Source organism: Lissotriton vulgaris, chromosome 3_2 (assembly GCF_964263255.1).
Source record: "Lissotriton vulgaris chromosome 3_2, aLisVul1.2, whole genome shotgun sequence".
Classification (NCBI taxonomy): Eukaryota; Metazoa; Chordata; class Amphibia; order Caudata; family Salamandridae; genus Lissotriton; species Lissotriton vulgaris.
In genome coordinates, this window is record NC_141690.1 from 14,232,407 (window position 1) to 14,376,585 (window position 144,179).

The 144,179-nt window shown below is 46.7% G+C and overlaps 1 protein-coding gene across 3 annotated transcripts; it reads left to right on the forward strand.

Annotated features, from left to right (window-relative positions):
• The first annotated feature begins 22,630 nt into the window (after positions 1–22,630).
• Positions 22,631–84,228, forward strand: LOC147725302 (toll-like receptor 6). 3 transcript variants are annotated; one of them, XM_086963984.1, is made up of 3 exons: positions 22,631–22,714; positions 22,838–23,124; positions 77,685–84,228. In XM_086963984.1, exon 3 carries the CDS (start codon positions 77,774–77,776, stop codon positions 80,132–80,134), a length of 2,361 nt encoding a protein of 786 aa, XP_086820110.1. In that variant the 5' UTR covers positions 22,631–22,714; positions 22,838–23,124; positions 77,685–77,773; the 3' UTR covers positions 80,135–84,228. The 3 variants fall into 3 exon arrangements, 2 of the variants coding, with proteins under 2 accessions (XP_086820110.1, XP_086820109.1); XR_015309773.1 differs by lacking the exon at positions 22,631–22,714 and having other exon boundaries at positions 22,721–23,124; positions 77,685–82,200; positions 82,295–84,228; XM_086963983.1 differs by lacking the exon at positions 22,631–22,714 and having other exon boundaries at positions 22,721–23,124.
• Positions 84,229–144,179: the final 59,951 nt, after the last annotated feature.

The window sequence follows — 144,179 nt, forward strand, 5'->3', positions numbered from 1 at the left end:
TGAGTGACAGTTATCTGCCGAAGAGGCAGATCAGAGAGGAACTGGGTGATATCCTCTGTATTCTGCTGAGGGTTATGTGAGTAGAGTATTTTATAGTAATCTCTAAATGCTAAGTTGATTCTGTTTAATGTGTGTGAACCATAGCCCCGTCTATAGTTTGTAGGGAGAAGATCGGAGTAGGGGACTGCGGTGGCTTTATAATCCAGGCCAGTAGTCGACCGGCCTTGTCATCTCTTCTGCGTATTGAAATGCAGTATGATGTGAGCGAGTAAATTGATGGAGATGTTCGAAGAGCTTGACATGGTAGGCCCATTCTTGTGCTAATTCCTCTGCGTTTAAGGGTTTTGCCACTCGTGCATTCTCTAAGCATCTATGGGTTCATTAAGATGACTTTAGGTTGTTCTCCAGAGATCTACAGATGCCTCCTGTGACCTGAAGGCATTCTCCTTGTGTCGTGGCTTTGAATGTGTCCCACTCTGTGAGTGTCGAGGAGGTTGTGCCCTCATTGGCTCGAAAATAATTTTGTGGAACTTGTTATAGATCTTCTCTGACCACCGGAATCTCCAGGCATGTCGGCTGCAGGTTCCACATGGAGACCTGCTCAGTAACTGCTCCCCAGAGTAAGGTTATCTCCAGGGAGCTATGATCTTAGAGGGCCCTACATAAATATGTGGCATCTTCTAGGGCAGTGTGAAGAGACTGCTTACAAAGCACCCGATCTAGGTGTTCATGCACTTTATATAGCACTAAGTCAAAGGAGTATTTTCCAAGTTCAGGGCTCAGAGTTCCCCAAGCATCAAGCAGCTACCAGTCAGTCACCCTCTTCCGGAGGACCCCAGCAATACAAGTGGCTGGGGCGCTTGGTAGAGGAGGGTGTGAGCGATCCAGCTGTGTATATAAGACATTATTAAAATCCCCCTTAGAACTCAGGGTAGATCTGCCCAATGTATAACACATTAAAAAGTGTATGCCAAAATCGTGGCTGGTGAAAATTAGGCAAATTCTCACTTCCTAAGACCATTAACTCACCATTCAGTGTGCCCTACACAAGATTGTATCGGTCTACTGTATCAAATTTAGTGTACAGTGGGGGAAAGGGCACCCCTGGTCTTACCTAGATCATTAATCCCATGCGTATGCCAAGTATGTTGTGTAAAAGAGTGGAACTCACCATTTCTTCTGTAGTTTGCTACCCTCTGACGCTGTTAGTTGAGTCTCTTGCCGAAACGCTATATATGTGTTCCACCTTCACCCTTGATGGTCCATGTGAGAATGTCATGTTTATCCTTCAGGTCTGCAATTAGAGTGCGTTATTGCTAGACCTGGCATTCTTGGCGTGGTTTCCCCAAACTTTTTCCCTTCAGACCTCCTGCTTGTGCTCTTTCCTTAAAACGTGGTACCATTGGCTTATCCCCAATTGGCATATTTAATTTACGTAACACCTTGGCTGTGGCACAAATTCCGCTGCGGTACTCAACATTCCAAACGCCAGCATGGCTCAGATGGCCCCCGGCCGTCGTGCGCACACGCCCGCCGTGACTCATGATGGCCGGTAGCTGCCATGAGCATGGAAGGGGTTAAAAGTCCCTAGTAAGTGCAATACAGGTGACCAGGGCCTGTAAATTAAATAATACTAGTGGACCTGCTGCATGACACTTGAACTTTGTCTTGTGCTATGTTCTCAGAGATGTATTCAGTTTTTTTTTTTTGGTACCCGCCAAAATTGGTTTTCTTCAGATTTCAGATTAGTTGGTTGGTTGCTCTTAACTTTTTCCGTCATCCTGATGATGACCTAATGCTTAATGAACTGAATAGGTTGAAACGCATTTGACGCCTTCCTTTGGCAAAAATGAAAGAGGAAGCATTTATTGCATTTTTGTTCCTGTTATCTCCTGGATCTGTTTTGTTTAACCTTTCACTTTGCCATTTTTTCTTTGTTTACACTGTAAATTGTATTTCCAGTCATGTGTTTTGTTATGTAACCCTGTGAGCATGTGTATTGTACATTGGAATTTTATATCAATTGTTTTTTTCATAAATATTGGCAATAATATATGTTTTTTGAATAATGGTTATGGGTACCTTCTCATGGTTTTATGATTGCCTGTGTTCTCTGTTTTTAAACGTAATTGCTTAATTTATGCAAAACAATAGTAGCGTATTGTCGTGTATGAAGTTATTTCTTGAACCTCTGTAGTTATTATAATAACTTTTAGAAAGTTGGCATGTTCTTGCTTTAGCCTTTTGGTGCCTGCAGCTTCTCTTTGACCACATGTCTGTGTGTATTTGACAGTTAAGCTTTGTGTATTACACCTTGACAGCCATACACAACTGGAGCTGAGGTGTGACTTGATGGACCATCCTGACAGGATGGGTGGGAAGGGCTTGACACAGCCTCACACCTGAATAGGCTGTGTCCTGTCCACACATAAAGGGCTGCATACTCCCTGTATTGAGTCTGGAGCTAAGGAAGGAAGGGAGGACATTTGTGCACTTCAAAGACATGTCTTTGAAGTCTTGTCTTTGAAGTCTCCCCCAATTCAGAGGCACCACTGGACATACGTGCTTGACTTTAGACACAACCACTTCAGTACACTTCTGGTCCTGTGGATACCCTGCCAGGAAGAAGGACTGCTGTGCTGCTCAAAGGACAACCACTCGCAGGATTGCTACTCTGTTGGACTACTGCTTTGCTGTGCTGACCTGCTGCCTACTGGTCTCTTGCCTAGTGAGAAGGGGTGGACCTGGACTCTTGAACCTAGAACCAAGTGAGTGCAAGGGTTAGTTAGCTGGCCTCCTGATGTGAAGCCTCAGGTGCAAAATCCTTGCATCTGCAATTGGACTATGCCATCTGTGAGTCTACCCTGCCAAGTGGTGCCACCCCAGGCCTGGACCCTTGGAAGTGAGACTAAGGTGCTTACCAACAGAATCGATAGATCTTTTATGCTGAGAGACACATCCTCAAGCTGACCCAATGCATCTCCTTGGGTGAGCGGTGCATCCTTGAGCAGAACCAACGCATCGATGCCGCTGTGTGGATTGGACCCAATGCAGAAGGCCTGCGTCACACTGTAAGTCCTTGGAGCTGACGCATTACTGAAGACAGGGCGCTTCTCTAGCCCAGGTTCTCGCATCTCTTGTTGAAGGCAGTCTCAACAACACTGAAACTCTGCCTCTCAGCTTCATCGCTCATCGGAACTCATGCATCCCCTTGACTGCACATTGCATCCGCAACAGGACCTCGCACCGGAGTCTCATCTCATCATGGAACCGACGCATTGTCTCGGCTGCATGCGCTTCTTTGACACTGATCCACGTAGCACTCCTCAACAAGGATTTACAGTACTTTGTTCAGCGGGGCAAACTGGATCTGTGCAGTCGGCCCACGCTCCATTGTGGTCAGCCTGAACTTGTGGCTTTGTCCTGTCCGGCACGACCAGGTATCCCTTGTTGGCGCTTTGTGCTACCTGGAGCTATTTAAACCAAAAACTTTAAAATTCAATATCTCTGCTTTTACTGATTTGATTATTTTTGTTTTGGTCTAGTTTCATTTATTAAAATTGATCCTATTTCTCTAAACCTGGTATGGGATCTTTCTGTGTGGTGTTAGCACTGTTTTACTGTTTGAAGTGTTACGCAAATACTTTACATATTACCTTCAGGTTAAGCCTAACTGCTCTGTGCCAAGCTAGCAGAGGGCGAGCACAAGTTAATTTTGGGGTTTGCCTGTGCCTTACCCGGATTAGGGTTGTGGTTACTGCTTGATCTGGGATCACATTCCAGCCAACCAGTAACCCAATTTCTAACAGTTATGCCTGGATGGGTTAGCTGCCTAACCGGGGGGAGTTGATAATCATTAACCTCGAACTCCGGAGTACGTCATATTGCCCAGGCATGCTTTATTCCAGTGTGAGATCTGCCCACCCCTCCAATACCTGGTCAGTTGCTCAATGGAGTTCCATCCACTAATAAAACTGGGTGCATTCATGCTTAGTAGGGGAATAGTGGAAAGGAACAGATAAATTACATGAGAGTACTTGCAAGAGCAATACAGGTCTTCTCACTCGGTGATTCAAGTAAGTCCTGGGCAGTCCAGTCTATGAAGTCAAGGAATATATATATCTGTAAAGTAAAGGAGTAGGAGGGTGTGAGCTGATCCAGCACAGTAGGGACAGTACGCTTCATAGTCGGTGTCAGAGTTGCACAGGGTTGTGTTCTTCACAGAGTGCACAGGTGATGCACCAACCCGGGGAAGCGATGTCCACAGTTTGTCGCTGGATGATGTGGATGGGTTGCAGAATGTACATGCATATGAGACAATGAGCTGGCCCAGAAAGCCATTATCCTATTCAGATGATATTGTTTGTGGTGTGACCAGTGGGCCTATTACCGAGTCAGCCCCAGTCTCCGAGCCTCCTGTATCGTTGATGTCCCCCTCTCCCAAGGTGGCTTAATCTTTCAGGTGAAAGGTAGCTGCTCGTGAGTGGCAGTAAGACAGTCCTCCCTATCTGGCTCAGAGCCAATGCCTTGGAGTTATGCCAGCTTGCCCCTTGCTGCACCCAGTCGTGTTTGACTGTGGGGACTTCTGGGGTCATAAAAAAGTGAGACTTTTAATCAACCATGACCGTCTGGCAGGCAGGAAATATCACTGCTTTTTTTAAGACCAGCTTGTGGACTCACTTTTTCACTATGTCAGGCACACTCAGCAATGCGGTACACTGAGTGTAAAATCAGGGAAGATCATCACTCTGGAGTAGTCCACTGTCGGTGAGCCAGCCTCATGGGATTTTTGCAGAAGCGTATCTCTGCGGCAATAGTTCATAAATTGGATCAGTTCAAGCTATATAGAAAAAACTCCAAGTGCGCCAATCCTGTAGGAGGAGCTGACGGTTCGAAGAGGCTAAAACATCTGACCCTAGTTTATGGGTCTGTCAACCAGAGATTCAGACTGCATAACTAGCATGATCAGGATTGCTGATTTGTCTTCACAGTCATCTAGAAAGCTGTACATTTTCAGTATCCAGAGCAACCTCCTCTTGCTATCCCCTTTGTTGCCTCCAACGTGTTTGTGCCAAGTGTGCTCAATTGGCTGGTCCGACTGAAGCTTAGAGTGAAAACTAATTTGCAGCACCTGCAGCATGCTCATGACTCCAGACAGTGTGACTGTATCACTACTAAGTGCTGTGTAGTCCTAACCACTGAGATGCAAAGACTGCAAACTGGTAATACTGGCCATGGTATCTTCTTTTGAATTATATACACACAAAAGGCCAAAGAGATTTACAGTCCAGCAGGGGGCGACTCCCCTCTAATATAATATGGCAGCACTAAATAAGCCACCCTGGGTCAAAGAGAAATAGGAAAGGAGTAAGGGGGGTTCCCTTTTATAGGACAAATTCCCTCACCAACCCGTAAGTGGCATGCTTCATCATCGGGAACCTCCTCGCACTGTGAACCTGGTTGCAGTGCGGGCTACTACCCCCTCACTGTGAAGGAGGAGCTCAGGGATGTTTTTGGTTGTGGTTAATGAGAGGTATACTAAAACATTTATTGATTGAGGAGCTTAATCCCCACGCCCTTTTCCTAACAGAAACCTGGCTTCAGGCAGACAACGATCCGGCCATTGTTGGAGCCATCCCTCCAGGATTCACTCTTAAGAGACTGGACCGCCAAATTGGGAGAGGCGGTGGATTGGCTATTGTCTATCGGGACAATTACAAGTGCCGTACAACCCCTTTCATGTCATCGACCTGCGAAAGCCTTCAATTTTCGCTAGAACTCTCCCCCACTACCACCTTCTCTGGCATTCTCATCTATCGCCCTCCCGGCGCCCTCACTGATTTTATTACTAAGATCACCGAGTTGGCTGCCAGTGTCATCTTATCTTCACCTAATCTTACCCTGCTGGGGGACCTCAACCTGCACTTTGATGATCCTCTCGACAATGCCGCTAACTCGCTCCGTGCCAATCTTCAAGCATTGGACCTCTATCAAAAGGGTTTCCATGTCACGCACAATAGAGGCCATCTTCTCGACACGGTCTTTAGTAATATCAACGACATCACAGTGGAGCCCCCTATCCCTTTACCTTGGACGGACCATTTTGTGATACCTTTCATCTGGCGCACTAACACCCTCCCCTCTGCCTACTGTCATACCAAACACCAAGCTAGGAAATGGTCTTCTCTCTCCCTCCCTGCATGGGAAGCCGCTTTGGCCAGAGACCCTCCGGGGAAGGTGACGCATGCCAACATAGCAGCCAACAATTTTGACGGCTGGATCACCTCTACACTTGATTTGGTCCTTCCTGCTCAAAATAATAATCTCACAAAAAAACCAAAACCAGCCCCATGGTATACTCCCGCACTTAGGAGTATGAAATTAGCCTGCCGTAAGCTGGAGAGAGCCTGGAGACAGGACTATTCCCAAACTAAGAAGGATGAACATAGAGCCAATATTAGGCTATACAAACAGGAGCTAAAAGTAGCTCAAACCTCCTTCTACGACAGCAGAATTCAAGCAGCAGCCAATGCCCCTAGGGAAATTTTCAAAATTGTGAAATCTCTTGTCTCCCCTCCAGTTGAATGCCCCGATATTGAGGGCGCTCAAAACCGCTGCAATGATCTGGCTAACTTCTTTTCTCAAAAGATTCTTACAATCTACTCCTCATTTGAGGACTCTAATAACGAGCTGGAACCCTCCACTCCCCCAACCTTCGATGCCTTGGCTTCTTGTAGGCTAGACACTATTCCTCCCTTGGACGCCCCAGCACTGGATAAACTGACTGTTAAAGTCACCTCTGGCTCTCCCAATGATCCAGCACCCCCAAACACTCTCAAACTGGCGATGGATATGATCCGCCCTATTATATTGGATGTCCTTAACACCTCCATCTCCTCCAACTCCGTTCCCCCGACATGGAAGTGCGCAATGGTTAGAGCGCTGCTAAAAAAGCCCAATCTCGACCAAAGTAATTTAGCAAACTACCGTCCCATCTCCTTGCTCCCCTGGTTGAGCAAACTGCTTGAGAGGCACGTAAACAACATCCTAACGAACTATCTGGAGTCAAACAGTCTCCTGCGTGCCTCTCAGACAGGGTTCCGTCCGCGACATGGGACGGAAACTGCGCTTCTAGCGGTTACGGAAGAAGCAAGAGCTGTGCTGGACCGGGGTGGGAAGGTCGCCATTATTTTATTGGACCTGAGTGCCGCGTTCGACACGGTGAACCATGTCACGTTGTTGCAACGACTAACGGACATGGGCGTGTCGGGCGCGGCCCTGGAATGGCTGACGTCCTTCTTGACCGACCGGTTCTTCCAGGTCTTTGAGGGTGAGGCAGTATCATCTAAACATTCTCTCAGGTGTGGGGTTCCTCAGGGCTCCTCCCTGAGCCCCACCCTGTTTAATGTTTACATGGAGCCTCTAGACAGGATAGTCCAACCCTTCGGTGTGCGTATTGTCACCTACGCGGACGATACCCAACTGGTGGTCTCTTTAGACCACGCGGAGGGTTCGTCCCACACCTTAGGTCCCTGTCTAGAGGCGGTAGCCAGATGGATGCATTCCTCCTGTTTAAAACTCAATGGAGAGAAAACAGATGTCATTTTGTTGGGGAATTCTCCCCCCTCTGTTTTCACATCCATCTGGCCACCATGTCTGGGTGAGCCCCCGACTCCCAAGCCCCAGATAAAGAGCCTGGGGATCTGGCTCGACCCAGCCTTGAATTTCTCAGTACAAGCCACTAAGATTGCAGCCACCTGTTTTGGGTTGATGAGGATGCTGCGGAAGGTGCTCCCTCTGCTCCCTTTTCAGGCCAGGAGGATTCTTGTCCAGGCCCTGATATTGTCGCGCCTGGACTATGGGAACTCTCTTTTTTTGGGAGCCCCCTCCTTTGTCATCCAAAAGCTCCAAGTCACCCAAAACAGTGCGGCCCGCCTTCTCTACAATCTTCCTCGCCGACAGTCAGCCAGGGATGCCTTAAGAGAACTCCATTGGCTCCCTATTGCGGCGAGAGTGCAATTCAAATCTATGTGTATTTTACACAAGGCCTTCCATCACACTGGTCCCGCAATCTTGCAGACTTTGGCCACCCCCTACGTGCCTGGGCGTTCTCTCCGTTCTGGCTCCCTTCAGCTGGCCACCTCCGTCAGAGTCAAGAAGGCTCGATGGGGTGGTCGCTCCTTTTCACATAACGCGGCCAGGCTTTGGAACGCCCTCCCCCCTTCTCTTCGGGAAATCACTAACCATCTTGCTTTTAGGAAAATCCTCAAAACACACCTGTATGCAAAAGCACACTGATCTGCCCTGCGCATGCGATAATAAAGAGTAAGTCATGAGCGCTACGAGGCCTCCGGGTAGATAGCGCTATACAAGTGTAATTTAATAATAATAATAATAATAATAATAACAAGCGGGGTGTGGAGGGAGTGTGTAGAAGTGGTGGGTGTGAAGTTAAAACTAACTCCCTACTATGTTGTATATATGACAAACATTCCATTTTTCCATACGCAGTACCTAGAGTCTACTGTATATATTGTCTTTATGCACCTAGGACTGTGAATTACAGCCACTCTTGCCCCCTCTGACCTCTTTTAGGTTTTGGAACCCATCTTGAGTGCGCCGAGGATGAGTTGCTACTAGCTCCTCCTACAAGTTGGGTAAGCTTTAGAACTGCTTTTCCACTATTACCGTAGCCACTGTATTTTTACAAACCACATTGCCAGGCATGGCGTCAAAGGAGTGTTCTTGATATGTTGTTTATGCTTGTCATTAACTCAATTTTTGTCTATAGGGATGACGCTGAACATCAGCCCACCAGGACTGATGTACTAATTCATCAGTTGTCTGTATCCCTTTCACACCGACCACAGTTGGTACGGTGTTGAGTTTCACATGCTTTCTCTCATTTGGTCCTGGAGAAAGCCACAGCACCTTCACTAAGGCTGAAACATGTCGACCCTATGACCACCTTGAACCATGCTAGGTTAAATTCTCCAGGCGTGGCTTTTTCACTTATTTTAGTCCTGACCCCCAGACCAGGTTTGCAGTGTGAGGAGGTTCCTAATGATGAAGCATGCCACCTACTGGTGGGTGAGAGAATTCATCCTATAAGAGGAATCCCCCTCACGCCTTTCCTCTTTCTCTTTGACCCAGTGTGGCTTGTTTAGTGCTGCCATCCTCCTTTGAGTAGCATACTGTGCACTGCCCCCAAGAGCGCTCTGGTGAAGCACTACTCAAAAGCTAAAATCTGTCACCTCCAGGCACCCCATGCCAAAGGTAACATTTACCAATCAAAGCTCAAAGCAGCAAAGAACTCAGTGCCTGATCAAACTAATGCCATCATACCCCAGCATAGCGCCAAGAAAAGTGTCATTGGCACTGGGGCCCCAGTACTGGCGCAGCTGATTGACACCAACCGCTACCCTGGAAGGCCCCTGTAAATACTGACAGATTCACAGGAGTTGCGGAGCCAGGGTCAATGAATTCCTGAAGTCCACTTGCGCCATTCGACTGTCAGAGTCCAGAAGAGTGCCAGTGCCAGAAGCACCAGCTCCTGCTGTGACCCTCCAGAGACTCTCTGTGTGGCCATCCACTGAGCACATGCAACGGGACTAACGCATGTCTTGCACACTGGTCCTGCCCAACGCTGGTGAGTCCACATCCTGTGGGAAGGCCCAAGGCGGTCTACTCCATACAAGAATGAAGCAGACGCAAAAGCTGTCCAGGCTGGAGGGCACAAAAGAGACTTTGTTTTAAAAGAGGTGTGGGGGTGCACCTTAACCTGGAGACTACACCTCAAGAAACCCATATCGTAGGACAGAGGAAGAGAGAGAGACAGGGTGGGTAGAGAGTCTAGATTGGGATGTCACTTTAAAATGCACACCCAAAGTCAGGTATCTAGAATGATTGTAGGGCATAGTACTATGCTTTTTTAATTATCACATTGGATTGTTGGGTACAGTGTTGAGTGCTGGCCCCAAATGTCCCCCACAATAACTTGCGAAGCTTGTGACTGCTCGTCATTGTAACTACTGACATTCAGGTGCTGAAATAATTGTGCTTTGCCCAATTCGCACAGCAATAGTGGCACAGGCTTGGGACAGTAGAGGCAAACAACCTTAGTCCCCACAGCTGTGGACCAGTAGCCCCTGCTTGTCCTGTGGCCCCCTGTATGGGGTCTGACCAATGTACTTCTGGAAAGCAGACATTTTGCAGACGTTGATATTAAGTCACCTCCCTTTTACTGGATATAAGCTTTTTGGATCACAATTGGAACAGCTTTCAAAAACATAGTCTGAAAACAGAAAGTTGATAGCACCAGCTAGACCACCAAGTAAGTGTTGCTGGTTTGGAGCACGAAGCTATTTTGGTCCAGAGCAATCTACTTCATAGCTTTTTGTTCATCAATTTCAAAAAAGGGTCTGTGGCTGGGGGGCCCTATCTCAGAAAAATCTAAGAGCCTAGAAGCAATCACATGGCCTACTCTGCCTGCACCAAAGTCATGATTATGCAGCGCCAGTGGGAGGTCGGCTTTCTCTACAAAGTTTCGGAAGAATCAACCTGAGATACTTGAGTTCTGGACAATATATGAGAGGTGTTCGAACAGAATTTCAAGACTTTTTTTTTTTTAAGTTAGAAGAGGATGTCCGGACGGTATGCAAACTGTTGGGTAAGCATGGTTTTCTATTGAACCATGAGAAATCCCAGATTCTTCTGCACATAGTAGTGATATTCACCAGACCCAGGAAAGATCAAATTGATGGAGATACTTTCTAAGTTATTGTTTAAGAAAAAAGCGAAAGCCGTGGAATGGTTGAAGGTACATGGAGATATGGCCTTTTGTCTAGACACTATCTTTGGTCAAGGGTATATCTACATCCTCTAGAGATGAATTTGTGGGTCCATGAGAATCAGTGGTAACAGGTGTATGAAAGGGAGATTCTGGTAACTCAACAGATTCATCAACAACTGGGTTGCTGGCTGAATCCAGAGAACCTAGACAATGGCATCTCCTTAAAACTTCCATACCTAAAAGTAATAATGATGGATGCCAGTGGCAAGTGTTGGGTTGCGGTAATGGATCAACATTACAGGCAAGGCTCATGGACAGAGAGCCGAGGCCAGGATGTCCTCTAGTTGGAGGGAGTTAGCTGCAATTCTATGAGCTCTCAAATTAAAAACCACAAAGGCGGGGAGAGTGCGGAATTCACTGGGGTCATCCCTACTTCCCAACTGACTATCATTCTCATCCTTGTATCTCAATAGGAGGCAGCAAGATCTCCTTTAAGTGAAAATACCTGGGGAACCCCATCACAAATGTGTGACTACAGGGTTCGACAGCCTCCCCGACCGCATGAGGCCAAGTAAACTGGAATTCTGAATGCCTTAATGTATGAAATGTATCAATGAGATCCCAATATAGGCCTGTATTTGGATGTATGTGTGTAAAAATGGCCAGCATGTGTGGATGATTGCTAACCAAAAGGTTGGTAATTCACTATAGTAATAGGAAAAGGCCAAATAAGCGGAAAGTAGAAGGGATCTGTCTTAGAATGTCGTGAAAAAAACACACTGGTGTGAGCCAACCAGGTGGCGGAAACATGTTGACCCACTGATGCCTGGGCCATAATCTCTCATTGGGCTTCCTATCTTGTTTATATTCTTACCAAGGAATGATTTTTTTTCACACAAACTTTAGAAGATTCAATAGGTAAGTTTAACTTTAGGATCCCTCCCATCAGGTCAAAAGAGGTCCCTTGTTCTTACAAGTTAGAGCTCCTGTGGGCAGTGGTTAATTTGTAAAACAAATAAGTGTTGGGGCTCTCATCGGGAGGCAGCTTGCACCAGCCCATTTCGCTTGTAAGCGCTGCATAAAACAGAACCAACTGCTAACCATGAAAGTGGGGCAAGGATGCGGTGTAATGGCCAAAGCTGCCGACTTCGTCGCTGGGGAACGAGGCTCGAGTCTCGGGGTCAGATCAACATTCTCTGATTCTGGGCAAATCACGTAATCACCCCATGCCTACCATAAATGAATGTGTCATTAACTGGTGCTCATGAAAAGCACCAGTGTTGATGATTATGTGTGGGTGTTGAGCACTGCAAACCACTGGTTAACATTAACCACTGCGTGTGGGTGACAATAGGTCGCTACACGTGGACTCAGTGATGAGGCATGCCTCTTACTGAGGGTGAGAGTCCTATAAAACACCAGATGGTTGTTGAGATTAGGAGGGATACTTTACCTTTAGGTTGAGGAGTTGTTTACACGTCGACTCTGTTATGTAGGTGGTGTAGAGAGCCATCCGGGCCCTCTCCTACAATGTTGCAGGTCCCACATGAATTCCTACACCCCTCGGGGCGGGCTCATCCCAAGGGTATAAATAAAGGGGCCGGAGACTGCTCGGGGTCTTCCGGCCGAGAGTGAAAGTATTGCCTCTCGTGTATTATTATAGCGTAGCTGCGGCCTACCTTGAGCTGTGCCCCGCCACGCTATATTGGCGATGAGGCCGGTCGCACCCCATGTGTGCCCAAGGGCTTCAGAGGGGGAGCTCGCATGCCCACCCGCGTTGCCCTGCTGCCGCTGGTGCTCAGTGAAGATCGGGGAGAAGACTGCAGAGCCCGCCCGAATCGCTTCAAGGGGATCGGCGTCTGCGGTGGGCCTGACATTGGCGAAGTCTGCTGCCGCGCTGCCAGCTCGAGCCCGCCCACGCGCCTCCCTTGCCATCGGGAGCATGTTCAGCCGGCGGCGCTCGCTGGCGTGGCGCAGCGCTCGTCAGGGTGGGTAAGTGCCTGCTGACCCACCCGCCCGCACGCTGCTCCTCACACGCGGTGATCCCCGCTCTAGCCTCTCTGCTGTACCGGTACCTCGCAAGGCCTGCAGGCCCAAGATCCCTCACGCCTGACTCCGAGCAGCGAGGCCCCGAGTCTGGGCTGCCCCTTCGCTGCCTGCGCCCACTGCTGCACCGGCTGCTTAAGCTTGCTCTTGCACCACAGGATCCTTGTGGGGGGCCCCGTGTGTCTCCACGCGAGGAGGAGTGCCTGAAAGACAGCTGCAAATGGAAAAAAGGGAAGGTGGAAAGAGGCAGAGGTGCAAGACTGAAGGAAGGGAAGAGTAGTTTTGCTGGTGCAGCAAGCATCATCTGAAGGATCACGTAACTGAGGGGCCAAGCCGGCTCACGCTTCCCCACCCACACAAAGGTGCGCAAGAGGGTGTGCCGCGCCCACCCACCTGCAGGCACCAGTAACCACCACACGGTCAGGAACACAAGAACATGTGCTGAGACATAAACCCCTGAGGCGGCAGGTGCTGCCGTCCAGCAAGATTTAGGGCGCAATCCAGCCGTTGGTGTCACACCGTAGTTACACCGCTACCCTCCTTTAGTGAATCCTCAGACCCCGCCACGGCCGTGCCAAGATCGAAGGCCTGGGTCGGACGACTCAACCACTACTTAAAGGGGACAAGGGAGACGGACAGCACCGTAAAACGGTCACTCCTCATCTACTACGGGGGGTGCAGAGATCTATGATCTGTTCGAGACGCTCCCCAACACCGGAAACGAGGATGACTATGAGGCTGCGGTCGCCTTGCTCGACAGACATTTTGACCCATAGCTCAACCACGACTTTGAAGAGTTCAAGTTCAAGAGAGCGTGGCAGACCGATGCCGAATTCGTCAATATGTTCCATGCCGGCTATGGTGGTTGGCTAGCACGTGCCCCTTCACAGACCAGAGGGATGAAATCCGTAACCAGATTATCCTAGGCTGCTGCTCGAAACTCCTACGGAAGCTAATTCTCCAGCAAGTGCAACCTGGAATCTCGCTGGACGAGATCCTGGCCCTAGCCCGCTCCCACGAACTGTCAGACACCAGGGCAGAAGAGAAGGAAGCTGCCCTACATACACCGGTCGCTGCCTCACAGGCGCCCAGGCACCTGCCGATCAAGGAGGAGAAGGTGGAGGCTATCCAGAGACGCCCCACAACGCCTCGCCAGGCGCCGAGACCGTCACCCAGTGGACCTTGTGGATACTGTGGTGAGAATCACCCTGAGACGGCCGTCTGCGGGGCAAAAGGAATAACGTGCTCCCTGTGCGGAAGGTTAAACCATAATGCCAGGGTGTGCTGCGGTGGGCAGTTCCGATCAACCGCGTCCAGGCCCAGAAGCGTGTCCCAGCATGTTCACCAAATCTCCCTTGATGACCAACCGCCGGTGCCGGATGACCAGCCGCAGGAATGACGCCCAATGTATGAGGATGAGGACGACGAAGAAGTGTTCATGGTGTCATACGTCAGCCGGACGGGGACTCGTCGAAGGCCACCTCCCATGTGCTCCGTTTCCATTGAAGGCACTGATGTACAAGCCCTCTTTGACACTGGCGCATCCGTCAACGTGATGGACTCTGACCAGTATAAGCGCCTATCAACCCCGACCTCCTCTCGCACCATCCACTGCATGGATCTACACCTATGGAGGGACGGACCCGCTCCCTCTCCGTGGCGTCATCCAGACCACCGTCGCAAGTGGAAGCTACTCCACCGAGGCGAGGCTCCACATCATCGAAGGCAAGAAAGGAACTTTGCTCAGCTGCCACATGGCCGAAGACCTAGGACTTGTCTTCTTTGCCAACCAAGTCCATGAATCCCATGCGGAAGCGATGTTAAAGGAGTTTCCGGCTCTCTTCGAAGGACTGGGTAAACACAAAAGCAAGAGGTTCAAGCTCCACATCGACCCATCTATGCGGCCTGTGGCCCTCAGGCACTGTTGAGTGCCCTTCAACCTACGCCCGCAAGTGGAGGAGGAGCTGAGGAAGCTCAATGAGCTAGGGGTAATGGAGAAGGTCTCTGGGCCTACCCCGTGGGTATCCCCGCTGGTCGTGGCACCCAAACCCAAGCAACCAGGAGCCATTCGACTCTGTGTCAACATGAGACTGCCGAATATCGCTGTGAAGAGAGAACGCCACATCACCCCCAAGGTGGATGATATCGTGGCTGGCTTAAATGGGGCAAAGTGGTTATTCAAACTAAACCTGAAAGCCGGCTTCCATCAGCTGGAACTGGAGCCGGAGAGCCAGTATATTACCACCTTTTCGACGCATGTTGGCCTATGCAGATACAAGAGGCTCAGCTTTGGAGTGTCCTCAGCCGCCGAAGTCTTCCAAAATGCCATCCAGGAAGCACTGTCGGGGCTACAAGGGGTGATCAGCCTCAGCGATGATATCCTTGTGTACTCCAACACACTCGAGGAACATAACTCACACCTCCAGGCCACTCTGAAAAGGTTGGTGGACTGCGGGCTAACCCTGCACAAATCGAAATGCTTGTTCAATCAAGAGAGCATCGACTTCTTCGGCTACAAGTTCACCAGAGAGTCACTCCTGGTGGACCGAAGAAGGCTGAAGCCATCCGAGCGGCCAGCACCCCTCGTAACCCCACAAAGGTGAGGAGTTTCCTCAGCATGGCCACGTACTGTGGACGCTTCGTCCCCAATCTTGCAGCCCTGTCTGAGCCACTGCGCGCCCTTACGCTGTGGTAAATAAATTATTTACACTGCTGGAATTTCTATAGATACCAAAGAAGGGTAATACATAAAGTGAGGAGCAGAGTCCGTGGTATTCGAGTCAAAGGGCTTTATTCCAGAACTCGAGTTAAGGGACAGCTCCTTCACCAAGCGGGTTCAGGAATAGTCTACTTTACTTGAAACATGACAGCACTTATATACATTACTTTCACAATCAAAAGAAGGAGTTTCCTGGGCATGATTTAATTATCCGTGATACAATCGCTCGGTCCACAGACACGCCATCGACCTCTGGAATCTACTCGACACCATCTCTCCGGACGTCGCCTTCCTAACAGAAACATGGATGAATGCCTCTTCAGCCCCAGACATCACCATCGCCATCCCGGAAGGCTATAAGATCATTCGCAAGGACCGTACCAGCCACACAGGAGGAGGCACCGCTATCGTCCATAAGAAATCCATCCACATCTCAACCAGCTCAGACGTCAATCTCGCCAACTCTGAACACCTTCACTTCCAGATCCACATCGACCCCAAGACCACACTCAGAGGCACCCTCCTTTACAGGCCACCTGGACCCCGCGCACAATTTAGTGAAGACATCACGGACTTCATCACTCCACACGCGCTCCCCTCCGAGGACTACACCCTTTTGGGAGACCTCAACTTTCACCTTGAAAAGAACAACGACCGCAACACCACCACCCTTTTGGACAACCTCGCAAACCTCAGACTTAAACAACTTGTCACTACACCCACCCACATCGCAGGTCACACACTCGACCCTATCTTCACCTCCAGCAAGCATGTTTCCTTCAGCCACACCACAGCTCTCCTTTGGACTGACCACAGCTGCGTCCACTTCACCTACAACAAGCCCACATCCAACAACCACCCTCAACCCACCCTACAAAGAAACTGGAACAAAATCACCATCGACCAGATCTCCTCATCGCTTCTTCAAAAGCCCCCCGCCCATTCCTCAAACCCAGACCAAGCAGCCACCAACCTCACCCAATGGTTATCCAACAGCGCCGACATCCTAGCACCACTGAAAAAACGACAAATCAAACTAGGCAGCAAAAAGGCCTCCTGGTTCAACGATGACCTTAAGAAATCGAAGAAAGTCTGTCGCTCCCTCGAGAAGGCCTGGAAAAAAGACCCAACCACCAGCACCAAGGACGCCTTCAAAAACGCCACCCGCATACACCACCAACTAATCCGAAATGCCAAGAAAGCAGCCTTCAAAGACCGTCTAGATAACAACGCCCATAACAGCAAGGAATTATTCAACATCGTCAAGGAATTTACCAATCCCTCAGCCAACTCCAACGACATCACCCCCTCTCAAGCCCTCTGCGACTCCCTAGCCTCATTCTTCCACAACAAAATTGCAGACATCCACAACAGCTTCGACAACCAACCCGGAGACCAACCCACCCAATCCCCTGCAGGACCCCCACACCCCCTGATCATCCTCAATGACTGGAAGCCAGTCTCCACTGAGGACACCGTCCGTCTGATGAACTCTATCCACTCAGGATCCCCCACTGACCCTTGCCCTCACCACATCTTTAACAAAGCAGACTCCATTATTGCACCGCACCTCCGAGACGTCATCAACTGCTCCCTCAACTCCGCAACCTTCCCGGAAAGCTGGAAACATGCCGAACTCAGCGCCCTCCTGAAGAAACCCACAGCTGACCCCACCGAACTCAAAAACTATCGCCCTATCTCACTCCTTCCATTCCCGGCCAAAGTCATCGAGAAAGCTGTCAACAACCAGCTCGCCGCATTCCTCGAAACCAACAAATCCCTCGACCCCTCACAGTCCGGCTTCCGAGCCAAGCACAGCACCGAAACCGCCCTCATCGCAGCAACAGACGACATTCGAACTCTACTGGACAATGGAGACACAGTCGCCCTCATCCTCCTCGACCTCTCCGCAGCCTTCGACACAGTCTGCCATAGCACCCTTCTACAGCGCCTCAAAAACATCGGAATCCAAGGAAAAGCACTGGAATGGATCACCTCGTTCCTCTCCAGAAGAACCCAGAGAGTCCGCCTTCCACCATTCAAGTCAGAGGCCACTGAAGTCATCTGCGGCGTACCTCAAGGGTCCTCACTCAGTCCCACCCTCTTCAACGTTTACATGAGCCCCCTCGCGGCCATCGCGCGCCAACATAACCTCAACATCATCTCCTACGCCGACGACACTCAACTGATCCTATCACTCACCAGAGACCCTAACACGGCCAAAACCAACCTACACGAAGGAATGAAAGAAGTAGCCGAATGGGTGAAGCACAGCCGTCTGAAACTGAACTCAGACAAAACAGAAGTCCTCATCTTAGGTACCTCCCCCTCCGCCTGGGACGACTCTTGGTGGCCAGAGGCCCTTGGAAAAGCACCCATCCCGACGGACCACGTACGGAACCTGGGCGTCATCCTGGATTCCTCACTCTCGATGAACAGACAAGTCAACGCCGTTTCTTCATCCTGCTTCAACATTCTTCGCATGCTCAAAAAAACATTTCGCTGGATCCCTACCGAAACTAGAAAAACAGTCACCCACGCTCTGGTCACGAGCCGTCTGGACTACAGAAACACCCTCTACGCCGGCACCACCGCAAAACTCCAGAAAAAACTACAACGCATCCAGAACGCCTCAGCCAGGCTCATATTAGACATCCCGCGTAAAGAACACATCTCTGATCACCTGAAAAACCTCCACTGGCTCCCCGTCAATAAGAGGATCACTTTCCGGCTCCTAACCCACGCACACAAAGCACTCTACGAAATCGGACCCGAATGCCTCAACACACGACTATCCTTCTACACCCCCTCCCGCCAGCTACGCTCCTCCAACCAAGCCCTTGCCACTGTACCTCGCATCAACAAAACCACCATGGGAGGTAGATCCTTCTCCTATCTAGCAGCTAAAACTTGGAACTCACTTCCCACTCACCTTCGCCTCACTCAGAACCACCTAGCATTCAGAAAGCAACTCAAAACGTGGATATTCGACAAGTAACTCCCTACCCTTCTTCAAGCGCCTTGAGACCCTCTGGGTATGTAGCGCGCTATACAAATCTTTTGACTTGACTTGACTTGACTTGACTAGAAGACATAGCAGGCTTGGTTTCGTTTAAAGGATAACTTGAATCACATTTGTTTGACATAGACAAACACATGGCATCAGGGTGATTGTGGTGACAAGTTACAGAGTTACTAGTGTCTGGGGACAGAGAACTGAGGCATTGTCACAGGGTCATTTTTATCTGCAAGGTAAAGAGAACGAGGCATTGTGTGCTCTTTACTTTCACACAAGGGCGGTGATGTTCCACAATGGTATATGTGTACAGCTGGAAGGAAGGAGAATGGGCCGTGTGTAACTATTTTCTTCGTGTCTGTCTCGTGTATTTGACTAGTTTACCTTTGATTGTTGACCCAGCCCGTGGCTGCCCCCGCAAGCCGAGAGATCATTGATGAGCGAGAGCTGTTCGTTCTTTGATAGTGTTAGGGAGGGGGAAAAAATAGATGAGGCAACCATCTTACTGACTCTATTTTATTATTAATGAACAGGGTGAAAAAACCCATAAGATGCATGATGGCTGGCCATCATTCTTTGTATGTGTCAGTACAACGAAAAGACAGGCAAGGGAGGGGGGTATAATAGAACTTATGTCAAAAAGAAGAACCGGCTTGCCTGGTCGGTAATATGGTGAATAGGGCGCATGATGGGACACCAGAAAGAAACGAAAGTTTTTTTAGTCAACTTTCCACAACGCGTCACAATCACAAATGGGAATGGACATTAGCGGCCAACAAAGCTTTCCAAGACGTCAAGGCGGGACTGCTAGACAAGACCGTGATGGCCTACTTCTACCCGAGACGAAGAACAGAACTGGTCGTTGATGCCAGCCTCGTGGGCTTAGGGGCGGTCCTCCTTCAGGAACATGGCTCGGAAGTGTGGAAGCCAGTCGCCTACGCCAGCAAAGCCCTCACCGACACCGAGACCAGGTACGCCCAAATCGAGAGGAAGGCGTTAGCTATCAAATGGGCGTGCCAACACTTCCACCTGTATCAGTGCGGCCAGGAGTTCAATGTTGTGAATGACCTCAAATTGCTGTTCCCGCTGTTTGCTGGATCATACCGACTAGCACCCCGAGGATCGAACGATGAGCGGTGCAGATGCAAGGCTAAAATTTCAAAGTCGTCTTTCGCCCAGGTGCCCACAACCGGCCGACTACCTGTCCCGCCACCCGGAGTCCACAGCGCCACCCGACCGAGTGGGGGATGCCTGTAGCACCGAAGCGTTTGTTAACATGGTATGCACGGGGCATGTCCCAAGGCCATGACACTAGAGGAAATTGGCCGAGCCACTCAAGAAGACCCCACTCTCTCCCGAGTACGAGGAGCACTGGAGAACAATGGGTGGGCCCACTTCATGGATGGTGCTCGTGTCCTCCGGCTGGAGGTCAGCCATGCCCGCCGATAACTGTGGCAAGTTCGGAGCAAACTCAGTGTGGGACATGAAGGAGTTATCCTGAGGGATCACCTGATAGCGGTCCTGGAGAGTTTACAGAAAAGGATCCTCGCGTTGGCCCACATTGTTCACCAAGGAATGGCCAAGACCAAAGCCAGGTTATGAGACAAGGTCTGGTTCCCGGCCATGGACTCCATGGTAGAGGAGATGGTATGGCAGTGCCATGCCTGCACGATCACCGGTGGAGACCCAGCTCCGGTGATCACGGAAGAACCTTGCAAGACTCCGTGGACACATCTCAGAGTGGACTTTGGGACCTTCCCGGATGGACGTCACATGCTGGTCATGGTTGACTCATTCTCGAAATTTCCCATTGTTGAAGTTGAGGCGTCAACAGCTTTTCCACACGTGAAGAGAGTCCTGGACAGAACCCTTCGCAATGATGGTGCTGTCGGAAGAGGTCAAGTCCGACAATGGACCACCCTTCCAGGGGCGGGAGTTCCAGCAATATATTGAAAATCTAGCAGTGCGCCACAGGAAGATTACCCCGCTATGGCCCCAAGCAAATGGGGAAGTCGAGCGACTGAGGAGGACAATCAACCGCGCATTGCACATCGCAGTGGAAAATGGGGAAGACCCTGAAGCAGCACTCGACCAATTCCTCTGTGCGTACTGACAGACTCCTCATAGTACCACCAAGTGTGCCCCGGCTCATCTCCTGTTCAAGTGAGCCCCATGAGACAGTATTCCGTCAGACCCAACGTGGGTGCCTGTGGAGCGGGATGATGCAGCCGTCCAGGCGAGGAGTTCTGTGACGAATCAGAAGGCCAGTGAGGCAAGAAGAGCACAGGAACCTCTGCTAAGAGTGGGAGGCCGGGTGGTGATCAAAGACTGACACCCTGGGTGGAAGTTCCGGATGCCCTACAAGCCAGAGTTGTGGGTCGTTGTAAACATCCAAGGGACCATGGTCACCGCTCAAAAGGGACAACACTCCATCACGAGGAATGTATCCAGCTTCAAGAAGACCACCGAAGCAGAGGTGAGCCCCGAGGCGTCGAGTTTACAGGACGAGTTGCTGACCTTCTCTCCCCCTATCTCACCCAACGTGAGGACCACTCCACCTGAGTCACCCGGGCGAGTCCGCCAAGGGATTGCTGACAGCACCAGGTTGACCAGCCAGACAGCCGCTACCGAAACGGCAGAGGGAGCCCCGGCTGGGGTTGCGACATCTCCCGGTACCCGGAGCCAGAAGTATGGTCTCTGGCCGAACCCTGTGCCGAGTCAGCGGCTGAGATACTTTGTATATACATCCCCCTGAACCGAGAGAAGTTGATGATCTAGAACCAAAAGAAAGGAGGGATGTAGAGAGCCATCCGGTCCCTCTTCTACAATGTTGCAGATCCCACATGCATTCCTACACCCCTCGGGACGGGCTCGTCCCGAGGGTATAAATAAAGGGGCCGGAGACCACTCTAGGTCTTCCGGCCGAGAGTGAAAGTATCGCCTCTCGTGTATTATTATAGCATACCTCCACCTGGGCCCCGCCGCGCTACAGGTGGGATTCTTTTGGGCTCGTCAGGAGTTCTGTTCCTTATTCAGGATCAAGCAGTGACGGTCTGCACAGACAACCATGTGGCAAGAGCCTATGTCAAAAGCAAGAGGGATTGAGAATTCTAAATGTGGCTTGGTTAGCTCAGGAGATGGTAGCCTGGGTAGAGTTCAACATCCTTTCACCGGAAGTGATACATCTTGTGGGGAAAGAGAATGGGCAAGCAAATTGACTAAGCACCATATTCTTACCTAAGATAGTTTAATATTTTCATTTATACGAGCCTCGAGGAGAATGACGTTCACTTTTTATCTTCACTGACTTCAGAAGAAAAAAAGAATGCATCTTTAGGACACGTGTAGAGCTCTCTTGCTATATGAGAATAGAACGCATAATACAGAAAGGCTCAGTTTTTGGTTGGGACATTTGGAACCCCAGGAAGGGGATTAAGACTGTCGACTCTGACTATGAAAAGATGGGCGAAGCAGAGCATCTGTTTGGCATATGAGTTGGGTGACACCTCTATTTGTGGAGTAGTCCGTGGGAATTCCCCAGGGCTAGAGGAATGTCGGCCTCTTGTGCAGAATTTAAAGAAGTTTATTTTAAAGACATTTACAGTGCAGCATTTTGAGCATCTATTTCTGACTGGTTAGTAATCCAAGCCTTCAGCAGTGTCAGAGGCGGGTACCTAGGAAACACTTTTTTTTGCCCTTTTACAAGTTAAGCACTGGCCCCATGGCTTCATGTGGTCTGGTTAACAAACGGCAGGGTCCATTCCATTATCTTCGACTTTACTTTTGTAAATATGGGCTCAAGACTTGGGGAAGGACACTTGTTAACTATGAATGAGAAAAAGGTGATGCAAGAACGGAAAACCCCTGCGCCATGCAGCCTTAATCTCGGCCCGGTACTTTCACTGCGCGCGAGCCATGGAAAGCACTTGTTGTGTTCGGTGAAGCGGCGTGGAACCAGGCAGACTGGTTTGCCGCACAGATGAAGGACACTTCCTGTTGGCACTGCCTCAGCCTCAAACCGGAAACCGAGCTCTAAAAAATCCCCCAGACTCTGCCTTAAATGTGAAACCTCAGTTTTATAACCTCAGATTGCTCTTTTTTATGTCCACGGCCAGCTGCGCAGTTCTCCTCCCTCCGCCCTGTGAGTTTTCATTTCAACCGTCCTGCTTCACAGAAGCCTACACGTCTTAGTGCGGTGCTTGTTTTGCGGCGGTAGTTGGCGCCGTCTTCTCTTTTACATGTTTCTTTTCTGTTTTACTTGTAGCTGTTTTACATTCGTTGGTGGCGTTCTAGTCACCTTTAAACTCCATCGTCCCGACTTCATCGCAGCATTCCGCCTAACAGCAGCATTCAATGGATGCAATTTTGCAACTTAAAAAAATTAAAACACGATCGGTGTTTACCATCGCATCGGTTCAAGAAGCGAGACGTCACGCGAGTGGTCTGTATTTTACAAAGCTCTTTGATGCCGTTTAATCACCTCCAGGTGCACGGGGCTCTGTTCACATTGCACGGCTACATCTGCATCGGTGAAGGAAACTGTACAGGCAAGTATGTTTACTTTTATATCTTAGAAGACTCACAGTATTTACATGGATTGGGAACAAGTAAGCAGGGCTGTTAGTGCTGGAAGTTCGGGAAATGACGTCGTTTTAATGTGGGACAGAGAGGACGGGGGAGAACACAACAGTGCTTTAAATGGGGAAAAATAAGTCCAGGTACTCATTAAAACGAGCTAGAGGTGTAGTGAGGGGGAGAGGCTAGTTCCTTGGCTAAGGGCAAGACATGATGATACTTAACAACTTTTATATTAGTTGCAGCACACACCAAAACAAATGTAAAATATGTTTATATAAACAAAGCAGGTTAACTCATTACACAAAATGAAAGAGAAATGCGATAATATGTTAACATTTCCTTTTTTTGCAATAGTTGCACCTTCTTAATGTCATACTGTTAATTGCTGTTTGGCACAATTCTATATATTTTTGAGCATGCGAGTAGGGAGATACTGAAAATACCCACACGTTGCACCAAAGCTCTTATGACACCAAGCAAATGAAGCAACTCACCATGACCCTCCTCAGAAGATATCTTGTGTCTCTTCCATCAATCTATCCATTCATCCTTTCATCCTACCATTTACCTGCTGATGTCCACCATTTAACCTTTACATTCTATCGTCTCTTCAGTCTTTCATCAATCATTCAGTTTTTCACCATTCCGTCTATCCACTCTTCATATCTAAACTTATCCATCCATCCATCCATCAATGTCTAAACCTATCCATTTATCCTTTCACTCACCCATCTCTTTATCCACCCTTTCTCTCATCCATCAATCCTTTCGCTCATCTATCCATCAACCCTTTCACTCCTTTATTCCATCCTCCCCTTCACTCAATCTCTCCTTTCACTCATCCATCATCCATCCTCTCTACCTTTCATTCACCCATCTAATCTTTCACTTATCCACCCATCATCCGCCCTTTTATCTAATCATCCACCCTCTTTTAGCCATGCATGCTTTCACTCATCCATCCATCTAGTCATCCATCCATCTATCATCCACCCTTGCTCGCTCATCCATCCACGCACTCATCCACCCACAAACCCTCACTGTTACGTTATTTATTCATCTTTATAGCAGAGCAGATCTGTACAAAGTGCCATACATTTTCTGTAAAATGCCTCCAGAGAGTGTCTTAATTCTCTCTCTCATTCTTTAACTTTTTTCTTGCAAAAACAGGCATAGACACAAACAGCAGACACACAAAAGACTCAGGTATGATAAAAGCCATATTTTATCTTCACCTACTATGGCTTTTTTAATTGCCATCAGGGCCGGACTGGCTGTAGCCTAATTGCCACTGACATGATTCCTGTGCTTGCAGGAATGCACAGGATAGTGTGAAAGTGATTGACAGCACAAGGCCTGAACGGACCCTCCTCTGTCAAGCACTGGGTGATGGTGAGCACCCGGACATTATTCAAATGAACCCTGCTGAATAGCTCAGCTGGGGCTCAGAACGGGGCTACAAGTGGCGCCTTGGCTGCCAGAGACATGTTCCACTCCTGCTCTCCAGCACAGCTAATGAGCCTACCTTTTCATGAGTACCGGTACTCTCCAGGGCAGTAGAGAAGTGCTGGTACTCAGAGTGATAAAGCAAATAAGTGCCGGTACTCAGTATCAGTGAGTACCGGCCCATTTAAAGCACTGGAACAGAAGGGACACTTTGAGAGATGCCGTCAGTACTAGACAGTCTGCCGAAAAGCCAGAACAGATGCATTCATCCCCCCCACCTCCACCCCCCCCCAAAAAAATAACTACAGGATAAATTCAGATCAATGCTGTCCTGCCTTACTTAATTGCCTCATTTTAAGAGACCTACGAGTGTTAATACACCTGTGCAGGGATCTATATGTAACCAGCAACTCAGGGGCTAAAATAAGTACGATAACTTGGCTGGTTAACGTGCTTGCTGCAGAGATCTGCGTCAAATGTGTTTTTCATCAAATAACCTATGGGATTAATGCGCGTTCTGCAGAGCACTCCCAGTAACCTACAGATCGCATTCTCATTTCTGCAGGAGGACAGCTCAGTGGGTTGTTGTTGCAGAGATCCTTGAGTAACTTGCAAGGCTTTAGTTCCAACCCTGGTAAAATACATCACTTGTTAATACACCCATTACACACAGCTGTAAGTAGCCTGCTAGGCAGAAGTTTGATTTCTTACAAGCTTTAGTCAGTCTTTCACTCTTCTAAGGTTGATCATATGTGTGCCATTGAGTTGGATAATAAATAAATATGTATTAAGTTGTAAACAAATTAATTTAGTATTTTGTCCTACATTAATGTTCAATATTAAAGTGATTAACCACATATATAACATACCTCACATACATAAAGCTTGAGATAGACTGTGCTTTCATATCTCAGTTTATCTGTTGAATATCTTGTGAAGTGCACAGGCGTAACACAGGCCCCTGCAGTGCAGCTGAGGGCCCTAACCTTTAGGGGCCCCCTTTTCAGCCCAATGCCAATGCATAAATGTGAGATATGGGTGACTCATGGGCCCCTCATCAACATTCTGCAGGAAGGTATGCATTATGTTGAACCACTAGTGTAGGGTAAAGGGTATGGCGTAACCACCAGAGATGGCGACTTGTGAGATGCGGACCCAGGTTCGGGTCTCAGCATTGGCTCAACGTACAGTGATTATGGCCAAACCACTTAATCTCCCAGTCCCTACCAAAAATAAACGTCTTTGTGTAATGTAACTGGTCTTCAAGTAAAGCGCTCCAACCTCTTCAAGGTTGAGTTTGTGCTATATAAAACTGCAAAAAAGAAAAATAGTGACAGGTATGGTGTAAAATGGTTAACACCACTAATAGACTGATGACCCAGGATACAAGGCCGAGACCAGTTGTACTTCCTTTGATTGCTGACACCTACCTCCTGTCAGGTCAGACCATAAAAACAAGCAATGGAAAAGCCAATCGGTCAGGCCCTGGCAAGATGTTGCAATGGTTATTTTTTTATTGAAAGAATATTCCATAAAAATAACTACATAAAGAAAATAAACTATGGTGTCACCGAAGCATGGTTGCCTTATATCTGCAATAAAAATGTAAACAATATTCCCCACTGCAGCTGTTTTACTAGTGAGCTTGGTAAACAACAAGCTTTTCAATCGCACCATATGCTTTGTTATTGGTAAAGGGGATACGAGTAAGTCACCTCCTAACTAAGCACTGAAATTTTCAGGCAGCTACAATGTTACATAAAATATTAACTTTAAAAAAGAATGCATACAAAATAGATTGCTATCTAAAGTTAATATAAAAAAATGAACGAATGAACAAGCACAGTTTGAACCAGCTTGCAACTGAAAAGAAATTCATTATTTTGGGGCATATGTGAACAATGTGTACCGGTGTTAGGGAAACAAGCACAGGTGCACCACACATTAATATTGAGGCGAAATGAACAATTATATAGTCCATATCCCATAAAGGTGTTTTTCAATTTTTCTCTTTTTATTCCATTTCCAGTAGATCAAAAAACGGAGTCAAATTTTATGACTTTTCACACAGTACAGCTAACGCGTTTCGTCCTAGTGCAGGAATTCTTCAGGGCTTTTAATTTCAAACAAATAAATATACATATCAGAAGACAAAACTTGCAACAAATATATCATATTGAAAAACAAATGGAGGAGTATCACCCGATGTATAGGCTGAAGGTTTTCCAAAAGTCGAATAATTATTCCTTTTCTAAAAAAACCCTCACTCACCACCTAGTGGTGACATGCTTCATCATCGAGGTCCACCCTGGTGGCCTAGCGTCACCAGGGTGTGCTTCGACACCTGTAATACAGTGGAGCAGGTTGTGAGATGTAAGTGCAAAAAAAGTGTTAAAAATTGTCCTGGTTTAACTTTATAAGAGTGAATTTTAATGAAAAGCAACTGGACAATAATAAAATAATAAGGAGTGAGATACTGGAAGGGGAGTTGCGACCTACGTATCTCAATATGTGCTCATAGTGCGTTGGTCAACATGTTTCAACCGTTAGGGATGGTTCCCGGTGTTCATCAGGACCAAGGAGATGGACGGTATGAGCCCCCTAAAGACTCACCCTATCCTAAATCCCTAAAGAACCAGTGGTAAAGTGTACCAAAGGTGGGGTGCTCTCAAAAATAAGGAGCATAGACGAAAAACAAAAAACTTGTGGTATTTTCCTATTATACTTCGGCGGGCGGGGGGTAGGTGCATCACGCGGTACAACGTATTCGTTTACTGGCGTGGCGAGAGGCCCATAACCTACGTCTACCTTCCGCTGCTCGGCTAAGCCCTATTTAGGATAGGGTGAGTCTTTTAGGGGGCTCATACCGTCCATCTCCTTGGTCCTGATGAATACCGGGAACCTTCCCTAACGATACAGTAGAGATTCTGTAATCCAGTCTGCTGGTTATGAGTGTGTGGGTGACTGTTTTCCTTGACTCAGGGGAGATTCATTTGTAAGTCTTACATAGGATACAGAGGGTATTGAAACAGCTGGAAGAGATGGCATTGACTTGTCGGTTAATGGAGAGGGAGGAGCCGAGTACTATACTGAGGTTTCTGGCGGCATCCATGGGGGTCAGAGGGTTGCCGCGGACGGTGGGCCATCAGGTGTTGTTCCATGCCGATGGGGTAGTTCCAAGGACGACGACTTCTGTCTTTTCCGAGTTGAGCTTCAGGCAGCTGTTGCTCATCCAGGTTGCGACGTCCTGCATTCCTACCTGGAAGTTGAGTCTGGTGGTGGTCGGGTTCTTGGTGAGGGAGAGGATGAGCAGGGTGCCGTTGGTGTAGGATACTATGTTGAGCCTGTTTTGTCTGAAGATAGCAGTGAGGGTTGAAGCGGGTTGGGCTGAGTGATGACCCCTGGGGTCCTACGCAGTTGATTTCCATGGGTTTGGAGAGGAAGGGTGGCAGTGTGATCCTTTGGCTTCTGCCGGTGAGGAAGGAGTGGATCTAGTCGAGGGCTGTTCCTTGTATACCGACGTCGAGTAGTCTTGCGGCTAGTATGCATCGAATGAGCATTTACTGTTCGCAGCAAGAAATAGCATACAATGACAGAAATAGACAGTTGAAGGTCTCAATCAAACAAAAATGAGAACACATGCAGAAAAAGAATCTTAATAACAACTGTCATGTCAGCCCTGCCCTCACACCCTCCCCATCAACAATCCCTGCCTCCCATCTTGTTGCTAAGTAAATTACTTGTGCATGTTGGATGGCCTGAGTGATCCCCTTAAGAATGCTGGGAAAGCAACTTGGGTAGAATTGCTTACAGTTCAGAGATCATTACCATGAGAGTTACTCAAGGCAAGGACTGGGGGTTCCTTCTCTAGATTTAAATACCTGCAACTCTCCTCGTGCTATGTAAGTGCTTAGCAGGAGATTGGCAGAGACTGGGAAACAGTCACTAATGCAAGAAACTCGTCCTAATAATAAGGAAGTATCCATATGGTATTGAAAGTTCTTGAAGGCTGACTATAAAGCTTGGGAGACTCCGTAGGTGGTTTAGGAGAGGTTGTTTCCAGAGGCCGATCTCACGCATCTGTGGTCAGAATCTTTTAAATTGTTGTACTCTATGGTTAATCCAACTATTTCTTTACTCTCAGTAGATTTTTTTTGACTCACCAAAGGCTGGCTAGATTTGTACAGACCCCGATCCCTGGATGTAGACGATGCAGCCTCCGCAAAGCAAACAACAAGCATTTGTTTGCCACCTGCAAATGATCCATGGGTACTTGGACATTTTGAGTTATCTTATTTCGAAGATTTTGGGAGTTAAAATTAAGTTCAACTTGGTGCTGGTGTTGATGGGAGTGGACACTACTGCTTTCTGTCTTCTGGGCAGAACTCAGAGATTTTGTGCTGTTGGCCAGAGGGAGATATGTAAATGTTGGTTAGATCCGTACACCAGATCTGTGGGATGGATTTGGAGACAGGGACGAGAAAAAGCTCAGCCTCCGATTGTGCATGCAGGGATGCCAATTGCAAAGCCATATGAGAATGCAGAGAGGCAGCAAGTTAGCGCACCAAGTGCCTGCTCCGGCCCATGACATGACCCATGACTGTATAGTTAGATGCATGGGTGGCTACTGTGTCAAGCCCCCCCACCTCAACCCACATTAGTGATGCATGGAGAAGGAACTGACCAGTGAGAGACTTCCCTCCTTCAGTAGCAGCTTGTAGGGCAGAAGCTCGTCGCCTCTATACAGATCTCCCATCGTCGCGATCCAAGCAGTCAGTTCCAATGCAGTTATGTAGCTCAGGCCGCAATGTATGTCCAGGAGCTTCAAGGTTGGCGTGTATGATGTAATCTGCAACGTAAGTCATCATAAGCTGCGATGCGCCACCAACTAAAGCACCGGCTTGGGGTTTAGCGGTCGGGTGGAAGGGTGAAATAGGAGATACTGGCCACAGTCCAGGCTGGCAGCAGCGTGGCAGTATCTGATAATTGTAGAGCAGCAAGTGATCTCGACTCCCACTGAAGTTGAGAAGTTAAGTAATATTCCTCAAAGTTGGGGACCACCAATCCTCCAGAGGCTGTGGGTTGATGAAGTTTATAGAGTGCTACACAGCACCTAGAAGTGTTCCGAATTAAGCTTCTGATCTCTTTCTCAAAGTTGTGGAAAAAGGAGGCACGTATGTACAAGGGCAAGTTGACAAAGCAGTACAGGAGTCTGGAGTATGACCATCTTGAGAAGAGTCACTCAGCTTGCGACGGATAGAGATAAAGTCCTCCAGAATGTCATATGGGTCCACAGTAAAGTAACAGCGTGTGTCAGGTTACCGTCGAGGAGATCGGCAGATGAATGATAAATTTGAATGCCCAAATATCGAAATGTGCTGGGTTGCCAGACTAGGGGGGTAGTGAACAGGTATGTGTTCAGGCCAAGGGCGGTCCGAGCAAGTGGGAAAAGATTTGATTTAGTCCAGTTGACTTTTAGGCCAGAAAGCGTAGCAAAGTGCCAGAGAATGCAAGCAATCCTATCAGGGATAGAAGAGATCTCCCTCAAATAGATGTTATGTTATGTTAACTTTATTTGTATAGCGCATTATTGCCCTGAGCTGTCTAAGCACTGTTTTGTTTCAGCTGTGAGTGCTAACAAAGGTGCCAGAAGAGTTACCAGGATTTGAATAACCAGGTCTTTATAGAGAAGATCATTTGCGGAGTACACGCCGTCTCCTAGGGTTACACCCCACTCCACACCCTGTGCATGCAGGTGAGCTGCCAGCTGCTCCACCGCTAGGGGGAAGAGCAGTGAGGAGAGCGGGTATCCCTGGCATGTGCCCCTACCTATGAAGATGGGGTTGGAAATGAGGTAGCCAGTCTTTACTGGAGTCAACAGTAGTGCATATGGTAATCAGACGAGTTGCAGAAACCTGTCTCCAAACCCTACAGGGGCAACACTGCGAATAGAAAGGGCGACTGTAAGAAAACCAAAGCCCTCTCTAGGTCAAGACCCGACAACCTGCTTGGGACCATTCAATAATTAAATAGGGGCATGTTCCATAATATGTAAGAGTTGTCACAAGTTAAGCGCGGTTGTCCGAGACAGAACAAACCCATTTTGGTCTGGGTGCACCAGCTGCGGAACCAGCAGAGCCAGCCGATCCAATAGAATTTTCACCAGGATCTTGTAGTCTGTCTTCAACAGTGTTTGAGGGCGGTACGACACCAAGGCCTTCGGGTCTTTGCTTTGCCTGGCTCAAGTAGCGAGATGAGGAGTGCTTCACGGAGAGAGACTAGGAGGCAAGAGGCCTCCAATGTCTCTGCATATAGTGTTTGTAATTAGGGGGTCAGTTGCGAGGCATAGGCTTTATAGAATTCCACAGGAAGGCCGTCAGGGCCAGGAGTCCTGCTGGTGACCAATGCTCGTATAGCTTCTTGTATCTCAAATGATGTGATAGAGTCATCTAATTCCACCCTTTGTTCGGGTGTGATACAAGGTAGGGACACAACTGTCAGGAACGAGCCAATGTTTCCTGGGGAGCCACGGTGATCTGTTGATAGAGGGCAGAGCACAGTGCCACTATAGCCCTGCTGGGCTGGTCTTGGTGGATCAGCCACGCAAGGAGCGATCCAGTCTTGTCAGAAGCCGCATAAGTCCTGGGTGTGCAGCAGCTTTTCATTCATTCATAGTTATGACATTGTAAACGCTCCAATAAAGCAGTGTGCTCACTCAGTGCATCCGCCAGTCTACAGCCATCAGTCAGATCTGTTACTGTTGCATTTTCAAAGCAGAGGAGCTGACTCTCATTATGTAGGATGTCAGTGTCTAGTTGCCAATGAATGTTCCACCAGACTCCCATGCAGTGCCCCCTCAGCATCTTTTTAAAGACATCCCACTTGATGCTGGAACCCAGTCTGCATTTAGATCAAATTAGTGATAGTGACAACAGATAAATGGAATGTGGGGTCCTCTATCACCGCCGACTGCAATCTCCATCTGGGAATAAGGGAGGTGCCAGAGTCCCACACAATCTGCAGATATTGGGGGTCGTAATTAGAGTGGGTGTGGACCAGGTAGCCAAAGTTTATGACACAAGGGGCTAGGTTCAGTGTGCCAATCAGCCTATCAACCCTCATGTGCAGAGAATGAGGCGCTGAATTAAAGGAATACACCCTTGTAGTCTTGTTGCGGGTGTGCAACTGGTCCATGATACTCAATTCTGCTACCAGTTTTTGGGCGCTTGGACGTTCGAGGAGGCAGTCATATGGGACAATGCAGGGAATAAATGATCTAGGGCGATATCGAACATACTATTAAAATCACTGCTTAATAGCCACGGTACTACACTCCAACGTGACAGAACATCGCACAGTGCATGCAAGAATTTTATCTGGTCAGTGTTGGCTGACTTTATGCTTCAAAGAAAGACATGGTGACCATATAGTCTTCTCTTCACAGGGACATATCTGCCCTCCGGGTCAGTGACTGTCCCGCATTAAATGATGTACCTGGACGCACCCAGATCAAAACACCTCGGGCGTAGGAGGAGAAATCAGTGGTTAACGTCTGTACACGCATGCAGCGCTGCAACTTAAACACTTCAGGGCGTGTCCAATAGGACTCTTGCAGCAGAGTGACATGGACTTAGTGGCACCTAAGGTATGAATAAATGGCATAGCTACATGCAGGAATATGTATCCCACGGACATTTCAAGTTAGCACTTTAATGGATTTCATGGGTGTTGATGTGTGTGAGGTAGGGACAAACGTGAGCAATAGGTGCAAACCATTGTGAGTGGGCAGTGGTGATGTCTCGTCAGCGAGAAGGACAAAAGCAGGGAGACCAGGCAGCATGTTTAAAACCGAAATAAGAAAGCATAACAAGATTTTTTTTAAACCAAAGTATACCAGATGTGCAGTATGTCAACTGAGCCCCCGCCCAAGACAATCTGACGTTAACATTAGGTTCTGAATAAAAACTCTTTGCAAAGGAGGTCAGCTCAGACACAAGAGGCGGTTAATCCCCTTAGTGTGATCAACAGAAAGTGCCTATACAGAGTAATGGGCTAATTACAGGTATATCAACTACATCAGTGGTCCCTGTGGATAAATGGAGGATTTACACAAGTCAAGAAGAGAAGGGGTATAGTGGTTCAGCTCGCCATATGTCCATGGGGTGCAAGAGGTTAAGGTGAGACCTGGGTGACCAGGTTTTAGGCTGCGTGTGATGGGTGAATTATAGACAAAGCAGAGAGCAGGTCAAATAATTTAATCAGCTGTTTGTGAAGTCCCCTCCGGAGGGGGCACGGAATGTGCCCAGGAGGGCCAGGTGGCAGCAGAACTCTCATCACTGGAGGATTGGGGCAAGCCATCTGCAGGGTTCGAGTGTCTCATTTTGTCTGTGAGGGCATCAGACAGTTGTAACGCTCTGTGCCACTCCGTAATGATCTGTTCCAAATCAGTCACAGACTTGAGGACCAGCCCGATCCAGAGCGACGGCGGCAGCGACCTCCGGTGCGCGCCTGATCAGCAGCAGCACCAGGCCTCAGTGTACCAACAGCGTGAGGGCTGTAGCTTTCCAGCCAGTGCCAAGCGTCAGCAGGTGAGTCGAGAAAGTGCATGGTTCCTCTCGCAACCACACTAAGACGCATCAGGAACAGCAACGAGTACTTCAGCTCCAATTCGGGGAGGCGTCGCTTCACCTCCAGAAAGGTGCTGCATTGACGGACTGCCTTTATCTCAAGAAGTTTTCTGGCCTCGCGCAGGATTGAGTCCCAGTCACTGAAATGCAGTAACCAGAGTACCACTGGATGAGGACTGGATCCTGGCGGGGGCTTTATCGCCAGGACTTAGTGCGCCCCTTCAATAGTGAAGTGTTGTGAGTCGGTGTGCTGGGGAATCAAAACCCTAAATTCATATATTGCACAGCGTCTCTGCCCTCTGTCCCCTAGAGGTGACCCAGAATCTGAACATTGCTTCTTCTCGATCTTCCCTCAGAGTCTTCCGCCCACCATTCCAGGACATCAATACGCTCCAACAGTGCCTGTCTGGAAGAATGCGCATATTGCGGTTGCAGGTCAGCTAGATTGTGTTCCACCATGTCTACCCTGTCCACAAGTTTCAATGATCGGTGTGCAGCAGTGCAAGAGCCGTAGTGGGTATTTTAGCATCCAATGATGTGCAGGAGCGCTCAATGGCCACCTCAATTGCAGCCTGAATAGTGTCCAGCTTGCTTTCCAGCAACGCAGCGCAGTCCGTGGGGTCCGATGCTGAGGCTTCAGTAGCAACCGCAGCCTGCAGTCCCTAAGTCCTCTGCCGAGGCCACAGGGGAAGCCAATATGCAGCAGGGCCCCCTTCCCTCGCCAAAGGGCTCAAATGTCACAGATCACTGTTCGCCTCTCCTCCCAGCCGCCAAGCTGAGGCCCGACACAACCCGATCCTGCAGCAGCTGGGGAGGGCTCCCGCAGAAGGGGGCTGCCCAGTCTGGATTCAGCTCATTCAGCCTCGGCCACAGGTGCAGATGCTGGACCCCAACAGTTCAGGGGTGGCTGGTCAGCTCAAGCATGCACAGGTGTCCAGTCAGCAGTGCAGGGGCAAGGCAGCTGGCAAAGAATTCAGGGCAGAGGTGCAGGGCGAGGCGTCCACTCCACCACTGTCGCTAGGCCTTTACCTGATATGGCCTGCGGGCCCCTCACTGTCATCACAGTCAGTGTGGGAGGGGGGAAGAGAAGAGGAGAAGAGCAGGCAGGAGAGCTGCTGCCCTGTAGCTCACCAGCTCATACACCCCACAGGGGTCAGATGTCAACTCCAGTCTTCCTTCTCATCGCAGTCGCAGTCTCCTCATCCCCCGGAATCTCCTTTAGGAGCACGGCTCAGCTGGTGTGCAGCGGGCCCCCTCTCCAGCTGAGGGCCCAAATGTCAATCTTCTTCGCCTGTCTCACCCCTGAGATGCCAAGCCTAGGCCCAATTTGGCACCCAGGCCCGCAGCAACAGTGGTAGCCAGGGAGAAGACAATTGTGAATCCACACAACAGGAGAGGCCTGGGCACAATCCGGCCCTCATGCTTCTGCGTTTAGATGCAGCGATGGAAGCCCTAGCAGCCCAGAGGCAGTAGGCCAAATCTAACGGCCTCAGGTTCGTGATTGGCAAAGGCACAGCAGGAAGATGACCACCTCACAGTGGCTAAGCCTGGACCCTATATAGCCCATGGGGGCCTTGTTGCTACCGCAGCCAGTAGGGGGAGGGAGAAGGGGAGGGAGAGAGCAGGCAGGGGATCAGCAGTCCCACTGCTCTCAGGCTCACTAACCCCACAAAGATCCCCCTGGCAGGCGGCTCTCCTCTCCGCATTCACCACGGTCCTCACATCCACCGGCAAGGCATGCCTCCATCTTGGGGACCTCAGCGATCAGCTGCACAGCCACTCAATCACCACCACAGGGTCATGGTCAGGTCAGCAGGAGGCTGCCGGGAACGTCAGCAAAAATATTGCATAAGCTTAAGGAGCATCCTACTGCCTAGCACTCACCATCCAGCTGCCATGCGAGTGTAGGCCACAGTTGATCTCCACTGCAGAGAGGCAGTTTGCAGGAAGCGATCTGCGTGATGGCGGGATGTGATGGTAGGGGATCACCTTGGGGGATCAGGCAAGACAGGTCAGGGCATTGGAGGGCAACTGTAGGCTAGGGTAATGGCTGTATAATGGGGAAGAGACATGGAGCCTCCTCAGAATGCGTCTACTATCTTGGCTCTGCTAGCCGCGCCCCCTGCAGACTGATATATAGCGATCACCAGCTCCCGCAGTGCAGGAAGAGAACTTTCCCACTGGTGCCTTGAGGGACTGCAGGCCCCATTCATCAGTTCCAAAGGAAGGCGCTTCTGCAGAACGTTGTACAGTGAACTCACAGCTCAGTAAGAGCCATTTGCCACAGAGGTCACGAGGGACTATAGGACCCACACATTAGTGCGCCATGAAGGCTCTTCTGCAGAACGCTATATAGTGCATCACCAGCTCCCACATTGTGGGAAGGAGAACTTTGCCGCAGGAGCCATGAGGGACTACAGTTACCATACATCAGTACTCCAGCTAAGTGCTTTTACAGAGCGCTATATAGCGCATTGCAAGTTCCTGCAGCATGGCAAAGACTTTGCCACAGGGTCCATGAGGGACTACAGGCCCCATATATCAGCGCACCATGGAGGTGCTTCTGTAGAGGGCTATATAGTGCATCGCCTGCAATGCGGAAAGGAGAACTTTGCCACAGGGGTCACGAGGGTCTACAGGCCAAATACATCAGTGCACCAGGGAGGCGCTTCGGCAGAGCACTGTATTGCACATCGCCAGCTCCTGCAGCATGGGAAGGAGTACTTTGCCACAGGGGCCACAAGGGACTACAAGCCCGAAACACCAGTGCACCAAGGAGGCCCTTCTGAAGAGCACTTTATAGTGCATTGCTAGCTTCCTCCGCGTGGGAAGCAGAACTTTGCCACAGGGGCCACTAGGGACTACAGGCGCCATACGTCAGTGCGCCAGGGAGGCCTTTCTGCAGAGTGCTATATAGTGCATTGCCAGCTCTCTGTCAGGGCTCGGGCTGCGAGGGCTCATGTGATTACCCGCATCTTGTTAAAACACATCCAGGGCTCCGTGCTTGTATTACGGAGACCACAGTTGTTTGTCACTAAATCCCAGGCTTCTGGACGGGCGCTCCCAAGATGGAGGCAGGCCAATATAATCGCCGGTCTAGTCTCTCATGTTTAGTCGTGAGCCAGATTGCAGACACAGCTGTGAGGTGCGGCAGCAGCGTTCTGAGCTGCGCACTTCACTGATTACTTCACCGTGACAGGACCTGTGCCCCTTAGCTCTTGTAGTCAGTCAGAGTTAGGTAGTTAGTTTCTGCCAGGCTTTAGGCATAGGTTAGTTCCGTATCGCTGTTCGTCGGATAGTTAGTTAGACAGAGAATCTTGAACATTTAACCTCCTTACCAAGTAATTTCTGAGAGGCATTCCGAAGGCTGGTCTTCTCCTCAGCATTTCTCGAGGAACGTCTTCAACCAGTCATACCCTGAACCGAGTACCTCAAGAAACCACAAGTATTCTTCTGTGGGAGAGAAAGAATGTGTTAAGTGTTTCATGTAAACTACATATTGAAACATAGTTTCTAGAGAGCTGTCAAAGTAATTTAGCATACTTACCACAAATATTGTTTACTGAAACTACGAATATTGTAGAAACTTAAGAAATATAAGAAAAAGCAACAATATCAAAAAGAACGCTTGAATAATAGTTTTCAGAAGAGAAGCAATTGCCTATCGCTAGAAGGGTAAGAATTCAGAGATCTCAGCAGGTATATCTAGAGAGAGCATTCGGTGCGAGTTTGAAGTTATTAATGTTATTGTTTGTTTTTTAATTAACCAAGAAAGAAAGAATAGAGACGGAACCAAATTACAAAAGGAGAGGCAAGAGGGAGCTGAGAGAGAGTGGTGAACCGAAGAAAGTAAAGTAGTCTCTTCATGTCCCTTACCCCTTTCCCCCGGCAGGGTTCTCGCAACCCCCTGTTTATTGGGGTTTGTGGGAAGGCATGTAGAGGGAATTGGGAATTCTCAACATTCTGCTCCCGCCGGGTACCAGAATTTAAGTGAGTGTGCCAATGAGCATCGTGACACTCTCACACCATGGGAAAGAGAACTTTGCCACAGGGGCCACGAGGGACTACAGGCCCCATATAGCAGTGCACCAGGGAGGTGCTTCTGCAGAGCGCTATATAGTGCATCGCCAGCTCCTGCTGCGCCGGATGTGCCCAGGCTGTGCTTGGGCCAAGAGTGAGCCCATGTTTGCCCGGTAGAGGCTGGGCCATCCTTCTGACATCTGGAGGCTCAAAAGGTACGAATATCTACTATCTTAACCTCCCGCTCCTTTCGACCTACTCTTGCAAGCACCAATTCAGAAGCCTTTTTTCCATCACTGACTGTATTTTGTGGTACTAATATGGGGTAAATAAAGGTGTTGGAGATATTCATGATGGCTTCTGAGGTGATCTCCTCAGGATAAGTAACAGGCAGGAGACAAAAGTAGTTGAAGAAACAGCAAATGCTTATTGTACATCTCCTGCAAAGGACCTCAGCCACCAACAGTCCAAGCAAATTGACAAAAGCTTTCCAATAATAACTTTCTCACACAAGGGGAATAGTTCCACAATAGAATACAACCTAGCAACCTCAGAAAAGGAGCTTGTGCAATACAAGGCACCGAAAGAAGAGACTTTAAAGCAGAATACCACAGCTTCCTTATCAAAGAAAATGATTAGACAAACAACACCAACACCTTGACTGGGATAGATACCCTTATTGAAGAGGTTTAGTCACTGTTAAAGCCTAAACACCCTCCCGGATCCCTTCACTCTCTATTATCTGGTATAAAGGGGAATGGGACGACACTAACAAAAATATTTACTAAGCAATCAGGGTAAGGAGGCAAAGCTTTCGGACCCTAGTCTTACAAGCAGCTCAAATCAGTAATGGCTGTGTTATGACTGAACCCGTACAAATAGAGCCCATTTTATAGTCCGCGTCTAAGTGTCTCCCTGACAAGACTAGTATTCCTCGTCAAAATCGATACTCTCTGTTGTATTCTACTTGTTTGCATTCTACTTCCATGGTCACTTGTGCTGTCATTGGAATGTACGGGGGGGGATTCCAGCTAATGATTCGAGGTGAGGCAGTTGCGCTGATACCTCTGATCTAGGCTGGTGTGTTGGGACTGTGCTGTGTACCATTGAGTAATAAAGAAGACAGCTTTACTTCTTCTGCCTTCGTGAATTCCTTTTTTTTTTTTTTTAAACCTTTATTGAAAGAAAAGCAGGTGACAGCAGTGGCGCACATACAAAGCACATGTAGACGCAGGGATCATGCAATGCAGCAGTAGACATTAAAAGTCCAGGTGCCATGTCTAGGCATATTACAGTATAGACACTTGTAAGAACAGAATATCAGCAAGTAATTGGAGTACAACACATCTGTACAGAACATTCAGGAAACGCAGGCGTACGGATCTAAAGTACGCACTAGTCAATGAAGGACAGCAGAATCAACATAACTAAAGTATACCCATAGTTCAGCACTTGCCCGGCTGAGGCACCTCCACCATCTCCACAGAAGAGCAGTCATTGGCCTAGCATCCCACCCCCAGTGACTGTACAGTGTAACCCACACAAGCAGCATATCAGTAGAACAGAGAAACATTTCCATCTGCCGTGGTACATGGTGTCTGGTAGGTATAACCGGGTTTCCAGCAAATGTCGCACTTCTAACCAATCCCAACCTGATCCTCACTCTCCGATTCAGAATCCTGCTCAGCCCTAGTAAGTAAGTACACCTGCAGCGGGCCCCAGAAGTCCTTAGGCCTACAGCGCACAGGCATCATTTCCGCATATACATGGTGCTGGTCTTGACAATAAATGATATCATCCAGCCAATCCTTGAACCATGGCACCCTGCCCCGCCCCCAACAGCAGGCCACTCGCCGTTTTGCCAACAGTAAAGCTACGTCCACAAACCTACGATAAAGTGCCGGTACCTCCTTAGTATACCCTAGAAGCAGGACTACGGGGTCGAACAATACCCCATCCTCAGTCATGACCTGAAGGGCGTCATAGACCTGCACCCAATACTCAGAAATGGCCCCACACTCCCATGCCAGGTGTAGAAAATCGCCCCCGCCGCCCGGCAACGAGCACATCTATCGTCCTCCGCCAAGCGGAACCTAAATTTCCTAGCCGGTGTGTAGTAGAATCTGTGTATGAATTTATAGTGTATTATTTTCAAACGGCAACTAGATGAAATATTGGCAGTTACGCGACAACAGTATGCCCATTGCTCATCAGAGATGGAGATTCCAAGCTCAACGTTCCACTGTTCACGTGCCCGACTGGCCGGTGTAACCCGTTGTTTCCTGATGGCGCCATATAGTTTAGAGACCAAGTGACGCCCGTCGGAGATTAACAGCACGTGTAGCGGTAAAGCCACATCCGGTTCCTTGGGGAATCCAGGTAGTAGCGTCCGCAGGCCCTGTCTTAACCGAACATAATAAAACATATCCAACGGGGAAGACTCCACACCCCCAAAAAACTGTTCACGGGTACGAAAGGTGCCCTCGCGGAAAAGGTCCCCCCACGTAAGCGCACCAAGACGCTTGCACATACGCTGGAACCCCGTCTCCTGCAATAAGGACAGGGCAGGGTGATATGCTAGGGGCAGTGCATGTGAATAGAGGAAGGCAAGATCCAATGCTTTCACAACACGTTTCCAAGCATCAACCGTGCAAGTCACCGTAGTCTGGTGTGTATCCACATCTCCAACATTACCCATTACCATGCCCTCCAATGGGAGAGGATGAGCGACCCACTGTTCAGCAGCTATCTGAGGCATAAACGGCGTGGGACGCATCCAGTGGTAAGCATAGTGCGCTTGAGCGCTCACATAATAAAGTTCGAAATCAGGGACATCAAAGCCTCCTCTGTCATAGGGCAGCGTTAGGGTGGACCACGCCAATCTCGGTTGTTTACCCCCCCAGAACAAACGAATTAGCTCCGTACGAAGACGTTTAAAAAAATACGCTCCCGAGTGATAGGGTATATTCTGAAATAAGTACAGGAAGCGGGGTAGGACCACCATTTTTATAAGGGACGCTCTACCCGCCATGGACAGAGGCAAAGACATCCATCTCGTAATGTTATCCGCCAGTTTAGTGATAGCGACGCCATAATTAAGCCTGATAGTTTCCTCCCTGTCCAGAGACACCGCAATACCAAGATAACGTAGTTCCGAATCACACCATTCCAGAGGGTAGTCCAGCGGGAAGCGATGATCCGCTGCAGTGAGCCGAAAAAATTGGGATTTCTGCCAATTGATATGTACTCCTGAAATACCCCCGAAGGCAACAAGCTCTCGTAATAGTGTGTTAAGATTCCTCTGCGGATCTTTCACGTAGAGCGTAACATCATCCGCATACAAGGAAATTCCTATTTGGCGTTGAAAACAATTAAACGCACTCTGTTTATGCAATTGGCGAATCCTACATGCAAGAGGCTCTATGGCAATGGCAAATAGGAGGGGAGAGAGAGGACATCCCTGCCTGGTCCCCCTCGTGATTGGGAATTGGGGGGAGAGCACACCGTTCACGACCACCCTCGCCACCGGCTCAGTGTATAACAGTTTGACCCATGAAATAAAGATCCGAGGAAATTCCATTCGACATAAAACATCTATCAGGTAACCCCATTCCACTGAATCAAACGCTTTTGTAGCGTCTAAGAAAACGGCGGCCACCGGGAGCTCCGGGGCTATCGTCGGGATCAGGGAGAATAGTGTTCGAAGATTGTGAGATGTCGCCTGACCAGGTACAAATCCGGACTGATCAGGTAAGACGATAATAGGCATAAGCTCCGAGAGCCGTGTCGCCAATACTTTCGCCAGTATCTTGACATCGCAGTTGAGCAATGAGAGAGGCCGGTAGGACCCCACGTCCAGGGGATCCTTACCCGGTTTAAGCAACGAGGTGATAGCCACTTCCCTCATAGTCCCTGGTAATTTTCCCACCTCCAGGGACTCCTCAAAGACCTCCCTGAGAACCGGAGCCATAATATCCACATAGCATTTATAAAATTCAGCAGGGAGTCCATCCAACCCCGTAGCTTTCCCGTTATTCAGAGCCATGATGGCGCTTCTGATCTCTTCTACCTCAAGGGGCCTACCTAGGAACGCCCTGTGATCGTCCGAGAGCCAGCAGAGCGCCAGATCATCCAGAAATCCCCCATATCTCACGTCTCCCGGTTGCTGTGTAGTGTATAACTGTGTGTAGTGTTGCATAAATGTCCCCTGGATCTCATTCGTGTCTCTACAACGTGTACCATCCGGCAGGGCCAGTTCCAACACATCCGCACTATACCTCTGATGTCTCGTGAGCGCGGCAAGTACCTTCCCAGGCCTTTCCCCTTCGCAGTACCTCCTCGCTGTCCAGTATTTCCCCCTGTGTTTTGCCTCCCTAGCCGCTTCCTCCTCATACTCGGACAGTTTGCCCCTAAACTGATGCATAAGTGCAGGATCAGAGCCAGCCTGCATTCCACGTTCCAGTTGGTTTAAGTCAGCCTCCAATCCTGCGAGAGTACGGACAATAGTCCTGAGCACCCCACAGCTCTTGGAAATAGTAACACCACGGATGGTAACCTTAAATGCCTCCCATATCACCTCCACACTATCTACAGATCCTCTATTCCTTGGAAAAAAATTCTCCACTTCTTCGCCAAGTTCCGCCTTAAAAATGGGATCTAAAAGGGCAGAAGGGAAGAGCCTCCAGGGTGGCCTCGGTCTATGCAGCCCCGGCACCGATAACCTAACCTTGACCGGGCAATGGTCGGAGTACGTTCTGGGGAGGTGTGCTACATCATGTAACCCTGCCACAAGTCCCCTGGAGAGGAGGACATAGTCCAGCCTCGCCCAGGTGCGAGCCTGTGCCGTGAAGTGCGTGCCTTCTCTGTCCTCCGGGTGAGCGTATCTCCAACTATCTATCAGGCCTGCTTCTTCCACTATGCCCAGCAATACATCTCTAGCTTGCACATTGTACTGAGAACTCCCCTCCGACCTATCCTCCAGAGCCCGCATTGCTAGATTGAAGTCACCTCTCCAAACAATGTGCGAGGCCTCCACAGCAAGGACATACCCCCAAAGTGTAAGAAAAAATGCAGGTGTATCAACATTCGGTGCATAGCAATTAACAAAGAGCACAGTGACCTGCCCAAGCCTCCCCCACAATAACACATATCTCCCTTCAGTGTCCACACGCGTTCCCAGCTCCTGAAATGAGAGTGATTTCTTAATCAGTATAACAGCCCCATGTGCATACGAGGAGTATGATGAAAACTTCCGCACTGCGGCCCACTTCCCGCAAACGTAGGTTCAGGCGTCCGACGCAAATGCGTTTCCTGTAGTAAAGCTATCTGTATTGCATGTCTATCCAGGTAGTGTAATACATTCCGACATTTCCTGGCATCATTAAGCCCACGCACATTCTAGGACAAAATCGATATCCCATCAAAAACATCAACTGGCATCACCCTTGATCAACGTGCAGTGGGGCATACGTAAGCACTGCACAATCCCACATCCCTGGCTCAAAGCAGCGGACCGTTACCGTCGCAAACATCATCCTACACGCCACTCTCGCACCACATTCATCCCTGCTATCTTCCATCCCCAGAACCAAACACCCCCCCCCCAGCCCCAAACAACCGCATCCGTGCAACAGGCACGCAGTCAGCCCCAAAAACAAGACAACCTCCACATATCGTGTTCCAGCAGCATGAACAATGTTCGCATCGAGGGGAGTCCGAAGTCGTCCACCTCCCCCCTCACAGCAATGATAACAATGAGCGGGATACTCAGACCTCCCTCCACACCCATGTAAACAATCCAGGCCCGGTACGGACCTGGACGAAGCAGAACAGCAATCCCAATACATCACCATGACCGTAGTACAGTCGCATCCAACATCACCCCAACCACAAGTACCAAGTGGAACATGTACCGCCGACGCAGTATCTCCCCCCCCCACCCACCTGACCAACCCAAACCCGTCAGGACCCCCATACACCCCCCCACCCCTCCCTCCCTCCGTCCAACCAACAAGTCATTCGCAACAAGAAACTCAACAAGAGTGGGGCATTCCCGTTGGGGTGCCCTCTAGAGGTGCACATTACCACCCCCTCACACCTCGCCGTACTCCGTCCCATAGGGCGTTTACACGGCCCAGGCGCAGCGGGGGGGTGGGTGCCCGGAGCGTACCATCATCACCAACCATCGCCCCCCAGCGACCCTTAATAGCGTGCATGCAGTCCAACCAGTTTACCCTCACATCAATCTTCGAAAGTACAAGGCTGAGAGAGTATCGGCACCGGGAGCAGCCATCCATAAGTCCGTGCAAAGCATGCACCGCAGCCTCCGTGCTGAAAAAAGCGGGATCAAGCGTCCTCCTCCCCCGCCGATCGGTATCCTTCCTGTCCCGCCTCATCCTGCCGGTCGTTCGCAGCTCGTTCCCTCCTGAGGCGCATTACAAAGTCCTCCGCCTGTTGCGGATTCGTGAAAAAGTGCTGTTTTGCCTGATGAGTCATCCTCAGCTTCGCGGGGTACAGCAAAGCATAGTCTACCTGCAGCTCTCTAAGTTTTTTCTTAACCGCCAGGAATTTGCGCCTCTGATCCTGTACCATCGGAGTGAAGTCTGGGTATATGGTGAAATTGACCCCTTCAAAGGAAAGCGTACGGGCAGTGCGAGCCGCCCGAAGAGCCGCGTCCCGGTCCCGGTAGTTCAGGAGGCGCGCAATGATGGGGCGCGGCGCGGCACCCGGGGCCGGCCGTGGACCAAGGGAGCTGTGTGCCCGTTCCACAATGAATTGCATAGAGAACGCTTCTGCTCTAATCGCACCAACCAGGAGCCTCTCTACATACATCTCCATTTTCCCCACATTCGTCGTCTCCGGCACACCTACCACGCGTACATTATTGCGCCGACTTCTCGCCTCCAACTCCTCATTCTTAGCGGCTATTACCCGCAGGATATTGTCCATTCTCGCCAATTGAGTTGTATGAGCGGCTGTAGTATCGTCATGATCCGAGATGCGCTGTTCCGCCGTGGTGAGGCGCTCTTCATGCACATCAAGTTTCTGCACAACAGCGTCCATGCGTGAGGATAATTTATCCACCTTATCCAAACCCCTCCTGGACGCTGCAGAGTCAAAGGATAACTTAGGCTGCTTATTATCCGGTTTCCCCATCTTAACACGCACACAGACTGCGGCAGCTCCCACAAATATGTACAAGGAGAGTCAAAGATACTGCAGGTTCCACCTTCACGTGCTCCAATCGGCGCGGTCCACCACCCAGCACACACAGCACAACAGAGTCCCAAACCGGGGTGTAGCCAGCAGCCCTCCGCCCAAGCTTGTCGCACTTTTTAAAAAACTAGCTCCTCCTGGCAGTCCCCAAAGCAGCCGCTCCTGAGGTAGCAGTGGGTAGCCCCCACAACAGTAGGTGAAGGGAGTCTGAACTGGTACAACAGCAGCCCAGCGTATCACAGAATAGCGTAGGATAGTAAGTGCAACCTACGAGCTGTGTCAAGGGAGGTGCGCAGAACTCAGCACCAGCAGCAGCTGCGATGTCTCCCAAACTGTAGGGCAACACACCCAGGACCATGCAGCACGTGGCGTAGAGCAGGACGTTATAAGCAACAGTTCAGGCAGCTGTCAATAGTGCTATCGTGCACAACCAATAATGCAGCGCGTCAGCAGCAAAAGCCATCTCTCAAGGCCGGCACTGCCTCGCAACAGTGACAGTGAAGAAAATGGCGCCACTCAATGTACGTGCGGTGCCTCAGCGGTACGGCGGGCCAATTCCTCCAGCACCGACCCCCACCACCGCTCTTACCGCCTTGCACATCAGCATTCCCTCCGGCGGGCACAGAAGCACCACAGACGGGGGCACGAGCAGGCGCGAACACCCCGCCACTCCCGCCGCACCATGGCCGCCACTCACCCCAGTCGGCAGTCCGGTGTCCTCGATGCGCTTCCAACGCCGCAGCGCAGCGTGGCTCCCTCACCAGCGCTCCGCACAAGTCACTTCAGGTCACAAGCACCAGTGACAGCCGCCGGCCGCGGCAAAGCGTCCAAGTTAGAAGTATCTCAGAGGGAGAGGAGATAGGGCCCCCTCCCCACGTGGACGCTGGACCACTGAGCACCCCTCCTCCAGCGCGTCCGTCGGGGGAATCTGCAGGCACTCGTAACTGCGGCCAGCAAGCTCCGATCACCGCAGGAGTCAAACCGAGTGGGGTCAGCAGCTCCCTCTACAAGGATCCAGGGTCAGAGTAGGGACTGTCGATGGTCAGAAGGATCAGTGGACGGATAAAGGCTCCGGGCTGCAGGAGCCTCACTACAGTGCGGCCATGCTGCAGTGTGCCCTCTAGCGCCCCCACCTTCGTGAATTCCTTGAAGAACCTGCTGTTACAATTGGCGACAATTGGGATCTCATCGTACACCATACAGCACTTTTCTGACTGCTTGGGAGTTAAGTTCATCGACGTTTTCACCTGTGATGTACAGCGCTCTTTACTGTGTGGACTGAGGTGCTGAAGCTTTACTGTATGGACTGAGGTGCTGAAGCGACTATACCAGCGGGCGGCAGGTCATATAAAATATACATATATTTTTTAAAATATTTTCAATTGGGCCTGCCATCTCTCCAACTGCCACTGTCGCGAGCGCCCAGCCTTACCTGCACACGCCATTAGGAATCTTCCTCACTGGAGATTCTTCTGCTCTCCGGCCATTCTCTCTGCTCCCGTCACAATTCACTTCTGGGTGACGCGAGGTCACGCAACATGCCGCCATTTTGAGGTCAGGCATCAACTTTTCGGCATTCTCTGCGCAGTGACGCGCACACCAGTCAAGTTTGCTGAAATCTATTTAGTGCATACCTTTTATTATAAAAATCGGTGATGCGCACTCCTGGTCTTATCAACTCGCATCTGTGAGATTGACACATCATACTTTATCAACAAAGCACAATTGTGTAATCATTACAGTGTGATCGTCATTATTTCAACCGGTGACATGCACACCTACATTCAGTGTGTTTTGCACAAGTCTACAATTCAAGTTGTCACAGATGAATTTTACATTTTTTTGGCTAATTTATTCTTAAGCTTGATGGGTAGTCATGCATTCTAAGTGCTAATTTTGACTGTTCTCATAAGGTCGCTTTGCTTATTTTGATTCATATAATTCGCTTATATATCATTCAATATGCAAAATTTTACATGTCCTCCACATTTCTTACCAGAACCAGGTATACCAAATACAAAATAGAAGCAATGATTTGAAGGTTTTTCCAGCTATATAATATCTCTGGATTGAGCAAAATTTGAGCCAGTTAGGAAATGAGCTCTTCTGTACAGTAATCTTGGGTCAGAAGGTCAACATATTTTTGATCACTTGCCAGTGGTTACCCAATCTGATTAAACTGATTGGGATGTTTATAAAGAGGCAGTTTGCAGACTTGCCAACTATTTTAAGGATGACATCAGCGTGGTAGTGGAGAGACACAAATTCTACACTAGACGTTAAGTGGAGTTTAAATCCATTGACGTTTTTTTGGCTGAATTGAGAGTTTTAATTGCTACCTGTGAATTTGATGGAAACATTGATTCCTACCTGAGAGACCAGCTAATCGTCAATTGTTTCAACAAAAAAGTGCAAGAAAGATTACTTTTTTGTAGGAATCTGTCATTAAATGAAATGAATCTTGAATTAGCCAGAGGCATTGAAAGATCAGTTGTAGAACAGAGAGAATTAAACAAATCTAAGATTGATCCTGTGCCTGAATCGATTAATGCAATTGGAACTAGACCTTAATCTACGTTCTCAAAATCTAGAGACAGCAAAAAGCAAAGTGCTTGTTACAGATGGGGATCTCTTACACATTTAGCCAACGTAAAGAATTGTCTCGCTATTGGTAAACTTTGTATTAACTGTAAAAAATATGGTCACTTTTCACAATTGTGCAAGAATCCTCAGAAAATAGCAATCCTTTAAAATGTAGAGGATTCTTCTGAAAATAATATTTGTACTGTTAAAAGTTTTAAAAAGGTCGTCCTTTCAATTGATTCTGATTTAAATGATGGTGGTCTTTTGTGTACTGTAACCATTGATGATGTGGAAATTCAGGTAACTGTAGATTCTGGTTCTCCGGTTACAATTGTCACTGATGTGTTGTTTTATAAGCATTGGAATTCAGTCCAACTTTCACCTCCAGACATTCATACTATTTCTTTTGAGGACCATAATATCGATATGTTAGGGTTTTTTCTCGACAATGTCAAATTTAAGGACAGACTAATTTGTTTCAGTATACGTGGCAAAAAAATGATACAACATCCTAGGATGGAAAGATCAAGGGAATTTTGGCATGGTTTTAAGGCCAGGCACCTCATGTCCTATTTCTCTAGTGGATATACCGGATGTAAATCCTTCTTTGCAACAGCTGCTTCTTAAGCATGATTCCTTATTTAATGATAAATTAGGTTTGGTGCATGATTCTGAACACAACATTATTTTAAAAAAGAATGTTGTTCCCATCATCCACAAAGTAAGGAATGTTCCACTATGCATCAGAGATCAGCTAAAACAACATTTGGAGAATCTTTGCTCTGATAAGGTCATAGAACCAATTCATTCATCGGAGTGGATTTCTCTGATTGTCGTCGCGAAGAAGAAAGATACCAAGGACACCAGACTTTGCATTGATCTAAGATCTTTGAACAAGAACATCTTAGTTGGCTGTTTTCCTTTGCCCAAAATCCAAGAAATGGTAGCCCAGTTGGGAGGTGAAATTTTTTTTTCGTGTCTCAACTTAAAATCTGCTTACCATCAGGTGGATGTTGCCGAAGATTCCCGCTCCCTCACAGCTTTTAACACCCCTTTTGGTGCTTTCAGATTTTTGCGAATGCCTTTTGACCTGGCATCGGCCGCTTCTGTTTTTCAGAAACTAATGTATAATAATAATAATAATAATAATAATTTTATTTCGCATAGTTACTTAAAACCATTGCAATACAAAATAGGTGAAGAACAGAGAATAATAAAAGTACCATTCTAATAAAAGAGAATAAAACATTCACATTTCCTTAGTTCAAATGTGCACGCAGCAACTTCATGAGCCATAACGTTTTTTAAAGTTCGACTTTATATTTGTAAAATATATATATATTTTTTTTATAAAGACCTTTATTGATAGCAAAGCCATTGACATCACCAAATGTAACACACAAGCATAATGTACCCCCGCAGACATTACTAAAAGCACATGAAGCAAATCATTAGGTCGTACACAGCCTTTTAGCCGGCATCCCGGAGGTCCGGCGGCGTGGTTATACATCAATAGCAGACCTGTGTCATTTAAGGTGTTATAACACAAGCTACTTGTAGGTGCGGTGTGTCAACTGGCAATCTACTTCTGCAATCGCGGTTAACTGATCTAATATCGAGACTAGGTCAAGAAAAACAACCCCCTCTAAACTCCCACCCCACCCTCTAGAGTGTGTCTGTGTGTCTGCCAACCCTGCTCAACCTAACATGTCCCCACGTGTACCTACTCTGTGTCCAGTGCCCATCCCCCCGCATATAACCGTCCTCCCGCAGCTGCTCTCCACTATCCCGACCCTAAGTCCTCACAGCAGCTCCCACTTAACTCGGAGCATTCCCTGCCTTACCTTCCCCTGTATCGTAGTGAACACCTTCAGAACCCTACTCCTCCATCCTATCCTGTAGTTCCACCGCCTCAGAGGTGTCAGAGCAGTCCTCCTCCCCTTTCTGTAAGTGTTCTTTGTAAAGATCCCAGAAATTCTTGGGCCTACTTCTGGGCGGAAGCAGGTCGCTGTACAGTTCCGTCTGGGTGCAGCAGTATTGTAGGTCCTGCATCCATCTCGTTTTGGTGGGAAGGGGCCCTCGCATCCAGCAGGCCGCCACCACCCTCCTCGCCAACAGCAGCGCCATGTCCACCAGGCGACGCAACCCTGGGGCTAGAGGCTTAGAATAACCTATGAGCGCTAGCGCGGGAGTGCGGGGCAGAGGTTCCCCCAGTATCTGGTCAAGCTCGGCAAATACTTCCCCCCAGAATGCCTGCACCCCAGGACATAGCCACGCCAAATGGAAGAAGTCCGCTACCCTTGTCCGGCAGCGCTCGCATTCAGCCGTGGGACGGAGGCCATAGCGGTGTAGACGCTCAGGAGTATAGTACACCCGCTGTAAATATTTGAAATGCACCAGGCGGTGCCTACCGTTCAAGGAAATCTTACGCGTGCTGGAGCAGCAGTATCGCCACATCGCATCATCTATGGGGGCTTGAAAGTCAAACTGCCAGGCCTCCCTGGCCTTAGAAGGCTGCAGGCGCTGCTGTGCTACCCCTAACTTATTAACCTGCGAAATGAGCTTCGCCGGTGAGGTGGATTTAAGTACATAGGTCAGTTCCAGGACCTCCTCCGGTTCCTCCAGATCTGGCCCCAATATCTCACGGAACGCAGAGCGGAGTCTGTGGTATTGGAACTTTTGTAGCAGGGTGTGGCCAGCCTCGGTGGCAGCCAGCTGATCCCAGGTTTTGAGTATGCCATTCATGAACAGGTCTTCCATTCTCACTACGCCAAGAGACCGCAGGGCTTTAATCACTCCTTTTTCCCCCAGAGGGTCAAGCCAAAGGGCCCACTCAACAGGTAACAGTGGGGAATATAGTAACGTACAGCCCCGAGAGCTCACCAAGTAGTTCCAGGCATGGTTGGTCGCTTTCAGTGAGTCCATCTGGCCAACCGTGCGGTCCGTAGGCAGGCAAACAGTGGCGGGCAGAGGAAGCGGGTCCGCAAACAACCGCACTTATATGAGGTGCGGGGTCCGAGCATCACTATGTATCCACGAGTGTAGATGCGATGCCTGTGCGACCCTATAGTAGCGTTCTAGGTCCGGTGCCCCCAGTCCCTCCATCTCGCAGGGGAGAATCAGTGTCGTCCATCGGACTCTAGGCTGTTTGCCACCCCAAGCCAGCCGCACCATTACTTTGGTGAGTTGCCTAAAGAAAACCTTTGATAATACCACAGGCAAATTCAGGAAGAGAAACAGGAAACGGGGAAGCACCACCATTTTCATTAAAGCGATTCTGCCCGAAAGGGAGAGCGGGACCTGATCCAGTTATCCACGTCGTCAACCAATTTGCTATATGCCACCCCGTAATTGTCCCGAATGAGGATCTCAGGATCCGTATGGAGGCGAATACCCAGGTAGCGAACTGAGTCGGAGGACCACTGCAGTGGGTAGTCCATAGCGAACGGTCGTGTCACCGGGGTGAGCGGGAAAGCAATCGACTTATCCCAGTTCACTTTCAGGCCCGACAGTGAGCCGAAGCGGACCACCTCTCGTAGCACCGCAGCCAGGTTGGCTTCCGGGTCTCTAACGTACAGTAACGTATCATCTGCATAAGTCGATATCCCTATTTTATAGGTGGGGAAGCTAATACCCTCCAGGCTGTGGTACTCCCGTATGGCACACGCCAGGGGCTCCGCCACTAGTGCATAAAGCAACGGCGACAGGGGATACCCTATCGCCCAGACGCAGCCTGGCAGAGGGCCGATGGTACAGCGCCCCAATCTGCTGCAGTAACGGCTCGCCCAGACCCAGCTTCCGCAGCACACGTACCATGAAGGGCCACTCAACTGAGTCGAATGCCTTCTCCATGTCAAGAAAGATAGCCAGCGCGCTGTTCTCCTGCTTGACATGCTGCATTGTGCCGAGCACCGTGCGTATATTATAAGTTACAATTCTGCACGGGACAAATCCGGATTGCTCCGGGGCGACTAGTCCAGGGACCAGTAAGGCCAGTCGAGTGGCAATGACCTTTGCATAAATCTTAGCATCGACATTTAGCAGGCTGAGTGGTCTGTACGAGCCACAAAGATCAGGGGGTTTTCCCGGTTTGGGTATGGTGATGAGCAGCGCTTCACGCATAGTAGTCGGCATTTCGCCATTCTCACAGATGGTATCAAAGAGGGCGACTAAGTGTGGCAACAGTAAATCCTTAAAGGATTTATAAAAACCAACCGTGAGGCCATCCGAGCCCGGCGCACTTCCCGATCTCATACTCGCTAGCGCTTCTAATATTTCGTCCTGGTGGAATGGGGCCATCAAGAATTCTCTATCCGAGTTCTTGAGGAACGGCATAGCAATATGATCTAAGTAGTCCTCCATCTCGCCCTCCACTCCCTGCGTCTTGGATTGATATAACTCTGCGTAGTATCTCCTGAAGGTCTCTAGTATCTGCTCTTCGTCTGCTACTGTGTCTCCCTCCGGAGTCTTCAGTTCCTCAACGACCAGTGGGCGTCTAGTGTTTCGGACCATGCGCGCTAGTAGCGCGCCAGGCCTTTCCCCCTCCCCGTACTGTCTGGCTGTGGCATATTTGCCCATGTATAGGACCTCCCTGTCCGCCAGTGCCTGAAACTCGGACAGAAGTTGGGTGATCGCCGGTCCCTCAGTATCGCCGCCTGACTGCAGTCGCCTAGCCTCAAGCTCCGCTATCCTCTTCTCCAGAGTGGTGAGGTCCCGCCTGATGGCGCGTAACACACTCGAGTGCTTCGACATTGCCACCCCCCTGATGTATACCTTAAAAGCTTCCCAGATCGTAAAGAAGTCGTCTACTGTGCCTATGTTTGTCACAAAGTAGTGGTCTATTTCTTCTGCTAGCTCCCCCCTGAATGCGTCATCCAGCAACGCAAAGGGTGGGAACCTCCAAGTGAAGGCCGGGATCCCCCTCCTGACCGTTAAGAGGTGTATGAGAATAGGGGAGTGGTCCGAAAGTGTGCGTGGGAGGACCTCGCATGCGCCAATGTTACCAAGTACCAGGGGTGATGCCAACCAGTAATCTATCCTAGTATGGACATCGTGGAATGCAGAGTAATGTGTAAAACCACCCTTCGTTGGATGCTTCTCCCTCCAAACATCCCCCAAGTCAGATTTGGTCATTTCAGCCGCCATATAGGAGGCCGAAGCCACAGGGCGCCGAATGGTGCCCGCAGAGCGGTCTATAGCTGGGTTGAGCACAAAGTCAAAATCCCCGCCCCACAACGTCCAAGGCTGTGCATATGATCTAGCAAGAGCGGACAAACTCGCATAGAATTCAATGCGTGATGATCCTTTACAACTCAAAAGAATACTAATTGACAACTTCAGGATGAGTGTGAATAACTCCAGGATTGTGTCCTGATTACTTCAATTAAAAATGCGTGATGATCTTGTACTTCTCAAGGAATATTAATTGACAACTTCAGGAAGCATTGAAATACTCCAGGATGATTTTAGGACAATTCAATTCTCTTTAGATTAAGGAATATTTTAAGTTTTGAATCAGCCTTTCCCTTGTCAACTGCCAGAAGCTATCCATATGGTGGACAGCTGGCTAGTAATCCTAAATGGGATGCCTTGATCCACAAGCATAATTGACTAGGAAACAAACTCTACGTGACATCACACAGGAACCCTAAATGCAAAAATTATTTCTGGCAAACCCGTGAATAGCCAGGGCCGCTACACTTGGCTTTCGCGTGGCCACAGTTGACCAGGCCTTCGCACTACTGCCCTGTAAGGGGGTACAGAGAGGGCAAGCCTTACCCAAGTACACTCATAACTAAACATGTTAAACATAAAAATTGATCAAAAATGGGGAATTGGCTCTTTAAGTGTTCAATAGTGGGAAATAATCAGAAACCCAATTTCTAGTCCTGCTCAGATCAGCAGGAACAAGTTCCTCTTGTCAAGTAATCAAATACTCATCCTGAGATCATCAGGATCGATTACATCTCGTGAAGTCATCAAGTACTCATTTCTAACTCATTCTCAGGTCATCAGAAACAATTACTTCTTGTGAAGTAATCAGACACTCATTTTCAGGTCATTCTCGAATCAACAGGCTCAAGTTTCTAAACTCTGCTGATGACTTCAAGAGCTTGATGATGTCTGATGACGTGAAAATGACTTCTAAAGTAGTTGGATGGGGGGGCGTGTCCGAGATGGCGGCGTGATCGGACGCAGGTTCCGAGTCTCCCTGCCCGATCTCGCCGATTTGCCGATTCTACAGCCTATTTCTCTCCCCAGCGTGCTCAAACACTGAGGGGAGCACCCAGCGCTGCCTGGGGCCGAAGATATCACCGACGGCCCGCTCGGATGGGACGGCGGGAGCTGCTGGCGCTTGTAACGACACTGCCGGTAATGGCGCCCAAGCTACTGGGCTGAGGCCTGCCTGGAGACGGAGCTGTGCTCGCTTGCCTGGCGGCTGCCTCGGAGCGGTGCAGTGAGGAGGAGTTCCGGTCGGCGACACTGCGGCGGGTGACCCGCGGCGACGCCGCGCAGCACAGGAGCTTCGACCGGGAGCTGCAGAGCCCGGCCGGGGCATTCAAAATCGAGCCCCCGGCTTGGGGCCGGGTGCCGGTCCCCTGCGGCCGCGGAGCGGGCCGCTCACGGAGCACTGTGGGGTCGTAGGGCGCCCAGCCGCCAGCACTACATCGCCGCAACTGAGCACCACCCGGTGCAATACTTGACGAGGCACTGCCGGGGCTGCCGAGATCAAACGCGGCCTGCGGCCTAACCCCGCCGAGCCCCACACACCGAGGCGGGCGCAGTGGCGCTCGCGACCTGGGCCTGCTGAGGCCTACTTTGGAAGGCTGCTCCGGACCCCTGGCGACCAGACTGAGGTGAGAGGGATCTGGGCGGAGGTGTGGGCCTTGGCTGACTCGGGGGGCATAATCGAGCCCTCGGTGCGGGCGGCTGCGTGGGGCCTAATAGAGCCACGCTTTGGGCCTGGTGTCACGAGGGTGCGCCGCACTGGGGTACTGAGCACAGCGCTGTTAACTGTGGCCTTCGCCCCGACTGGCCTGGGCCGTGGATCGCCCACGGGGGCGCTGACCGGACTGCACCCACTGTGGACCTACGCGACACGGTGCAATACGGTGGGGAATTTCACAGATTGGCGGAGCGGGGGAGGAAAACGTGGTCTGCACTGAGACTTTACTGCAACGCTAGCACCGACCTACTGGGGCCCCCAAAGCTGCATAGCCGCCTGTAGAAAGGCCCTGCAGGAGTGGATCGCGAGATGGCGCAAAGAGGGAGGAAGGGAGCCCAGACGCTGCCGGAGATGCTGGCCAAGTCGCAACCCAAGGGGAGCAAAGATCCCCCCTCCCCGATACCAGCTAAACAGTCGCTGACCCCCGCTGATGACCAGGTACCTGTCACCAGGTCCTTCTTGGAGGGTCTGTTCAACTCACTTCGGGACGACTTCCGATCCCTGAAGCAGGAGGTGGCCGGAGAGGTCCGGGAGCTTCGCCGTGATGTGGACGGGCTTGGAGAGCGGGTGGCCTCTGTCGAGGAGGCCGATCAGACTCGGAGCGGGGAAATCGAGCTGCTCCGGCAGGAAATCCTACGCCTCTCTGACCAACAGATGGACCTGCAGGCCCACACAGAGGACCTTGAGAACCGTTCCCGCCGAAATAACATTCGGGTCCGGGGAGTCCCTTCGAAAGAGGAGGGGACGGACGTCGTGGGCTACCTACAGTCCCTCTTCAGGAGCATCTTGGGGGAACCGGAGGACTTTGTCATTCGTATCGACAGGGCCCATAGAGTTGGACTGCCGCGGAGGGCCCAGGCCCCGCCGCCTGACATCTTGGCGTATCTCCCAGATTTCCCACTTAAGGAGAGAATCCTCCGGGAGGCCCGTAGGTCCCAGCCCCTTCGATATCAGGATCACCCCATCGCTCTCTACCAGGATCTTGCGGCCACCACCCTCCTAAAGAGGAAGGAATTCAAGCCGGTGACGGACTTTCTAAGGCAGAAAGAAATCCCATATTCCTGGGGCCACCCCTTTCGGATCATATTCAAGTGGGAAGGCCGGCTGCAACAACTGCGCTCTCTCAAGGACACATGTGCACTTTTGGGCCTTGAGCACACTGACACTGAACCGGTGTTCAGAAGTTCCCAAGGGACACACGGGGGGGGTTGGCAAACTGTACGGCGCAGACGTTCACCGGTGCACCGCCTCAGGCCGGATGCCTCCGCCATCTCCCGTGAGAGAGAAAATGCACTAGCGGAGGTCGCCAAGGAAACCTCATCCCCTGAATGATAGCCCTATAGCGGGAGAGATTTCTTGTCGCACTTGCCCTGCCAGGGCGATGGGCGGGTCGGGTGGGGAGACCGGGGGTGCCGCCGTCGGTGATGACCCCTTCATTATTCCTTACCACGGCCCTGTGTGGACTAACAGGACTGGGACTATATGTTTCAAGGGATGTTGGGAGGGGTGGGGGGAGGTGGGGTGCTGGAGGGGGGGATTGGGCTTTCATTTGCCTTGACCTTCGCTTTCACACCCGGTGTTGTAGCCTTTGGGGTTTTTTGGTTGTTTTGGGGGGGATTGTTGGGCTAGGGAGGGTTTCGGGGTGGGGACCAGTGTGCCGATCCGATTTTGTTACTGATTCAAATGCCATGACCGCGCAGCGCTGCCTTGGTGGTCTCTTACATGCTTGGTTGGCGGATCGCTGTGCTTGCCGGGATGGTCCGACGTTATTTTCACTGTTCATCTACGACTTGTCTAGCTGTTCCCCCATCCAGACGGACACTACATGCCGAATAGACCATTCAGTGGCGGACGGTTTCATGCTGCGGGGGGCACGTCTGCTTAGAACACCTGCTAGGCGGGGGGATGCACCACTACTCCACACTACGGCCTGCACTCACTCTGCGCTGCACCACACACACACTACACCATGACAGACACGACCCTTAAGGTAGTGACACTTAACGTGAAGGGGCTGAACAACCCGATCAAAAGGAGGGCTGTCATCTCCTACCTTGAAAACTCGGGGGCGTATGTTTGCCTGATACAGGAAACTCACCTACTGCAGAAAGATTGGCATAGAATGCGCTCCCGAGTCTTTCCACATCAATTTTTCTCTTCCCTCCCTACGAAGACCGCAGGGGTTGCCATTTTAATATCCAGGGGCTTCCGGGGGACTGTGGGGGCCAAGGTGGGGGAGATCAGGGGCCGACTCTTGGCGCATACATTCCAATTAGGCAACACAACTCTCACTATAGGCTCCCTCTACGCGCCGAACACCGGACAGGAGCCCTTCCTGAAGAGTGCTATTTCAGAAGCCCTTCAAACCCCGCAGACGCCCCTACTCATAGGCGGGGACTTCAACCTTGTTATGGACACGAATGCGGACCGATCAGGACACCGCTATGGGGAGACAGGTGCTCTTTCAGCCGATGGCCGAGAATGGCTTAAAGATAGAGACTTAACAGACCTCTGGAGAGCCCACCACCCGAGCGCCTCGCAGTTTACATTTTATTCACATGTGCACCACACCTATGCCCGACTAGATCATTTTGTGGGCTCCTCGGATCTTCTCAAAACCCTGAAAGAGGCGGATATAGTCCCGGCGGCTATCTCCGACCACGATGCGGTGGAACTTTCCCTCGCGCTCTGTGCAGACCGCCGTCCCCGGGGTCCGTGGCGCCTACGTGAAACCTTGCTGCAGAGACCTGCCGTTACCAAGAGGATCAGTGACTGCATCACTGACTACCTGTCCGTCAATGACACGCCTGGGATCTCCGCTGCGGCTCTGTGGGGGGCCCTGAAAGCGGTCGTCCGTGGGGAGCTCATAGCCATCGCAGCAGCGGAGGCCAAAGAACGCAAATGTAAGCGGGACGACCTTACGGCGAGGGTGGCTGATCTGGAACGGGTTCATAGCCGCACCTGCGCCCCGAGGGTCTGGAAACAGTTGAAGGCGGCCCGGGCCCAATTGGCCAGCCTGGACACGGATCGAGCGGAATTCGCGGCTCTTCGCCTTCGGCATACGTATTATGTCGGGGGCAACAAGACGGGCCGATTACTGGCCAGCGCTTTAAAAGCAAAAACCCAGAGGGCCAAGATCAATACCCTCGTGGGGGGCGATGGAGCGGTGCTAACCACTGACACCCAGGTGGCCGAGGCGTTTCGCTCCTACTATGCTTCACTGTATGGGGAGGAGACGGCCTCCTCCGAGGATATCGAGGCCTATTTGGCCACGACAACCCTGACCGAGATCTCCAAAGCCGATGCGGAGGCCCTCGATGCCCCTATCCGCCAAGACGAGGTGTTAGCGGCCATATCCCGACTGCGCCCACTCAAGTCCCCGGGACCAGATGGGTTCTCAGCAGGCTTTTACAAACTTTTTAGCCAACAGCTGGCCCCAGTGCTCACGCGCCTGTTTGATTCTTTCGAGGGGGAGGGTGCCATACATCCGGACATGCTGGCCGCGGAGGTGGTGGTACTACCGAAGCCCGGTAAGAAACCCACACATTGTTCTGCATTTCGCCCCATCTCGCTGTTAAATCTCGACCTGAAGCTTTTCACGGGCATTCTTGCTGCGCGACTTGGCCCATGCCTGCCTGGACTCTTGGAGCCCGATCAGTCGGGCTTTGTCCCCACGAGACAATGCGGGGATAACACCAAACGAGTGCTGCATCTCATCGATAAATCGCATTTTCGGGCCTCGGACTCGGCGCTGCTCGCCGTTGACGCTGAAAAAGCGTTTGACCGTGTCAATTGGACCTTCCTGCAGCATGTCCTCCGTCGCTTCGGCCTGGGCGACCGCTTTTGCTCCCGCATAGCGGGCTGTTACCATCACCCACAGGCTAAGATCCGCCTGGGGGGCCTGCACTCACGACCATTTGACATTCAGCGAGGTACCCGTCAGGGGTGTCCTCTCTCCCCCCTCCTTTTCGCTATGTATATAGAGCCGCTGGCACAGAAAGTCAGGGATAACCCTCGGATTAAAGGCATCGAGTTCGGACGCGAGCCCCATGCCATCAGTCTCTACGCAGACGACGTGATTGTTACACTAGACCAGCCCCTCTCCTCTATACCCGCCTTTATGGAGGAGATTGCCTCATTCGGAACTGTTTCGGGATTCCGCATCAACATAGGTAAATCCCTGATTTTGCCCCTGGGCGGCAATGTGGGGCTGCGGAACCCCGCCATGGGCCAGGGGACTGGTCTTCAGCTGGCCACCCAGGTGCCGTACTTGGGGATCACTCTCACTCACTCAACAGACCTCACGGTCTCCACTAACTATACCACCCTCACGGCCCAGATTCGAGCAGACTTGGCGAGATGGTCCAAGCAGCCTCTCTCCCTGCTCGGGAGGGTGGCGGCGGTGAAAATGTCGGTCCTGCCACGGATCCTATACTTGTTCCAAACTATCCCTGTGATGCCCCCGGCGGGAGCCCTGACGGCCCTACAGGACGCCCTGAATGCCTTTGTCTGGGGGGGAAAGCGGGCACGAATCAACAAGTTACTGGCGTATAGGAGCCTGGACGAGGGCGGCCTGGGTGTCCCGAACCTCATGAGGTATTTCCATGCCTCTCAACTTAGATACCTGGTCGAATGGTACCGCCCTGAGTCTGAGAAGAGATGGCTCTTCCAAGATAGAGCCATGGCACAGACACCTCTATGGAGGGTTCCGTTCCTCGCTAAACAGCATAGACCGAAATACATGCTACGGTCGCCTATCACGCGCACGACTCTGCGGGTGTGGGATAAGGTGGCACGCAAACACGAGCTAACCTCCTTCCCCTCCCCATTCACTCCCATTTTTGATAATCCCGATTTCCCTCCGGGCGTAGGTGCGAACACATTCTCCCAGTGGCGTGGCACGGCGTGCCGGGCCGCTGGTAACCTCTTTGACCTGCAGGGATTTCTCCCCCTCGCGGATATTAGACAAGGGTATGGCGTGGAGAGGCCTCATTTATTCCAATACCTCCAACTTCGTCACTGGCTCAATCACCCCGATGTAGCTGCCCTGGTAGGTCGCCCCATGACGACTTTCGAAAAATGGCTGCTAACTAAGGACACGGATAAGCACCTCATCTCTGACCTATACCAAATGCTCACACCGCAGCGCGCCCCGGCCAAGACGCCGAGCCAGCGGCGCTGGGAGGCTGAACTGGGTAGGGCCCTGACACCTAAGGAATGGGGACACGTCTATTACAGAGCCTCACACACCACTCGCAACACCACAGCAAGAGAATCGGCAGTGAAATTAGCAATGTACTGGCACCTCACCCCAGCTCGGTTGCACAGGGGTAACCCAGCGCGTAGCGAGCTCTGCTGGAGGGGGTGCGGGGAGCGGGGCACTCTGACCCACATACTATGGGAATGCACGGGTCTCGGGGACTTCTGGAAAGTCGTCTTGGATGATATTGACACTACGTTCGAGACTGAGGTCCCGAGATTTCCTGCATACACTCTGCTGGGGCTGCCTAACGCATTGACCTTCCCATTGCGGTCGCTGCGAGGCCGGCAAATGGGCATCGCCATGCAAGCGGCTACGCAACACATTTTGTCACTGTGGGGATCCCCAACTACACCTACGCACACAGGCTGGCTACATAAACTCTGGTTCACCCTCGGGATGGAGCGCATCCATGCTACACTCACTAATTCTACCGAAGCCTTTCGGAAGACGTGGCTTCCTATACTGAACCTCCTCTCCAAAGAGTTCAATGAAATTACGTGCCCTAGGTATCTTCGAATCCTACGTCTCACTGACACCACGGCTAACCCTCGGTGAACTACCGGACGGCCGTGCGGTTCGTCCCTGGTGCACCGATGATTCTACTACCTTTTCGGGGCACACTGGTCGGGGTGGGGGGAATGGGTCTGGGGGAGGGGGCGGGGAGTTCCTGGTTGTTGTTGTTCTTCTTATGTTATTTGACTGCCTCACAGCTTCACAGCACTTAAGATATCACATTGCTCCCTCGGCATACGTCTATTGCATTATCATTCATGATAGGGAAGACATGCTTGTCTGTCCCGACCGATATGTATGCCACTTGCCTGGACTTATGATAGAGATGTCTTGTTATATGCTTGCTGATGCTTTCAATAAAAATACATTTGAAACTAAAGTAGTTGGATGATCATACAATGACTCTGGGATGGCTTCTAAAGTAATCCTGTTTGACCTGGGTCTGCTGTGGCCTTAGTCACAATAATCGGACCGGAGCAGAAGCAGTGCAGCAGCACGGTAGCCCAGTAATGGGAGAGACGCCCGTGGTGCTCCGTTTGTGTGATCAAAAAGTGTGAGTCTGGCAGACGCGATTGATCAGGCGACGGGGGCAGCAACCCCCTTTGCGGCCGTGGTATTAATACGAAGCCAAACTCGGGCCCATCCAGGGGTGGCAGCTATATTAGTGAGACTGTGGCTCCTACAGGACGCGGCACCCCTCTCTCTGTCTCCATTGTTGAATGGTCCGGAGTGAAGAAAACGTGGTAGCATGGGAGACACCCACAGCACTGTGTAATCTATGGCACCAGAAAAATAAAGAGTCAGCAGGTGAGTGCCAAAGGAAAGTAAAAAGTGGGGACAGGCATTCGTGGAGCAGCTGTAGGGGGTTCTATGGAACACTTGCAAGACTTTACGAGACTATACGAGACTGCTAATTGTTGTACTATATGATCAATGGTCCTTTGATGCTGCTTTCTGCTTGGTCACTTCTTTCTTCATCTTCTGACTGCTTACTCGGCTCCGTGCGCTGGATGTTAGAAGGGGGGAGAGCATAGAATGCCAACAAAACAGCCCAGAATAGCGAGGAAAAAAAAAGTGAGATGCCACGCCAGCCCCTAGATTTAAACAAAGGGGGTAAATAAACATTTAACGTAGAATGGAACTAAAAGCGAATGCATTACTTAAGACAAAAAAGAGATAAATAGAGTGTGATGATACCTCAGATACATGTAAGTAGAATACATGGGAGAGGCTTCTGACCCGCAGCTTCATCCACAGCCCAACCCACACAATTAGACACAATCTGTAGATTGTAGATAGGAGAGCAGAAGCGCGGAGGATACAGGTGGCATATCTCGCTATAAGCGGCAGTCCTACTCCCCCTAAACATTACCCACTCTCTTTCAAAAGTCTCAGAAACAACTGAAGCCAGCTTTACTTCCACAAGGCGAAGCTGCACACACTAGAGGACAGGCTACCTCTCAGCCTCTAAACCAACAAAAAAAATATTCAATCTGGGCTGTCCCTAGGCTCTCCTGCCGGATCACTATATTTCCAGGATAATCAATTACCAATCATGTCCCATCGAGCGACAGCCGGTAAAAACGAAGAGGAGGCGAGGTGACAAACTGAACATGCATAGAGGAATGATGTCCTGAACGGCCACCGAGAAGGAAGACGGAGAAAGGAGGAGAAACCTCAATTTAAAATATGCTGCTTACTATACTTGGCGCAATTAGAGATGTACAGTTGTCTCAGGCCTTTGAGAGTGCTTCATTCAATGAGAGGCTGTCTAAGTTGGAAGAAAATATGTCCAACACACCAAATAGAATGAGTGAGGCATAGAGCCAAATTTCAGAACTGGATGATGAACTGACTGTCACTCAGCAAGAACTAACAGATCTGGGTAAAAACAAGAATCAGGTGGAGCTGAAGCGCCAGGATTTGGAGAATTATATTAAGCACTCCAATCTGCGCCTAGTGGTCATCCCGTAATGATGCTAAGGTGCTCAGGGACCTAAATAGGCTGGCTTATTATAACAAAAAGTAATACCGGAGTTGCAAGGGGACTTAACACTCACAAGAGCCCATAGAGTCCCTGCAAAGAGACAACCAAATGCTAGATTCCCTCGAACTATATTATTCAACTTTGCGGACTATCGAGTCAAGGAAAGAATATTAGTACTTCTATTGCTAAGAGGTCTTTTTCCACTATGGAAATCCTGCAATTTAAGATATTCTTAGACATGTCAGTGGCAACAGCACGTCGAAGAAAAGAGTTTAAGATGATTGATCTGTTTAAGGGAAAGGGGGCCAAGGCATCGATAGCACAACAATCAAAGTTTAAACTTTTAGCTAAAGGCCAATTTTACGTATTTGCGGATATTCAGGAAGCTCAATCAATGTTACCAAAATTATCTGAAGGGGATAAATGAGGTCGGTCCGTGGGGACACAATTTACTCTGTTAGCTGTATGTCAAAAAGTATCTTATAGGGCAGGTGGAGGGGTGCTAGGAAGCATAAGTCCCCGATGGGGGGAGTAGGAGTGAGTAAGGGATGCAACACAATGGCATGCAGAGACAAGGAGGAGGAAGAGGGAATAGTGGGAAATTCCATCTTCCATGGGGGGCATGAAGGGTCTCAGGGGGTGAGGCTGGTGGGGATGAGGCAAAATATAAAAGGGGAGTTCAAACTTAAGTGCTTAATTATTTCGTGGGATGAAACAAATCAGGACATATAAGATGGAAGATCATGTTGGCACATGGATTTAAGAATAGAAAATCCGGGGAGGAAAAGAAAATCCATATGTCACTTTATTTTCGAATTCACACCGGATGAACTTTAGGATTTTTAAATGTCTGAGTCACTTTATGCACACTCAACACACTTTAGATCTGAATAGGTTACATCCTAGCAGCTATCAGATTCGATTAGATGCAACAAAACTGCAATATGAAGCAATGCATGCAGCACTTTATCTGAGGAGGAGGAAATCACTATTTGTTTACAATAACACAGGTCACTTTAGTCTAGTTACAAATAAATAATAGATAAAGAGGTTTTGAAAGTAATCTTTAATACTAATGGATTGAACAATAAACGTAAGGCCCAGGCAATAGAAATCTGGCTGAGAAGCCACAGTCCTTTTTGCAGGAAACTCATTTTAACAACATAAGTAGTGCAAATAGGATTTTACAACATTGGGCTGGATTTAATTGTCCCTCATATGCCAGCTCTGCTCAGAAGGGGGTAGGCATATATGTGGGTAAACATGTACCATTTCAGGTGAAAGTCACGCAGATAAATCCGGGTGGAAGGTGGGCCTTTGTAAATGGGAGATTAAATCAATCAGACTTTACTATAGCAACGATTTACCCACTGTTTCTAGATGACCTGCTCCCTCTGCTTCAGCTTAAACAGGCACTTACCAATATCCCCAGGATGTTATCCTAGGGGGAGATGTTATCTTCTTTCAAGAGCCGATAATTGATTCCTCTACTAATGCTAGAAAACAAAATAAGCCTCAGATGGCCATTGCTGTAGCTTATTGTAAAAGCGATTTAGATCTGGTAGACCCATGGCACTCTAAGTACCCTAGGAAACACATTTTCTCATGTTTCTCGGCCAAATATAATACTGCTTATTAAAATAGACAACGTTTTGATATCGCATGGTCTGAAAATGATCAATCACGAATACATTCAAAAGGCCTTCTGTCACAAAGAAAAAATGAAGCGTAGACCAGGTGAAGTAGATAATAAGATCTCTACTTTATTCTTAAGATCTCTTGATAGTTACAGGTGACCAGATGTAGTTAGAACCATTAAAGTGCCCCACCAGGAGCAGGCTCTCCACTGCTCAGCCAATCCACACCAACTGACTCACTCTTCCAATCCAAAGACAATCAACATTCCATCTGACCTCATCCCTGGCTGAGCAGCATGGAGAGAACTTCTGTAGGGAGGGTGCATTAAGTAAAAGTAACATTACAACACATCCCCCCTTTATAATGATAGAAAACAAACAACACATGTGAAGTTGATAATACACACGTTCCAACAAAAGAGGATGCAATAATAACAAAATGATACATCATCCCCTTGCTATAATGATCATAACAACAAATGCATGAAAGTTGCCAAACATACAAAAGAGGACAAAGGAAGATGCATGAGATAACTCAGATACTACACCCATCTCCCCTTTATAATGATCACAAACAACAAGAATGCAAGTTAAATAAAAACATCCTTCAAAACCAGTGGAAACTATCCACATAACTCACGTCCCAAACTACGGGTACAATAATGAGTAGCCAAATGTACCACAAACTAAGGCACAAAACTGTGGCAGAAGAGGGATGTACAACCCTCAACTGCACAAATCAATGACAGAACCAGGCCTACCCCAAAGAGATGGAATAAGACACAGGTAATAAAACCCCCAAAATACTCTAAAAACCAATATGGGTATCCTTTAACCCAAAGCAAACATATTATGGTCTGCTTAAACCAAAGCAAATCTAATATGAGAATCCCCAAAATCAACGTGCACAACTAAAATGCACAGCCCAAACACCTACTTGAGGCATAACCACATACAGGGTAGCAGCAAAACAAATAAGAGAAGCAACACTATAAGAAAACTTCTCACGTGTGCACCCGTAACACACAGTCCAAAAAATACTCTACGTGCGTATCCATAACGCACAGTCCAATACATTCTCCAAAGATACGCTCAAAAATAAGCCTCATAATAAAATAAAACAAATTGCAAATACATACTCCAAAGATATTCTCAAAAACCAGCCTCATAATAAAAGAAAACATTTCTCAAAATGAGATACACAATACCATGAGGCCTCATGCTAAGAATAACAGAAAAATTAAACACCCCAATCAAGGCATATACATTTAAAACCCAAATATCATAGTAAAATATCAGTAAAATTCACAACCCTGCAGCCACCCCCCACAAACAGTATAGCGTTAATAAATGCAAATGAAAGGAAGGCTCTAACAGAACCACATTTCAAGAAACACTATAAGATGCTAGAAAATTACATGTTAAGCAAATTAGGCATTAAAAAAAAACATTATGCAATCCACAGTATAAATTAAATAAAGGATAAAGTCCAAAACTTGGTGAGCGGCCTCTCACCCGACACTTTGAACCCATTCCCATGAATGCTTCGTGACTGCTGCAAAAGTCACAGGAATACTTCTAAAAGCGTCACACTTAACTGTGGCAGGAATCCAAATCAGACTCGATAATGAAAACACGCTGGTTGACGTAGGGCAGGAAGGCTTCCGGCACGCCAAGGCTTGAAAACGTCCTCCGAGCAGTCATCAAATATCAAAAGCAACCGGAGTTGCCAAGGCACGTCTCACTATGCTCAAGACAGCGCAATGTGACATGAGGACCCGCCAATCGTAGGCACGCTGAGTGAAGAAACCTGGAAGGCTCCTCGTACATCTTCACTGCAAAGCGTGGACAGATACATCATAGACGTCACAGTCACGCATACGATGGTGGACGCTCCGAGGACAGAATGGTGATCTGCACACGCGCCCAAGCTCGCGCAAAAGGTAACTGCGCAGGCAATTCAAATAATGCAGAGGGAGCGAAGTTACAGTTAGGACCAGATAATTGCGAGAAAAAAAATAACACAATACTCCGGGGCTCGAGCCCTGCCCCCGATCACCAAATCCGACGGTCCGGTCACCAAACAGTGGGAAATTTTGATTAAGGACATCTCGTTAAGACTTGGGGCTAGACATATACTTCCGATCACCAAACAGTGGGAAAGTTTGATTAAAGACACTCGTTAAGACTTGGGGCTTGACATATACTTCCGACTGCAAATGTCTCTGAGATAAGCTCGGACGCTGTTAAACAACACTGTAGTCAAGATTCCCAATCTTCAAGCATGGGTGGATGCACAACACACGCTGTTGATGATAATTATATTGCAATCTTTAGCAATAGTCACAGTTCAAGGCAGACCAAAACATCCAGAATTATCCAGTATGCAGTACGATCAAAGCCAATGCAGGGACAACGTGGCAGAAGTTGGAAGTCCTGTTCCAAAGGCAGCAGGCAGGCAAATAGAAACTGGCACAATCTAATTAAGGGCGACCGTTGCCAGGGTCACTGGTGGGGCATTTGAGGTGCCAAGTTTCTTCAAGTCTAAAAACAAAATTTCCATACCATAGAGAAATTTTCATACCTTAGAGTCTTTAATTCTTTAGTTCCTTTAGTCTCACTAATTCCAAAAGTCCATTTGAATAGCACGCAGGTTCTTTAAATCGACGCCAGTGTTACAAAGAAGAAAGAAGCGTAGACCAGTTGAAGTAGATAATAAGATCTCTACTTTATTCTTACTATCTCTTGATAGGTACAGGTGACCAGATGTAGTTAGAACCATTAAAGTGCCCCACCAGGAGCAGGCTCTCCACTGCTCAGCCCATCCACACCAACTGACTCACTCTTCCAATCCAAAGACAATCAACATTCCATCTGACCTCATCACTGGCTGAGCAGCATGGAGAGAACTTCTGTAGGGAGGGTGCATTAGGTAAAAGGTACATTACAACACCTTCTCAGACCATGCGCTAATTAAAATGGAAGTAGCGGGGATAGGGCTTGAAAAAGTACCCAAAAGATGGCACTTTAACAAAATCAACCTAGAGAGTGAAGAATGGTGCACAGAGGTAGCTGATTATTATAGCTATTTTTCGAATAACAGATACTGTCTGAGTAAATACTGTGTGGGTTGCCTTTAAGGTCGTGCTATGGGGTTGAATTACATCTAAAGAAATCCTACAACAGAGGGGAAAAAGGGAAACCAGACGTGAGCTCGAAACTAGGCTGGAGCAAGCCAGTAAAAAATATTCCCAAAATAGGATTTTTTTATTTTTTTTAAAACTTTATTTAGCAGTTTTATGAAAAACATAAAGCAATGCACTGGCCTCATATAAGAGGGCATCTTGGTTACATGCCTATGAGACATCATCATTAAACATCATTGATACACAGCAGGTCATTCGATTTATCACATATTGTGTAAACAACACAGTAAAGGCCCAACCCAGTTGTTACTGTCAGGATCACTGTATGAGAATTATCTGTACCTTTCAAATATCTCCCTGTCAATGCAGCGGGATTGGTAGACTGTAGTATGTGGTAAGTATGTTAGGATTCAAGACATACAACAATGGAAACGGCAGCATAGCCCATTCCAGCTGGCACCAGACCTTGTTCCCATTGTGTGGTGTGGTCTTGCTGCTGTGCTGCAAGGTGCGCCCTGAAGGGGCCCCAAATGTCTCTTGGTCTGGAGGTTGGGGGTGTAGTGCCCGCGTACTGCTCGCTCCTAATAGAACAGGACGCCAAGCTTTGGAGCCAGCCCTGTCTTGTGGGGGCTCTCCTACCTCCCCAATGTATTGCTACCTCTTTTGGCCAATAGCAAGGCGATATCAGCCAAACGTCTAACCTTGAGAGGAAGCTGCACAACATATCCCAGGAGTGCGATCCCGGGCAGAGGGTTTACTTGAACCTGAATAATCTTGCTCAATGTTTGGTGAACCTCCACCCAATATGTGTGTTTACATGGGCACGTCCAGGCTAGGTGTGCGAAATCGGCTTGGGAGTATTGACATCTCCGGCAGTGGTGAGGTCTATTGGGGTCTATCTTGTGTGCTCTGACTGGAGTGACATACATTTGTCGTAAAAACTGGAAGTGCATCAGCTTGTGTCTGCTGTTTATGGATACTGTTTTTGTCTCCAGGCAGCATGCTGTCCATTGTTCATCAGATATCTGATTGCCTAAATCTGCCTCCCATGCACTCCGTACTCTACTATCATCAAGTGTGATCAAATCAGCACAGGTTTTGTAAAGTTGCGAAATCAAATGGACCCCCCTGCTACTACCTATAACCATTGTAAACGGCAGAAAGGACGGAGGCTCCAGTGGGAAGTCGGGGAACCTGGCTCGCAGAGCTGACCGAAGTCTGGTCAGCACATACCTATCCATGAACACAGCGTCTGGAAAAATGGACACGTCCTCCGTGTCAAATACATGGCCCGCAGGGAAAAAATCTTCCAGTTTGGCAATACTGAACTTCATGCAGGTCTTCTGTACAAGCTTTTCCCCCGTTATCGGCAGTAATTTAGTGTTGGGGAGTGGCATGTCGGAGGAATACACCATCTGGGTGTTTGTGAGACCCCCAGCTTGGCCCTTGCCCGCTAGTTGTGGAGACCGGCTGAAGATCAGTGCGATCTTGCGGGATACCAACAGGCAGAACTGTGGCCAGCGTGTCTGGAAGGACAAAATCTGATTCCGGTCTCAGAAAAGTAATGCTGGTATCCGGATGATACCACGCCTGCGCAAAACTGCATTGCGCCACCAGATAGTACAGCTGCAAGTCAGAAACGCTGTACCCACCCCTGGCGCAAGGAAGCGTCATGACCTGCCACCTAACTCTGTGTGTCTTAGCGCCCCAGACCAGTCTGATCAATTGGGTACGAAGTGTGTTAAAAAATTTATTTGTAAGGGGAATCAGGATATTATGAAATAAATATAAGAACTTTGGGAGGATTATCATTTTAATGAGGGCGACTCGTCCCGCCATGGAAAGTGGGAGTTTCAACCAATGATGTATTTGTGCCTCAAGTTTAGAGATAGCCACGCCATAATTGCGGCGAAGAATTTGTTCCGTATCAAGGTGTATGTTCACCCCCAGGTACTTCTCTGAGTCCCAGCACCACTCCACCGGAAATTCCAGTGTATGGGTCGTGCTCTTCGTGAGAGGAAAGATAACGGATTTATGCCAGTTGATCCCCAGACTGGAATATGTGCCAAAACGCAGAATTTCTTGTACAAGAGGATCCAAATTAGTCTGGGGGTCACGGACGTAAAGGATCGTATTGTCCGCATAAAGGGAGACCAGCAGCGGACCTGTACGGAATTGCAGGCCTCTGTGCAGATGTTTCTCCTGTAAGTGCCTCACTAGTGGGTCCATCGCCCATATGAACAGCAGGAGAGACAACGGGCAACCTTGCCTAGTACCTTGAGATAGGGAAAAGGGTGTAGATAGAGTGCCATTAAGTCGGAGTCGAGCAGTGGGCTGACTATATAATAGGGCTGTGGTAGCTATGAAGCCCTGTGGCATACCCATTTGTTGCATTATTGAGGGAAAAAAGGGCCATTCCAGGGAGTCGAAGGCCTTTTTGGTATTAGTAGAATCGCTGCTGCAGGGGTGTCCGGGTCTATTCTATGTAGGGTGTTAAACAGTGTACAGAGGTTGAACACCGTGGAATGATGGAGTATAAAAGCTGATTGAGCCGGCGAGACTATGGATTCCATCAGGAGCAAGAGGCGGCATGCTAATGCCTTAGCAAGTATTTTATAGTATAAGTTGAGGAGGGACAGGGGACGATAGGAGCTGCACAGCAACGGGTCCTTCACAGGTTTGGGAAGTAATATAATAACTGCCTCGCGGAGAGTAGGTGGGAGGACCTGCTTCTCCAGCGCTTCAGCATACATATCTAACAGACGGGGGATCAAGAGCTCCTTGTATACCTTGTAAACTTCCCCAGTGAACCCATCCAGCCCTGGGGCAGTGGAAGAGTTCAAGGAGGAGATAGCTTCGTCTATGCTTTCCGCAGTGATGGGTATCGCTAAAAAGTCCTGCATACATTTCTCAAGATATACAAGCGCCACTTCTGCTAAATAGGACTCTTGATCAGTCCGGTCTTACCCCAGCCTTGTGGAGTATAGTGTTTTAACACCATCGATGCTAGTATTATTTTCCTCCTGTGCTGACATTTGGGTTCTTCTATTGTTCATGACGAGCTCAGCTCGTCATGAGTGTATGGAGGTGTACATCATGACGAGCTGAGCTCGTCATAAGCGTCGAAGGAGTTAAAATAGGTCAGAAATTCTTGCTGTATGCCCACAGGGTCAGTAATGTGCTGTCCCGCCTGTGACTGCAGCTCTGTGATGTAGGCTTTCGTGTAAGGGGGTCTAACCATTTGTGCCAGAATCTTACCAGGGCGATCCACTTCCCCGTACACCCTAGCATTTCCCCATATATAGAATTTCCCTCTCCGCCGCCTCCCTGTATTCCTGTAGTAAAGCTACCCTCTTCGCACCGTTGGCCGGGTCTGTTGACGCCGTTTGTGCAGCGTCTAGGGCACCAATCTCACCCTCCACACGGGTCAGAGTACCACGAATATCACGTAGCACTCCGGAGCATTTGGCCATGCACAAGCCTCTAATGTAAGCCTTAAAGCCCTCCCATTGCACTGCTTATGTATCCACCGACCCAGTGTTAAGTGTAAAATATTCTTCAATTGCGTCCTGGATCTGCTGCCTAAAAACCTCATCCTCCTGAGACCGGTGGGGGAACCTCCAATGCCTTTCAAAGCCCTCGGGGCGTGGGATCATCAGGGAGAGCAGTAGGGGGGAGTGATCTGAATATGTTCTGGGTAACGTTTGAATTTTATGGAGCCATCTAGAAATGTCCAGTGTAGCCAACCAATATTCCAGTCTGGTCCAAGTGTCATGGGAACTGGTATAATGGGTGTAGGTGGTTTGACTCGGGTCTCGTGCCTGGCCGATGTCTAGGAGCGAGAAGTGTTCATTTATAAAGTGTAGAGCTTTACGAGCTCGAGGCTTGGGGTCCGGGGCATTAGAGGTACTGTCAGTGGGCAAGTGCAAGGCGATATTGAAAATGCCCCCCAAAAGAAGGGGAATGGGGCCAAGTTGCAGCAATTTGGATAGTAACGCATAATAAAAATCAGGGGAATCGTTATTTGGGCCATATATACATACCAACGCTATCTTGTGACTTAGCAACGTGCCCACCACTATCACATACCTGCCTTCAGGGTCATAGGTAACAGAGTGACACTTAAAAGGGAGTCGCTTGTGTATAAGGATGACTGTGCCCCTAGCATAATTGCTATAGTTAGTAAAAAATCTGTTCTGGCCCCAGGAGGAGGCAAACCTGGCTTGATCACTGGTGGGAAGGTGTGTCTCCTGCTAAAAAGCCACAACCACCCCGTGCCTGAGTAAATAATGGACAATCCGACGTTTTTTTGCTTGTATCATTTAAGCCTCGAACATTCTACGTCGCTAATGTGACATTCGATGGGCCTGAGTTATAACCTAACTGTGCACTCCGAGAAAGAAAAACGTATGAGCAGAGAGTAACCAAGCGCAATACCCAGTCATTGTGGACACAAACAAAGGAATCATAGCAACAGTGCAATGCAATGCGAACAATACCACTCCCCCCTCCCCCACCCAGAGGCAATACCAACGTTACAAAAACATGTAATAGTACCAATGGCATAAAAAAAATAACCAACAAGGAAGCAAATGTTGTACTGTCAAACATCAGCAATACGATCGCTTAGGTGTAGCAGCCTCAACAAATAGTATACTTAAGGTATGAATTCCCGGCTGTCATCATTAACATTTCAAATGCGTGGCGTAGTAACAGGTAGCAAGTGGCCAGCAGACAGCCATGCCCAGAGTTCGAGAACAAATCCACACTGACAGCAGGGCCAGTGTGCGGGGGTGAAGCAGTGTCTATTTCTGTGGGGCGCTTGTTGTTAAGTTTATAATTGCAGCAACATTCCTGCACTTCTGTAGGATTTTCAAAAATTTGAACACGTCCATTCACCTCCACCCTCAACCTGGCTGGATAAAGCATGCCATACTTGAACCCTAAATTCTTTAGTGTTGCCTTTACCCCTAGGTATTTCCTCCTTGCGTCTTGGACCATGGTCATGAAATCCGGATATAGCGACAGTCTGGAGCCCTGCCAAGAGAGTTCACCATACTCACGAGCCAGTCGCAGTGCAGTGTCCCTGTCGCGAAAGTCCATTATTCGCGCAATATTGGGCCTGGGTGGGCAGCCCGGGTTGGGGTGGTGCCCAAGAGACCTGTGGGCGCATTCCACCACAAAGCCAGGAGTAAAAGCTTCTTTCCCAAAACAGGTCAGTGAGGATCGTCTCCACTAAGTTATTCATGCGTCCTGAAGCAGTGGACTCCGGCACACCCACCAGGCGAAGGTTATTACGACGACTTTGCGCCTTCAAATCCTCGTTTTTCATCACACCTTTTTTTAGGATCCTTTCCAAGTGGTCTATCTTCTTCACTGCTTGCGCCATTCCATCTTCTATGTCCGATGTGCTGGACTCAACAACATCCAGTATCGTGCACCTGGAGCTTCGCGACAAGATCTGCTATGTGCTTGTCTAGAGAGTCAAAGCGGACATCTAGTGCCTTGAACCCTGCCCTCATTTCCAAAAGCAATGGGTGCAATTGGTTTGAGTCGTCTGTCGAGGTAAAAGGAGGATACCCACCATCTGCCATGTTGCTTGGTTGGACTCTAGAAGGTTCTACTAGTTCCTCAAAGGGGAGGACGCTTTGTTTAGGGTCCTTGCGGCTCATGCCGCAGCTGCTCTGGGGGGTGCACTTGCGAAGGCAAGGGGGCACTTAGGTCAATATGTATCCTGTGATGTGATGCCGGAGACGCCCTCCACAAATAATGCAAAGCCTGGGATCTCGCCGCCGCTGTTGGAGGCGCGCTGTAGCCGCAACCAGTCCCAGCGTCCCACCAGCTGGGCCCCAGGCGCAACCCGTCTTATGCTTCACCGACTCTGCAGGCTGCAAAGGGACCGTCCACCCAATTGCATTATGTGGGGGTCAAGTAGGTCACAATGCGGTCTGGTGGTCTCTCTTGCACTGACAGGCCCCGTAATGGAAAGGGGGACCGCAGTGCAATCAAGCTGTTCAACCCGGCGGCAGGCAGGACAAAGCAGGGAGCGACCGCGTCAGCAAGCAGGGGCCTCAAGTGGAGGGGGGAGGAGGTGCCACATATATACACAAGTGCTGGGGCTCCGCGCTGTTTCTTGGGGCCCCGGTAGTGCCGCAGGCAGGTGGAGTTAGGGCCTCGTTTGGCTGAGAGCGCTATACGGGAGGCCGGACGCATCTTGTGTATACTGCCGGCGGAAGTTGCTGAGCCCCGCGTGCACTGCAAGATGCCCAAACCTACCGCACCGTCCTCCTGTCGCTGGTAGGCTGTGTCTTCACTCTGCCGCAGCCGCCTCCCTCGTGAGGATCCAGGCAGCCGCCATTTTGCCCAGACACTCCGGACAGGATCTACGCAGTCTGTCATTTGCTCACCAGCGCCAGGGTCTTCTGTGCACTGCCGTGGTCATCTGTGCTGCCTGAAGGATTGCGCTTCAATTTTTCTGATTCTGTGGCCTTACAGAAGTCCGGGATAGTAGTGTTTAGGCGCTAAGGCCGGGAGAGCTTCAACTCTGTGCGGCCAACCCGTACACAGCGTAGCCACGCCCCCTCCCCAAAATAGGAATTTAGTTACAAAGCAGGAGCTTTCACAGCCAAAGTCTGACATGCAGGAATATTATTACGTGTAGAGCAATACTGCCAACACTGCCTACCTACAGAGGTATATGAGGAGAGCGATTATACGGGAAGACTACTGGCCTGGCAGGAAAAGGGTAGACAGGTTGAAAGAAGGATTTTATCCCTGACAGACATTGATTCCTAGGCACAGATAACTGACTCCTTAGAGATAGGGAACGCTTATTTAAAACACTATGAGAAAGTCTATCAGACGGATCAACAAGTAATGACAGATAGCATTATGAGGTTTTTGGATAGACTGCCTACCCTATATGTAAGCAAAGAGCAAAATCAAATGGTAACGTTGGAATTCTCTCTTGAGGAAATTGAAGTAGTAGTGAGTTCAGTGGCTAATGGTAAAGCAGCAGGGGAGGATGGAATTCCAGCAGAATTATACTAGAGGTTCGCTCCAGTTCAAACCATACAACTGCTAAAGCTTGGAAATCACATATTATTATATGGCTGTTGTAGTTAGTATTAAAAAAAAGATAGAAAAAGGGAAAACATCAATTCCTATACGCCTATAAGCCTTCATAGTGCAGACTATAAAACCTTTACAAAACTGCTTGCCAACATGCTAAACAAGATTGTTGCATCAATTATCTACCATAACCAAAGCGGTTTTGTAGCAGGCAGACAGCTTTCCTCAAATACAAAGTTCTTAATTAAAGTTCTGGATTATTTCACCCAGAATAAACTAGAGGCACATGTATTGTTTCTTAGATGCCGAGAAAGCTTTTGATTTGGTATCCTGGAAATGTCTTTTTCTAATGCTTGCAAGATTTGGGTTCTCGGAAAAGTTTATACATATAGGGCCAGATGTACAACCAAGAAAGATGAGCATCGCAAATTGCAACTCTTTTTCGAGTCGCAATTTGCGTTGCGCAATTTCCGATGTACAATTGTGTATTTCAAACTGTTTGCGATTCCTAATGGGGTCGCAAATTGCAAGGCTCATTAATATGAATGAGCCTCTCGCAATTTGCGAGCCCATTGGAATGACAGCCCTTCCAGGGATGGTGGCCGGCTGGGCTCAGCAGACCACCATGTCTGAGACTGCTTTTTAATAAAGCCGCTTTTTTCTTTTTTAAATATAGCCGGTTTTCCTTAAGGAAAATGGGCTGCATTTAAAGAAGAAAAATGAAACTTAAGCAACGGCAGTGGTCTCTGGGACCACTGCCTGCTGTTAAAAAATATTTCCCAACATACTCACAAAGGGGAAGGGGTTCCGATGGGGACCCTGTACCCTTTGTGAGTGGTTTATCACCTACTTCAAGTAGGTGGTAAACTGCGAGTGTTTTACGGCCGCAAATGTGATCGCAGAAAACTAGTACATAGCATGTTGACTAGCTATTAGGAAGGGACACCCCTTCCTAATAGCGATAGTCGAAAATGCTATTTTTCATAGTCAGGAACTCGCAAAATACCATTTGTACATGCTATTACCCTTTTTTGGGGCCGCAAATGGGATGTTCTCCAATTTAGCGGCCGCAAAAAAGGGTCGCACCATGTGGTGCCTGCCACTCACTGCGGGGGAATGCAGGAGGGTACCATGGGCACCCCCCAGTGCATCACTGCCTCCTCCCAACACAAGGGGGGCCCACAACGGGCCTCAGAATCCGTTTCAGCCTGTTTTTTGTGGCGGGATGACCCCCGCAAAATGACTGGCAGAAAGGGATATTGTAATCCTCCAGCAATACCTGAAAGGCACCGCCACAAGGATTCCTATTGTATAGGTTCCACAAGGTGGGCGGAAAAGTCCGCCATGCGGAACATTGGTAAGCGGTCTATGCGACCGCCAAGCTGCACTGAGGATCCCCCTCACCATCCTAATTTGGTGGGCGGGGAATCCACATAAGATGGCGGAGGGCCTGCCACCGCACGGCTGGCAGTGGCGGGCCTTCCGCCATTGTAATTGGCCCCTTTTTCTGGCCTTATTAGAAACAAGTATAAGGAGATCAATAAGTAGCTGGGTACAAATTCTCAATGAGCACAAGATTTCAAGGGTGTATGGAAGAGCTCGAGATACAAAGCAAGCAAAAGAAGGCCTATAGATTCCAAGGACAGTAAGGAACCGAATCAGCAAATTTAACACAACACTATTAAGCGGCGCCAATTTTAAGAGAATTACATTTCATACCAAATGGCTAGTATATAGGACACCTAATCTTCTACATAGGGTATGTCCCCAGATAGAGGACAGATATTTTCAGTGTTTTGCAGAAGAGGGAGGCACATAGACCCATATTGTCTGGGATTGCCCAAAGATTAAGCATTTCTGGGAAGAAATAAAGAAGTACTGTAGATACAAGTTAGGACATATGATAGCCATAGATAGGTGTATTGCAACCCTTGGGTGTTCTCCAAATATAAATGTAAGTAACACACTAGTGGCGAGATCACTAATTCTTCAGAATTGCCACAACGAGAACGAAGAATGAAACCTCTATTGTATATTGCAATTCCTGAGCATTCTGTTACCCACTTTAATAAAGAGATGGGCATATATTATAATGTTTCTGAGTACAATTTTAAACTACATGTATCATGGTATTCAATTTCAATGGCACCCATAGACATTTGCGTTTCAAATGATATTACATGTATTATACATTTGAGCATATCTTTCAAAATTAATTTACACCCATTAGCAGAAAATTGGTCTTCATTACATCTATCCTAGTGGGGTATATTGGATATGATTAAAGTGATGATGGTCCTAAATGTTCTATATATTTAATCTATGTGAAAAACCCTTACATTTATTTTTGAGAGAATTTACCTATTTTTCTTACTAAATTAGCGTGGAATAAAAAAGGTCTCAGGCTTACTTTGTCGAAAATTAAAGCTAAAAATAGAAGGTGTTTTTCGATTTCGAGACTTTTGTTCTGCATTAAATAGGAGTATACTTTGCTTCTTCAAATGTATTAAGCATGTACTCTCATTGGGGTAGCAGTGAGAATTACCTCCTCTCTTCCTTTCACTTTTAAGTAAATATTATTCGTGTTGAAATAGCCAAAATTCAAGTTATTTCCAATCTTAAAGACAGTTTAGCAAATTTTAAATGAATTCTATTTAAAAACATGTTGCAAAACGTTTTTTCCTTCCATCTTTTATTTAGTGTATCTAGGTATAGCTAAATATATGATCACATTAAAAAAAAGAGTTGTACAATAAGGGTCTTTCCTAGCTCCCATTAGGACTAAAATTCCTTTTTAAGACCTTCAATTGTCCTTTGTTTAAACAATTGTTTTCACCTTGAATATAATCATTTAAAGCATATGCTGCAATCAGTTTTTCCTTTATATGTTAGTGAATGCAACTATTTCTTCACCTGATATATTGCATATTATTGAGGATGATTCATCCCTAAGTCTACATTAATTAATAAACCATTGCACCAAAATACTTCAGAGTGTTCCAGATTAGGAATAGAATATAATTAGAAATCAGATTTTCAAGTTTCCTGGTCCATTTATGTATGGGATAAAACATTGACTAAAGTATTTAAAACATCTAAAATTGCAAACATTTGTGATCACACTAAGACACAAACATGCTTTCATACATTGTGCACACTGTTCCCCACTGACCTCACCAACAGATGAGATACAAAACAATGCAAAACACCATCTCATCTAGGTCGATTGAGCCCATCCACCCCTCCATTAAACTATCGGGGGGGGGATGTAGACAACTCTATGATGAAGCACAGCACCTAGGTTGGTGTCTGAGGGTTAGTCTAAATTTTTCATGACTAATTGGTTTCTTTTTGTGATGGACTCCATACAAATTACATTGGCCTGGGGATCTCGGCATCACATGTTAGACAACCAAGGTAATTAGATGAATATTGTTATGCTTGGTTACTTTCTAAAACTCAATATTAAAAGAAGTATTAAACCTAAAAAAAGGAATGGTATTTGAAAATGTATGTAAAAAACCTGATTTTTCCTGTCACACATATACACCAATCTTTGTGAAACAGGCTCTATATATTTAAATTAGTCCTTGTGCAGGGTCCTTATCTCTTGCTTGTTCATAGCATTTGAATGCATATCTGTACCTAACCTTTTAACTACATTTGTTGAGATCTTGCTCTGTGCTGGCTGGTTGCTTGACGGATCCTGAATAAAGAGTTACTTTGCCATTTCTGTGTCATTCCATGACAACCAAAATGGGCAAATCTGATGTTTGTTTTACTGGCTTACTAGACAACTTCTGATTTTTTTTTAAGACTGAACCCTGACTAACAACTAACCTCTTTCATCAGTCAGTAGTATATGTTTATAGAGTGATTGGATTTCGAATATAATTGTTTCACACAACATAGCTTGCTGTATCAGAATAGACAGCTTTATACACGTTAAATCAGCTCTTAATGTTTCTCAGTGCAATTAAATACGGTGAAATAATATGATGAACTTTGACAATTTCTCTGCGCTTGCAGATACATTAAGTTTCAATTAAATAAAATTAAGCAAATAATCCATGCTGCAGTTTAACAAACCCAATATTGTTTTTCAGGATAGGAAATTGAAACCTGAAAAGAAGACCCACAAGCATCTTCAAAGTACCGGCCTGAAAGTATGGCAGGAATTATACTAAGATCGTTTGTGTTACTCTCCAACTTTATGTTCTCCATGTCTAACACCTTGCATCTGCCTACAAACACGGAATATACTGCAAACTTCTCACATAGCTCTCTGCTGAGTGTTCCCAAGAACCTGCCATTGCAGACAACTATCTTGGATTTACAATCGAATAATATATCCATACTTGTGATGTCAGACTTCAGCTATTTATTGAAACTTAAAGTCCTTAACATGTCACACAATAAATTGAGTGAGTTGGACAGCAGCATTTTTTCGCTCAACAAAGAGTTGGTATACCTGGATCTGTCTCATAATCTGCTGGCTGTTATTTATGGTCAGTTTATAGAAGGGCTTCAACACCTGGATCTTTCGTTTAATCATTTCAACTCTTTGTCCATGTGTGAAGTATTTAAAAATTTGATGCATCTGAAATATTTGGGGCTAGGGGCTGCAACGGTGCAAAAATCTGATTTAAAATGTTTTCAAAGTTGGAGGCTACAAACTATACTTCTGGAGTTAGAGAATCTCTCTTATTATGAATCTGGTAGCCTACAAATCTTAAACACTCTAAAGCTTCAGCTTGTGCTACCAAAAAAGGACATGGACCCCTACTTTCTTTTGTATGATGCGGTCAACAGTGCACACATTTTAGAACTCTCAAATATGAATTATGCAACGACACACATAGATGCAGAAAGCTTCAAAAATTCAAAGGTTTCTGATATCACTATGATCAATGTGACATTGAGCTGGAGTAATATTGTTAAGTTGTTTCAGGCCTTCTGGAAATCATCTGTTCAATTCCTAAAAGTGGAGGAAATGACAATAATGGGAGCAATTCAAAGTGAATATTTTGATTACAGTGCAACTTTAATACAAGAGGTGATGTTCCAAAATGTTACCATTACTGATTACAGATTTTCACAAGCTGATGTATACAAATTTGTTTCTGAAATGAATATTCTAAGTTTGACAGTTACTCATGCCAATGTTCTGTTTATGCTTTGCCCATCCAAACCTAGCATATTTAGAAGTTTGAAGTTTCCACACAACGCACTGACAGATGATATTTATCAAGATTGCAGCAATTTAGCTAATTTGGAATCATTAATGTTAGCATGGAATAAATTAAAGAAGTTATCTAAAGTAAGCTCTATGACCACCCATATGATCTCTCTGCAGAATTTGGATGTGAGCCACAATTCTTTGCAGTACGAGACGGGTGAAGACTGTCATTGGCCAGAAACCATTGTTAATTTAGACTTGTCTGAAAATCAGTTGACCGAATCTGTTTTCATATGTTTGCCTATAACTGTCAAAAAGCTTGATCTGCACAGTAACCAGATTGACCACATCTCCTGGGAAATAAGACAGTTTGCAGCTCTAGAAGATCTGAATCTTGCATCTAATCGACTAAAGGATCTTCCTGATTGCCGCCCTTTCGGCAATCTTGTTGTGATGAACGTGGCAAAGAATTCCATTCAGACACCCTCCCCTGATTCTCTTTATAGCTGCCCGACTGTAAAGACAATACAGGCAGAACATAATCCATTTCAGTGTAATTGTGACATAAGGGAGTTTGTTTATCGAGAAAAAGAGTCATCTGCACGGTTGCCAAAATGGCCTGAGTCTTACCGATGCGCGTATCCAGAAACCCTTAAGGGAACATTACTGCAGGACTTTCACATTTCTGAATTATCCTGCAATAGATCACTTTTAATTGTTCTGATTTTCCTTACTTTTGCCATCTTAACCTTGTCTTTGTTTTGCCTGTGCAAATACATGGACATTCCTTGGTATATGAAGATGATATGGCAGTGGACACAAACAAGGCACAGGATTAAAAGCAGGAGGAGCAGACAGCAGAACCTGCAGCAGAACTTTGCTTTCCATGCCTTCGTCTCATATAGTGAACATGACTCATCATGGGTGAAGGAATGCCTCTTGCCTAATTTGGAGAGGGAAGATGGGTCCATACAGATCTGTCAACATGAGAGGAACTTTGTTGCAGGAAAAAGTATTGTTGAAAATATTATTAACTGTATAGATAAAAGCTTCAAATCCATCTTCGTTCTGTCTCCTAATTTTATCCAGAGTGAGTGGTGCCATTATGAGCTCTACTTTGCCCAACACAAAGTGTTTACTGAAAACTCTGATGACTTAATACTTATTTTATTAGAACCCATCCCAAAGTACCTAATTCCTGCCAGATATCACAAGCTGAAGGCTCTCATGGCTCGTAGAACCTACCTAGAGTGGCCAAAGGAAAAAGGAAAACAACGGCTTTTTTGGGCCAACCTGAGGGCGGCAATTACCATTAACCTGGTTGAGTCTGACGATGAGTTGATCACGTAGGGTGCGGGTAATAGAATCCAGCATTAATTTGTACCTGTTCTCTCTGTCATCCATTCCCTCTGGAAGTACAGATACCATTGTGTGTTGTTGCCACACTAATCTGTAGTCTAGCTTCCAGTATAGAGGAGATGTGCACCTCTTGTGACTATCATTCAAAAAATGTGAGTGAGTGGTTGGAAATGGATGCAAAACCGCTTTAAGGTGCTTTGAGTGACCTAAAAGAGATGTTTTAACTACTTTTACTTTGCAAACACAGTTGGTAAGTTTCTCTACCTTGATGATAAAATTTGGTTGTGGAGTGAAAGCTCCACCTAGTGACTTTTGGTAGATTGGAATTCCTTACCATGTGCAAAGGGATAAAGTTACAATGGCCACATGTGAGTGGAGCTAAAACCTCAGTAACCTAGTGTGGGCAGTTTTAAAAAACAGTCCCCGACTTTAGGTACAGCTTACTGTCAGTCAGGCTCCATGTTATACTACTTCCAGAAAGGCGAGGCCACATCAGATTACATGAGGGAGAGTGATACATCAGTATACAATCTGTCGCCATCTTAGTGTACCATCTAAGAACTGCAGAAGTGTGATTACTATCATCGTTCCTCTGCTGTGTCTTCTATGAATAAAGACCCTTTCCCTGTGTGTTCACCATATTTGTCAATTTTGCTTTCATTATCATTAATACCCAACAGTACACACAATATATTGCTTCAAACCTGTATTATCTCTGATTTGCTGGTCCACTTCTTAACTCCCATATGTAAAATAGTGATTTCCGGGTCAGCCCATTTGCTTATATCTGTGTTTCAATTTTCCACACTCAGGTCCTCAGTAGATTTCCAGGACAATGGCAATTTTCCAATACCATGGCAAGCTATATACATTTAATACCTACTTTGTTTTTGGCGGGGGGGCTGTTTTTTGTCACAATAAACAAACTTCAGGCTTTCCTAATATTATTCTAACTTTAGCCACTGCCATAAGTCGGGCAGTCCAATTGTAGATACTGTGCATCTTGGGCTGGGCGACCCGATACCTGGGTGTATCTTACTCAGTTTTCAGGGAGTCAAGTAAGTTCTATGAACAATATTGAACTGTGCAAGTTTATAGAGGGTATTTCTCAACTTCCTAGGTATGTAACTTAGTATTAGGCTCCAGTCCACTTCTTTTATTTCTAAGCCCACGTCTAAACACCATTTCTCCTATAGTTCTTCATGCAACCTCCACCCCAGTTAGTTATGCTCAAGATAATACAGTTCCTGCTCTCCTGCTTTACCCAATGTACACAGCATTTGAGGAACTCACATGGTGGGTGGTTCTGTTTCCTGTTCCCTCCAGATTTGTTGTAGAGCTTTAATCATTTCAAGAGCAGTTCCTCCGTGAGAGTGTGAGAGCGTTGCGCGCTAAAAAAATGCCCCAGAGCAGCTAAAAAATAAAATGGGGAATAGGGTTATTTATTACCATTTTATCTTTCTGCAACCCGTCCTGAAGCGAGTGTCAGGACGGGGCAATTTCTACTGAGTGGCAGCAGAGAGATGTGCACTTATTTTTAAAGTGTGCATGTCTCTTTGGCTGACCGTCTTGTGACATTCAATCAGACATTCTCATTTAAAACTTCTCTAAGCTGACTGTCTTAGACATCTGAGTTAGAGAAAGCACTGGCCTTCAGCGCTCTTAAGAGTGCTGAGAGAGGCTGCTCCCTCCAATCTTGACACTTCTCTCATTCTGTTTAACAGCATTAGGGCAGCAACAGGATTGGGTAGGGAAGTTTCTTGGGTCTGGAGTTTCGAGGAGAGAAGACACCAGAGGGAGGAGGACTTTGTGCGGCAAGTCAAAAAGGGAAGTGCAAAATTTGAAAAGTTATTTCAATACCACCTGTATTTTGCCTGCCTCATCACTCTAAATACATGCCAGCCGCCACTGATTCATTGATGAATACGTAAAAAATATTCCCACTGGAATATTATCATCTCAAACAAGATACTGAAATGGTTGAATAATTCCTGAATTAAAAAAAAACCTCTCTCACCGTACTAATAGCTCTGTTCGCCCATATTATTGAATGTCAGGTTATTTTTTTTAGGCTGAGTACACTGTCAAGCAGAAAATTGGGGGTACTTGCTTCGGTCAAATGTGCCCTTTATAAAGTTCATCGAAGAGGAGGCTGACACTGACTGAAACATTGAGGGTGTTGTCTCTCCTTTTTATTGTGTTCGATCACTAATCACTGTTCTGCACAATGCTCCTTTTGTCAGGAAACGTGTTTATTTTTGAATTATATGTAAAATGCTATTTATTCCATCTTTAAAAACATTTCTTATGAGTAGATTTTGTTCCATGTGTGCCCATGCAGGCAGCATATTCAGCAGATATCATGGTCTGAAAATGCATTTTTTTATTTGTGGCAAAAATACAATGTTTTTCCTCATGACAGTCAACGTCTGTATAGATTCATAAAGAGCAGTTTTGCAATACTGGAACACATTTGATACCTAACTGAGACCTTTGTGCTTCTTCACAGTACCAATCTTGAATCTAGTTCTGCTAAAAATAGTACAATAAACTGTTTTTATCTCAGTTACTAAAACAACAGGTAAAAAACTGTAAATTATCATGTAAGTACAGAAGTTTTTTTCATTCATCCAAAAATGTAATTGCCCTCTTCTTCGCGTCTGCTCCTCAACCCCTGCCACAATTGTTGCCCCTTGCTTTCAGTTCCTAATCAGATCAGCAATTAGACACATAGATGGACGCACACACCCAGGCACACACAACACGTCCAATTTCCAGCCGCTAAAACATGGCATAAATGCATGTGGCCTATTGCAGCAATGTCTCGCCAAATGGGAGCAAGCTTCCTGCCTAAATCTTTCTGAAGGTTTTTACATAAGAATCAGCAAGCACTCTAAACGGCTGGCAAATTACACTTATCAGTGGGAATTTTTTTTAAGCGGCAGACTTGCTCTTGCGTTCCTACTCAAGACAAACACCTTTGTTAATGCATACCTGTGGCAAAGGGTTATAGCGCTGATATTGCATAAAAAAGTGGAGGCCCCAAAAGTTGTCCCTCGAGCGAGCAGATGGTGTTCCTGAATGACAGGATATATGTACTTCTAACACACTAGTATTGTCTAGTTTCTAGTTTTGTCAAATGGCTTGCTCAGTGTAAGAAGGGGCAGCTGTGAATCTGTAATTTCTAGTGTCATCCAATTTAATGTGTCCATTATAACTGCAGATTGGAACATGCATGAAATATTTCCTGTTTTAAGGAAGTGTAGACGTTTTATGCATTCAAAAATTGTGCTTTGTTAATATTCTGTAAAATGTCCGTTTACACTCGAAATCACATTCGTATAGTTTGATGTTATTGTCTGAAATGAATTCATTATGATCTATCAGGGTGTCTTTTTCTGACTTATGTAAACTAGCCCTCATTTAGGCTTTCCCGCCATCCTCTTTAAAATGTTTCTCTGTGCACATTCACTGTTTATTATTTCTGCGGCACACAGTCAAGCAGAATAATGTTTGTTTATTTCCACTGGTGGTGTTCATGCTGTTTTCGAAGAAAATGTTCTATCATGGGCTTAGTAATGTTACAAACAGCCCAAGGTCCCTTCCCCTAGCTCACTGTACTGTATTTATTCACAATATTTTACTGTTATTTTGTAACTAGTTTGTCCTGCCATCTCCAGATAACTTAGCATGGAGAGACTGAATCAATATTCATGTAGTGGGATAATGCTTAGATGGTAAGGTAAAATGACGTTTAATAGAACTGTGCTCTGGTTTTCTGAAATAATAACTGTTTTACTCACTGAATGATGATTTAGCACTTTTAATGTTAGTCTTTGAGAAGATTTCCTATATAAACCCTTTAATTTGGGGGTGAGCTAGAACCTTCCTGAGACGTTTCTGATGGTACAAAGGATCCTGTCTGTTCTTTGTTGATTCTGCTGCTCATTTGAGGTTTTTTTTAAATGTATTTTTTATTATGATTTGTCAAATCACTGAGAGCCTTTGTGGCATTGGCTTCATACATTTCACAAGTTTCATGTACTGCACTTTTGAATTTGTGTAATAAATTTTAATACATTTTCTAATTCCGCCTTAGAACTTAGTTATTGAGTCAGTCCTTACTCAACAATATATATTGTGATATGCTCTCTGGTGACTGGTTTTGGGAATCCTTGCATCATTAAATTGAGGTTTATTGTGTTGTTTATGTTTTTATTGAAGTTTTAAACACTGGGTAAAAAACATTCAACAGATATTGTCATCCCACAACATGTATCATTATGTAACAATCAGCAGTGCTTACATTAAACAATAATAGCAGTCTCCCTCCAGGAGCATTGTATGCAATTATGTGTGGTGGGCATCATGCTGGAGCCTGATATGTTTCACATCTCTATCCCCTGCTACATCACCAGAGCAGATGCTGCGCATCAGCTCATGACGCACGCTGTGATGAGAAGATCACAAAGGGAGCCCATATTTCTTTGGGTTGGTTTTTATCAAGCATAAGCTCCCAGTATTCCTCCAGGCATTACTGGCTGGTTTCGGGCAGGCATGTCATCCGACTCGTCCCCAGTGCATGACTACCCTCCGCTTACCCTTCAAAAGCAGCATGGTCGTTAGTCGGAGTAAAACAACCAGAATATCTTTGAAATAACTCAGAAGAGGAACCATGGTGGTCTGTGGCTTGGATTCAGATTGAAAATACCTTATTTAGACATTCAAGTCCATTAAAGTGTCAACAACATGATGTAGAAAAGTGCACAGATAAAAAAAAACATTACAATATGGTTAGCAGATAGGGTATGTTAAATTATACATTTCTATCATTTTGTAAAATGCATTAAAAAAAGCAAGTGAGACTTATAGCTTACTACCTTAGTAAACAAGTTACTACAAGCTTGGGTGTAAGAAGATGGCTAGCGTAGAGTTTGTTTCCCAAAGTGCCTCATAAGCCCAGATTAATACAGTGTGTACACATGTATGATTCTGTCAACTTTGACCCTAGACTTAGATATCATAGCTTACACTGCGACAAACTAAGATTTTTGAACAATACAGCAGTATTTGCCTAGATTTTCTAGACCTAAGATAAAAACATTTAAATACAACTGCCCGGTTTTCCAAGATAAAAAGCAGGTTAATCAGGGCCTAAGATTATCGCTGCTATGCAGGAATTGTAAAATGCTGTGCTCTAAGGAGTAGAAGAATTTGCTGTAATGTGAACCGGCTGACATAAATCGTATATTGCTATGTTTTAAAAATAAAGTGATAGACCCTAAACAAACTTGCAATTAAAATTGTGTGTTTCACAGGTGAATCCACATGGAATTATGCAAAAACGCAGTACCATAAACAGACTCTAATCATTATATTCCTGAAGCACTAGGATAGGTGAGGTATGTCAAGTGGAATCAATGATAGATAATAGTCTCATGTAAAGTTCTTGTTGGAGTGTTTGAGTGACAACCTTTACCAAGCAGCTTACCCACATTGTTTGTGTATGACCCAAAGTTCTGATGGGAAAATCTACACAGAAAGCCCCAAGAGGACTACACTTCTGATGATGAAAGACAGGCACAAGGCCTCAAGTCTCTGTCACTTTGGATCTGTCTTGCTTATGGGACATAAGGCAGAGGATCATGTAATAAGCAATCTCAGATTGTTATGTTCCTGATGGTGGCAAGATAGGAGAGGGGGAACGACACCCATCTCTTAGCAGCCTAACTGCTTTGTACTCACATGATCCTTTGTTCAGCAAATAGTGTTGACGCAAAGAAGGGCTAGGCCTTTGAGAGAGTGGGGTGTGTTGCAAAGTTCCTTAATGCTTTATCCCCTCTGTTCACATATTCTATAAGACTGGATATATCTTGTGGATGTACTTCATTAAAGAAATATTTATTAGCCCCCTGGATTGACACTATCCCTCTACTAATTAGGAAGTAGCGAATAAACCTTCTACATTCATCAATTGAATGTGGGGCAGATGCAAATAAGACATGACAATGTCTCCTGATTCAGACCGCATTGTCAACACTTGTTGATGGCAGTTTGAGGCACCCATGGCGGCAGTAGATCGAATAACGAGAAACATCCCTTGCATAGCTGACAAAGCTTGATTTTGCAATATGCTGAAAATGATACAGTGATATATTTTTGGATTCATCTTTGAGCCTAACTGCTGATAATAAGATCAACGTGCTTTCTTCTCATGAGGTTCTTACTATCAGACATACAAAAATAAATCTAAACCTCTTTATTTAGGGCAGCTTTGAACAGTTGTTGAGGCAGATATAGGTTCCACTGATTGGCTGCATGTTTTAAATACAAAGCTTCTGTGAATGGTTTTAGCCAAGGATTGTGGGGTGGCGAGTTGCTTGCAGATGTTACCTCCAACCAATTTAGATTCCTTAGCCTCCTTTTGCAGCTCATACAGAGTGCATATACTTCAAGAAACTGGCTTTCTGTACAAGAGGTTGGTCATTCAGTTTAAATTCCAGCATAATCTGGGCTGTGAAGTATTTTATGGGAGTTTAAACAAGGCCCTGAAGATTAGACTCAGTTGTTCAGAAAAGCACTTAATTTACCTGAAAAAGATTCAGGGCCGTATGCCGACGTTGGGATACATTTGACATTAATTTTGTTCAGCAAGGGTTCCAGATTAGGCTGTTTTGTGGTTTTGAATATTTTAAAAAAAGCAAATTGTACAGAAGTGGATTTTGGCTTTAATGTGTTGAGGTGTGTTAGATGGCCTTCTTTATTGTCCAGCCAGCATCTGAGGTATTTGTATTTGATTTAATCAAAGTATGGGTGTTCAGAAACTAGGCGCCAGGTTTATTCAGTTTCTTGCCAAATATTACGATGTTTGTTTTTTCAAAATGTATTGTCATTCCGTGTGAACTGCTGTGAGTTTTGATCAATCTTTGTAGCCCCTTCACCATTTGGCTTAAAAGGACTACATTGTCTGAGGAAAGCAGCGTGGTTAAGAGTTGATTTGACAGTTTTAGCGCATGGCTGGTACCAGATCGCACATAAAAAGATAAAAGAAGGCCGGGGGTAATATGCAACCTTGTTTAATGCCTTGTTCAATTTTTATCTTGCTGGAAATTGCTGTTTTATTACCCAGTTTTACTCTGTCCCACATATCGGAATGGAATGCCACGAAGAAGTGCATTTAGAAATTGCCAGGCTTTGAATTTGTCCCATAGCAATTGCCGATTAACATGAAGGAAGGCCTTGCTATAATCTATGAAGCAACAGTAAAGCATCCAACTTCTCCTTATTTGTTTTGCAGTGAGCATCATTATGGCCACTTGATTATCTGAAGTACCTGAAAAACATCTAAAGCCGGTTTGGTTGAAGGGTATCATGCTCCTTGAATTTTCCCATGCTTCTAGATCTTCCAAGAGGCGAGAGACAACATATTTGGCATCAACATCCAAAAGGACAATGAGGCAATAGTTGTCGGAGGCCGCCACTAAACTCTTCTTGTAGATGTGTTGCAGAACCGAGTCTTGCCAGGATGGTGGGATGGATTTGGTATTCATACAATATTTTTAAAAGCTTTTCCAAAGATGTGGACTAAAACTCGGTATCCTGTTTGTAAACGGATGCAGGAATACCGTTGGGACCAGGAGCTCCAACTGCCCTTTCTTGTGGACCTGAGGGTTAACCGAAGGGTATTGCCTTGATGGTAATTAAAGGCTTGATGGATGAATAGGGATTTGCAGCAGACTCATCATGCAGCATAAAGTGCTTAAGTTCTGTTGTGGACTGGTCACCCAAAATGGCTATCGAAGTAATTTCATGTTCCTTTAGTTTGTCACATCTTGATCTAATGTTGTTACAGTATTGCCCTGGTAGAGGAAAAATACCTTTATCATAGTGATTTATGGGATCCATGTTGTCTTTTGGAGAGCGTTTAGGCTCAAATTTAGGTTGTAAACCCGATGTAGCTAAGTAAGGGCATTTTGGTTCATTTGATTTTTCATGACCTGGGCTAATGATGGCAGTGTCAACTTGGTTATAGCAAGGGCCTAATGCATTATAATTCACTTTTGTTTAATGGGAGGTGCTTACTATCTGGCTTGAATTGTGCAGCAGGTGTATCTGGTGGCGTGGGTTTAATATCTTTTGGTTTGTCAGTGCCTAGAGTTGTATGAACCACAGAACAAATTTCCACCAAACTCATCTGCTGGCAACTAGAAAGGAGGTGACGCACCAGCAAAGAGACAAGCTAACATGCCACCTTCAACACAGCCCCAGGTCAATTCCACCGCTTCCTGAAAGAGACAAAGAAGAATGCCATAACAGACCACATAAATTCCAGCACAAACCACAGTAAGGAGCTCTAAGCCACCGTGAAGGTATTCTCCAACCCCACAGCTGCAAGAATAACATCACCCTCTACCAAAAATTGTGTGACACCCTGGTGGACTTCTTCCACCACAATATCATAGCCATCTACGAAAACCTCAAACCGTAATCTCCACCACCAACAGCATCAGCTTGCTCACACCCACGAAACCCAAACAACTGATCCTCTCACAACTCAAGGTACAATCTCAATCATACACTCCGTGCACTCAGGGCACCCATTGATCCTTGCTCACACCACGTCCCACAACCCAGCAAAACCAAAGAACTACCGGCCCATCTCCTACTCTCTTTTCCTGCAAAAATCCTCGCTAAGGCAATCAACCAGCAACTCTTCAAACAATGTCACCAAAACAACCTCCTGGACTCCTCTCAATCCATATTCCAAGCCAACCCTAGCACAGACACAGCTGATTGCAGCCACTGACGACATCAGGACGCTCCTTTGACCATGGCAAAACCTCAGCCCTCATCACCCTGGATCTGGCAGCTGCTTTTGACACCATCTCCCATCACATCTTTATCAACAGACTACACCATATTAGAATCCATGGATACGCCCTCAGATGGATCGCTGAAACCCTAAGGAGATAGGTCTATGAGAACGTGGTTTAGGCTAGACCCTTTTTGAATGCGCAACAAACTGTTGCCTAGACCACACTTGCTTTAAGCAAAAACAATTTCATCTAGGTTAGAAAAATGTTTATTGCATCCCAACCTGGCATCATTATTCCCTGCCATTTATTTTATGCTTTTTTCTTTAAAGTTCTACGACACATAGATTAGCAGAAAAAGTACAAACTGTACATCAGAATATTTACACTACTGTACATAGTTTTTACACACATAGAAACAAACAATGTCAAATTAATATGCCAACATCAAACATACTACAAAGAATTATTATATTGCAAAAAAAACACTATCACATACATATAATATCAATGAATGGGGAAAGAATCAAAAGAATGGGGAATATCGTCAAATAAATGACTCCAAATCAACAATATCTGGACTATGAAGTCCTAGTGTTCTTTTCAAATAGCGTTATATTCCACCACATCTGCCGACGCGTTTCGAGGCCATGACTAACGTCCCTGGACTCTCATCAGGGCTTTTTTCTTTGTGTCAAGCTTTTTTTGTGTAAAGGGGGAAGGCTTGTAAATCTTATTATAAATCTCCGAGGCGCCGTGGGGATCATTCGTTTTGTGTGACCAGGCAATCTTGCTTGTCGTTTAATCCTGATCTTTCTCATGTGCCGCCTATGGGCGTGGTGGCTGATAGGATGTTTCCATCTGTGGTATTCCTTGCCACTGTCTTCGTTTTTATTGGCTTAATGCTCCTTGGGCCCTAGGGTTCCTTCTCTAGTCGCGCGTCCTCCGCATCTATGTCCGCCACGGTCTCATTCAACCATGTACAGTAGTGAAAATATTCTGATGTACAGCTTGTTCTTTTTCTGCTAATCTATGTGTCGTAGAACTTTAAAGAAAAAAGCATAAAATAAATGGCACTGAATAATGATGCCAGGTTGGGATGTAATAAACATTTTTCTAACCTAGATGAAATTGTTTTTGCTTAAAGCAAGTGTGGTCTATGCAACAGTTTGTTGCGCATTCAGATGGATCGCATCATACCTCACCGGAAGAACCCAGAAAATCAATCTTCCCCTTTTTTGTACAGAAATGAAAAAGATCATCTGCGGCCTCCCTAAAGGGTTTTCCCTCAGCCACACCCTCTTCAATACATACATGACTCCCCCGGCAAACAAAGCCAGATCGCACGGAGTCAACATCATCTCCTACACCGACGACACCAAGATTGTCCTCTCGCTGTCAGAGGGCTCCTCCACCACCAGAACCAACTTTCACAGGTGTATGATTAACCTCGCCAACTGGATGAAGGACAACAGTCTCAAGCTCAACTCAGTCAAGACGGAAATCCTAATCTTTGGGAGCACACCTCACCAAAAAACGGCGCATGGTGGCCAGCGGAACACAGTCTAGCACCCGCCACAACAGACCACGCCCACATCCTTGGAATCGTCATGGCCAGAAAACTATCTGTGAACAAACAGGTAAACGCAGTCTCCTCCACCTTCTTCCACACCATATGCATGCTCTGCAAGATCTTCCGTTGTCACCCAGTCAACATCAGAAGTATCGTCACACAGGCCCTAGTCACCAGCAGGCTAAACTACAGGAACACACTATACATAGGAAACACTGCACGCCTCATGAAGAAACTACAAACCATACATTACTCAGCAGCAAGACTCATCCTCGATCTCCTCAGGCACATCACACTGCATCTCAAGATGATACACTGGCTCCCAATCCAGAGAAGATGTAGTTCAAAATGCTGACCCACATATACAAGGCCTTGCACAAAGAAGGACAAGCATACATCAGCAAATGTATGGCCTTCCACCAGCCGATCAGACACCTACAGTCTGCCTCCCCCTTCCTCCCGGACACCCACCGGATCCACAGAAGCAACAGCGAAGAACACTCGTTCTCACACCTGGAAGACAAAACTTGGAACGACCTTCCTCTGCACCTCAGGACCACCAATTCACTCCAGGAACTCAGGAAGGGACCGTTCGATAACAAAGCACAACCAAGCAGGTAGCAACTCCAACCCCAAACAGGTGATTTGCTGCGCTGTATAAATACTTGATTGATTGATGTAAGAGCAGGAAAACAACGGTGGGGTACAGATCTCGTCTCCCATGTCTCCATTCTCAAAGATTTTAGTTGACATGGTATCATCTTTTCTCAAGTGTAGGGGAGTGCAGAGTTAATTATGAGGCTTAGACCAGCGGATGAGACAAGTCAGTTATGCCCTTTGGTTCTCATTTATGGCATTTTGGTGTACGACTGTGCAGCAAGGCACCTTGCTGCATTTCCTCATGCCAAAGTAGGTTCACTGACACAACATCAATGTCATAAATATCACTGTAAAAAATATTGAGTAAACAATATAGACTACAAAAATATCGACTCCTATACTTAAATAGGTAAGTACAAAAATATTGACTAAAAATATTGATGTTAAAAAATAGATGTATAAAATATCGACTTTTATATAAATGTAAAATAAAATAATATATATTAAATACATTAACATTCATTTTAAGGAAATAAAATAAATGTAGTGTACATTTAATAAAATACCACAAATAAACTCAATAAAAATACACACACAAACATAATTCTTTATACATATATATTTACTTTAAAACAATTAATAAACTATTGTTTTAAATTTATGTTTAGAGTTTAAAATATCAAAAAAATTAAATATATATCAATAATTTAAAATATATAAAACTAAATTGTATAATAAATTAAAATACTAAACTATTAAAAAATATTTAAGCTTAAGTTTAACAATACAGTCAGTGCAACAGTAGGGAAAGTGTTGGACAGCAGAGGGGTAAAATTAACTATTCTCAATTCAGTGAGTGCAACATTAGGATACGTGTTGGATAGCAGAGGGATTACATTTATTATTCCAACTCCAGTGACTGCAACAGTAGGGAAAGTGTTGGATAGCAGAGGGTTAAAATGACTATTCCTCCTCCAGTGAGTGCAACAGTAGGGTAAGTGTTGGATAGCGGAGGGGTACAATTGACTATTCCCACTCCAGTGAGTGCAACAGTAGGCAAAGTGTTGGATAGCAGAGGGGTACAATTTGCTATTCCAACTCCAGTGAGTACAACAGTAGGGAAAGTGTTGGATAGTAGAGGAGTACAAATTACTATTCCCACTCCAGTGAGTGCAACAGTAGGATAAGTGTTGGATAGGGGAAAGGCAAAAATTACTATTGACACTCCAACAGTTGAAAAAATGTTTATGTATTACACATATTTTGTTTTAATAAAAACAAATACATAATTATAAAAAATATATATATACTAGCAGCCCGTCCCGACGTTGTCCGGGAGCAATCATGGCTCAGGGCCCCCGCCCGCCCTGACGTTGTGCAGTATTATGCCTCTATGTTTACTTTGTACGCTTTTGTAACCTGCCCACGTCACTGCCCATGTCACTTTTTCCTCCTGTAATGCTCCGTTTGATACCTTCTCCAGATTGTCAGTTTAGCTTTAAGCTGACCGCTCCACTTTTGTAACCTGCATACGTTTATTTTTCCTCCTGTAATGCCCCGTTTGGTACCTGCCCACGTCACTGCCCACGTCACTTTTTCCTCCTGTAATGCCCCGTTTGCTACCTTCTCCCGATTGTCATTTTAGCTTTAAGCTGACCGCTCCAGTTTGTACACTTTTGTAACCTGCACATGTTTCGTTTTCCTCCTGTAATGCCCCGTTTGGTACCTGCCCACGTCACTTTTTCCTCCTGTAATGTGCCGTTTGCTACCTTCTCCCGATTGTCATTTTAGCTTTAAGCTGACCGCTCCACTTTGTACGCTTTTGTAACCTGCACACGTTTCTTTTTCCTCCTGTAATGCCCCGTTTGGTACCTGCCCACGTCACTGCCCACATCACTTTTTCCTCCTGTAATGCCCCGTTTGCTACCTTCTCCCGATTGTCATTTTAGCTTTAAGCTGACCGCTCCAGTTTGTATGCTTTTGTAACCTGCACATGTTTCTTTTTCCTCTTGTAATGCCCCGTTTGGTACCTGTGTCTTGCTCACCGCTCCTCCCGCCGCTGCTCCTCCCTCACGTTTGCTTTGCTCACTGCTTACTTGGCGCCCTACCTCATCCGCCGCTCACCGCTCCTCCCCGCCACCGCTCCTCACTGCCTGCCTGCCGATCCTCACCGCCTGCCCCCCGCTCATGTCCGCTGCTCCTCCGCTCGCCACTGCTCCTCCCTGCGCTGATCTCCGCCGGTCCTCGCACTCGTGTACGCTGCTCCTCGCGCTCGTGTATGCCGCTCCTGATGTCAGCACGCACGTCGCGGCCAACGCTACTTTGAAGGGACTACTTTTTTTTTAAACCTTTTTTTTTACTTTTTTTTTAAATAACGTATTTATTTTTAATTTATATAGCCTATGTCCATCTGCACACCCTGAGGATTACAACGATGTATCAGGTGTGTGGATTGGCGCTGTGGTTCCCGAGTTTACCCACCTCAAATCCTCAAAGTTCTTCCTTTAAAATAGTAGTATAGATATAGATAAAATGAAAACATATTATAATATTAATTACATATACCAAATACCTACAAATATTATATAAAATTAAATATTACCTACATTTAAAAAGAAATCTTTTAAACTAGAAAATATTCACAAACAAAAACATTAGTTAATACATAAATGTATTTATTTTATTTTTTACCCTATAACCCCACACCAGTAACAAAACACTGCAACATTTAAATAAAATTACTTCCATAGTTAACATAATAAATAATCTATTAATACAATATTATAAAAAACTAATTAACATTAATTAACTACACACACTTTAACACCATAATGTCCACAACACACACCTAAATGAAACTATAAAATAATAAAACACAATGAAAAGTTATTTTTAAATTAAAAGCTATTACTGTAAAAGAACTATTCATGAAGTAATATATTTTTTTATACCCACCCCTTATCCCTTTAAAAGTCAAAACACACAAAAATATAACCAATTACCCAAAATAAATATCAAATAATTAACAGTATTAACAACTATATATTAATTAATTAAACACAAATTACTTCCACCCTTTTTCCTCTATAAACACCATTTCACACACCTAAGATTAATTACATAATTGCCATAATATATATTCTTTTAATTTAATTAATATCAGTTAACAAATAATTATTAATAAAAAATAAATAAACTACTTGGCACACTTTACCCCTATAAACCACAATCATACACCTACAATTAATCACACAATTACCATAATGAATTACCAATTAATTATAATTAACCGATTATTAATTCATTCATTAAATGAAATTACTTCCCTCCCTTTACACCTAGAAACCCTAAAACACACACCTAATATAAAAAATACAACTAATTTAAAATATAAAAAACCTAAATCCTATAATAAATTAAAATGCTAAACTATTAAAAAATATTTCAACTTAAGTTTCACAATACAGTCAGTGAAACAGAAGGGAAAGTGTTGGATAGCTGAGGGGTAAAAATAACTATTCCCACTCCAGTGAGTGAAACATTAGGATACGTGTTGGATAGCAGAGAGATTACATTTATTATTCCAGCTCCAGTGAGTGCAACAGTAGGGGAAGTGTTGGATAGCAGAGCGGTAAAAATGACTATTCCTACTCCAGTGAGTGCAACAGTAGGGAAAGTGTTGGATAGCGGAGGGGTACAATTTACTATTCCCACTCCAGTGAGTGCAACAGTAGGATAAGTGATGGATAGCAGAGGGGTAACATTTGCTATTCCAACTCCAGTGAGTGCAACAGTAGGGGAGGTGTTGGATAGTAGAGGAGTACAAATGACTATTCCCACTCCAGTGAGTGCAACAGTAGGGAAAGTGTTGAATAGCAGAGGAGTAAAAATGACTATTCCCACTCCAGTAAGTGCAACAGTAGAGTAAGAATTGGATAGCAGAGTAATTACATTTACTATTCCCCCTACAGTGCGTGAAACAGTAGGGAAAGGGTTGGATAGCGGAGGGGTGAACATAACCATTCCCACTCCAGTGAGTGCAACAGTAGGGAAAGTGTTGGATAGCAGAGGGGTAACATTTGCTATTACAACTCCAGTGAGTGCAACAGTAGGGAAGGTGTTGGATAGTAGAGGAGTACAAATGACTATTCCCACTCCAGTGAGTGCAACAGTAGGGAAAGTGTTGAATAGCAGAGGAGTAAAAATTACTATTCCCACTCCAGTAAGTGCAACAGTAGAGTAAGAGTTGGATAGCAGAGTAATTAAATGTACTAATCCCACTCCAGTGAGTGCAACAGTAGGGAAAGTGTTGGATAGGGGAGAGGCAAAAATTACTAATCACACTCCAACAGTTGAAAAAATGTTTATGTATTAAAAATATTTTGTTTTAACCTCATCAGAGCGTCGAACGTTCAGCGCCCAGTGCTGAATGTTCGGATAACGAATGCTGGCCCGTCAGCCAACGGTCGTGCGCAGCACTGGGGAGGTAGTGCTCGTGACGTCCGTTGGCCGATGGCAGCAGTTAAGGGGTTAATTAAAAATAAATTAATAAGTATTTTAAAAAAATATATATATATATAAAATGAAAACATATTATAATATTAGTTACATATAACAAATACCTACAAATATTATATAAAATTAAATAATACCTACATTTAAAAAGAAATCTTTTAAACTAGAAAATATTCACAAACAAAAACATTAGTTAATACATACATGTATTTATTTTATTTTTTACTCTATAACCCCACACCAATAACAAAACATTGCAACATTTAAAAAAAAAATTACTTCCATAGTTAACATAATTAATAATCAATTAATGCAAGATAATAAAAAAACTAATTAGCATGAATTAACTACACACACTTTAACACCATAATGTCCACAACACACACCTAAATGAAACTATAAAATAATAAAACACAATGAAAACTTATTTTTAAATTAAACGCTTTTACTGTAAAACAATTATTTATGAAGTAATATAATTTTTAATACCCACCCTTTATCCCTTTAAAAGTCAAAACAATATACAAAAATATAACCAATTACCCAAAATAAATATCAAAGAATTAGCAGTATTACCAACTATATATTAATTAATTAAACACAAATTACTTCCCATCTTTTACCTCTATAAACACCACAGCACAAACGTAAAATTTATTACATAATTGCCATAATATTTTTTTATTAATTTAATTAATATCAGTTAAAAAATAATTATTAATAAAAAATAAATAAACTACTTAGCACACTTTACCCCTATAAGCCCAAAACACACACCTAAAATTAATCACACAATTACCATAATTAATTACCAATTAATCATTATAATTAACCAATTATTAATTCATTAATTAAAAGAAATTATTTCCCACCCTTTACACCTATACGCCCTAAAACACAAACCTAAAATTAATTACACAATTACCATAATGAATTTCCAATTAATTGATTATTATTAATTAAGAACCAATTATTAATTAATAATTATTATTATAAAAATGTAACACTATAACATCTCAATTGAATGAATATCAATACATACAAATCAATCCATTAATTTAATATAATTAAATTACTTCCCACCCTAATTCCCTATAAACCCACAACCCGCTAAAAACGCAAAATTCAAATTAAAAAAAACAATTAATCACTACTAAAAATGTAACACATATATTCAAAATATAAACAATTTTCATGCAAAAAAACATACATCACATACATTTAAAATATATCCTAAAATACATAACAATAAAAAAATAGATATGTTAAAAAACTATGGGGTCATTTCCGCCCGTCATCCTACCGGTGAAAGGGACCCCCCGCCATAAGGGCGGGGGTCCCGTGGCTAGCATTAGGATGCCCCGCCACAGTGGCGGGCGCATCCTGCATTCCCCCTAGAAAAAGCCACTTATAGATCTGCCACCAACGCCTATCACAAGCATATAAAAAAGGCTAAAACCATTTACTACTCCAATCTGATTAACGCTAGGACTAACCGCTCTAAAACCATCTTCTCCTTGATAAAGGATTTGTCTAAAACTCCTGAGGCAACCGAAAATGCAATAGGCTCTATTGCACAGTGCGAAGAGCTGGCCTGTTTTTTTGTAGGAAAAGTCAAAGGCATTTACAACGCCTTAAATTCCAGTTCATTGGCCCAATCCTATGGTGTTACCTTAGGCCCATCCGTCCCTCCCTATTCCCTCCTAACTTTCCCACCAATCTCTCAGACAGATCTGTAGTCTCTGGCCTCTAAAGTGAAGTCCGGGTGCCCAGACGACCCGGTCAAACCTGAGGGGTTCAGATTGTATCATAACTCCATTTTGCTGGAGGGATGGCAGCTGATTAATCGATCTCTCCAATCAGCTTCGGTCCCCAGCTCCTGGAAGAATGCCAAGGTGGTTCCCTTACTAAAAAAAATCCACCTTGGATACCCTACGGCCGGACAGTTACTGGCCAATTTCCCTTTTGCCTTATTTAGCTAAGGTGACGGAATCTCATGTAAATGCCATCCTGACCAGGTACCTGGAGACCAATGATATTCTGATTGAGTCCCAAAATGGCTTCAGAGCCAATCATAGTACGGAGTCGGCCCTCCTGGCAGTTACTGAGCAGCTGAGGGTGGCACAAGATCTGGGTTACACCTCTGCCCTTATTCTGCTGGATCTAAGAGTGGCCTTTGACACGGTCTCCCACAGGACCCTACTCAAGCGTCTTGGGGAGATCGGGGTCGGGGGCAACACCCTGGACTGGTTTGGGTCATTTCTATCGGACCGCTCCTTCCAGGTGCACGCCCCTCTGTACTCGTCCAGCAGGCACCCCCTCAGCTGTGGGGTTCCTCAGGGGTCAGCTCTCAGCCCCACGCTGTTTAATGTGTATGTCCACCCTCTTGCTATGTTAGCCAGAGATCGTGAAATTAATTTAACATCATATGCTGACTACACACAGTTAATTTTTACTTTTTCCAACAATGCGGAGTCTGACCGAGCAAAATTTGGTGAAGATCTAATGGCCGTCGCCAATTGGCTGTCTGAGAACTGCCTGCAACTCAATGCATCTAAAACCGAGGTGCTCATAATTGGCCGGGACCCTCAGAAATGGGATGAGCACTGGCGGCCTCCCTCTTTGGGTCTATCACCGACTCCAAAACAAGATAACGCTCTAGCCCTCCACTCCCATGCAAAGAGAGTGGCAGGCACCTGCTACGGCCGTCTTCGCTCCCTTAAGCCCATCCTAAGATTCTTTGAGCCCCCCACCCGGCAAATAATAGTACAATCTATGGTCCTTTCACACTTGGACTATTGCAATGTCCTCATGCTAGGTTCCAATATGACGGTCATTAACAGGCTCCAGAGGGCACAGAATGCTGCTGCTCTTACCTTGCTTGCCTTACCGAAGCATTGCTCCATCTCACAGGCTCTAGTGCGGTTGCATTGGTTGCCTGTAAAACAGAGAATCCAATTTAAAACCTTATGCTTAGCTCATAAGATTCTCTATGGATATGGCCCCCAAATACTGCAAGGACTCTGCACTTTCTACACCCCGATGCGTGCCCTCCGCTCTTCAGATCTCTATCTTGCCTGCACCACGAGGGTTCGCAGGAGCAGAGCGGGAGGGCGCTCATTTAAGCATAGAGCTCCTTTACTCTGGAATTCTATTCCACTTCAGGCACGGTCCACCTCAAACCATCAGGTCTTCAGCAAACTTATCAAAACCTGGTTGTTCTCCTCTGTTTAGCTGGCCCCAGCTGCGCACACCCCAAATTCATCACATTCCTCTTGTGTGTCCGCTATGTCATTCTGCGGGCCCGTCCGTGAGCGCGGGGACGCCCCGTTGCCGGGGTAGCCATGCGCTATACAAAACAACTTAACATAACATAACATTCCTACCATTGTGGCGGGCGGTGCACTCAGCACCGCCCGCCACATTGGCAGGAAGGCATGCTGTGAACTTCCATGCGCAGCATGGCAGGCACCGCGTGGTGCCTGGAATGGTGTGCATGGAACTGCTGGGGGGGTACCATAGGTGCCCCTATGTGCACCCCCCCGGAGGCCATGGGGCCCGCATCGGGCCCTCAAAGCAGACTCCACATGCCTTTCGGTGGCGGCAGGCATCTGAAAAAGCCCATTGTAATATGGCTGGCTGTGCCTGATAGACACTGCCATCATATAAACCCTTTTCCGCCCCGGTCGCAAGGTGACCGGGTCGGACCCCCCAGTCATACTAACATAGCGGGGATCATTCCGGCTAGGATGGCGGGCGGATCACCCCCGCCTGGCCGGCGGTAGCTAACGCCGGACTGGAGGGGGCAATCCACCCGCCATCCTAATGAGGGCCTATATTTTTGCAAACGATATTAAAAACTTTGACATTTTTAAATCAATATTACTTACCTTAAGTCGATATTCTTGACCATGATATTCTTGCTGTCGATAGTTCTAAAACACGATATTTATGACTCGATATGTGTGCAACTCAATAATTCAAACCCGATATTATGAGGTCGATTCCGATCCGGTATAAAGCGCTCTGAAATGCCGTTCGGAGCGTTTTTCCCGTACGAATCGTACCCTGCAGCATCCCCCGTACGTACGACGAAGTACGATCCGTACCAGGAGCTGGACTCCGTACGATTCGTACAGGGACCGTACAAATCAAATCCCTGTACGAATCTCCCTCGGAACCCGCTGTACGGGACATCTGTACGGTTTGCGGCTGCTTTTTCCGAACCGGCAAGTACGATTCGTGTTGGGTACGCACCGTACAACCCTTTTTTTACGGGAGATGAAAACAGCAGTAAAAGCAGAGTTCGCCCCGAAACAGGTACGGAACGGACCCCCCGGTACGGTGCGTACCCCCCATGATCGCAGGGGTATGCACCGTACCCCGAGATCTTGGGGTGTACACACCGTACCCCATGTACGCTGGGTGTACGGTGCATACCCCATGTCCGCTGGGTATACGGTACGTACCTCCCATGATCGCAGGGGTACGGTGCGTACCCCTGCAATCATGGGGGGGGGTACTCACCATACGGTGTGTTTGTGAATGTGCGCTTTTCCGTCCGAATCGCCCTTACCTGACGTGGACCGTGCGAATCGCGTCCTGATACCCCGGTCCGGATCGTACTCGTCAAGTCGTACGTTGTGTGTACGAGTCTTACGGAAATGGCTCCGGATGCGAATCGTACCGGCGAGAATTTTACCGGATCGGAATCGACCCCTATGTCTGCAAACCAGCAAAGTGAAAGTACAGGCATGCACGTATTGCAAAATGATGCATACCTGTCCTTTCTGCCTGGACTGGTGCCATTTTGGCAGCTTTACGTCAATGTGGCACCCGTGCACCATGGTGCAATGGTGCCTACATTGCAGGCAGTATTGTTTTTGTGCATGAAGGGTCACCTTCCTGCACAAAAACAATCCTAAGAGGCGTTTTCCTCTTTCTCTGGAAAGAGGACAAAACTGGAAGAAGTTAACATATTTCACCTAGTTATGTCTCACCTCAGGAGGCATACAGATATGAAGCTTCTCCAGATTTACATCACTTTGTAATTCTGAGGAAGCTTTATATTCCATGGGTGTTACGTGAGAAATCTCAATGCAATGCCCGTGGAGCACAAACTGAGAACAGAGTAACCCAAAATAGCGATTTGCACTGCGTCGCCTTACTCCTGATTTATGAGGCCACTCAAAGAAATGCAGTGTGGCTTTGCATAGCTTCATAAATCTTTATGAGATCCATGGTCACGCATGTAACACTTTATTTGGTGCAAAATAGATACATCTCTCCTAAAAGCCTCTTTGTCTCAGCCAGTTCCAATCCAGTGTCCTCATCTGACCATGTCAATTTCTGTAGTAGGTCTTGTCAGTGACCCTCAAACATTGCCAGTAGGTGTAGGGCCAGAAGATCAATGTATTCTTGGTAAAATTGGCCATCTAACCCAGGAGCTTTGCCTTCAATCATGCTGCATATAGCTAAAATGACATATTCGATTGTAAACAGTGCTTCTAAGTATTTTATATGTCCACTGACTAGCCATAACAATCGGATGCAGTCGAAGTAGACATTGAGCCTATCTAGCAGACTGTTGCAGGTGTAGGTATAGAGGGCACTGTAATATTGTAGCATTACTAGAGAGATGTTAGCTGCGTCATAGCATGGGTCTCCTCATGTGTTTAATAATTCTATTATATACAGCACTGTTTAAGCAAGGCTGCTAAGGTCTTACCTGCTCTATCGCCCACCATAAATCAGTGAGCAGTATCCTCCTTATGTATAAGTCTGGTTTCACATTCAACAGTGTTCTCATATCCGGACATTTTGTTTCCTATCTGCACAAGGTATTGCATGTCCGATTCCTTGAAAAAGTAGAGTTCTAGATCACAAATCTCCCATTCCAGCGTCTGCTAACACCTACGCAGTTCTCAGAGGATTCTGGAGTGTTTTGAGATGCAGGTACCTAGAATGTAAACTTTGAATGCCTCTCAAAGGAGGCCGGGTAAATTCACTGTACCGACATTGTTTGTAAAGGATTGGACTGTGGAGCCAAGTATCTTGGCCCCAAATGGGAAATCTTGCAGTGTGTCTCGAGGGAGCTTCTAGGTGAAAGCACCGCTGGGCGTACCCAGCAGGGTCAGTGAAAGGGCCTCTAGTGTGATGTCAGAAAACATGTACAGCAAGTGCTCCACACTCTTAGGGGCCGATTTCCATGCAGGCAGGAAGGGCTCCTACCATCGGTCAGAGCCCTCCTGCCCGCATTGGAATGAGCCATTCGGATTCCTTTCTGACCGAGCGATTGTGATTGACGGGGTTGGAAAGGAATCCGACTCAGTTTTCTGGATGGCGTAACTTCCCCGGCAGCTTTCCGGCCAAGGGAGTATGATGGCAGTTTGCAACTGCCTTTTTGTGCCGGTCTTACTGGTGCAAAAATGCAGTGGGAAACTGTCTTTGGGGCCCCCCTCGGTACAAGGCCGCCAAATGGCGGCCTAGGGGGCACCTACAGTGCCACCCTGCTGATCCCTGCACCTGACGGCAGGCACCTTAAGGTGCCTGTCACAGGGTGCAGGGATGAACTGCATGCCAGCTATTTCAATGAGAGCATGCATTCCGTTTGGAATGCATGCTCACATTGAAAGGTATAGGCATGCGACCGAACAGGGTTCGGTCGCATCCTAAGTGCATGTCTGTAACCGATGTCAGAAGGTCATTCGGTTACAGTTCCTGACGGATGTTGGACGGAATCCGGTCCGTCCGATATCAGAATCAGGCCCTTAGTATAGCCAGAAATGTTGTTGGTAATCAGCCAGTAGACAGTGCGTGACCACAATCCGCAGGAGGTAGTAACACAGGTGCATTCATTGTCAAGTGGATGTCGGACTCCCCAGATGTCAACCAGAGCTTTGTCAGTGAGGAGGGACTGTAGATATGCAGCTGTGTTGGGATTAAGCCTGTGATTAAAAGGTGATTTTGAAGGTGTGGGTCCGGCACCACATTGAAATCTCCTCCCCAGATCACTGTAGCATGGCCCAATGCCGTACTTGTACCCCATAGTGCAATGAAGAATTCAGAAAAGTCCACATTTGGGCCGTAGACGCACGCCAGGGTGACCCTACCACACACCAGTTGGCCATGGGCAAGGACACAGCATTCGTCAGTGTCACACAGCACTTTTTTGCACCTGCCATTGAATCCCTTCATGTATAAGAATCACTGTTCCTTGCGCATAGGCCGAGTAGGTAGACACATGGCTTTCCCCATCCAGCCCCCTCAAACGTTTGGTTGGGTGTCCCGCATGAAGGGAAGTTCTTACAGCATCACAATCACCTCAAAATGTCTGCGGAAGCATGCAAACATTTGCTGCATTTAATGGGAGTCGTTCATGATGTTTAAATTCCAGGAGTAGAGAGTAATGTTTCTTACGGTCGTTGTCAGTGTCAGGGCCTGAACATCAGATCTAACCATACTCTCCAGTTTGTGTGTGTAGACAGCAAGACAAGCACATGCCAGGGCAAGTAATGCATGGTGTGGGCAACAGTAATATGTGGGGACAGGCAAACAGCAAACAAAACCCCAACAACCCCTCCCTCCACTCCCACTTCAACCACCTCAACCAGTTGAAGAATACAACCCCCATACAACATCAAAAGCAAAATAGAACCAAATCTGCATCATCCCTGGGGGCCTCAAGTGAGGCGGGCGATCTCCCTAACCTCAAAAGGTGGCCTGGCATGACAATGTCATCAGGCTGTAGAGTGTGAGCATCAATCATCACACAATAAGTCACATGCCACTACACTCTTTATTTTAGCAAAAAAGGCTACTTTATTAAGACAGGTATATAGCTTGAACTTCATTAATACAAGCCATGCAAACAACTCAAACTCACTAATAAATGAAAAAATTCTAACCAATCTCTCCACCCTTAAACTCCCCAAATAGCTCAACATTGCTTCAATAAAAAAAGAAATTTTCCATCTTTTCCCATTATTCCTTCCCCCCCCTTTTCCTTGCATTCCCCAATCTCATGATCTCCCCCATCAAGCATCCTCAAGCGATCTGGTCCAGTGTTGTTCAAAGGCACATTATTTGCTCTTCCCCTCCCCTGTGTTCTGTACCCTCCCCCCGAGGGATGGAGAAGCCGGCTCCAGACTGCCCAGCATCCAAAAAAACACCTACCTTATGTTATAAGCTACAACCTTTCTTACAGTGGCAGAATAAACTTAATTCAACGACTTTCAAATAACAGTCCTGAACAAATTAGCCAGCTTGCTAACATTCTTAAGGTAAAAATTGCAATTAAACAAAGAATTCTCAAATAAATTAAAGGAAACAAGAGGTTGATAGGTTGGTCAGAAAATGTCCTAATTACCATGGGCACTGCCTCAGGGAATGACTTCCCACCCAAAAAGACGACCTATATATCCTCTAAACCCAGCCCAACTACCTACCTTAACCTATCTAATTCTGTGGCCCGTTCCATCGTGCGAAGTCACCCAGGGGCAAACTGGCTCATGCCTCGCTCCCCCTGGGTCCCCGCATCGCACAGTATGTCACATACTGCTACACTCTTTATTTTAGCAAAAAAGGCCACTTTATTAAAACAAGTATATAGCATGAACTTCGTTAATACAAGCCATGTAAACAACCCAGCCTCACTAATTCATGAAAAAATTCTAACAATTCCCTCCACCTTTAAATTTCCCAAATAGCTCAACATTACTTTAATAAAAAAATCATGTTCTCCCACCTTTTCCCATTATTCCTTCCTTCCCTGCCTTTTCCTTGAATACCCCAATCTCATGATCTCCCCCATCAAGCATCCTCAAGCAATCTGCTCTATTGTTGTTCAAAGCCACATCATTTACTCTTTGCCTCCCCTGTGTTCTGTCCTCCCTCCCGAGGGATGGATAAGCCCGCTCCAGACTGTGTAGCCCCCAGGAAAACGCCATCCAGGAAAAAAGAAGAGTTTTCTGGCTTCACCCAAAGCTGTTAAAAAAATTCCTGAATTCATAAACGTTTATAAGATCACTATAGCTTCTCCTTCCATAGTTTTCCAAATACTTCCCTCATTTCCAGCAAATAATACGCTATCCCAAATTTGGAAAAGTGCACCCCATCATCACGAAACATATGAGCATCCTTTACCTTTATATTCCCATGAGACAGAACAGTAATACATATTGGAAAAGAAAACTATCATTGCCCTATTCAATTTGCGTCTGCATGACTCCTCGCTCCTCTCCCTACTTTCCTTGGTAAAAATTCAGTCCAAATTAAACACAAACCCCCTCAGTTATGTTGTATAACTGGCAAATCCATTTGCATTTGCTTTATAGGAGACAGACCCGACAGTTGAACTAAATCATTTTCACCTAGATGAAAAACTAACAAATCCAGACAACCCTCTGACAGAGCAAAGTTCAGCCAATGTATTCAGCAGGTTCCCCCAACGCATTCCACTTTTCCATTTCCATACCACCTCATGTCTGATACTTGGGAGTCCAAAAGATTGGCCATAAATGTGTTGCTCTGCTTGCAAAGCTGCCCATTTTATGAAGGAATGACCCCCTATCCAAGTTATCATTTATTCAGATATCGAACCATGAACACAACCTAAATAAAAGGAAAATACAGGTATCAGCACAGGTTTGCTTATCAAGTAAAGTTATTTATTTACGAACATATCATTCTCAACAGTTTGACTTCCATCTGCCAATCCTTCTTATGTCTGACCATGATCAGCCCAGACTTGCAGGCTCTGTAGCTACCCCAATACGGAAATAGTGTGTCCCATACTTCCTAGGATCCTTCCCCAGCCTATATAAAGCTTTTCTCAATACTGCTAAGAAGTTTAACATAGTGATACGATTCTCTTTAGCATGGCAAAAAATGTCAAATATGCTGTTCACCATCAAGGACTGAAAATTACTCCACTCTTCCACAGGTCAACAACCCTCCACTCTTCCACAGGTCAACAACCCACTCTTGTTTAGACATACCCATTTACCTCTACCCAACTGATCAGTTTTAGACTTACGAAGTCAAATCCTTAATCTATGCTGATCCAGAAATATCTCATCTCTTTGGATGCCTACATGCCCTCTTAAACCCAACAACACTGATGCTCTGAAGGCACCAAAAAATAACCACACATGCATAACCTAAACCTAGAACTTTCAAAATCACCATAACAACAAAAGGTCAGTTGTAATAACAACTGTTGTAACTGGTTAAAAGTCACTGTTGCACTGGGAGTGGAATGGGCCGAAGAAAAAATGAGAATGCTGGATTATGGGCTTAATTATGGTATTTTGTTTTTATTCAAGTGAACAACACTGGGAACCAGGGTTATTTGTAGAAGGAAAATAAAAAAAAGTGTATTTCTCCCAACTGGTCAGTGGGTCGTCTGCTTCTTGAGTCTTGGGGTCTTCTGTTGACGAGGAGGATATCCCAGGAGGCTCGCAGGAGAGGAAAGCAACATACAAAAGAAAGAAGCGGTTAGTTCTCTGTCCTGATACTTGTATGGTAGGACAGAACCCTTCACCGTTTGTCAAAAAGCCCATAGGTGTGCAGCATTTTTTAAAGTAAAGAAGGATGTTTTGAATGGCAATCGAAACCAAAAAAAATACAGAAGATCAATCTCTTGGCTGATGGTTGGATACCACCGTAGGTTACTTCTGATCCAGCGAATCCAGATCAAACCACGGAGAGTATAAATATAGATAACAGTGAAGTGGTTATCTAGTGTGAAAGTATGGGGCAGTGATAGGGAGTGAGGGGACCGGGGTTGTTGTAGAGGTTGTTGAGGGGCACATGCGCACAGTGGACACACGCGGTGAACCCTTGAGCTACCCTCCCCTTACTCCCCCCCCTGTACTCCCTCCCAGGCCACGTACCGCGTTAGCTGCAGCTCCCCTGAGCTGTGGCTTCTCTCTAGCATTCTCCGGGGGTGTCCACCACTCCTCCGCCCATGCGTCGTGACCTTCGTCTTCCTTGAGGTTCTGGATACCAGAGCCCTCTGTGGTGTCACCTGCGTCGCTCTGCCACCGATATGGTTCCTGCAGCCCGGCGTCTTCCTTCTTCTCATTCTCCAAGCTCTCCAACGCCACTTCCTGGTCTCCCGGTCCTTCCGTTAGTGGGCGTGGTCCAGCCCCTCTGTCTCCTCATTGGTTTTACTCACCCAGTGCTCATGACGTTTCTGTAAGCGAGGAGAAGAGAACGGCATTAACTCCTGCTTTCCCGGTTTCATTGTCTCGCTATGGGTGTCATGGGGGAAAGGCAGTGGTGAAAAGGTGGTGATCTCGTCAGCCCCGTCGGCCCTCTCACATGCGCTTAACAATTTCTTGTTACATTGTTCCTTACTCAAATCCTTTGAAACTTTACATTCTAAAACACCTTGAACAGGATCATGTCCCCACTACCCTTAACTTTAAAAGGAAATCCCTACTAATTTCCCTGAAATAGTGTTGTGAGACAGACCTTTTTGAATTAAAAGCAGCACAAAGCCAAAAATAATATGTGTAAGGATCCAGGTGAAGTTTCTGCAGGAGTGTCCGGAACTGATGACAAGCCCAAGCCCTTCCCCCCTACACCTCCTGTGTCTATCAAACCCTAGAACACAATGGTGATATGGAGGGAAAGGAGGGAACAAAACAAGGAAAGGAGGGAAGAGGCTCCTTGGACGGGAAGGACGTCTTCTGGCTGGCAGAATACAGTTACTAAAAAAAAAGGAATGTTACATTAAGACAGCATTCAAGCATAAAAAGGAGTCAAAACACACACTGGTATATTAGGTCCTACCTAGGAGAATACTTGTGGTCTCTCTGCACGTAGATGAAACCTTCTTCTGTTGTAGTTCTCTCTACCTCTAAGTGTGCAACTAGTCTCGCCTGTGAATGTAAAGGGCTATCAGTAACAACTTATTAGGAGGTGGTTATATTCAGTATATTCCTGTAGCTTACCAAAATAGACCATCAGTGGCAAGTGAAGTCTGAATATCCCTCTAGTAGCCTGCACACCTGTAACATCAAGTAGCGGGCAAGAGCTGTAAATGTATGAAGACTGTTATCCCTATATACATATATAATGCCTTGTAATTCAGAAAAAATAGCGCTGTGCGCCTGTACCTTTTCTTCTGGTATTGTGCAGCTGCAACGATTGCCAGAAAGCCAACTATCCAAAGGATCCAAAGATGGATAAAAATAATGAAGAGGCACCCAAACAAGGGAAGGGTTTTTAATAAGGGGCAAAGACTACAATTCCCATAATGCCTCTAGTGGGCCAACGGAACCGCCCCAGCCCAAGTCCGGCCGGCGGAACAGCAAGTCCGAGAGAGGCCAGCCCGGCCAGCCCACAGGAACACTCACAGGGATAGCGAGTCTAATGAAGCAGGAGCGGGAGGAAAACAAACGGGAAAAAATTAATTCAGAAAAGGGAACGCCGCCCAGCATGAGCAAGGCTCCTCAAGGGAGGAGGGAGCTCGAGAGTGGCCAGAAGAATCACGGGGCAATCATGAACACCGACAAGATCAAGGTGCCAGGATTCGAGACAGGGGAAAACCCGAAGCAAATAGGAAATGAGTGACACGGCGAAGCGGAAGTGACGCGGAAGACGCGGACACTAGAACACGAAGCGCCTTGTCAAGGGGAAGTCAGGCTCTTATGGCTGCCTGACCTCCTCGCGCAAGCGCGGTACTGGGCAGCCTTCTTGGATGGAACATCAGGGCTGGCAATCGTGACAATATGTTCCTTTTCCGACAAACTCCCATCCCGTGAGTCAATGTTACCATAACTTAAGAATTCACTCCCGGCTTGTTGATAACTTTGTCTTGTGGATGGAGCTAATTAATTTTCTACGAGTTCAACTATCCTCAATCCCCCCAGACCCAAATGTTCTGTGGGATCTGTGTCTTGATGCTGTCTGCGCCCGGCGCCAAGCTGCTATACCTTGTCCAACGAAATTGAAATAGAGCGTCTGTTACATTATTACTTGCTCCAGGAACATGTCTAGCTCTAAAAACAACATTGAATTTCAAATATTTTAACATAAAGTCTCTTAGTAGTAGGCGCAATACTCTCAGGTCTGTCACCTTCTGTTTATTGACCAATTGTACATCAGCTATGTTATCCTCATAAAAAAGACCTGATCTATTTCTAAATTCATCTTCCCAAGCATACAATGCGATCACCAAAGGGAAAAGCTATAAAAAGGCTATGTTGCACCCTTGTCTCAGGCCACCTCTACACGCACCAACGACCCTTCCAAAAGAGACCATAGCCTTTGGCACCTGATGCATCTGAGAAAATCTGAATCTGCCAAATCATTTTGTAGGAGAGTAGGATCTGCTTCCTATGGTTACTCCCACTTTTTGCTGTGTTTCACTGGTTTATCAACTTTAGTCTTGCTGTGGTCCTGCTAATCAAGACCACAGCCTAGCTGTTCTCTCTCTAAATTGGTTACCTGTACATTAGGTAGACTCCAGATTGGTTACTGGGCTACCCTTGTGAGTCCCTAGTATATGGTACCCTAGGTACCAAGGGTATAGGTACCCCAGAGGCCTACCAGGGGCTGAAGCATGTATTATGCCACCCTTGGGAAGCCTTCCAAAATGGCACCACAGGTCTGCACTTGCAGTCTGGGTAAGGTGGTGTAAGCACCCCTTACTTAGATATAATATACCTAAATCTACCTATATATATATATATTCACAGAAAAAACCATAGGTTATAGACCATATATAGTTAGGAATTTGCATTTACAAAACCTTGAAAATTCACTGAAAAAACCATAGGTTATAGACCATATATAGTTAGGGATTAGCATTTAAAAAACCTTATTTTATTTACACAAAACCATTGAAATTCCATATATAGTTAGTTGCACTAACTATATATCGCGGACCCGCAATCCACTGCTAATGATGTCACATATTACATCATTCATGACATGGTCAGTGACATCACTGATGACATCACTGATGACATCTCAAATGACATAAGTTATTAGGCATAGAATTTTCAAAAGTTCCATAGAGAAAAAATCCTAACTATATATACCTACTGGCTATCGCCAGTAGGTAATATATATATATATATATATATATATATATATATATATATAGACACATATAAACCTATAAGCCACTCCTATGGCAGGCCTTGACAATCCTGAAGGCAGAGTGCTTGGTTTTGTGTGGGAGGGTGCCCTAGCATGAGATGAGCCCCTCTGCAGCTTTCGGAATCCTTTCCTTATAGCTGTTCTATGATATTGCCATACCATATACATTTAAGTGCATTATAATCCTCGTGATTAATGCTAACTTTGGAATGGCTTTATCAAAACATGCCGTGTTTATTGTCAAACAGTTTGGAATACTACCCCCTGCTTCAGTTCTGGCGGCGGGGGTAGAATTCCACCCTTCTAGAGGGAGAAGACATGTACACACTTACTTACCCGGTAAATGTTTAAAAGAGCCCCCACATCACAAAATGGTGCTGCTGCCACAGACAAGAGTCTAACCTCCTGTTGCTGGACGAAACTCCAGCAGGGGAGGCCTGGACAATAGGGTTCCTGTCCAGGGAGGTGCCAGCACCTCTCCAGACAAGCTTTAGTGTATTGGGGCAGGGAGGGTTGCATTCAGTGAATGCTTTACAGACACTGCCTGGGGCAGACAAGGTGTCCCATGCATTTCCCAGTTCAAACCGGTTGCTGGGGCACTCAGCCCCAGCTCTGGTGCGGAACTGGACAAAGGGGAAGGGGTGTAACCACCCCCTCCCCAGGTCTTCCCATAGGTGGGATCCTAGAGTTAGTCCAACCCCTAAACTTAGTACAAGTATAGGAACCCAGTCCCTAGGAGTTTAGATTACCCTGGACGAAACTCTGATAAGGAAATCTTGGACCTTCGACATTCCATATCAACTGGAAGATGGAAGAAATCTCACTGGGGGTCAAGGATTGACTCCCCTGTTCAAACAGGCACCAAAGAAGCATCTTGCCCATCTGCATTTTCAAGGCTCCCAACGGATTCCGAAGAATCTGGGACACAGGACATGGACTCCCAGACATCTCCGAGGCTGACACGAGTTCCCAGCAAAGCTGAGACCTTTAGCTATCACGAGAGAAGTGGGAGCGGAACTCCAGAACATCCTGCACATTTGCTAGTGCATCAACTTCCTGAGCTTCCCCGAAGTTGTGCATTGGGCTACTTGTAGTCCAAGCCCAGAGCACCTTTTGTCTTGAAGATTGTGGGCCTACACTCCACGAGTATTCCATGGGCCCGCTTTCAGCATTTCCGCTCAAGGCACCTTTGCGATCCCTAGTCTGTCGACTGGTGGGTACCCATGAAAGACAAACCTTTGTTTCCAGGGCTTCCCTGGTTGCTCCAGACGTGCCCTGACTCCCCTCCAAAGGGTGAGTCCCTCAGACCTTGCTCGTCTGCACCGAAGCCAATCTTGTCATCCTATGTGGGTTGCTGTTGCCAAGGCTTGTTAGGTCCAATCCGGATACCGATGCTGCAGCACTCAACGCCCGACGTGAGACAGCTCAAATATAGCTCCTGGTTGTCATTGACGCCTCCTGAACCTCGTGGCTGAAGAGTCAAGCTTCACCTACATCACTTGAAAGCAACCGACATCGGCTGGCATCTTCTTGTCGTCATCCTGGTCCCTGGCTAGTGACCCAGACTCTGTCCCCTCCGCTTTTAGCTTCTTCAGATCTCCGATCCACCCTTGGATCCATCCGGACACTCTTCACTTGGACGCCTGCAGCACTTCTTTCCAGCTTTCCATTGAAACTCGACACAAAAAGACACCTATGCACCCGGATTCCCTGGGTGAGGTAACAAGAGTACTTTGGTGCTCCCATGGGTCTTAATTCTCGAAGTGTCCAGTACGGAAAGGGTTTTACCGTAGTCCACTCCTAAGTGTCCTTATTCTTTAAAATTGTAACTCTAACTTTCTCCATAGACATCAATGGTGATTCGTGGCTGTGTTTAGACACTGCATGCGTCCCCCATGGGTCTCCTGCGTCCCTACCTTGGGTGGTTCCTGGTTGCCCAACCGGTTCTACAGGCTCTAGGCCTGGTCTCTATGTTGCGAGCGATACTTATACCACTTTATTAGTATATGGTTTGTGAGGCCCCAGGGCAAAAATGTATACTGTGCTAATTTACTGTGTGCTATTTAAGTTCTTGTATTGTATTTTTGCCTCTAGCCTCAAAAAGAGACTAGAGGGGTGTGTTTAGAATAAATGTGCATATTTTATATATATACCTGGTGTGGTGCTCTTTCATTTGATCATTCAAGAGATTATAGACTGGTAAAACAAGCTGCTTTACATTCCTTGAAGACTTAGCCTGAAGGCTGCTCTCCACAGCTACTACTAGGATAGCTTTCTATAAAGGTTGTCTTAAACCTACCATCAAAAAGGGTCGTTTGGACTGGTGCAAGGTGCCCACTAGAATAATGGACATCATATGCCAGGCCAACTTCCCACATATTTCTTCTTCAATAACGTACAACAAGACTTTGTTAAATTCATTCAGTAACTTTAACCCTTTCGATGCTCATGACTAGCTCAGCTCGTCATAAAACATTGATAATGACAAAAAGTCAGCATAGGAGGGGAAAACACCTAGCAGCCAAGGTGTTAACCAAATATACAAGTCAGCCTTGAAGGCCACAGTGATCCTCACTCTGTGGTGAGGAAGGAAAGCTCCAGACATGGACAACCCCAAACATTTGCAAAAAGTTATTCTGCCGTGACCATCCGCCAAGCAACATTTAAGTAGCTTAGCAATTTCTGAACTTCCTTAAGTTCCAATTTCCTTTCATTCATTACTGACTACAAGAAAGACCTTATCTCCTGAACTTTTGCAGGCTGGAGCCTAGCTATAATTTCCACTGTGTCTATTTCAATGCTCAGAAAAGTCAACCTGGTGCTAGGACCCTCTGTGTTTTCCAGGGGCAATGGTACGCCAACCTCTTTAGCCATTACTTGAAACTTTTGTAGAGCTTTCTCACATTGATCTGTGTTGCTTGTACCAATACCAAACTCAATTGTGTCCACTGAAATCTATGAAAGCCCACTTCAAAAAAAGTGCTAAATGTCTCCTATAAGGCGCATGACCCCTGACCCTGCTCCACCGGTTGCCTGACCGCTCCTGCCTGAGCGCGAGTTCGCTCCCGCTGTGTCCTCACTGCCGTTGCTCTCTGCTCTGACCATCTTCATTTGTACTGTGCTCTAGCATTTTTTGTCTCCTTTGATGTCTGTGTTCTCTGTACTTGTACCATTTTACCTTATTTCTGACCAGCTTATCCCCCTCACCCCCCCTTTTCATATTTTGTACCCCACTCTTTCCCGCCACTGCCCACTGTGGCCACGGTCCCTCGCCGCCCTGCTCCCATCTCCCAGCTGCTCCTCCTTCCCTCCCCGCCTTAAATGGCGGCTGGTGCCCGACAGCAGGAGTGACCCCTGACCCTGCTTGCAGGCCAGGTCACCCCCCTGCTGCCGAACAGCTCCACCGGTTGCCTGACCCCTCCTGCCTGAGCGCAAAGTTCGCGCCCGCTGTGTCCTCACTGCCGCTGCTCTCTGCTCTGACCATCTGCATTTATTCTGTGCTCCAGTGCTTTTGTCTCCTTTGAATTCTGTGCTCTCTGTACCGTTTTGCCTTTTTTCTGACCAGCTTGTTTACACCCACCCCCTCTTTTTATATTGTGTTCCCCGCCGCTGCCCACTGCGGCCACGCCCCCTCGCCGCCCCGCTCCCACCCCTCAGCTGCTCCTCCCTCCCTCCCCGCCTTTAATGGCGGCCGCTGTGCTGCCGTGCCACTGGCGCGCCAAAGGCAAGCCCGTCCGCTCTCGTCCGTGCCTGGACCGCACCCAGCGCCAGACCCCCTGGATCCCGCGCACGCCACGACGCCAGACTCCGATACGACGCAAACACCATCCATGCCCTCAACACCGGCCGAGACGACCACTGCTTCCAAGCCGCCCTGAAACGCACCCACGGACCCTTCTCCTGCCACACCTGCAACTTCACCTGCGACAGAACCACCAACCCTCCAAGGACCGGACCCAACCACCTCCGCTGCATACTCCTCAACACCCGCTCTGCACGCAAACACGCCATCGAGCTCTGGGAGCTGCTCGACACCTCCGCTCCAGACGTCGCCTTCCTGACCGAAACCTGGTGGAACAACTCCTCAGCACTTGACATCGCCATAGCCATCCCGGACGGCACCCACAAAGACCGCACCAACGGAATTGGAGGAGAAACAGCCATCGTCCACAAGTCCACCCTCCACGTCCACACCCTCGCAGACGACTCCCTCAATTCCGCCGAACACCTTCACTTCCGGATCCACACCGACCCCAACACCACCCTCAGAGGAACACTCGTCTACAGACCTCCAGGACCCCGGGCCCTCTTCAGCGACTCAATCGCCGACCTCGGCAGGACCCACGCACTCACCTCCACGGACTACATCCTCCTTGGGGACCTGAACTTTCACCTCGAGAACAACGACACCAACTCTGCCACCCTGATCGCCAACCTCGCCAACCTTGGCCTCCGACAGCTCATCACCGAACCCACCCACGCCGCCGGCTCTTCGCTCGACCCCGTCTTCTACACAAACACCCATATCGCCTTCAAGCACACCACCGAACTCCAATGGACCGACCACCGCTGCATCCACTTCACCTTCAAGAAACCAATAATGCTCCACCACACCCAACAGCTCCCTCGCCGCTGCTGGAGCAAAGTCACCGAAGACCAGCTGACCTCCACCCTCTCCCAGATCTTCAGACAGTGGATCCACGACTCCGCCAACACCCTCGCCCCGCCCAAGAAACCCTCCATCAACCACTCCAGCAAGAAAGCCGCCTGGTTCACCAAAGAACTCCAGACCTCCAAACGTACATGCCGGAAGCTGGAGAAGAAATGGCTCCACGACCGCATACCAGACAGCCAAGCAGCCCACAAGGATGCCCTCCGCAGACATCACCACCTCATCAGAACAACCAAGAGATCTTCCTTCAAAACCCGCCTGGACAACAACGCACACAACAGAAAGAGCTTTTCAACATAGTGACGGAACTCTCCAACCCCAGGGCCAACACCAACGACATCCCGCCCTCGCAAGACCTGTGTGACTCACTGGCCACCTTCTTCCATCGCAACAGCTTCAACATCTTGACCACCCCGACTACGGTAGACCCCACCCCGAACGCCACCTGCACCAACCAGCTGACCTCCTAGTCCCACATCAACGACGGCCAGACACGCAAGATCATGAACTCCATCCACTCAGGATCACCGTCAGACCCATGCCCACACCTTGTATTCAGCAAAGCAGACACACCATCGCACCCCAACTATGGAAGGTCATCAACATTTCCTTCGACACAACGACATTCCCGGATAGCTGGAAGCATGCAGAAATCAACGCCCTCCTCAAGAAGGCCAAGGTGGACCCCAAAGACCTCAAGAACGTCCGGCCCATCTCCCTGCTCCCCTTCCCGGCAAAGGACATCGAGAAAATCGCCAACAGCTGACCTGCCACCTCGAGGACAACAACATCCTAGACCCATCCCAGTCCCATCCCAGTCCGGATTCAGACGAAACCACAGCACAGAGATTGCCCTCATCGCCGCCACAGACGACATCAGATGCCAACTTGACAACGGCGAAACTTCTGCCCTCATTCTCCTGGACCTGTCAGCCGCCTTCGACACGGTCTGCCAGCGCACACTAAAACACGCCTCCAAGAAGCCGGAATCCAGAAGAAGTCCCTGGACTGGACCACGTCCTTCCTCTCCGGCAGAACACAGCGAGTCCGCCTCCCACCCTTCCGCTCTGAAGCCACTGACATCATCTGCAGCGTACCCCAGGGCTCATCCCTCAGCCCGACCCTGTTCACTCCACAACACCGGACCAGCCTACCTGAACAACAGACTCAACTTCCTCACCCCAGCCCGCCAGCTCTGCTCCGCCAGCCTCTCCCTTGCCGCCGTCCCCCGTATCCAACGAACAACCTCCGGCGGCAGATCCTTCTCCTCCCTCGCCGCCAAGACCTGGAGCACCCTCCTCACCCATCTGCGGGAGACCCAAGACCTGCTCAACTTCAGAAGGCTCTTCAAGACCTGGCTCTTCGAGCAGTAGCAGCACCCCCTTCCCTATGCGCCTTGAGACCCTCACGGGTAAGTAGAGCGCTCTACAAGTTCTTTGATTGATTTATCTTTGATTGATTGAGCTTGAATATCCCATAAGGAGAACCTTGCCAACATAAAAAGCTCCTCTAAAATGCATACCAAGCAATTAAAAATCCGTGGGATGTATGGTTAGGAGTCTAAATGCAGATTGGAGGTCACTTTTCGCAAGCTCTGCATCTTTACCAGCCGTTTGAACCAATTTCAAAGCATTGTCAACTGATGCATAGGATACATTAGAATCCACCTGAGAAAGAAAATCATTGACAGACTGGCACTCTGTCCATGACAAATGGTGTATAAGTCTGTACTCACTGGGTATTCTCTTTGGCAGTACTCCTAGCGGTTAAAACAATTAAGTTTTCAAATAGGCACTGTCAAAAGGGGCCTGCAACCCTGTCTGCTTTTCACTCTGTACTTAGCTTTGCTCTACAACATGTGGTAAGTCCTTAGCTGATTTGAGATTATCAGCCCATCTCCTCATGCTTGGCCCTTGATAACCAATTTTAAAACCATCTTGAAAATCCCAAAGTAATTTAGATGCTGCCTCTCTATCAGAACACATCCTTAACCAATTTGCTAACACCTCAGCTTTAATTGGGGTATGAGCCCATTGATGAATATTGAAATGGCTGACCTCTGCCCCGCTGCATTCTACCTTGTTCCCCGAATTTGGAACCTGAAAAACATTGTGTAATTGGATTTTTTCCACCACATTTTGAGCATTCATGTTTGGAACTGCAAAATTGCCTGATACAAATGCCTTCGTTGAAATTCCAACATGCTCCTTTCGAAGGTATTGACACCAGATTGGGCGCAACAATACTGAAAGGACCAGAAGTAACAGATATGAGTGTATGAGTCGTGGCTGGAGGCTGCACGGAGGACATCCATTGGAGCCATAATTCAGAGTGAACACCTCCCCAAGGTTTATCGTTGGCAGACTGACTCTGGTCCTGAACTCTTCATCGTAATTTAGCCAAGCATAACCGCCAAAATGCATTTGAGCTTTACAAATGATGTCTATGTATTTGAAAAGTACCACTGCTCTATCTTGGTGTTTCTCGCAGTAGATACTCACATAAATTAGAAATGCAGATTTCCAATTCTCTATGGTTTTGGGGACTCAGGCCCTTTTAGCTAATTCCAACTCTTCTTCTTTTGCACCTTCTTTCGCTGTGCAATAATTTACACATGTCTATAAATTCATGTCTCCATATTCTATTCTTTGTTTTCTCTAATAGATGAGAGCCCAAAGGCATTCTCATATAAGGTAATATTTTATGCATATTTGTATTTTCCTGTTCACCCTCTAGACTGTCAATTACTGTCATGTACTTTAGGATAGTCCTATCATATATATACCACTTGTTACATACGTTGTCCCATCCACACAACAATAACGGTTCTGAGCAGGTGACCTTTTGCCTAGTAGCTTGCTCCTGTCTCTTCAACACCAGCTCTTAGTATTCTATTCTAATACCTGTACATGACATACATAAACATGTCCTTAGACACAGAATATTTACTCTGTATAAGGGTCACCGCTTTTTTTCATCCTTGGCTGTGCATGATCGCATTTGTTTGGAAAAACATTCATGATTGTTTTCAAAACAATTGTGACTGTTTTCAAAACATATCAGTCCTAGAAGCAACCCTAGAGCAACCACTCTAGTATATAAGACCCTTATTCCCCCCCTGTAAATTAGAGAAGAATTCCTTCCAAGCTGACACAGGGTCCTGCATGCTGAATCTTCGACACACAGCAGTCTAACTTCCCTTGCGGTGTGTCGACCTCGAAGCAAAGACGGGGTCCTTCATTCTCAACCATCAGGTGAGGGGAATGGTTCTTTCCTAGGGGATTCTTGGCTAGATAAATACATATACACATTAACAAGCTACATATCTAGGCAAGGTACATATAGGAAAATTACTTAGGGCGTAAATTTTAGGAATATGCAAATGCTATTGTTTGTAACTGAACTGTATATGTTCATTTTATTAGCACTATGGTAGAACTGTATCTACTATTCACTATATTGGTACTTGCAATCTCTTTTGTATGCTTCTGTCTCCTGATTGTCGCAGCAAACATGTTTTACACAAGACTGATGCTGGACCAATAGGTACTTATTGAAATGTCATAATCGTCATCCTGTGTATTTTCTGAGAATAATTAAGCACAAGTGACTGAGCGAAATGTACTGTACTGTTTTCCACGATCCCTGAGGAATCATGGTTGTCATGTTCAGTGGTTGCCTGAAACTACCCACACCACTGTAAGATACAAGGAGGGGGGGTGGATAGTGGCACTGTAGAGCTAGCTGGTCTAACGGTTGGCATATCCTGTGGGGGTGTCTTTAAGTGGTTTGGTCACCAAGCCCTCAGTTTAGGTCATCCAAAATGAGCAGGTCCTGAGGTTAAATAGGAACTACACTACATTACTTTGTCTTTTTTGACTTCGTCCTTGCTTTGCAACTGCTTTACGCACACCGACTTTGTCCGATCCTTTTTTTTTGCTGTATCTTGTTGATTGTTGTTTGAATTTTCATCCCTTCTCCTATCAGTACCACAATCTTTTTACAGCCTACCTTCACCTACTCTAATAGATCGTGTGTACTTTTATTAACATTGTCCACATTTTCCCATGCCGACCACCATGATGCCTTACCTTTTGGCAATTGTGATGATCTTCTCTGGAACTCCTTGGCCTTCCTTCATTGCTGTTTAAATTCCTGTCCATCTTGCACCATTGCGCTGTACGATCCAGACTTCTGCAATACACTAAAAGCACTTTTTTGCCCCGTTATTCCCTCTTAGCCTTATCCTTTGCAAATGTACTTCTTTCATTCTCACAACAATCCCATTCTCTCAAAGCACCCTTCTCTAGCTCTTCACTGTCTTCTTCATAGCCCAAACTCTCATCATACTCAGATTAACAATCGTTCCCACTTACATCCAGCCTCTCCCCATCACTTACACCCTGATCATATACTTTCCATTTTGATGCCAACCTATGTACAAATTGCTCTCTTGCAGAAGGAAAATCTGCCACTGATCTTCCTTTTTCTTCGGACCAACGTGAAAGAGCCACTTCCTGCTCTGTTGGTAACCATTTTGTTCTGCCCGGTACCTCCGATTTTTCTTTAGAAGGTTTCATCAATAAGCAGCACCTGCCAGATTGCAACACAGTGTCCAGGGCCCAAACTGTATTGCTGCCCTTATCTTTATTAGGAAACAACTCTGAATTATTCACCCACACCCACTGACCTGACTTGACTTCAAAATCTGTTTCCTCTGAACTAAACAAGGGCTGAGTATCAACTTTCAAGTCTGGTGAAACATCACACTTCTCACCTCCCTCTTTTAAACTCTGCTCAGACTCCATACACATTTCTAAATTCTGAAAATGCTGGTCTAACTCAAAAACACCACCTGGGAAATGGTTTGTTTTTGTTAAAGACTTCTTACTAGGCGATCTGACCATGTTTTTATTCTTAAAAGCTAGTGGGTCCATAAAAATGGTGTGTCCCATAGTATCTGGGAACTCAGAATCGACCTCTGTATCCTCATATGCCTTATGCTTTACCAGTTCCCCCATGTGTGGACATTGTGCCAATTGTTTATAGGGAGGTTCAGATACTGCCTCCAAAACAGTCAAAACCTCCTCCGCCCCGCCCTTCAATGGAGCGACTACCGAATTTGTGCCAGCCCGACTTTTAACTCTGGTTTGCGAGTGTGAGGCGAGTCACACACAGGGGGTTCAACATCTTCACCACTGTCGGCCAAAACAAAAGCCTCAACCCGCCCATTTGATAGGGGGCCCGCCTTCTCAATCTGACACGCGTTGAAATTGCTAAAAGCTACGACACTTGTATGCTTTCTTGCTACACATGTGGCCAAAGACGAAGGATCCACCCTTTGAGCTCCACCCCTACGCCTTCCAGTTCCTCCAACGGCCTGCTTCGCATTCTGGGCTAGCATTGCATGAATTTGCTGTGGCGCGGTCTCTGTCGTACAAACATGGTGGCCCACAACTACCATAAAAGAATTCGGATCTGAAGGGACGAGGGTCATGCGTGCTTTAAAAGGTACTTTCTTACATTCTAAAACTGGCTCGTGCTTCACTTTCACCTTACTCGACACAGGTAAACACGCAGCAACCGCTGCCCTCCTCTTAGGGTGTTCAGGCTAACCTACGCCTCACCCGGTATGCTCAGTTTGAGGAGGTCCTCCCTCCCTGCCTCACATAATACTCTTTTGGCTTTACGACTGTCCTCATTGATGTCCATTACTAAATTATAATTAAATTGCCTTAAACCTTACCTAACTAAAAAAATTGGGTTGGGCTCCGTCAATAGACTTCCCTACTACCCTGGGCACTAACTCAGCAAGTACACAATATTTGTTGTGGTTGAGTTAGAAGAAATAGCAGTATTATTTGATTTTTGATGGCTTGTTTTGTTCTGAACCATTCAATTTTTCGATTCACGGTTAGAGAAGTCTTGCCTTCAGTGCTAGCTTTAGCCATATACTTTAAAAGATTGATAATCAGCATCTAAATTGGGATCAACCTTTAAGGGTGTTTAGAGACTTCTGAATTTTCGCAAGCATTTTTCTAAGTCACATCAACGTGATTTGAGATATCTGCAGCACGTCATAGACTCAATGGCCATTCTCTTTTGAGTATCAAAATGGGGAATGGCTTGATTTTATATTTGTTTTAGCCAACTTCTTCATGTATACATTTTTTACTTTTTTATCCTTTAATGTTATTCAGACTTTTCGTATTTCATTTATATACTACTTTCTCAAAAGTGTATCCTGCTGGTGGACAAGCTCTGCATGAGTAACTGGTCGTAAATAAATGACTTTTATTTACATCTACTGCTATTGGTAGAATGTCCGCGGTTGGGCCATTACAAAGTAACTTGGCTGTCTCGCTATCCACAGAGCTTATTTCTTCAATGTGAATTACCAATGATTTATATTTATATTTTTCTTTTTGCTCTATTTTTCAATTTGATGTTTATTCCATGTAAAATGACTTGTGTAACAATATGGAGGGTCCCATGTTTGTTTATTATTCTGCCATAGAACCGATGTTCACATTTATCCTATAAGTCTATACCAAGGAAAACCATGATTACGTTGGGTTCCTCCATCAAAACATACTATGTAAATGTACAGGAATTTATATAGCGCAAATCACCAACCGGTCTCTGAGCACTTGCTTAGGGAACCCTGTCCTGGTATTCCCCTGTGAGATAACCCCAGCAGGGTATCCGCAAGGTGAAAGCCAGGCATCCCACCCCGAGGGGCCGTTGTGGAGATTAAGCAAGCTATTGCCCAGAGTCGCAGAGTGTGAACCCGTGAATCGAGTAGGCACCGGAGCGAGAATTGTCGAGCATTTTAGGACTCAAGAACCCGCCGAGCCGGGAATTGAACCCTGGTCCCGGGCTGACCTCTGCTTCCAGGTCTGCCTCCTCTAACCAGTGAGCCACACTTCTCCAGTGAACCCTGGGTTGACAGATCTTTTATTACCTGCTGAGAAGTGTAAAGGGGAGTATCATTCATGGCAACAATTTATCAAAACCAATAACTATAAGTAGGAAAAATCACCGATTCCAGATTTCAATTTAAGGGATTTACTACAAAACTGAATATACAAGCACCTCAAGACGAGGTTGTAAATATACATAGGAACTAATACAAAACCAAACCTATGGATTAGTCTGCTCCGGTGGATCATGGCAAAATAAACAACTCTAGGAAAAGAACACAAGCAAGAACTGCTCCAACATTTAAATCAGACTTCATCTGTGACTGAAATAGGTGACATTAAGCTATCCCTACTCTATCTCTAAGGTGACATCCCTACTTAGCATTTCCCAGGCAAAGTCAGTAAAAGGTGTCAGCTTGTGAAGACTTCCTAAGAAGGACATTCACAGAGTACATCAGGTAGCCAAAGTTACTGAGCTCATTCTAAGATACTCTTCTCCAGGTCGATCTCCTAACACCCTTCTCTTAAGTCATCCTGTCTACTTCTGCCTCTCCTTCCTCTGGGCTCTTTCCCTAATACAAAAATGCATAGACGCCCACAGATCACCTCATGCTAACGGACACCTCTCCTAGGTAGTTTTTGACCGTCCTCTCCAGATGCAGTCCGATGACCTTGGTTCCCAGGCCTCTTCAATGAGAAAGAACACTAGCTCCCAATTATCAACCTTCTGTTTACAATGGTTCACTTCTCCTTCATGCCTAACTCCTAAAACAAAAGGCATTAGTTCTAACTAACAAAGGCAGCTTCTTCCACCTGCAACTGAAACGTGAGAACAGAACATCCTTGCAGACACATGAAATTCGCTGACTACCTCCAAATGTGAAAGCTTACCAGGGAAATTACATTTCCAGGCCTACACAATTCGGCCAACCTAGGAATAAACAAACAGGTCTTTCTTGAGCACAGCATGAACATTTTATTTAGGCCCCTGACATCAAATTAATCACACATGTTATAACAATCCATCTGCCAGCAACTACATTTCATTAAAATTTAAGTATAACTCATTACTTCTTCATGCAATCTTCATCATGGTGCACGTTTAAACCTAATACATTTCACTACACATGAGCTTTTCATTAAGCAATTGTAATAGATACCAAAAGGTTACTGTTTCAAATACAAGCGCCATTTAATTTCTTTTCTGCATGGCACAAAATACTTTTCTATTAATACACTTGCACATTTTTGTTATTACAGCACATTTATACTAATCAAATTAATACAACACAAGAATATATGTGGGTACAGACTATCCATGATTATGATTCACCCCTACAATTTTTAGCGAACCATCGCACTCCATCAGTTACCCCCTCATTTGACAAGTGTCATCACACCAAATCACACTCCCTGGAGAAAGAACTGACCTAAACAGAGCTTGTAGCCACTCTTCCCTGTCTGAACTTCTTCAGGATTTTAATATTCTCACAATGACTGTCCTGCAGTCTTTTCATCCTTCTCTCTTGCTCTCTAAGTGACCTCTCAACTTGGTTTGCCTTATGCCACTTGTAGGCTCTAGCTAATTCCCACAATATATTCACACAAACCACCACTATGATGATGGGCTTAAAGATGTAACCAAGAATTCCCTTTCCTAGGGAAGCAAACCAACTTCCTACATTACCAAATCCTTTCCCCACCTTGTCCCAAACTCCTTCTATACTTCTTCAGATTTTTGCTGTTGTCAGGTATATAAGTACAAATGCAAAAACAACATTTGCATATGGCCATGTCTGAACCGGGGTGATGGAGTGAGCTAATGAATGATGATGGATTAAACCCAGATCAGTTGAGTGGGGGTGAGTGTTTGATTTGCTCAAGCGCTCCATTCATCATTCCCTTTGGTATCGCTTTGTTTGTCCGAAGTTGGCAGGGTATGCCCAGACATGGGTCCCTTGCTCACTTTGCCACTGGATTCAAGATAGCCTGGCTGATGAGGGTTATGAACCTGAAACCGGTCCCAGGATGCGTGTTTCTGATCCAGGGAAGACATGGCTTGCCAGTTCGGGCTGGACTGTTCCCATGAAGCACAGGGTCAGACTGATTTGCACATGGCCATGTCTGAACTGGGGTGGTGGAGTGAGCTAAAGAATGATGATGGATTAAACCCTGATCAGTTTACTGGGGGTGAGTGTTTGATTTGCTCAAGCGCACCATTCATCATCCCTTTTGGTATCGCTTAGATATATAAGTACAGCACTCTTGAACCTTCAACATTTTACAGACTCCGCCCTCTTTTGCTAGCAAAACATCTAAAGCAAGACGGTTCTGTATCACCATAGCTCTTATCAACACCATCTCTCCATCTACCAACAGCAACGACTGAGCTGTGTTTGTTGACAACTTGTCCACAATGGTTGTCAGCTTTCTGATCTTGACATCATTCAACGCCACTCCCAAATCTGGTGTCAGTGCTCCAAAAATATCTCCTTTAATTTCTCCTGCACTTGCACCTCTCTTCCTTCAAGGATGGTATCCACCTTTCAAATGGTCTAAATCTTCTACATGATAAATCTTGGGAAACACTACTGCTATTTAGCATGTACCATACCAATTTAATGGCAATCGCATATAAGTATTTTTCTCACACACAAAATACACATTTGGCACCACTTGTACTGCATCTTGTAGAAACTTCTTTGCTGTAGCCTCAATTGTGAAAATATGATCACACACACTCTCTCCCACAAAGACCATATCATAATAGGTTTGAACTTGCCTCACACACAACTTACCTCTCTGTTGGAAATCCAACGCAATTGGACCACTACTCCCTTTCGTTTTATAAAACCAACTTCTCCTTGGTACGCTCAATCTTTTCTCCCTTGTTATAACGATTCCCTGTTATTGTCTATGTCTATATTCAACCTGGTCTACAAACTTCTTCTCTACATCTGTCAATGAATTTTTTTTAATTGTGACAATGTGCATAAGCATTATATAAAGTTACATTGGGTATGACATTTTTTGCCACCCTATCTCTGCTTGTAATAATCATACTTATTCAAATGCTTGTAAGCTGGAACCTTTGAAAGCACTACATCATAGTTAGAAATAAAATATTCATAATGACCCTTGTCATAAAACATACTTAGCAATAAACTACATGTAATCCCATACGTCAAAGGAAGATGGTGATAACGAATACCCTCCTCCACCGACACAGGCAGTTACATATACCCATAACAATCTCTCACATCCATCCTATCCACATTCTCATATAGCAGCTTTCCATATGCATTATGCGTATAATCACCCCATGATAAGTCTACATGCAACATTCGACAAGTCTGATCTAGCCTAGCCTTTTCAGCTCCTACGATACCCTCTTTTGTGCTAGAAGTAGTAGGTGTGGACGTCCCTTGTACCTCCACATCCCAACTTCCGATTCATGTGAATTGATTACAGACACAATAATAACTACAGCTATAACAACTATCACTCCTACAATGAGTGTACCTAACACACACTTATATCTACGTTTCGAATTTTCAGACCCCAACCTTAGCTTGTTGGTCTAGTTCAGCAAGAGGATACACAAAAGTCTCTTTTCTCTTCCTCAGGTTGCTGCTCAAACAATTCAAACACAGTTCATTGAAGTGCTGGCAATTCTTTCACATTTCAATTCCTCTGGATTAATTTACAGTCCAACGATTTTCCTAGCACTTCTTCATCTTGAACGGAAAATCCTAAATGTATTCTTCTCCCACTCAGACCTAGGTCATCTTCTTTTGGAGAATTATTTACAGTTCACAGTTCATTCACAGTCTCTTATAAGCTGAGAGCCAATTTCAGTTAGCACACGCTGCAAACTCTCAAGACGAACAGCTGCGATCTCCTGAGCTGGTGGCTGATACCCCAAAGTTGGAAAGGACAATTCCTGAGGAATCAAAATCCACACTCTACTCAATACAGGAGGTCTCGGAACAGTTATTGTCAGCGCACCCTCTACTTCCAGTCCAGGAACTACCAGCCCCACCTCGATTTTCAGTTCAGGTGTTCTGCTGACCACTTGTGATGACCTTAGTCTCCCTGTTCTCACTACTCCCTGTATCAGTGACCATATAATTCCACTCAGGAGCAGCGTATCTTTGGCAAGGCACTCTAACTCTCCTCGACCTTCTTGGACCCATTTGAACTTGCTCTACTTCACTCAATTCCGATTCAGATGTCTCTGACACCGGAGCAAGATCTTTCAGGAGCTCATCTCAAATTTTGCCTCGTTTGTCTCCCAGGCCAAGATTCTTCGATAGTGTCAGCTTTTCTCCTCTGCCCCCGTCCAGTTTGCACACCAGTTACTTCAGCTGAGTCCGACTCTTTACCATTCGCAACGTTACCTTCTCCCTCAGAGTCAATACCTGGGTCTTGTGTAGCGTAACCCTCCTTAGCTTGTTCTGGTGGACCAGCTTCGTCAGCAACCCCCACAGCTTGGCTTGCCCTCTCGATTGGCCTCACTGTCACAGCTGGATTTTCTTCTATGAGAGGAGCAGTTTCTTCCAGGGGTTCTGAAACTCTGCTAGTATGGGAGGCATGTAGCCAGTTCGGCAAACCTCCACACTTCACAGCTGTATTTGTCACCAAAATCACCTGATAAGGACCTCTCCAATGGGCATCAAGGCAACTTATCCTCATGTGCTTGCGAACCAGCACCTAATCGCCCGGACACAGGTCGGGGCAGTGGTCTCTCGAGGTCGGGACAGTCACAGCTTCCACCTGGTGAGACACAGAATGGACCACGTCAGCCAGTCATTTGCAATAGTCAAGAATTAGATCATCTGGGATGTTTATCAATGCTGTGGATGGCACTGCTGGTAATCTCATAGCTTTCCCCATCAGGATTTCGTGAGGTGAAAGGCCGATCCTCCTATCAGGGGTACTACGAAAACTCATCAACACCAGTGGCAATGCATCCGGCCATTTCCAAGATGTAGATGAACACACTTTTGCCATCCTAATCTTTAAAGTTCCATCAATCTGTTCGAGGACACCAGAAGCCTCTGGTCGATAGCTACAATGCAGTCTTTGATCAACGTTTAAGGCAGCACAAAGTGACTTCATGATTTCACTGTGGAAGTGCATTCCTCAATCCGACTGCAATGAAGTTGGAAATTCCCTAAGCAGCAGCTTTGCTACAGTGAGGCTATCACACCTTCTCGTTGGGTACGCATCCACCCACTGTGAAAAAACACACACCATAACCAAAATCTACCTCATGCCATTGCACCTAGGCATCTCGATAAAATTGAGCTGTATCCTGTTGAAAGGTCCTCCAGACCTTCCCATGTTGTATTGTATTGTAATTGCATTTGTATAGCACTTCGTAGCGCTTTTCGGAGAGTAGCACGCTACTCTGGGATCCATAGTGGATTAGGGTTGAATTAGTATAGTGAAACATACAAGTACATTTTTAGTGGTGGATATGTTAGTCAGTTATTTGGATTTGGAAGGATAGCAGAAAAATAGAAGAGGGACAAAAAGGTTTGTATTTATATAGCGCTTCTTACCCCTGTTCGGGTGTTGACGCGGTTTTTTTTGTGAGTAGCACGCTACTCTGGAAACCCATAAAGTATTAGTGGTGAATTAGTATGGTGAAATATGAAAGTAATTTGAGTGGTGGATATTAGTCAGTTATTTGGAGTGAGAAGGATAGCGGAGGGATGATAATAAAGAGTTAACAGGGAAAGAAAGGTTTGCATTCATATAGCGCCTGTTACCCCTGATGGGGTGTTGAAGCGCTTTTCTGGCGAGTAGTAGGCTACTTCGGAACCCATAAAAGTTTAGTGTTGAAAATTAGTATAGTGAAATATGAAATAGTTTGAGTGTGGATATGTTAGTCAGTTATTTGGCTTGAGAATGGTTGGGGAGGGGTAAAAAAGAGGAAAAGGTGTGCATTTATATAGCGTTTGTAACCCTGATGAGGTGTTGAAACGCTTTATTGGCGAGTAGCGTGCTACTCTGGAACCCATAAAGGATTAGGGGTGGATTAGTATCGTGGAATATGGAATTAGAGAAGTGAACATGTTACTCTGTTATTTTGATTGAAAAGGATAGTGGAGGGATAGAAGAGTGAAGGATTTATTTTTTTAGGTCATAGCAGTAGGATAAGGGTTTTGGATGAGTAAAAAGGGTTTTTGGAGGGGAAGAGTCAGAGGGAAGAGTTTAGAAAGGTTTGTTTAGGGGGATTGGTATAGTAAAAGAGGTGTCAGATGATGCAAGGAGGGGTAGAGTAGGAGAGAGTCAAGAAAGGGTTATTTGGGCGAACATAGTAGTGGTATGGGGTTTGGGATAAATGAGAGAGTGGATGTAGAGGATATAATGATAGATGTATAGGGTGAGAGATAGGGTAGTGCATTGGAAAGAGTAGTAGAAAGAAGTTTGAGATGAGTCAGAATGTTGGGCTAGAAGGTATATTGAGAGAAGTATAGGCTGAGAAATTGGGTAGTGCATTGGAAATGTTAAATTAGAAGAAAGTGATAAATATATAGATCCATAAGTACATTGAAAGTATATAGATGCACAAAGGAGGTAAGTATTTGCAGATAAAAGATATTAATAGAGGTGCAGGATGAGAAATAGGATAGTGTATTGAATATGCTTTTTCAGGAGAAAAGTAACAGACACACAGATCCAAGTACATGGAGGTACATAGATGCACAATGGAAGCAAGTACATGTAGACGAAAGATGATATATATTATTTTTCAACATAATTATTCTACATGTTTATACAAATCAATACACAATGATATGCACATATCTATAGTTAAAATAAATTCTTATATACAGAGGGACACATACATAGGGTGGGTATTAATGAATGGGAAAATGGGCAGCATTATTGGCACAGGTCCCGACCAGTCTCGAACAGGCTCAAACAGGCACTCACCCTTGTCGTATCCACCCTTAGACTTGACACTCGGGCTGAGACGCCCTAGGCCTTGGCTGTTTATAGCCCTAGTAGTCAGGTGACCCCTTCAGCCAATGGGAACCCTAGCCCTAACACTAGCCAATCACAAAACTATATATATATATATATATATATGACTCAATGCAACCATAGTCTTCTTCCCAGCATTCATTTGTTGACACGTAACACACCTGTGACACACTGCTTCAGCAAACGCACGGAATCGTGGATTGTACCACGTCGGTCTGAACACTCGCATATTTGCAACACTTCCATGGTGCATTGCTCCATGAATCTGTCTTGCCAAAGGATTTAGTAGATCATCTGGTAATACTGCTCGACCATGATTGGAAATCCAAATTCCTTCATCTTCCTTCTCACAAGCTGCTCTGGCCCCCACAGCTTTTTCCTCTTCTGAAACCTCCCCCTGCAGACGCTTGAGTTCAATCCAGGTGTCTGCCATGGCTAACTTTATGTTGAGCTTGGGTCTTTCTGGGCTCTCTCCTGTGTAATTTCCAGTAAAAATGCATCCTTGTTCAGCACAAAAAAGTGCAACTTCATCTTCATATCTGTTATCCAGAGAGACAAAGTTTTTTCCCCTCCGATGGGCTGCACATTTTACCACAGCAACTTCTTTTGGACGTTGCAAAGCTTCTAGCAATTGTCTCACATATTCCCCATTCCAAATGGGAGATCCTGATGACGTTAAGAAACCCCTCTCTGACCATAGCAGTCCGAAGTCATGAACCACACCGAACCCATACTAACTGTCGGTGTTGACAGTACTCAGATTTGATCAGCAACCAAACATGCACGAGTCAAAGCAATGATTTCAGCTACCTGTGCGGAGTATACTCCCTGTAAACAAGCAACCTCTTCAACTCCAGAAATGGTACATACAGCAAATGCTGCTCTCAGGAGACCCACATTGTCTCGTAAGTAGGAACCATTTACAAATAAGATTTCATTAGGCCTGGGCAGTAAATTCCGTTCCACTCATGGCATTTGCAATATTTGGGTAATTCCGCGTTCCGCGGAGAACGCAGAATTGCGGAAAATTCAGCGATCCGCGGCTTCAAGAAATTTTTTGCTTGTTCGCGCTTTCAAAATGTGTGTTTGCAAGATATTTCCCCTGAGCACGCAAACAATGTTTTAAAACAGGAAAAAAGCATCGGGAACGGGTGTAACAAGCAATTCTGGGTGTTCGCTGAACTTTTGCGTGCTCGCTGAGATTTTTTACTGTTTCGCTGAGCTTTGCGTAACACGGCTACGCAAATTCCGCCCACCCCTAGATTTAATCAGACTTGGGTAGAGGTTCATCCACAATGTCAGGTCTCGGTTTGGTGCACAGTTCAGTCACATTGAGACAGTCATGGTCCTCACAATCTTCACCATCAACATTTGGAAAAAGGCATCAGTGTAACAGGGTTCAAAACAGAACAACGTTTCAAAGTCACATTTGCTCAAGCAAGTATGGATTTGGATTTGGATGTGGATTTATAAAGCGCGAATTGCTTCCCGGAGGCGTCCAAGCGCTAAAAAGTAACCAGAACCAACGAGAGAGCCTGTAAGGGAGGCTAGGTTGAAGTTAATAGGGTAGGTTAAAAAGGAAGGTTTTTAGCTGTTTGCGAAAGGCAGAAAGATTGGAGTTGGCTCTGAGATGCAGTGGGAGGGTGTTCCAAGTCCTAGATGCATTTTGGGAGAACATCCTGCCACCAGATCTGGTCCTTTTTATTCTAGGGACTACTGCTAGGAAGGTCTGACTGGAGCGGAGGCTTCTGCTGGGAGTGTAATGGGTGATTAGGTCACGGGTAATCCTAGGGCCTGTGTCCCAGAAGGCCTGATGGGCTATACACATTGCCTTGAACAGAACTCTCTGGGGCACCGGTAGCCAATGAAGGCTGACCAGCCCGGCCCTCACTAATTGTCTGCGAGGGAGATCGAGCAGTATGCGGGCTGCGCAGTTCTGCACAGTCTGGAGCCTGCGCAGAGTGTACTCTGTGGCGCCGAGGTAGAGCACATTGTTGAAATCAAGACGTGACTGTATTAACCCCTGTATAGCCACCTGTTTGGCTTCCATGGGGAGGAGGGGGAAGATTTTCTTTAACATCCTCATGATGCCGAAACAGGTGGCTGAAAGTTTTGTGGCCTGAACGTTGAAAGACAGGGATCTGTCCAACTAAACTCCAAGGCTCTTGATATTGTTTTTGGGGGTTGGAGGGAGACCCAGACAGGGCGGCCACAGAGAGGTGGGAAGGCAGAGATCTGGGGGGCCTAGGAGCATCAGCTCCGTTTTGTCCCCGTTCAGTTTGAGGGATGATAAGGACATCCAGATCTTCACCTCTTCTAGGCATTCTCTAAGCCCACCTGGCGCAAGCAGGTTGGCTTCCTGTGCCAGTGAGACCACCAGCTGCGTGTCGTCCGCATAAGAGATGATCTTAACCCCAAATGGACGGACGACCTCAGCCAGTGGCCTCATGTACAAGTTAAAAAGTGCGGGGCTTAGAGAGGAGCCCTGGGGGACTCCGCACTTCAGAGGTCTGCTGGTGGACACGGACTCACCCTCGAAGACTCGAAAGGATCTGTCCTCTAGTAAGGACTTAAACCACGACCAGGCTTTGTCCTTGATCCCGGCCCAGGACATACGGTGCAGCAAGGGGTCGTGGCTGACCGTGTCAAATGCCGCGTTGAGGTCAAGGAGGATCACTGCCACTGATCCTCCTTGATCCAGGATTTTTCTGGCTTCCTCGGTGACCATGTGGAGGGCGGTCTCAGTCCCGTGTTTCGGTCTAAAGCCCGTCTGGGTGGGGTCTAGTAAGTGGTGGTCTTCTAAGAAGTTTACCAGCTGTTGATTTATATATTTTTCCAGGATCTTGCACACCCATGGGAGCAGGGAGATGGGTCGGTAGTTACCCAGGTCAGTTGGGTCTAAATTAGGTTTTTTCAATAATGATCTGACCATGGCCTGCTTCCAGACGGTCGGGACAATGCCGGAGGTGATGGATGCATTTAATACCTCCCTAATTATAGGCAGAGTAATCTGAGAGGCTGCCAATATTATATCTGGCGGGGCTGGGTCGTCAGGGGATCCGGATTTGACTTTCCGCGCTAAGGATTCAAGGGTTGCAAGGTCTAGAGGGGGAAAGTGAGTAAAAGTGGATTAATGTTGAAAGGGGGGGGGAGCTGTGGGTTTATTGAATTGGGATGAGGGAGTGTTATTTCTGGGGGGGAAGGCTGAGTAGATAGTGTTTACTTTCTGGTGGAAGAACTCAGCAACGCTATTACAGTGGGTGGTGGATTTTTCGGCCTGCAGGCTGGGGGAGGGTTTCATTAATTTTTTCACAATTTGAAAAATTTCCTTAGGCTTTGACTTTGCAAGCAGTATTCTATTGGAAAAATATGTAGCCTGGGCCGCTTTTACTTGAGCTTTATATTCGCTGATGGATTCTCAGTAACGGGTTTTATTGTCTACCGAGTAATCTGAACGGCATCGTCTTTCTGATTTCCTGCATAGGCGTTTCTTATCCCTGAGAGCCTCCGTGTACCAGGAGGCAGTTTTGTGGGGGCGCTTCAGCGTGATTTTACTTTTTGGAAGTGTAGCATCTAGGGTTTGTGTAATCCAGTTAACGTATTCCTGGTTGGCTAGGCCAGGATCCTCGTTATCAAGGGGTAGATTGCTGGCAAGTTTGATAGACCAGTTGTCAACTGCGAGGCGGGACCAGGCTCGCATAAACCTCGTGGTAGATACAGTCGGTGAAGGCTTAAGCGATGTCCAGCTGATGGGAACCAGGAAGTGGTCCGTCCAAGGCAGTGGGATTGGTGGACCGGCTAGAAGATCAGAGCAGTTGCTGAAAACAGGGTCCAGCAAATGGCCCTTGACGTGGGTGGAAGTTGTAACACGTTGGGTGAGTTGCAGTGCTGCTAGATCGTCTGCCAAGGTGGAGGCTGTGTGGTCTGAAAAAGAATCGAAGTGAAGATTAAAATCGCCTAGCAAGATAAAATTGAATGTGGTGCTGACTCGTTCGGCCACCCTTGAGAGTAGGCTTTCGTGGAACTGCTTCGGTGGGCCAGGGGGGCGGTAGATAAGAGTGCCTGAGAGGCAACTGTTAGGTGAGAGTTCAATGTTAAAGGCAAGGCTCTCACATTCCGGGATGGTTTCAGGGGCAGCTCGGCAGTAAAACTGTTCCTTGTGAATAATTGCCAGGCCTCCCCCTCTCCCTTTAGGTCGGTCTTGCCGAATGATTTGGAAGCCTGACGGAAGAGCGTCTACAACAGCGGGGTCGGACTCAGAGGTAAGCCAGGTTTCCGTTAGAAACAATATGTCTGGCGTGTGTTCCTCTATTAAGAGAGCAATTTCGGCCCTGTGTTTCGGCAGGGAGCGACAGTTCAATAAGAACATGCGAAAGTCGCGCGTGAGTTCAGCGGTTAGTTTGGGTTTAAGGGAGTGATAGCATTTGGGGCAGACTTGTGGCATGGCGTCGGCTTGATAAATATGCCGAATGCAGATGCTGGCAGGTGTCCTAAGGCTGTGGAGGGTTTCAGCGCTGTAATATCTGGGTTCTGATGACCGAATTGCAGGGGGGCTGGCCCTAGGCCCGGACGCGGCGCGGACGAGCGCAGACGAGCTTGCCTTATGCGCGCCTTCGGCGCGCAATCGTTGCACCCGCTGCGCTTCCGGTAGATGCGCATGTTTATGGGGCAGGGAGAGGGCGTGGCCTCAAGGTGGGCGTGCCCCTCGTTTCAGCGTGGGTGATGGCGGCTGGAAGCTGGCCCACGAGATCTCCCTCTAAGCGCTAGATCCGCTGGGTAGGAGTGCTTGCAGGCAGAATCGAGTGCAAGGAGTGCTAGGTAAATGGTCTTAATTTTTACAAACAACAGCAAGTTTTAAAAGAACAATGTGCAAATATGCAATCTAAGCTACTCCCGGCTGAGCCTCAGGAGGGTTCGAGTTATCTGACGGGCTAGCAGATCAGCGCGCTTTTAACTCGACTTAAGTATAACTTGCTCATATCGTGTAAATCTATTATTTGTCATATGTTGTGTCTTAGTTCTCGACATCATGAGCTCAACTAAATGTGGAACAAAAACAGTAAGTAGATGACCCATGACAATACTTTCACATCTCTCACTGCTGACACCGGTGGCAGCAACAGACTTGAGACATCCGGGCAACGCTGAACCTACTGGATCTAAAGTAGCTGAAAGTTGGCACCTGGTCTACGGACTCCTCCATGATTTTGAGTTAGGACTGACAATACACAACCTTCCTGCTCATAGCAGAAAAATGAAAAGGACTTGTTATATTCTGGCATTCCCAGAGCCGGAGCACGACACAGGTCCTCTCTCAACTCCAAGAACGCAACTAAACAGTCATGATCCCACGGTACTGGATCACTCACATCCTTGTGCATCAACCTCTGCAAAGGTTTTGCCTTCAGGGAAAAGGTTGGGATCCACTGTCGGCAGTACCCAATCATACCCAGAAACATCCTGACTTCCTTCTGAGTAGAAGGTACGGTCATTTTCATTATCACTTCAATTCGATTTGGTGACACCTTCCTTTTCCCTTTCTCAATTCGGTGACCCAAATACTGAACTTCAGGCTAACAGTACTGTAACTTGTTTGGGGACACCTTGTGTCCATTCTCTGCTAGGTGATTCAAATAGGCAATATTATCAATCTTGAAAGCATCCTCTGTTTCAGACGCAATAAGGAGATCGTTAATGTACTGCATGGGAACTGAATTCTGTGGTCGTACAAGACTCTCAAGATTCTTCTTCAGAAGCTGTATGAACATCGATGGGCTCTCTGTATACCCTTGAGGGATACGATACCACGTTAACATACGATCTTCTAGCCGGAAAGCAAACAACTGGCTTTCCTCATGCAAAGGTATTTGGAAAGAATGCCTGACACAGATCAATGACTGTAAACCACTCAGTTTCACATGGGATCTGGAACACTATCACTGATGGATTTGGTACCACAGGACAACAAGGGACCACAATAATGTTGACCTTCTGCAGGTCCTGCACAATCCTATACTTCCCACACGGTTTCTGCAATCCCATGATCGGTGAGTTACATGGGCTTCCCATTATTTCCTTCAGCATTCCCTGTTCGATCATCGACTCAATCGCAGGCTTGACTCCTGCAACCGTTTCCGGTGACATATTGCACTGAGGTGTTCTCGGAAACTCTGCATCTGGTTTGACTTGAGTCTTAACTGGCTCAACCACTTTGATCAGTCCTATCTCTTCTCCTGTGAATCCCATAGGTCCAAAGAGAAGAATCCCTCAGGGTGGGAGTTTTTCAACTGTTAACATAGGGAATATCTTTGCACACAGATTCTGATTCATCACCTTAAATGCGGCATCATCATCATGAGTCTGTAGTTCCACTCCCTTTGGCGTGCAATAGATGGTGCAGTTCAATTTGCACAAAAGATCATGACCCAACAAACAGACCGACTTGAGTCACATACCACAAATTGATGTCGATCGCAAAAAGTCCCTATTCTCACAGGCATTGCCTCAGTCAGTGGATTAGTCATTTTCTTACTCGCCACTCCTACAACTTGAATCGATTGTCCTGAAAGGGGTAGGTTAGGAACTACGGCAGAGATCACAGTCAAAAGAGTAGCACCAGTATCGCCCAAAAAGGTAGTTGGATGACCGTCACCATCCGCCTCTACGTACGGTCCTCTCTGGTTTACCTCCAAGACTGCTCCAAGGGTATAGTCTTCCTCCCCCCTCAAACACCATTGCTGCAGTGGGTCTGAATCAAATTCCTCAAAGGTCTCAATAAAGGGCATCTGTTTGTAAGTTCTATTTCCCTGTGGGATGCTTGGTGGCTAGGGAACTCGTACCTGCAGGCCTGTTGTCCCCACTTGAACAGACCTGGGTCTCGTTACAGTATTGACACCTCAGGTGTCTGCACCACTTCCTCCCCTTGAGTCTGATTACATAGATTTGCCCTACACTTGTGCTTCCAATGCCCAATATTGTGGCAATTATGACATGCAGCGGTCTTCTTTAGTGTGGCAACATCTACTTCTATCTTAGGGTCTATGGGTCTCCCCCTTCCCTGACCCGTTACACTCTGGGTCCCTCCTTGATTGTTCCACTGTCTTCTTTCTAGTGACTGTCTGATCTTCCTTCTCTGCATTCTGCCTTCGGACCAGTATCAGCTTATGCTTAAGTTTCTTATGCTTCAAGTTCATTTTGTCACTACAGTACCTGACATACCGTAGAATCACATCCATGGATTTATTCTGCCAGCAAATCAAATTCTGTTGCATCATAAGGCTAACTTCTGGTCTCAGTTCTAAAACAAATTTGGAGATGAACTGTCCCATATCCTTTGGTTCGAGAGGGTCTAACCCGCTGTACTGCTTGAAGTCTTGCCGGAGCCTCCCATAATAGGCATGCACAGTCTCCTTTGGCTCCTGAACAGTTCTGTCTATCTTAACCCAATCAATTTCTTGGGGTGAAATCTTAGATTGCAACCACGTGACTACCTGCTCATACTTTTAGCCTCTACTCTTACTGTCCCTCCTCCTGGCTCTTCCTAGCACTCTTCTTCTTTGCTCATCTTTCCTTCCATTTGTCAAGCATGCTCCATGCACGTATCCCTACAATCAATTCTCGAATGTGCGTTTTCAACCCTATGACTCTTTTCTCTTCTAATTCCTGATCACTGTAATTTAGCCTATGATTCCCTTGCAACATCTTTGTTTTAGAAAAATCCACATCATACCTATGTGCCAATTCTGTTGATTTCTCTTCTGGCTCATAAAGTTCAATCCTTTCTAAAGGCAAATTTCCACTGATTATGTCCTCTACTTCTGCCTTTATTCTCACCACCACCAACACTTTAGCCGTCATAGTAGCTTTAATTGGAGAAGTGTGGCTCAGGGGTTAGAGGCGGCAGACCTGGAAGCTGAGATCGGTCCTGGACCAGGGTTCAATTCCCCGCCTCGGCGGGTCTTGGGCTAAAAATTTCACGGACTCGATAATTCTCGCTCTGGTGCCTTCTCGACTCACGGGTTCACACTCTGCGACTCTGCGCAATAGCTTGCTTAATCTCCACAACGGCCCCTCGCAGCGGGATGCCTGACTTTCACCTTGTGGATACCCGCTGGGACTATCACACAGGGGAATATCAGGACGGGTTCCCTAAGCAAGTGCCAGGACACCCACTGCGGGTAGCTGTGCGCTATATAAGCTCAATTACATTTACATTTACAATTGTTCCTCTACTCGTCGCGCTACTAAATTCTCCACTATCACTACTCTTATCTTCCCGCTGATCTCCTTCCATCATGTTCCGTGAGACAGATTGACTCCCCAAAACTCCCTGACCGTTGTCACTTCCCATCATCCTTCCACTAGGACCTCTCACTGGGGGTTCCCACATCCTCAAGTCAGAGCGTGAATCCGCTGTGGCTGGCAATGGCGTACTCAATTCTATGGGCCATCGAAGGGTGACCACTTCCACTCGCTGTCCTATTGCCTCCAGAATCAGTACTTTCTCCCATGACCAATCGTACCAGAGTCCCATTTCCTGCATGATCTGGATCGTACACTGATACTATGGGACCAATGGTGACCGACACTGTAAGAGCTTCCGGTAGCCTGACAGTTGGATTACCTCCACCTGTCTCTGCACTCCTCAGTGTTTGTGTTCCCTTTCCCTCTGTTCTTGTTGAAATTCTCCATTTTACTCCTACACGTGAGCTTGTCTGTGGATCCCCAATTTCCTCTGTAGCAGCTCTCATTCCTTCCTCCGAATCTGGATTATATGGAGGTGGATATTCTGCCAGTAACATTTCCAAAAGACTGTCATCTGTGACACTATTATCTTCATCTTCTCTTCTCTTCTGAGAATCTCCCACCTTTACTAACAGTGAAAACAATCTGTTTCCCTCAATGGTGTTTACTTCATCTCTTCGCCAATGCGTCCCATCGCGCATCTTGGAATGCCCTGATCGACTTCTTCACCCTTTCTTGACTTCAATCTCTTTTTCTTGCAAGTGCTGCTCTTATCCATGCATCAAGCGCGTCAAAATGAGTTGGTCTGGGTAAAGGTCACAATACAGCCATCACTGATCTCAAATGGTACAATACATCAAACCTAAATGAACCATAACGTGGGAAAGTCAAATCTTTCTCTCTTTCAGTAATCTTTTGTCAATTCTCAAGCCAAATTGTGGTATGGCGCCCTACATTCGTAGCCATGTAAAATGCTGTGGTATCCTTGGGCGGTGCTTCTTCCCCCACTCGAGTTACCACTCCTCTATCTCCCCTACAAAGGTCTCGCAATACCTTAAAACATTTCATGATTAAATCAACTCTTTTGCCCACAATGTTGTCGTTTTACTTCCTTATGTCAATCCACCAATACCAGTTCATCTTCACACCAACCGACCTATCGCAGCGCGGCACACTTCAACGTCACTCTTCCTCCGCGTTCAGCAGTTCCCCTCCTTCACAATTTCTCTCACTCTCACAAGTCTCATTCACACTGCAAAGTAACTGTCTGTCCACCATACGACCGGACAGTCACTCAGTCGACTATCTCTCCACCAAACGACTGGACAGTCTCTCGTAATTGTCTATCTCAATCTGACAATTTTCTGTCCGCGAAACGACCGGACAACTGCTCTCTACCATCTGCGCACAAACGGCCGGAGCGCCACATAAATAGTTGACAGGATCCAATCACTCCGTTTTACACACATAGTAACCCACGACCTGCGTTGGTCACTCAAACCTTCACTCTCTCGTTCCCTGTCTCATTCCCTGTCTTTGTCGATGACATCTTACGACTCCCACAATCAATGGCTAACAATTACGGCTCTGGGTGTCTTCTACACCACAATCTATCTATCCCGGGCTCTTAGGCTACTTGTTGAGCCTAGACGTATCAAGGGAGAGAGAGAGGACTAGATAGCTAGTCCGTGTCCCCGTGGGATTATATGTATCAACAAAGAAGACTAGCTATATATGACTTTATGGGTTGGACTCTGACTAGTTTTGTCAGTTGGCACATTATAGGTGTTTTCATGAAGCCCTCACCCACCAACCTAGTTGGTGATGCTTCATCATCGGGCCCACCCAGTAACACCTAATGTGTCCCGGGTGTGCTACAACGCCTGGTTACAGCGGAGCTGGTATATTACTGAGAGTGCAGTGTTGGGGTTTTTTAAACGCGGACGGCGGCCCAGTTATTAAAATTTTATTTACCCTCGGGTACTGGGCCCCCCCCAAGCCGTTTTTATTGTCACGTCACTAAAACCCCAACACTGCACTCTCAGTAATATACCAGCTCCGCTGTAATCAGGCGTTGTAGCACACCCGGGACACATTAGGTGTTACTGGGTGGGCCCGATGATGAAGCATGCCACCAACTAGGATGGTGGGTGAGGGCTTCATGAATACACCTATAAGGTGCCAACTGACAAAATTAGTCAGAGTCCAACCCATAAAGTCATATATAGCTAGTCTTCTTTGTTGATACATATAATCCCACGGGGACACAGACTAGCTATCTAGTCCTCTCTCTCTCTCTCTTGATACATCTATACTTAGGCAGCGCACAGCTGCAAGAGTCTCAAATTGAACCACGGCGGATAACCATGGTCTCACCTTCAGCGAGGACGATGGGAGTGAAATACTCACAGATCCCTCCTTCCAAGCTGATTTCAACATCGCAAATTCAATAGCCCAAACCACTGACTGGGAGACGTTAACTGAAAAAAAGCGCAACAGAATACGAACAATCCTCCACGGGGTGATCCTGACCCAATACTTAAGAACTAACACGGCCTGAGAGGCCTACTCATCACCAGCGCCCCCAGGATTTTCCTAGAAGATCCAACCTTCAGGAAAGAGTGGGCCCAGATCGCCTGGCACTGTACCAGGGACTGGATGGTACTGATCATCAAGACGGCCAAACGTCTGTCAGACGCTATTATAATTGACATCCAGGTTACTGAGAGCCACTTCAAAATGACAATAACCGCATATAAAAAGAAACTTGAAGACCAAAACAAGGAGATGAATGAATATAAAGGGTACCTCACACAAGCCAAGATCAAAAAGTTTGATAAGGATCTGAAAAAATTTAGCAATTCAAAAATATACCCGTACTCTGAGGATGATTACACACCACAACCCAAGACCTCCAACACCACTGACTCATCAGCTGATGACAGCTCTGCCTCGAGTGACTCAAACACCGGTTTTTACAAACGAGGCGGCAGAGGTCGGCGCGGCCAATGATGGCCCAACACATGGCAGGGACCCCAACACGGGCAACTCTACGGATCCCCCCCCACAATTTTGGCCCCATGCAGAATCCATACTATGGATACACACCAATGTACCCACTGGGACCTATGCCACTCTTCGCAGGCAACCCCGGCACACACATTCCTTTATTAGGACAGGGCCGAAGGTCATGGGGCAGAAGAAGACAAAACCCACCACAACGACAGGTACACTGGGCCGAAGAAGGAAACCCTGTGAGCTCCAATACCCGCCAGAAGACAAAGGAACTCCCGGGGACAAGCATTGTGACACATGAACCACAGACGTCCATAGTATTCAACTTATCCAGCTCCTCACTGACCACCAAAGAACAATCCGTGTTGGAAAAAGGACTGTCATTCGTCCCAACGTCAAAACTTGACAAATTTAAACTACACATGGAACTGGCAGAATTCTTCCGAAAAATGAAACTGAAGGCCTTTTTTGAAAAATCGACCATGGACGACCATATCGCTAACGAGAATCCAAACACCACGGGCCTCCGACCAAAGTCTACCTTCAACCCACCGCCCTCCACTGTCCTCCACTGTCCCTCCTGAGATCACCACCTTTGAACTGGCTGTGTACAACGATGTTGAAAAACCGAACCCAAATAATAACTTCAACAACCTATCCAAAGAAGATAGGAACACAATCCAACGCCTCCAAAATAACCCCTCCATCATCATCAAACCAGCTGACAAGGGAGGAGGCATTGTACTCATGGACAAGAAAGACTACAACACGGAATGTCGCAGATTGCTGAGCGACACAAGAAATTACAAAAGACTGGAACAGGACCCCACCAACAAACTACGAACAACCATCCAAGCACTGGTAAAGAGAGCTAGTGAGGCGGAACACATCTCTAAACAGGAAGCAGAATACCTGTGCCCACAAAAAGTTAAAATTCCATACTTCTACATTGTACCCAAGGTACACAAAGGCATAACTCCCCCACCTGGCAGACCCATAGCGTCTGGCATCAACTCCCTTCTCAAGCCCCTTTCACGATACTGCGATTACTTCCTCAACCTTCTAGTACAACAAACTCCCACCTACATTAAGGATACAAAGCACCTTCTGCATGTGATCAACAACACACCCTTTGACACCAACACCCAACTATTGGTTGGATTAGACATTGAAAGCCTATATACCAGCCTCCCCCAGGACGCAACTCTGCAGGTACTTAGGAACATCCTCATGCAGACACCCTGGCCGCATCACACTCCCAGGGATTTCGTTCTACAATGTGCATCGCTCGCACTCAAAGAGAACTATTTCGAATACGAAGGATCTTTCTACCCCCAGAGCAATGGAACATCCATGGGCAGCGTTTTTGCCCCCAGCGTTGCTGGGCTGTACGTCCATCACTTTGAACGAACACATATCGCAGCCATCACCAACCCCTTTGCGAACCACATCCTCCAATGGCATCGATATAGACGACATCCTCATGATCTGGCAGGGGTCTCAACCAAACCTGGAGAAATTCCTCACATGGCTGAACAGCAGAGACCCTTACCTGAAATTCACGAGCACCTCTAGTGCTAGCCAACTCGCCTTTCTAGACATTACGGTCAAAGAAGGAGCGCTCGTCACCACCATGTACTATAAACCAACTGCCAGAAACTCCCTACTCCACTACACGAGTTTTCATCCCCGCCCACTCAGGGAAAAGCTCCCCTACGTGCAATTTTTACGTATACGCAGGAATTGTAGCCATATTGCAGACTTCAAAAGACAATCCTCCGACCTGGCCAAAAAATTCGAGGAAAGCGGCTACCCCCAAGCCATCATTTCCAAAACTAAGAAAAGAGCTCAGAACCAGAATAGAGATGCCCTCCTTGAAACCATGGAAAAGGAACGCCAGGAACAGCCAATTACATGTGTAACAACGTACAATACAGCTTCAAATGAGGTGGCTAAGCTGATCTGCAAAAACAGTAAGATCATAAACTCAGGCCAAAGACAGTGGGACACACCGAGGTTTGCCTACAAATGGTCCAACAATCTAAAGGACCAACTAGTGTCCACCCGCCCGAAAACCCAGATCAGATCACAACCCAACACTGTTCTCAGCGCTTGGGGCCTCCCTAAAGTCACCGGCCACTACCCATTTAATGACTGCAGTGTGTGTCATCTCACTAAACACACTAAAACCTTAGAACTTGAACCGAACAAAGTCTGGACCCAACGTAGTCACACTAACTGCAATTCACGTAATGTGGTATACTTACTCACATGCACCTGTGGTCTCCGCTACATAGGTATGACCACACGCAAAATACGCACTAGAGTAACGGAACTCAGAAGCACCATCAGGTGCGAAAAGAATATTAATAAACTGACCAATCACTTCATCACCCACCATCACACCCCAAATGATCTAACTTGGACTGTAATGGAGCAGTTGCCTGAAAGTGCGGTGGACAATGAGAAAAAACTGCTTAATAGGAGCAGCAGTGGATTTACCGCCTCCCCTTACAAACTGAAGGGTTAAACGATGCAGTTCCTCGGAACTCCATCACATGCTAACAATGCTAAGATGCGTAATTGCCTCGACTCTAGATAACATTACCCCTCCTGGACCCCTTTTGCACATGCGCGATTAAACACCATCTGCGCTTATTGTCCTATCTCCAACCACGCATGTGCCTGACACGCATGCACAGACCATCTCATAGCACATGCGCAAGTACACTCCAATCGCGCTTGCGCTAAACAGAATTCATAGAGTCTGCTACCGCGCATGCGCCTACCACACGCTCCACGCCCGGGGAAGTCTTTCTACCCTTACTCCCCCATCCAGGTGACAATCATTAACGCGCCAATATAAACGGGCATACAACTAACGCCCAGATCACCGGAGTGTGTAGACGGCGCCACAGGTACACGGCAGGCTCTGATCAGAAAGACTGTGAGTATGACGATCCCTGGACAGAAACCTTGGGTAAGCGCTTTTTCCGCCCTACAGGTCTCCTAACGCCCAGTGGCCAACTATTTTTCCCAACAGGGTCAACCCCTTGTCGCTTCACTCCAGCAAGCATTGGATGCTAATTCCCAGCGTAAGAACAACTCCTTACGTCTTATCACACTGTATATATTTTTGTGTGTGATTCCCGTGTTCTAGTTTCACCACGCCTAATTAGAAGATGATAATCACCCTAACGGTACCACCAGCACCGTAACACTTTGGCCGACTTTAGTCTACCCACCTTGCACTTTAAGTTTCGGCCATTATTCGTGTGTATGACTTTAAGCAACTTGCCAAGTCACTCTTTTTACCTATATGTTTTGTCTATGTCCTATATGTTGTATGTGTAGGTATGCATGAGAAGCGAATCCCCGTCTCACACCTAGAAAAACACCTTAGCGAGTGTAACGCATAGTCTGTATTACACCAACCCACCTTTTTTAACGTGCACCAGCACTCTTTTAAATACATCATAAGGCACTGGCTGAAACATATCGACCGATAATGGATGTAGGAGGTCGTAACTCACCCCCAAACATCCTCTTGCCTTATTTTTAACCGCTGACAGCGGCCCAGTTATTAAAATTTTATTTACCCTCGGGTACTGGGACCCCCCCAAGCCGTTTTAATTGTCACGTCACTAAAACCCCAACACTGCACTCTCAGTAATATACCAGCTCCGCTGTAACCAGGCGTTGTAGCACACCCGGGACACATTAGGTGTTACTGGGTGGGCCCAATGATGAAGCATGCCACCAACTAGGTTGGTGGGTGAGGGCTTCATGAATACACCTATAAGGTGTCAACTGACAAAACTGGTCAGAGTCCAACCCATAAAGTCATATATAGCTACTTGTGGAGCCTAACATCAAAATCTCATGGACCGCTCGCGCTCACAGTCCGAAACCACAATCACACAACCTTCATTCCAACTCCGCAAGACATCATGCAATCAAATCATCACTGCAATCTAACAACACACTCCTATTCATACTCACTCCACCAGGAACTGCTGCTTCCGCCTCACCCTCACTCCGGGCAACCATCTCTTGAGCTCTAGGGGGTTTGAACTAACCTTTCTTTATGTACTCCCCTTAATACAGAGGTAACCATCCTCTACCAACATGTCTAATTTCTTGAGTTTGGTTTAAAAGGAGGTCAAACAATTTCCTATCAATTGCAGAATGTTCGCTTGTTTTTTTATTTTCCTTGAATGTAAATTTTAAGTTGTAGTAATCGTTTCCCGTAGAGCACGAATTGCAATTTAAGTATTTATTGAAGATTGAGCTTTCCCCCACTCGATTCACGTTTTCAGTTGACAGCTTGCTCTTTTTGTAAAACATTTGCTCATTCGCTTTTATGCATATAGTGGAACAGCTGTTACATACAGTGGTGGCAGGCATGGAACAGGGGTGGCGGGTGGGGGCAGTTTAAGGGGATGGAAAATAGGAAAGAAAAATTAGAAAAAAATACTGTACCTTACCGTGCGTCTCTCCTCCATCTCTCCTGCTGGTCCTTCCCCACTGTGAGAAGTTGGCCTGATATATGGTGTTCACTATTCTA

Coding starts and splice junctions, on each gene's coding strand:
- LOC147725302 (XM_086963984.1), top strand. CDS start 77,774: ATGGCAGGAATTATACTAAGATCGTTTGTGTTACTCTCCAACTTTATG.